Genomic DNA, 144,179 nt, shown 5'->3' with positions numbered 1-144,179 from the left:
TGCCAAAATTGTAACATAAGTTCTTTGTTTACCTTTCCTTCAAAGTCATCAAAATCGCATGATGGCATTTTTCCTTCTATCAAACACAAGTGGTGTCGTGTGTAGAAGATATGAATGTTTTACGAAATTGTTGAAAAACTCGTGTATTTGCGGATTTTTTTTTTTCCTAAGTAATTATTGTAAAAGTGTGTTAATTTTTCTAAATAAGACCCATCGTTTTTTAATTGTAGAAAGTAAATGGAAATTTGATGAAGTTCGTGTTTAAAACTGATTTATATTAACAGAAGGATATTACATATGTAGTGGAAGAATATCTAGACTTATATAAAGGAAGAATATCTATGATGACCAGACCACACACTAGAAATTGAAGAGACGACGACGTTTCGGTCCGTCCTGGACCATTCTCAAGTCGATTGTGAGAATGGTCCAGGACGCACCGAAACGTCGTCGTCTCTTCAATTTCTAGTGTGTGGTCTGGTCATCATACTTCAGCCACGTTATTGTGACTCATCGCCTGCAGAAGAATATCTACATTCAGTGATACCTCAGAAAATATATTTTTTACATGTTAAACTTTTTAGTAACTAGGTTCGTTATTTTCACATTAGACGCGCGTCAGGACGAAAGACCAACAGTGCTGGTCACTGTTGTAGGCGACAGTGTTGCAGGGGACACTGTTGTAGGCGAGAGATCACTGTTGGTGACCTGTTGTCTACAGAAATAGTCTGGGTCAAAAATATCCAGCAGTATAATATGTCTTCATGATGTTCCAGTGTCCTATGGTACCCTAAAGGGAGGGTACCACAGGGCTCCCTTAACCCTGGGTTAAGGGAGCCAGTGGCTGAGCGGATCCTGTGGTCCCGGGTTCGATCTCGCGCGCCGGGGAAAAACGATGGGAAGAGTTTCTTTCACCCTGATGCCCCTGTTACCTAGGAGTAAAATGGGTACCTGGGTGTTAGTCACCTGTCAAGGCTGCTTCTTGGGGGTGGAAGCCTGGTCGAGGACCGGGCCGCGGGGACACTAAACCCCGAAATCATCTCAAGATATACCATGGATTACTGTGTGGTACCCTGGATTACTGTGTGGTACCCTGGGTTACTGTGTGGTACCCTGGGTTACTGTGTGGTACCCTGGGTTACTGCGTGGTACCCTGGGTTACTGTATGGTACCCTGGGTTAGGGTGTGGTACCCTGGGTTATTGTACGGTACCCTGGGGTACTGTGTGGTACCCTGGGTTACTGTATGGTACCCTGGGTTACTGTATGGTACCCTGGGTTACTGTATGGTACCCTGGGTTATTGTATGGTACCCTGGGGTACTGTGTGGTACCCTGGGTTACTGTATGGTACCCTGGGTTACTGTATGGTACCCTGGGTTACTGTATGGTACCCTGGGTTATTGTATGGTACCCTGGGGTATTGTGTGGTACCCTGGGTTACTGTATGGTACCCTGGGTTACTGTATGGTACCCTGGGATACTGTATGGTACCCTGGGATACTGCGTGGTACCCTGGGTTACTGTATAGTACCCTGGGAAACTGTATGGTACCCTGGGATACTGCGTGGTACCCTGGGTTACTGCATTGTACCCTGGGTTACTGTGTGGTACCCTGGGGTAGTGTGTGAATCCCTGGGTTACTGCATGGTACCCTGGGATACTGCATGGTACCCTGGGATACTGCATGGTACCCTGCGGTACTTCATGGTACCCTGGGGTACTGCATGGTACCATGGTATACTGCATGGTACCCTGGGGTACTGCATGGTACCCTGGGGTACTGCATGGTACCCTGGGTTACTGCATGGTACCCTGGGGTACTGTATGGTAGCCTGGGGTACTGCATGGTACCCTGGGTTACTGCATGGTACCCTGGGGTACTGTATGGTACCCTGGGGTACTGCATGGTACCCTGGGTTACTGCATGGTACCCTGGGGTACTGTATGGTACCCTGGGGTACTGCATGGTACCCTGGGGTACTGCATGGTACCCTGGGGTACTGTATGGTACCCTAGGGTACTGTATGGTACCCTAGGGTACTGCATGGTACCCTGGGGTACTGTATGGTACCCTAGGGTACTGTATGGTACCCTAGGGTACTGCATGGTACCCTGGGGTACTGCATGGTACCCTGGGGTACTGCATGGTACCCTGGGGTACTGCATGGTACCCTGGGATACTGCATGGTACCCTGGGGTACTGCATGGTACCCTGGGTTACTGTGTGGTACCCTGGGGTACTGCATGGTATCCTGCGGTACTTCATGGTTCAGCTATTATCACGGAAACTCGAAACATTTAAAAGCATTTGACAATAATTGGGGGGAAATACCAAAGTGCCTGAGAAAGGCGCCGTTTAACTGTAAATATAGAAAATGGGATGAGGGGGAAAAACTGTTATTGGTGTGTGAGGATGAAGGTGAGAGAGGGAGCAGCACCCGACATGAACTAGGAGGAGCGACGACCGGAGTTGTGCAGCTATTGGTGAACACGGATCACCAGTTAGGAGTGAAGCGAGGACGCTACTGGTGGAGCTTTGTGGTGAACTGTTGAGCAATACTGCAGGGTGTTGTGCAACACTAGGTACCGGGGTGTACTGAGCGGTGCTGTGCAACACTAGGTACCGGGGTGTACTGAGCGGTGCTGTGCAACACTAGGTACCGGGGTGTACTGAGCGGTGCTGTGCAACACTAGGTACCGGGGTGTACTGAGCGTGGCTGTGCAACACTAGGTACCGGGGTGTACTGAGCGGGGCTGTGCAACACTAGGTACCGGGGTGTACTGAGCGGGGCTGTGCAACACTAGGTACCGGGGTGTACTGAGCGTGGCTGTGCAACACTAGGTACCGGGGTGTACTGAGCGGGGCTGTGCAACACTAGGTACCGGGGTGTACTGAGCGGGGCTGTGCAACACTAAGTACCGGGGTGTACTGAGCGGGGCTGTGCAACACTAGGTACCGGGGTGTACTGAGCGGGGCTGTGCAACACTAAGTACCGGGGTGTACTGAGCGGGGCTGTGCAACACTAGGTACCGGGGTGTACTGAGCGGGGCTGTGCAACACTAAGTACCGGGGTGTACTGAGCGGGGCTGTGCAACACTAGGTACCGGGGTGTACTGAGCGGTGCTGTGCAACACTAGGTACCGGGGTGTACTGAGCGGTGCTGTGCAACACTAGGTACCGAGGTGTACTGAGCGGGGCTGTGTAACACTAGGTACCGGGGTGTACTGAGCGGTGCTGTGCAACACTAGGTACCAAGGTGTACTGAGCGGTGCTGTGCAACACTAGGTACCGAGGTGTACTGAGCGTGGCTGTGCAACACTAGGTACCGGGGTGTACTGAGCGGGGCTGTGCAACACTAGGTTCCGGGGTGTACTGAGCGGGGCTGTGCAACACTAGGTACCGGGGTGTACTGAGCGGGGCTGTGCAACACTAGGTACCGGGGTGTACTGAGCGGGGCTGTGTAACACTAGGTACCGGGGTGTACTGAGCGGTGCTGTGCAACACTAGGTACCGGGGTGTACTGAGCGGTGATGTGCAACACTAGGTACCGGGGTGTACTGAGCGGGGCTGTGCAACACTAGGTACCGGGGTGTACTGAGCGGGGCTGTGCAACACTATGTACCGGAGTGTAGTGAGCGGGGCTGTGCAACACTAGGTACCGGGGTGTACTGAGCGGGGCTGTGCAACACTGTACCGGGGTGTACTGAGCGGTGCTGTGCAACACTAGGTACCGGGGTGTACTGAGCGGTGCTGTGCAACACTAGGTACCGGGGTGTACTGAGCGGTGCTGTGCAACACTAGGTACCGGGGTGTACTGAGCGGTGCTGTGCAACGCTAGGTACCGGGGTGTACTGAGAGGTGCTGTGCAACACTAGGTACCGGGGTGTACTGAGCGGTGCTGTGCAACACTAGGTACCGGGGTGTACTGAGCGGTGCTGTGCAACACTAGGTACCGGGGTGTACTGAGCGGTGCTGTGCAACACTAGGTACCGGGGTGTACTGAGCGGTGCTGTGCAACACTAGGTACCGGGGTGTACTGAGCGTGGCTGTGCAACACTAGGTACCGGGGTGTACTGAGCGGGGCTGTGCAACACTAGGTACCGGGGTGTACTGAGCGGGGCTGTGCAACACTAGGTACCGGGGTGTACTGAGCGTGGCTGTGCAACACTAGGTACCGGGGTGTACTGAGCGGGGCTGTGCAACACTAGGTACCGGGGTGTACTGAGCGGGGCTGTGCAACACTAAGTACCGGGGTGTACTGAGCGGGGCTGTGCAACACTAGGTACCGGGGTGTACTGAGCGGGGCTGTGCAACACTAAGTACCGGGGTGTACTGAGCGGGGCTGTGCAACACTAGGTACCGGGGTGTACTGAGCGGGGCTGTGCAACACTAAGTACCGGGGTGTACTGAGCGGGGCTGTGCAACACTAGGTACCGGGGTGTACTGAGCGGTGCTGTGCAACACTAGGTACCGGGGTGTACTGAGCGGTGCTGTGCAACACTAGGTACCGAGGTGTACTGAGCGGGGCTGTGTAACACTAGGTACCGGGGTGTACTGAGCGGTGCTGTGCAACACTAGGTACCAAGGTGTACTGAGCGGTGCTGTGCAACACTAGGTACCGAGGTGTACTGAGCGTGGCTGTGCAACACTAGGTACCGGGGTGTACTGAGCGGGGCTGTGCAACACTAGGTTCCGGGGTGTACTGAGCGGGGCTGTGCAACACTAGGTACCGGGGTGTACTGAGCGGGGCTGTGCAACACTAGGTACCGGGGTGTACTGAGCGGGGCTGTGTAACACTAGGTACCGGGGTGTACTGAGCGGTGCTGTGCAACACTAGGTACCGGGGTGTACTGAGCGGTGATGTGCAACACTAGGTACCGGGGTGTACTGAGCGGGGCTGTGCAACACTAGGTACCGGGGTGTACTGAGCGGGGCTGTGCAACACTATGTACCGGAGTGTAGTGAGCGGGGCTGTGCAACACTAGGTACCGGGGTGTACTGAGCGGGGCTGTGCAACACTGTACCGGGGTGTACTGAGCGGAGCTGTGCAACACTAGGTACCGGGGTGTACTGAGCGGTGATGTGCAACACTAGGTACCGGGGTGTACTGAGCGGGGCTGTGCAACACTAGGTACCGGGGTGTACTGAGTGGGGCTGTGCAACACTATGTACCGGAGTGTAGTGAGCGGGGCTGTGCAACACTAGGTACCGGGGTGTACTGAGCGGGGCTGTGCAACACTGTACCGGGGTGTACTGAGCGGAGCTGTGCAACACTAGGTACCGGAGTGTACTGAGCGGGGCTGTGCAACACTAGGTACCGGGGTGTACTGAGCGGGGCTGTGTAACACTAGGTACCGGGGTGTACTGAGCGGGGCTGTGCAATAATAGGTACCGGAGTGCACTGAGCGGGGCTGTGCAACACTAGGTACCGGGGTGTACTGAGCGGGGCTGTGTAACACTAGGTACCGGGGAGTACTGAGCGGGGCTGTGCAACACTAGGTACCGGGGTGTACTGAGCGTGGCTGTGCAACACTAGGTACTGGGGTGTACTAAGCGGGGCTGTGCAACAATAGGTACCGGGGTGTACTGAGCGGGGCTGTGCAACACTAGGTACCGGGGTGTACTGAGCGGGGCTGTGCAACACTAGGTACCGGGGTGTACAGAGCGTGGCTGTGCAACACCAGGTACCGGGGTGTACTGAGCGTGGCTGTGCAACACTAGGTACCGGGGTGTACTGAGCGTGGCTGTGCAACACTAGGTACCGGGGTGTACAGAGCGGGGCTGTGCAACACTAGGTACCGGGGTGTACTGAGCAGGGCTGTGCAACACTAGGTACCGGGGTGTACTGAGCGTGGCTGTGCAACACTAGGTACCGGGGTGTACTGAGCGGGGCTGTGCAACAATAGGTACCGGGGTGTACTGAGCGGGGCTGTGCAACACTAGGTACCGGGGTGTACTGAGCGGGGCTGTGCAACACTAGGTACCGGGGTGTACAGAGCGGGGCTGTGCAACAATAGGTACCGGGGTGTACTGAGCGGGGCTGTGCAACACTAAGTACCGGGGTGTACTGAGCGGGGCTGTGCAACAATAGGTACCGGGGTGTACTGAGCGTGGCTGTGCAACAATAGGTACCGGGGTGTACTGAGCGTGGCTGTGCAACAATAGGTACCGGGGTGTACTGAGCGTGGCTGTGCAACAATAGGTACCGGGGTGTACTGAGCGTGGCTGTGCAACAATAGGTACCGGGGTGCACTGAGCGTGGCTGTGCAACACTAGGTACCGGGGTGTACTGAGCGTGGCTGTGCAACAATAGGTACCGGGGTGTACTGAGCGTGTCTGTGCAACACTAGGTACCGGGGTGTACTGAGCGGGGCTGTGCAACAATAGGTACCGGGGTGTACTGAGCGTGGCTGTGCAACAATAGGTACCGGGGTGTACTGAGCGTGGCTGTGCAACACTAGGTACCGGGGTGTACTGAGCGGAGCTGTGCAACACTAGGTACCGGGGTGTACTGAGCATGGCTGTGCAACACTAGGTACTGGGGTGTACTAAGCGGGGCTGTGCAACAATAGGTACCGGGGTGTACTGAGCGTGGCTGTGCAACAATAGGTACCGGGGTGTACTGAGCGTGGCTGTGCAACAATAGGTACCGGGGTGTACTGAGCGTGGCTGTGCAACAATAGGTACCGGGGTGTACTGAGCGTGGCTGTGCAACAATAGGTACCGGGGTGCACTGAGCGTGGCTGTGCAACACTAGGTACCGGGGTGTACTGAGCGTGGCTGTGCAATAATAGGTACCGGGGTGTACTGAGCGTGTCTGTGCAACACTAGGTACCGGGGTGTACTGAGCGGGGCTGTGCAACAATAGGTACCGGGGTGTACTGAGCGTGGCTGTGCAACAATAGGTACCGGGGTGTACTGAGCGTGGCTGTGCAACACTAGGTACCGGGGTGTACTGAGTGGGGCTGTGCAACAATAGGTAACGGGGTGTACTGAGCGTGGCTGTGCAACACCAGATACCGGGGTGTACTGAGCAGGGCTGTGCAACAATAGGTACCGCGGTGTACTGAGAGTGGCTCTGCAACAATAGGTACCGGGGTGTACTAAGCGTGGCTGTGCAACACTAGGTACCGGGGTGTACTGAGCTGGGCTGTGCAACACTAGGTACCGGAGTGTACTGAGCGTGGCTGTGCAACAATAGGTACCGGGGTGTACTGAGCGTGGCTGTGCAACACTAGGTACCGGGGTGTACTGAGCAGTGCTGTGCAACACTAGGTACCGTGGTGTACTGAGCGTGGCTGTGCAACACTAGGTACCGGGGTGTACTGAGGGGTGCTGTGCAACACTAGGTACCGGGGTGTGCTGAGCGAGGCTGTGCAACACTAGGTACCGGGGTGTACTGAGCGGTGCTGTGCAACACTAGGTACCGGGGTGTACTGAGCGGGGCTGTGTAACAGTAGGTACCGGGGTGTACTGAGCGTGCCTGTGCAACACTAGGAACCGGGGTGTACTGAGCGTGGCTGTGCAACACTAGGTACCGGAGTGTACTGAGCGTGGCTGTGCAACACTAGGTACCGGGGTGTACTGAGCGCGGCTGTGCAACACTAGGTACCGGGGTGTACTGAGCGGGGCTGTGCAACACTAGGTACCGGGGTGTACTAAGCGGGGCTGTGCAACACAAGGTACCGGGGTGTACTGAGCGTATCTGTGCAACACTAGGTACCAGTGTGTACTGAGCGCGGCTGTGCAACACTAGGTACCTGGGTGTGCTGAGCGTGGCTGTGCAACACTAGGTACCGGGGTGTACTGAGCGTGGCTGTGCAACAATAGGTACCGGGGTGTACTGAGCGCGGCTGTTCAACACTAGGTACCGGGGTGTACTGAGCGTGGCTGTGCAACACTAGGTACCGGGGTGTACTGAGCGGGGCTGTGCAACACTAGGTACCGGGGTGTACTGAGCGCGGCTGTGCAACACTAGGTACCGGGGTGTACTGAGTGGGGCTGTGCAACACTAGGTACCGGGGTGTACTGAGCGGGGCTGTGCAACAATAGGTACTGGGGTGTGCTGAGCGTGGCTGTGCAACAACAGGTACCGGGGCGTACTGAGCGGGGCTGTGTAACAATAGGTTCCGGGGTGTACTGAGCGGGCTGTGCAACAATAGGTACCGGTGTGTACTGAGCGTGGATGTGCAACACTATGTACCGGGGTGTGCTGAGCGTGGCTGTGCAACAACAGGTACCGGAGTGTACTGAGCGTGGCTGTGCAACAACAGGTACCGGGCTGTACTGAGCGGGCTGTGCAACAATAGGTACCGGGGTGTACAGAGCGTGGCTGTGCAACACCAGGTACCGGGGTGTACTGAGCGGGGCTGTGCAACACCAGGTACCAGGGTGTACTGAGCGGGGCTGTGCAACACTAGGTACCGGGGTGTACTGAGCGTGGCTGTGCAACACTAGGTCCTGGGGTGTACTGAGCGGGGCTGTGCAACACTAGGTACCGGGGTGTACTGAGCGGGGCTGTGCAACACTAGGTACCGGGGTGTACTGAGCGTGGCTGTGCAACACTAGGTACTGGGGTGTGCTGAGCGTGGCTGTGCAACAACAGGTACCGGGGCGTACTGAGCGGGGCTGTGTAACAATAGGTTCCGGGGTGTACTGAGCGGGCTGTGCAACAATAGGTACCGGTGTGTACTGAGCGTGGATGTGCAACACTATGTACCGGGGTGTGCTGAGCGTGGCTGTGCAACAACAGGTACCGGAGTGTACTGAGCGTGGCTGTGCAACAACAGGTACCGGGCTGTACTGAGCGGGCTGTGCAACAATAGGTACCGGGGTGTACAGAGCGTGGCTGTGCAACACCAGGTACCGGGGTGTACTGAGCGGGGCTGTGCAACACCAGGTACCAGGGTGTACTGAGCGGGGCTGTGCAACACTAGGTACCGGGGTGTACTGAGCGTGGCTGTGCAACACTAGGTCCTGGGGTGTACTGAGCGGGGCTGTGCAACACTAGGTACCGGGGTGTACTGAGCGGGGCTGTGCAACACTAGGTACCGGGGTGTACTGAGCGTGGCTGTGCAACACTAGGTACCGGGGTGTACTGAGCGGGGCTGTGCAACAATAGGTACCGGGGTGTACTGAGCGGGGCTGTGCAACACTAGGTACCGGGGTGTACTGAGCGGGGCTGTGCAACACTTGGTACCGGGGTGTACAGAGCGGGGCTGTGCAACAATAGGTACCGGGGTGTACTGAGCGGGGCTGTGCAACACTAGGTACCGGGGTGTACTGAGCGGGGCTGTGCATCAATAGATACCGGGGTGTACTGAGCGTGGCTGTGCAACAATAGGTACCGGGGTGTACTGAGCGTGGCTGTGCAACAATAGGTACCGGGGTGTACTGAGCGTGGCTGTGCAACAATAGGTACCGAGGTGTACTGAGTGTGTCTGTGCAACACTAGGTACCGGGGTGTACTGAGCGGGGCTGTGCAACAATAGGTACCGGGGTGTACTGAGCGTGGCTGTGCAACTATAGGTACCGGGGTGTACTGAGCGTGTCTGTGCAATACTAGGTACCGGGGTGTACTGAGCGGGGCTGTGCAACAATAGGTACCGGGGTGTACTGAGCGTGGCTGTGCAACATTAGATACCGGGGTGTACTGAGCGGGGATGTGCAACAATAGGTACTGGGGTGTACTGAGCGTGGCTGTGCAACACAATATACCGGGGTGTACTGAGCGGGGCTGTGCAACAATAGGTACCGGGGTGTTCTGAGCGTGGCTGTGCAACAATAGGTACCGGGGTGTACTGAGCGTGGCTGTGCAACACTAGGTACCGGGGTGTACTGAGCGGGGCTGTGCAACAATAGGTACCGGGGTGTACTGAGCGTAGCTGTGCAACAATAGGTACCGGGGTATACTAAGCGTGGCTGTGCAACACTTGGTACCGGGCTGTACTGAGCGTGGCTGTGCAACAGTAGGTACCGGGGTGTACTGAGCGCGACTGTGCAACACTAGGTACCGGGGTGTGCTGAGCGGGGCTGTGCAACACTAGGTACCGGGGTGTACTGAGCGCAGCTGTTCAACACTAGGTACCGGGGTGTACTGAGCGGGGCTGAGCAACACAAGGTACCGGGGTGTACTGAGCGTGGCTGTGCAACACTAGGTACCGGGGTGTACTGAGCGCGGCTGTGCAACACTAGGTACCGGGGTGTGCAGAGCGTGGCTGTGCAACACTGGGTACCGGGGTGTACTGAGAGTGGCTGTGCTACAATAGGTACCGGGGTGTACTGAGCGCGGCTGTTCAACACTAGGTACCGGGGTGTACTGAGCGTGGCTGTGCAACACTAGGTACCGGGGTGTACTGAGCGGTGCTGTGCAACACTAGGTACCGGGGTGTGCTGAGCGTGGCTGTGCAACACTAGGTACCGGGGTGTACTGAGCGGTGCTGTGCAACACTAGGTACCGGGGTGTACTGAGCGGGGCTGTGTAACACTAGGTACCGGGGTGTACTGAGCGTGGCTGTGCAACACTAGGAACCGGGGTGTACTGAGCGTGGCTGTGCAACACTAGGTACCGGAGTGTACTGAGCGGGGCTGTGCAACATTAGGTACCGGGGTGTACTGAGCGCGGCTGTGCAACACTTGGTACCGGGGTGTACTGAGCGGGGCTGTGCAACACTAGGTACCGGGGTGTACTAAGCGGGGCTGTGCAACACAAGGTACCGGGGTGTACTGAGCGTATCTGTGCAACACTAGGTACCGGGGTGTACTGAGCGCGGCTGTGCAACACTAGGTACCGGGGTGTGCTGAGCGTGGCTGTGCAACACTAGGTACCGGGGTGTACTGAGCGTGGCTGTGCAACAATAGGTACCGGGGTGTACTGAGCGCGGCTGTTCAACACTAGGTACCGGGGTGTACTGAGCGTGGCTGTGCAACACTAGGTACCGGGGTGTACTGAGCGGGGCTGTGCAACACTAGGTACCGGGGTGTACTGAGCGCGGCTGTGCAACACTAGGTACCGGGGTGTACTGAGTGGGGCTGTGCAACACTAGGTACCGGGGTGTACTGAGCGGGGCTGTGCAACAATAGGTACCGGGGTGTACTAAGCGGGGCTGTGCAACACTAGGTACCGGGGTGTGCTGAGCGTGGCTGTGCAACAACAGGTACCGGGGCGTACTGAGCGGGGCTGTGCAACAATAGGTACCGGGGTGTACTGAGCGGGCTGTGCAACAATAGGTACCGGTGTGTACTGAGCGTGGATGTGCAACACTAGGTACCGGGGTGTGCTGAGCGTGGCTGTGCAACAACAGGTACCGGAGTGTACTGAGCGGGGCTGTGCAACAACAGGTACCGGGATGTATTGAGCGGGCTGTGCAACAATAGGTACCGGGGTGTACTGAGCGGGGCTGTGCAACAACAGGTACCGGTGTGTATTGAGCGTGGCTGTGCAACACTAGGTACCGGGGAGTACTGAGCGTGGCTGTGCAACACTAGGTACCGGGGTGTACTGAGCGGGGCTGTGCAACACTAGGTACCGGGGTGTACAGAGCGTGGCTGGGCAACACCAGGTACCGGGGTGTACTGAGCGGGGCTGTGCAACACCAGGTACCAGGGTGTACTGAGCGGGGCTGTGCAACACTAGGTACCGGGGTGTACTGAGCGTGGCTGTGCAACACTAGGTACCGGGGTGTACTGAGCGGGGCTGTGCAACACTAGGTACCGGGGTGTACTGAGCGGGGCTGTGCAACACTAGGTACCGGGGTGTACTGAGCGTGGCTGTGCAACACTAGGTACCGGGGTGTACTGAGCGCGGCTGTGCAACAATAGGTACCGGGGTGTACTGAGCGGGGCTGTGCAACACTAGGTACCGGGGTGTACTGAGCGGGGCTGTGCAACACTTGGTACCGGGGTGTACAGAGCGGGGCTGTGCAACAATAGGTACCGGGGTGTACTGAGCGGGGCTGTGCAACACTAGGTACCGGGGTGTACTGAGCGGGGCTGTGCAACAATAGATACCGGGGTGTACTGAGCGTGGCTGTGCAACAATAGGTACCGGGGTGTACTGAGCGTGGCTGTGCAACAATAGGTACCGGGGTGTACTGAGCGTGGCTGTGCAACAATAGGTACCGGGGTGTACTGAGCGTGGCTGTGCAACAATAGGTACCGGGGTGTACTGAGCGTGGCTGTGCAACAATAGGTACCGGGGTGCACTGAGCGTGGCTGTGCAACACTAGGTACCGGGGTGTACTGAGCGTGGCTGTGCAACAATAGGTACCGGGGTGTACTGAGCGTGTCTGTGCAACACTAGGTACCAGGGTGTACTGAGCGGGGCTGTGCAACAATAGGTACCGGGGTGTACTGAGCGTGGCTGTGCAACAATAGGTACCGGGGTGTACTGAGCGTGGCTGTGCAACACTAGGTACCGGGGTGTACTGAGCGGAGCTGTGCAACACTAGGTACCGGGGTGTACTGAGCGTGGCTGTGCAACACTAGGTACTGGGGTGTACTAAGCGGGGCTGTGCAACAATAGGTACCGGGGTGTACTGAGCGTGGCTGTGCAACAATAGGTACCGGGGTGTACTGAGCGTGGCTGTGCAACAATAGGTACCGGGGTGTACTGAGCGTGGCTGTGCAACAATAGGTACCGGGGTGTACTGAGCGTGGCTGTGCAACAATAGGTACCGGGGTGCACTGAGCGTGGCTGTGCAACACTAGGTACCGGGGTGTACTGAGCGTGGCTGTGCAATAATAGGTACCGGGGTGTACTGAGCGTGTCTGTGCAACACTAGGTACCGGGGTGTACTGAGCGGGGCTGTGCAACAATAGGTACCGGGGTGTACTGAGCGTGGCTGTGCAACAATAGGTACCGGGGTGTACTGAGCGTGGCTGTGCAACACTAGGTACCGGGGTGTACTGAGTGGGGCTGTGCAACAATAGGTAACGGGGTGTACTGAGCGTGGCTGTTCAACACCAGATACCGGGGTGTACTGAGCAGGGCTGTGCAACAATAGGTACCGCGGTGTACTGAGAGTGGCTCTGCAACAATAGGTACCGGGGTGTACTAAGCGTGGCTGTGCAACACTAGGTACCGGGGTGTACTGAGCTGGGCTGTGCAACACTAGGTACCGGAGTGTACTGAGCGTGGCTGTGCAACAATAGGTACCGGGGTGTACTGAGCGTGGCTGTGCAACACTAGGTACCGGGGTGTACTGAGCAGTGCTGTGCAACACTAGGTACCGGGGTGTACTGAGCGTGGCTGTGCAACACTAGGTACCGGGGTGTACTGAGGGGTGCTGTGCAACACTAGGTACCGGGGTGTGCTGAGCGTGGCTGTGCAACACTAGGTACCGGGGTGTACTGAGCGGTGCTGTGCAACACTAGGTACCGGGGTGTACTGAGCGGGGCTGTGTAACACTAGGTACCGGGGTGTACTGAGCGTGCCTGTGCAACACTAGGAACCGGGGTGTACTGAGCGTGGCTGTGCAACACTAGGTACCGGAGTGTACTGAGCGTGGCTGTGCAACACTAGGTACCGGGGTGTACTGAGCGCGGCTGTGCAACACTAGGTACCGGGGTGTACTGAGCGGGGCTGTGCAACACTAGGTACCGGGGTGTACTAAGCGGGGCTGTGCAACACAAGGTACCGGGGTGTACTGAGCGTATCTGTGCAACACTAGGTACCAGGGTGTACTGAGCGCGGCTGTGCAACACTAGGTACCGGGGTGTGCTGAGCGTGGCTGTGCAACACTAGGTACCGGGGTGTACTGAGCGTGGCTGTGCAACAATAGGTACCGGGGTGTACTGAGCGCGGCTGTTCAACACTAGGTACCGGGGTGTACTGAGCGTGGCTGTGCAACACTAGGTACCGGGGTGTACTGAGCGGGGCTGTGCAACACTAGGTACCGGGGTGTACTGAGCGCGGCTGTGCAACACTAGGTACCGGGGTGTACTGAGTGGGGCTGTGCAACACTAGGTACCGGGGTGTACTGAGCGGGGCTGTGCAACAATAGGTACCGGGGTGTGCTGAGCGTGGCTGTGCAACAACAGGTACCGGGGCGTACTGAGCGGGGCTGTGTAACAATAGGTTCCGGGGTGTACTGAGCGGGCTGTGCAACAATAGGTACCGGTGTGTACTGAGCGTGGATGTGCAACACTATGTACCGGGGTGTGCTGAGCGTGGCTGTGCAACAACAGGTACCGGAGTGTACTGAGCGTGGCTGTGCAACAACAGGTACCGGGCTGTACTGAGCGGGCTGTGCAACAATAGGTACCGGGGTGTACAGAGCGTGGCTGTGCAACACCAGGTACCGGGGTGTACTGAGCGGGGCTGTGCAACACCAGGTACCAGGGTGTACTGAGCGGGGCTGTGCAACACTAGGTACCGGGGTGTACTGAGCGTGGCTGTGCAACACTAGGTCCTGGGGTGTACTGAGCGGGGCTGTGCAACACTAGGTACCGGGGTGTACTGAGCGGGGCTGTGCAACACTAGGTACCGGGGTGTACTGAGCGTGGCTGTGCAACACAAGGTACCGGGGTGTACTGAGCGGGGCTGTGCAACAATAGGTACCGGGGTGTACTGAGCGGGGCTGTGCAACACTAGGTACCGGGGTGTACTGAGCGGGGCTGTGCAACACTTGGTACCGGGGTGTACAGAGCGGGGCTGTGCAACAATAGGTACCGGGGTGTACTGAGCGGGGCTGTGCAACACTAGGTACCGGGGTGTACTGAGCGGGGCTGTGCAACAATAGATACCGGGGTGTACTGAGCGTGGCTGTGCAACAATAGGTACCGGGGTGTACTGAGTGTGTCTGTGCAACACTAGGTACCGGGGTGTACTGAGCGGGGCTGTGCAACAATAGGTACCGGGGTGTACTGAGCGTGGCTGTGCAACTATAGGTACCGGGGTGTACTGAGCGTGTCTGTGCAATACTAGGTACCGGGGTGTGCTGAGCTGGGTTGTGCAACACTAGGTACCGGTGTGTACTGAGCGTGGATGTGCAACACTAGGTACCGGGGTGTGCTGAGCGTGGCTGTGCAACAACAGGTACCGGAGTGTACTGAGCGGGGCTGTGCAACAACAGGTACCGGGATGTATTGAGCGGGCTGTGCAACAATAGGTACCGGGGTGTACTGAGCGGGGCTGTGCAACAACAGGTACCGGTGTGTATTGAGCGTGGCTGTGCAACACTAGGTACCGGGGAGTACTGAGCGTGGCTGTGCAACACTAGGTACCGGGGTGTACTGAGCGGGGCTGTGCAACACTAGGTACCGGGGTGTACAGAGCGTGGCTGGGCAACACCAGGTACCGGGGTGTACTGAGCGGGGCTGTGCAACACCAGGTACCAGGGTGTACTGAGCGGGGCTGTGCAACACTAGGTACCGGGGTGTACTGAGCGTGGCTGTGCAACACTAGGTACCGGGGTGTACTGAGCGGGGCTGTGCAACACTAGGTACCGGGGTGTACTGAGCGGGGCTGTGCAACACTAGGTACCGGGGTGTACTGAGCGTGGCTGTGCAACACTAGGTACCGGGGTGTACTGAGCGCGGCTGTGCAACAATAGGTACCGGGGTGTACTGAGCGGGGCTGTGCAACACTAGGTACCGGGGTGTACTGAGCGGGGCTGTGCAACACTTGGTACCGGGGTGTACAGAGCGGGGCTGTGCAACAATAGGTACCGGGGTGTACTGAGCGGGGCTGTGCAACACTAGGTACCGGGGTGTACTGAGCGGGGCTGTGCAACAATAGATACCGGGGTGTACTGAGCGTGGCTGTGCAACAATAGGTACCGGGGTGTACTGAGCGTGGCTGTGCAACAATAGGTACCGGGGTGTACTGAGCGTGGCTGTGCAACAATAGGTACCGGGGTGTACTGAGCGTGGCTGTGCAACAATAGGTACCGGGGTGTACTGAGCGTGGCTGTGCAACAATAGGTACCGGGGTGCACTGAGCGTGGCTGTGCAACACTAGGTACCGGGGTGTACTGAGCGTGGCTGTGCAACAATAGGTACCGGGGTGTACTGAGCGTGTCTGTGCAACACTAGGTACCAGGGTGTACTGAGCGGGGCTGTGCAACAATAGGTACCGGGGTGTACTGAGCGTGGCTGTGCAACAATAGGTACCGGGGTGTACTGAGCGTGGCTGTGCAACACTAGGTACCGGGGTGTACTGAGCGGAGCTGTGCAACACTAGGTACCGGGGTGTACTGAGCGTGGCTGTGCAACACTAGGTACTGGGGTGTACTAAGCGGGGCTGTGCAACAATAGGTACCGGGGTGTACTGAGCGTGGCTGTGCAACAATAGGTACCGGGGTGTACTGAGCGTGGCTGTGCAACAATAGGTACCGGGGTGTACTGAGCGTGGCTGTGCAACAATAGGTACCGGGGTGTACTGAGCGTGGCTGTGCAACAATAGGTACCGGGGTGCACTGAGCGTGGCTGTGCAACACTAGGTACCGGGGTGTACTGAGCGTGGCTGTGCAATAATAGGTACCGGGGTGTACTGAGCGTGTCTGTGCAACACTAGGTACCGGGGTGTACTGAGCGGGGCTGTGCAACAATAGGTACCGGGGTGTACTGAGCGTGGCTGTGCAACAATAGGTACCGGGGTGTACTGAGCGTGGCTGTGCAACACTAGGTACCGGGGTGTACTGAGTGGGGCTGTGCAACAATAGGTAACGGGGTGTACTGAGCGTGGCTGTTCAACACCAGATACCGGGGTGTACTGAGCAGGGCTGTGCAACAATAGGTACCGCGGTGTACTGAGAGTGGCTCTGCAACAATAGGTACCGGGGTGTACTAAGCGTGGCTGTGCAACACTAGGTACCGGGGTGTACTGAGCTGGGCTGTGCAACACTAGGTACCGGAGTGTACTGAGCGTGGCTGTGCAACAATAGGTACCGGGGTGTACTGAGCGTGGCTGTGCAACACTAGGTACCGGGGTGTACTGAGCAGTGCTGTGCAACACTAGGTACCGGGGTGTACTGAGCGTGGCTGTGCAACACTAGGTACCGGGGTGTACTGAGGGGTGCTGTGCAACACTAGGTACCGGGGTGTGCTGAGCGTGGCTGTGCAACACTAGGTACCGGGGTGTACTGAGCGGTGCTGTGCAACACTAGGTACCGGGGTGTACTGAGCGGGGCTGTGTAACACTAGGTACCGGGGTGTACTGAGCGTGCCTGTGCAACACTAGGAACCGGGGTGTACTGAGCGTGGCTGTGCAACACTAGGTACCGGAGTGTACTGAGCGTGGCTGTGCAACACTAGGTACCGGGGTGTACTGAGCGCGGCTGTGCAACACTAGGTACCGGGGTGTACTGAGCGGGGCTGTGCAACACTAGGTACCGGGGTGTACTAAGCGGGGCTGTGCAACACAAGGTACCGGGGTGTACTGAGCGTATCTGTGCAACACTAGGTACCAGGGTGTACTGAGCGCGGCTGTGCAACACTAGGTACCGGGGTGTGCTGAGCGTGGCTGTGCAACACTAGGTACCGGGGTGTACTGAGCGTGGCTGTGCAACAATAGGTACCGGGGTGTACTGAGCGCGGCTGTTCAACACTAGGTACCGGGGTGTACTGAGCGTGGCTGTGCAACACTAGGTACCGGGGTGTACTGAGCGGGGCTGTGCAACACTAGGTACCGGGGTGTACTGAGCGCGGCTGTGCAACACTAGGTACCGGGGTGTACTGAGTGGGGCTGTGCAACACTAGGTACCGGGGTGTACTGAGCGGGGCTGTGCAACAATAGGTACCGGGGTGTGCTGAGCGTGGCTGTGCAACAACAGGTACCGGGGCGTACTGAGCGGGGCTGTGTAACAATAGGTTCCGGGGTGTACTGAGCGGGCTGTGCAACAATAGGTACCGGTGTGTACTGAGCGTGGATGTGCAACACTATGTACCGGGGTGTGCTGAGCGTGGCTGTGCAACAACAGGTACCGGAGTGTACTGAGCGTGGCTGTGCAACAACAGGTACCGGGCTGTACTGAGCGGGCTGTGCAACAATAGGTACCGGGGTGTACAGAGCGTGGCTGTGCAACACCAGGTACCGGGGTGTACTGAGCGGGGCTGTGCAACACCAGGTACCAGGGTGTACTGAGCGGGGCTGTGCAACACTAGGTACCGGGGTGTACTGAGCGTGGCTGTGCAACACTAGGTCCTGGGGTGTACTGAGCGGGGCTGTGCAACACTAGGTACCGGGGTGTACTGAGCGGGGCTGTGCAACACTAGGTACCGGGGTGTACTGAGCGTGGCTGTGCAACACAAGGTACCGGGGTGTACTGAGCGGGGCTGTGCAACAATAGGTACCGGGGTGTACTGAGCGGGGCTGTGCAACACTAGGTACCGGGGTGTACTGAGCGGGGCTGTGCAACACTTGGTACCGGGGTGTACAGAGCGGGGCTGTGCAACAATAGGTACCGGGGTGTACTGAGCGGGGCTGTGCAACACTAGGTACCGGGGTGTACTGAGCGGGGCTGTGCAACAATAGATACCGGGGTGTACTGAGCGTGGCTGTGCAACAATAGGTACCGGGGTGTACTGAGTGTGTCTGTGCAACACTAGGTACCGGGGTGTACTGAGCGGGGCTGTGCAACAATAGGTACCGGGGTGTACTGAGCGTGTCTGTGCAATACTAGGTACCGGGGTGTACTGAGCGGGGCTGTGCAACAATAGATACCGGGGTGTACTGAGCGTGGCTGTGCAACATTAGATACCGGGGTGTACTGAACGGGGCTGTGCAACAATAGGTACTGGGGTGTACTGAGCGTGGCTGTGCAACACTATATACCGGGGTGTACTGAGCGGGGCTGTGCAACAATAGGTACCGGGGTGTTCTGAGCGTGGCTGTGCAACAATAGGTACCGGGGTGTACTGAGCGTGGCTGTGCAACACTAGGTACCGGGGTGTACTGAGCGGGGCTGTGCAACAATAGGTACCGGGGTGTACTGAGCGTAGCTGTGCAACAATAGGTACCGGGGTATACTAAGCGTGGCTGTGCAACACTAGGTACCGGGCTGTACTGAGCGTGGCTGTGCAACAGTAGGTACCGGGGTGTACTGAGCGCGACTGTGCAACACTAGGTACCGGGGTGTGCTGAGCTGGGTTGTGCAACACTAGGTACCGGGGTGTACTGAGCGCAGCTGTTCAACACTAGGTACCGGGGTGTACTGAGCGGGGCTGAGCAACACAAGGTACCGGGGTGTACTGAGCGTGGCTGTGCAACACTAGGTACCGGGGTGTGCTGAGCGCGGCTGTGCAACACTAGGTACCGGGGTGTGCAGAGCGTGGCTGTGCAACACTAGGTACCGGGGTGTACTAAGCGGGGCTGTGCAACACAAGGTACCGGGGTGTGCTGAGCGTGGCTGTGCAACACTAGGTACCGGGGTGTACTGAGCGGTGCTGTGCAACACTAGCTACCGGGGTGTACTGAGCGGGGCTGTGTAACACTAGGTACCGGGGTGTACTGAGCGTGGCTGTGCAACACTAGGAACCGGGGTGTACTGAGCGTGGCTGTGCAACACTAGGTACCGGAGTGTACTGAGCGGGGCTGTGCAACACTAGGTACCGGGGTGTACTGAGCGCGGCTGTGCAACACTTGGTACCGGGGTGTACTGAGCGGGGCTGTGCAACAATAGGTACCGGGGTGTACTAAGCGGGGCTGTGCAACACAAGGTACCGGGGTGTACTGAGCGTATCTGTGCAACACTAGGTACCGGGGTGTACTGAGCGCGGCTGTGCAACACTAGGTACCGGGGTGTGCTGAGCGTGGCTGTGCAACACTAGGTACCGGGGTGTACTGAGCGTGGCTGTGCAACAATAGGTACCGGGGTGTACTGAGCGCGGCTGTTCAACACTAGGTACCGGGGTGTACTGAGCGTGGCTGTGCAACACTAGGTACCGGGGTGTACTGAGCGGGGCTGTGCAACACTAGGTACCGGGGTGTACTGAGCGCGGCTGTGCAACACTAGGTACCGGGGTGTACTGAGTGGGGCTGTGCAACACTAGGTACCGGGGTGTACTGAGCGGGGCTGTGCAACAATAGGTACCGGGGTGTACTGAGCGGGGCTGTGCAACACTAGGTACCGGGGTGTGCTGAGCGTGGCTGTGCAACAACAGGTACCGGGGCGTACTGAGCGGGGCTGTGCAACAATAGGTACCGGGGTGTACTGAGCGGGCTGTGCAACAATAGGTACCGGTGTGTACTGAGCGTGGATGTGCAACACTAGGTACCGGGGTGTGCTGAGCGTGGCTGTGCAACAACAGGTACCGGAGTGTACTGAGCGGGGCTGTGCAACAACAGGTACCGGGATGTATTGAGCGGGCTGTGCAACAATAGGTACCGGGGTGTACTGAGCGGGGCTGTGCAACAACAGGTACCGGTGTGTATTGAGCGTGGCTGTGCAACACTAGGTACCGGGGAGTACTGAGCGTGGCTGTGCAACACTAGGTACCGGGGTGTACTGAGCGGGGCTGTGCAACACTAGGTACCGGGGTGTACAGAGCGTGGCTGGGCAACACCAGGTACCGGGGTGTACTGAGCGGGGCTGTGCAACACCAGGTACCAGGGTGTACTGAGCGGGGCTGTGCAACACTAGGTACCGGGGTGTACTGAGCGTGGCTGTGCAACACTAGGTACCGGGGTGTACTGAGCGGGGCTGTGCAACACTAGGTACCGGGGTGTACTGAGCGGGGCTGTGCAACACTAGGTACCGGGGTGTACTGAGCGTGGCTGTGCAACACTAGGTACCGGGGTGTACTGAGCGGGGTTGTGCAACAATAGGTACCGGGGTGTACTGAGCGGGGCTGTGCAACACTAGGTACCGGGGTGTACTGAGCGGGGCTGTGCAACACTTGGTACCGGGGTGTACAGAGCGGGGCTGTGCAACAATAGGTACCGGGGTGTACTGAGCGGGGCTGTGCAACACTAGGTACCGGGGTGTACTGAGCGGGGCTGTGCAACAATAGATACCGGGGTGTACTGAGCGTGGCTGTGCAACAATAGGTACCGGGGTGTACTGAGCGTGGCTGTGCAACAATAGGTACCGGGGTGTACTGATCGTGGCTGTGCAACAATAGGTACCGGGGTGTACTGAGCGTGGCTGTGCAACAATAGGTACCGGGGTGTACTGAGTGTGTCTGTGCAACACTAGGTACCGGGGTGTACTGAGCGGGGCTGTGCAACAATAGGTACCGGGGTGTACTGAGCGTGGCTGTGCAACACTAGATACCGGGGTGTACTGAGCGGGGCTGTGCAACAATAGGTACTGGGGTGTACTGAGCGTGGCTGTGCAACACTATATACCGGGGTGTACTGAGCGGGGCTGTGCAACAATAGGTACCGGGGTGTTCTGAGAGTGGCTGTGCAACAATAGGTACCGGGGTGTACTGAGCGTGGCTGTGCAACACTAGGTACCGGGGTGTACTGAGCGGGGCTGTGCAACAATAGGTACCGGGGTGTACTGAGCGTAGCTGTGCAACACTAGATACCGGGGTGTACTGAGCGGGGCTGTGCAACAATAGGTACCGGGGTGTACTGAGCGTGGCAGTGCAACAATAGGTACCGGGGTGTACTAAGCATGGCTGTGCAACACTAGGTACCGGGGTGTACTGAGCGGGGCTGTGCAACACTAGGTACCGGGCTGTACTGAGCGTGGCTGTGCAACAATAGGTACCGGGGTGTACTGAGCGCGGCTGTGCAACACTAGGTACAGGGGTGTGCTGAGCGGGGCTGTCCAACACTAGGTACCGGGGTGTACTGAGCGCAGCTGTTCAACACTAGGTACCGGGGTGTACTGAGCGGGGCTGAGCAACACAAGGTACCGGGGTGTACTGAGCGTGGCTGTGCAACACTAGGTACCGGGGTGTAATGAGCGCGGCTGTGCAACACTAGGTACCGGGGTGTGCAGAGCGTGGCTGTGCAACACTGGGTACCGGTGTGTACTGAGAGTGGCTGTGCGACAATAGGTACCGGGGTGTACTGAGCGCGGCTGTTCAACACTAGGTACCGGGGTGTACTGAGCGTGGCTGTGCAACACTAGGTACCGGGGTGTACTGAGCGGGGCTGTGCAACACTAGGTACCGGGGTGTACTGAGCGCGGCTGTGCAACACTAGGTACCGGGGTGTACTGAGCGGGGCTGTGCAACACTAGGTACCGGGGTGTACTGAGCGGGGCTGTGCAACAATAGGTACCGGGGTGTACTGAGCGTAGCTGTGCAACACTAGGTACCGGGGTGTGCTGAGCGTGGCTGTGCAACAACAGGTACCGGGGTGTACTGAGCGGGGCTGTGCAACAATAGGTACCGGGGTGTACTGAGCGGGCTGTGCAACAACAGGTACCGGAGTGTACTGAGCAGGGCTGTGCAACAACAGGTACCGGGGTGTACTGAGCGGGCTGTGCAACAAAGGTTACCGGGGTGTACTGAGCGGGGCTATGCAACAACAGGTACCGGTGTGTACTGAGCGTGGCTGTGCAACACTAGGTACCGGGGTGTACTGAGCGGGGCTGTGCAACAATAGGTACGGGGTGTACTGAGCGGGGCTGTGCAACACTAGGTACCGGGGTGTACTGAGCGTGGCTGTGCAACACTAAGTACCGGGGTGTACTGAGCGTGGCTGTGCAACACTAGGTACCGGGGTGTACTGAGCGGGGCTGTGCAACAATAGGTACCGGGGTGTACTGAGCGGGGCTGTGCAACACTAGGTACCGGGGTGTACTGAGCGGGGCTGTGTAACACTAGGTACCGGGGTGTACTGAGCGTGGCTGTGCAACACTAGGTACCGGGGTGTACTGAGCGGGGCTGTGCAACACTATGTACCGGGGTGTACTGAGCGGGGCTGTGTAACACTAGGTACCGGGGTGTACTGAGCGGGGCTGTGCAACACTAGGTACCGGAGTGTACTGAGCGGGGCTGTGCAACACTAGGTACTGGGGTGTACTGAGCGTGGCTGTGCAACACAAGGTACCGGGGTGTACTGAGCGGGGCTGTGCAACACTAGGTACCGGGGTGTACTGAGCGTGGCTGTGCAACAATAGGTACCGGGGTGTACTGAGCGGACTGTGCAACACTAGGTACCGGGGTGTACTGAGCGGGGCTGTGTAACACTAGGTACCGGGGTGTACTGAGCGGGGCTGTGCAACACTAGGTACCGGGGTGTACTGAGCGGGGCTGTGCAACACTAGGTACCGGGGTGTACTGAGCGGGGCTGTGCAACAATAGGTACCGGGGTGTACTGAACGTGGCTGTGCAACACTAGGTACCGGGGTGTGCTGAGCGTGGCTGTGCAACAACAGGTACCGGGGTGTACTGAGCGGGGCTGTGCAACAATAGGTACCGGGGTGTACTGAGCGGGGTTTGCAACAATAGGTACCAGTGTGTACTGAGCGTGGATATGCAACACAAGGTACGGGGTGTGCTGAGCGTGGCTGTGCAACAACAGGTACCGGAGTGTACTGAGCAGGGCTGTGCAACAACAGGTACCGGGGTGTACTGAGCGGGCTGTGCAACAAAGGTTACCGGGGTGTACTGAGCGGGGCTGTGCAACAACAGGTACCGGTGTGTACTGAGCGTGGCTGTGCAACACTAGGTACCGGGGTGTACTGAGCGTGGCTGTGCAACACTAGGTACCGGGGTGTACTGAGCGGGGCTGTGCAACAATAGGTACCGGGGTGTACTGAGCGGGGCTGTGCAACACTAGGTACCGGGGTGTACTGAGCGGGACTGTGCAACAATAGGTACCGGGGTGTACTGAGCGGGACTGTGCAACACTAGGTACCGGGGTGTACTGAGCGTGGCTGTGCAACACTAGGTACCGGGGTGTACTGAGCGTGGCTGTGCAACACTAGGTACCGGGGTGTACTGAGCGGGGCTGTGCAACAATAGTTACCGGGGTGTACTGAGCGGGGCTGTGCAACACTAGGTACCGGGGTGTACTGAGCGGGGCTGTGTAACACTCGGTACCGGGGTGTACTGAGCGTGGCTGTGCAACACTAGGTACCGGGGTGTACTGAGCGGGGCTGTGCAACACTAGGTACCGGGGTGTACTGAGCGGGGCTGTGCAACACTAGGTACCGGGGTGTACTGAGCGGGGCTGTGCATCACTAGGTACCGGGGTGTACTGAGCGGGGCTGTGCAACACTAGGTACCGAGGTGTACTGAGCGTGGCTGTGCAACACTAGGTACCGGGGTGTACTGAGCGGGGCTGTGCAACACTAGGTACCGGGGTGTACTGAGCGGGGCTGTGCAACACTAGGTACCGGGGTGTACTGAGCGGGGCTGTGCAACACTAGGTACCGGGGTGTACTGAGCGGGGCTGTGCAACACTAGGTACCGGGGTGTACTGAGCGTGGCTGTGCAACACTAGGTACCGGGGTGTACTGAGCGGGGCTGTGCAACACTAGGTACCGGGGTGTACTGAGCGGGGCTGTGTAACACTAGGTACCGGGGTGTACTCAGCGAAGATTAATGCCCTGGGTCACTGTCCACTGTCCTGGCCTTCACCTTGAGAAACTACACCTTGGGATACTACACCTTGGGAAACTACACCTTGAGAAACTACACCTTGGGAAACTACACCTTGGGAAACTACACCTTGGGAAACTACACCTTGGGAAACTACACCTTGGGAAACTACACCTTGGGAAACTACACCTTGAGAAACTACACCTTGGGAAACTACACCTTGGGAAACTACACCTTGAGAAACTACACCTTGGGAAACTACACCTTGGGAAACTACACCTTGGGAAACTACACCTTGAGAAACTACACCTTGAGAAACTACACCTTGGGAAACTACACCTTGAGAAACTACACCTTGGGAAACTACACCTTGAGAAACTACACCTTGGGAAACTACACCTTGAGAAACTACACCTTGGGAAACTACACCTTGGGAAACTACACCTTGGGAAACTACACCTTGGGAAACTACACCTTGAGAAACTACACCTTGGGAAACTACACCTTGAGAAACTACACCTTGGGAAACTACACCTTGGGAAACTACACCTTGAGAAACTACACCTTGGGAAACTACACCTTGAGAAACTACACCTTGAGAAACTACACCTTGAGAAACTACACCTTGAGAAACTACACCTTGGGAAACTACACCTTGAGAAACTACACCTTGGGAAACTACACCTTGGGAAACTACACCTTGGGAAACTACACATTGAGAAACTACACCTTGAGAAACTACACCTTGAGAAACTACACCTTGGGAAACTACACCTTGAGAAACTACACCTTGAGAAACTACACCTTGAGAAACTACACCTTGAGAAACTACACCTTGGGAAACTACACCTTGAGAAACTACACCTTGAGAAACTACACCTTGGGAAACTACACCTTGGGAAACTACACCTTGGGAAACTACACCTTGGGAAACAGGTGTCTCAAGCCAGCCACAGTTCTCAGAGGTATAAAGGGGTAATTACTCTATTGTGTTAATGTGTCCCACCACGAGGCCCCATTAACCACTACGAGGCCCCATTAACCACTACGAGGCCCCATTAACCACTACGAGGCCCCATTAACCACCACGAGGCCCCATTAACCACCACGAGGCCCCATTAACCACCACGAGGCCCCATTAACCACCACGAGGCCCCATTAACCACTACGAGGCCCCATTAACCACCACGAGGCCCCATTAACCACCACGAGGCCCCATTAACCACCACGAGGCCCCATTAACCACCACGAGGCCCCATTAACCACTACGAGGCCCCATTAACCTGAGGCTCCACAAACTTTACCAATGACAATAACATTTTCTTAAGACAAAAACAGAGACAGATATAAAAAAATAGACAGACTCACAGACTGACAGTAGTTAGAGGGACGAATAGATCTAAAGATGAATTGATAAATGGGTAGACCTTACCTTGCTCTTTATTACCTTGCTGGGGTTCCGATAGTCAAGGTCCCCGCGGCCCGGTCTCTAACCCGGCCTTCTGGTTGCTGGACTGATCAACCAGGCTGTTGGACGCAGCTGCTCGCAGCCTGACGTATGAGTCACAGCCTGGTTGATCAGGTATCCTTTGGAGGTTCTTATCCAGTTCTCTCTTGAACACTGTGAGGGGTCGGCCAGTTATGCCCCTAATGTGTAGTGGAAGCGTGTTGAACAGTCTCGGGCCTCTGATGTTGATAGAGTTCTCTCTCAGAGTACCTGTTGCACCTCTGCTTTTCAATGGGAGTATTCTGCACATCCTGCCATGTCTTCTGGTCTCATGTGGTGTTATTTCTGTGTGCAGGTTTGGGACCAGCCCCTCTACTATTTTCCACGTGTAAATTATTATGTACCTCTCCCGCCTGCGCTCAAGAGAATACAGATTTAGGCTCTTTAGTCGGTCCCAATAGTTTAGATGTTTTACTGAGTGGATTCTAGCAGTAAAGGATCTCTGCACGCTCTCCAGGTTAGCAATTTCTCCAGCTTTGAAAGGGGATGTCATTGTGCAACAGTATTCCACTCTAGAGAGCACTAGCACCTTGACAAGTGCCATCATTGGCACAGCATCTCTTGTTTGAAAGGTTCTTGTTATTTAACCTGATAATTTTCTTGCAGTTGTGACAGCTACTTTATTGTGTTCTTTAAAGGTCAGGTTTTCTGCCTTGATTACACCCAAATCCTTTACATTTATATTCTTTGCTGTGATGTTCAATAACTTAGCCTGGACGGTAGAGCGACGGTCTCGCTTCATGCAGGTCGGCGTTCAATCCCCGACCGTCCAAGTGTTTGGGCACCATTCCTTTCCCCCATCCCAAAATCCTTATCCTGACCCTTTCCCAGTGCTACAGTCGTAATGACTTGGCGTTTTTCCCTAATAATTCCCTTCCCTCTTTGCTGTGGCTTGACTGCGACTGATAAATGGATAGATGAATGGATGGGGAAATGGATGACACGTGCGCGCCCCATGACACGCGCCTCGGAACACATACACGCTTCATGACAGTCATCGTGACACACAGATCTCCAGGACATGTAGAAACATTGATGCCCTATGACGCAGGTGTGACATGACACACAGATCCCCTTGACACATTGATATCCCATGATATGTGCTTTAAAACACATTGATGCCGCATGACACATACGTCCTATGACACACACATGACACTCTCATAACTCACTCCCATGACACATCGGCAGCCCAGTGATAAACACGCACCCGAGACATTCAGAAGCTTGGATACATACAGACGGCCCGTGACACAGTCATTGGTGTATCCAGTGTCCTGATCACACACACGGACACACAGACAAGGGGCTACATGGCCCATCAGAGCCACGTGGCCCATCAGAGCCACGTGGCCCATCAGAGCCACGTGGCCCATCAGAGCCACGTGGCCCATCAGAGCCAGGTGGCCCATCAGAGCCACGTGGCCCATCAGAGCCACGTGGCCCATCAGAGCCACATGGTCCATCAGAGCCACGTGGCCCATCAGAGCCACGTGGCCGATCAGAGCCACATGGCCCATCAGAGCCACGTGGCCCATCAGAGCCACATGGCCCATCAGAGCCACGTGGCCCATCAGAGCCACGTGGCCCATCAGAGCCACGTGGCCCATCAGAGCCACGTGGCCCATCAGAGCCACGTGGCCCATCAGAGCCACGTGGCCCATCAGAGCCACGTGGCCCATCAGAGCCACGTGGTCCATCAGAGCCCCGTGGCCCATCAGAGCCACGTGGCCCATCAGAGCCACGTGGCCCATCAGAGCCACGTGGCCCATCAGAGCCACGTGGCCCATCAAAGCCACATGGCCCATCAGAGCCCCGTGGCCCATCAGAGCCACGTGGCCCATCAGAGCCACGTGGCCCATCAGAGCCACGTGGCCCATCAGAGCCACGTGGTCCATCAGAGCCCCGTGGCCCATCAGAGCCACGTGGCCCATCAGAGCCACGTGGCCCATCAGAGCCACGTGGCCCATCAGAGCCACGTGGCCCATCAAAGCCACATGGCCCATCAGAGCCCCGTGGCCCATCAGAGCCACGTGGCCCATCAGAGCCACGTGGCCCATCAGAGCCACATGGCCCATCAGAGCCACGTGGCCCATCAGAGCCACGTGGCCGATCAGAGCCACATGGCCCATCAGAGCCACGTGGCCCATCAGAGCCACATGGCCCATCAGAGCCACGTGGCCCATCAGAGCCACGTGGCCCATCAGAGCCACGTGGCCCATCAGAGCCACGTGGCCCATCAGAGCCACGTGGCCCATCAGAGCCACGTGGTCCATCAGAGCCCCGTGGCCCATCAGAGCCACGTGGCCCATCAGAGCCACGTGGCCCATCAGAGCCACGTGGCCCATCAAAGCCACATGGCCCATCAGAGCCCCGTGGCCCATCAGAGCCACGTGGCCCATCAGAGCCACGTGGCCCATCAGAGCCACGTGGCCCATCAGAGCCACGTGGCCCATCAGAGCCACGTGGCCCATCAGAGCCACGTGGCCCATCAGAGCCACGTGGCCCATCAAAGCCACATGGCCCATCAGAGCCACGTGGCCCATCAGAGCCACATGGCCCATCAGAGCCACGTGGCCCATCAGAGCCACGTGGCCCATCAGAGCCACGTGGCCCATCAGAGCCACATGGCCCATCAGAGCCACGTGGCCCATCAGAGCCACGTGGCCCATCAGAGCCACGTGGCCCATTAGAGCCACATGGCCCATCAGAGCCACGTGGCCCATCAGAGCCACATGGCCCATCAGAGCCACGTGGCCCATCAGAGCCACGTGGCCCATCAGAGCCACGTGGCCCATCAGAGCCACGTGGCCCATCAGAGCCATCACATGGCCCATCAGAGCCACGTGGCCCATCAGAGCCACGTGGCCCATCAGAGCCACATGGCCCATCAGAGCCACGTGGCCCATCAGAGCCACGTGGCCCATCAGAGCCACGTGGCCCATCAGAGCCACGTGGCCCATCAGAGCCATCACATGGCCCATCAGAGCCACGTGGCCCATCAGAGCCACGTGGCCCATCTGAGCCACATGGCCCATCAGAGCCACGTGGCCCATCAGAGCCACGTGGCCCATCAGAGCCACGTGGCCCATTAGAGCCACATGGCCCATCAGAGCCACGTGGCCCATCAGAGCCACATGGCCCATCAGAGCCACGTGGCCCATCAGAGCCACGTGGCCCATCAGAGCCACGTGGCCCATCAGAGCCACATGGCCCATCAGAGCCACGTGGCCCATCAGAGCCACGTGGTCCATCAGAGCCCCGTGGCCCATCAGAGCCACGTGGCCCATCAGAGCCACGTGGCCCATCAGAGCCACGTGGCCCATCAGAGCCACGTGGCCCATCAAAGCCACATGGCCCATCAGAGCCCCGTGGCCCATCAGAGCCACGTGGCCCATCAGAGCCACGTGGCCCATCAGAGCCACAAGATAGGTGCGAGAATAACAGTGTTGGCGGCCAGGGAGGACACGGCGTCAAGACCATTCCCAGGAGGACAATTACAGTATTGTTACCAGGTGGACCCGTGGTCTGGGGGAGGTACACAGTGTGAGCCATATACCCCGCTTCTCCCAGTATATACTCCAGTGTCAACACACTCCCGGACTACAGTATATGTTCTGGTGGCTTACCACCTCTATAGACCCTACCTCATAATATATATAAGTGCCGCCGGATGGAAATATATAAATAAACACAAGTTAAATGGATGCTATATAATATAGACGTGCTATATTGTATAGACGTGTTATATTGAAGCTTATATGGGGATATAATTTGTACATGTCAGGGCTCACACTAAGGCTGTTGTTATATTGTTTGATCTGAGCGGACTCAATCACGTTTTCTTCAACGAAACCCTTACTTTTAACAATACATTTCGCCACTCTGAAGTCGCTGGAATGATCACATAAACTGGAAAGTAAATACAAGGCGCTGGAGTGCTGGGCTGTACGAATAGCATATGAATGTTGTTTTAAACGTGAGGAAAGAAATTTACCAATAACACACACACACACACACACACACACACACACACACACACACACACACACACACACACACACACACACACACTTACACACACACACACACACACACACACACACACACACACACACACACACACACACACACACAGAGTGGGGCCTAGTAGCCTGGTGGATAGTGCGCAGAACTGATAATTCTGTGGCGCGCGTCCGATTCCTGCACCAGACAGAAACAAATGGGCAAAGTTTCTTTCACCCTGAATGCCCCTGTTACCGAGCAGTAAATAGGTACCTGGGAGTTAGTCAGCTGTCATGGGCTGCTTCCTGGTGTGTGTGTGTGTGTGTGGTGTGAAAAAAAAGTACATAGTAAACAGTTGATTGACAGTTGAGAGACGGGCTGAAAGAGCAAAGCTCAACCCCCTCGAACACAACTACGTGAATACAACTAGGTGAATACACACACATACATATATGTATATGCGAACAAGCCTGAATGGTCCCCAGGACAATATGCAACTGAAAACTCACACCCCAGAAGTGACTCGAACCCATACTCCCAGAAGCAACGCAACTGGTATGTACAAGACGCCTTAATCCACTTGACCATCACGACCGGACATAATGAGGTGATAGCCGAGGCTATTTGAACCACCCCACCGCCGGCACTCGGATAGTAATCTTGGGCATAGCATTTTACCAAATCACCTCATTCTTTGGGGCACACGTGAGGAACACAAATGCGAACAAGCCTGAATGGTCCCCAGGACAATATGCAACTGAAAACTCACACCCCAGAAGTGACTCGAACCCATACTCCCAGAAGCAACGCAACTGGTATGTACAAGACGCCTTAATCCACTTGACCATCACGACCGGACATAATGAGGTGATAGCCGAGGCTATTTGAACCACCCCACCGCCGGCACTCGGATAGTAATCTTGGGCATAGCATTTTACCAAATCACCTCATTCTTTGGGGCACACGTGAGGAACACAAATGCGAACAAGCCTGAATGGTCCCCAGGACAATATGCAACTGAAAACTCACACCCCAGAAGTGACTCGAACCCATACTCCCAGAAGCAACGCAACTTGTATGTACAAGATGCCTTAATCCACTTGACCATCACGACCGGACATAATGAGGTGATAGCCGAGGCTATTTGAACCACCCCACTGCCGGCACTCGGATAGTAATCTTGGGCATAGCATTTTACCAAATCACCTCATTCTTTGGGGCACACGTGAGGAACACAAATGCGAACAAGCCTGAATGGTCCCCAGGACAATATGCAACTGAAAACTCACACCCCAGAAGTGACTCGAACCCATACTCCCAGAAGCAACGCAACTGGTATGTACAAGACGCCTTAATCCACTTGACCATCACGACCGGACATAATGAGGTGATAGCCGAGGCTATTTGAACCACCCCACCGCCGGCACTCGGATAGTAATCTTGGGCATAGCATTTTACCAAATCACCTCATTCTTTGGGGCACACGTGAGGAACACAAATGCGAACAAGCCTGAATGGTCCCCACTACTATCCGAGTGCCGACGGTGGGGTTGTTCAAATAGCCTCGGCTATCACCTTATTATGTCCGGTCGTGATGGTCAAGTGGATTAAGGCGTCTTGTACATACCAGTTGCGTTGCTTCTGGGAGTATGGGTTCGAGTCACTTCTGGGGTGTGAGTTTTCAGTTGCATATTGTCCTGGGGACCATTCAGGCTTGTTCGCATTTGTGTTCCTCACGTGTGCCCCAAAGAATGAGGTGATTTGGTAAAATGCTATGCCCAAGATTACTATCCGAGTGCCGGCGGTTGGGTGGTTCAAATAGCCTCGGCTATCACCTCATTATGTCCGGTCGTGATGGTCAAGTGGATTAAGGCGTCTTGTACATACTCCCAGAAGCAACGCAACTGGTATGTACAAGACGCCTTAATCCACTTGACCATCACGACCGGACATAATGAGGTGATAGCCGAGGCTATTTGAACCACCCAACCGCCGGCACTCGGATAGTAATCTTGGGCATAGCATTTTACCAAATCACCTCATTCTTTGGGGCACACGTGAGGAACACAAATGCGAACAAGCCTGAATGGTCCCCAGGACAATATGCAACTGAAAACTCACACCCCAGAAGTGACTCGAACCCATACTCCCAGAAGCAACGCAACTGGTATGTACAAGACGCCTTAATCCACTTGACCATCACGACCGGACATAATAAGGTGATAGCCGAGGCTATTTGAACAACCCCACCGTCGGCACTCGGATAGTAGTGGGGACCATTCAGGCTTGTTCGCATTTGTGTTCCTCACGTGTGCCCCAAAGAATGAGGTGATTTGGTAAAATGCTATGCCCAAGATTACTATCCGAGTGCCGGCGGTGGGGTGGTTCAAATAGCCTCGGCTATCACCTCATTATGTCCGGTCGTGATGGTCAAGTGGATTAAGGCGTCTTGTACATACCAGTTGCGTTGCTTCTGGGAGTATGGGTTCGAGTCACTTCTGGGGTGAGTTTTCAGTTTATATATGTATATGTATATATATTATCAAGGTATTGGAGTTATAAAACTGGTTATTGAACCCAACTGATACTTGCTTACCGACGAACAGAGACCCCAACCTCTCCCTGATAAAAAATATGACCGACCACGGCAACCACGCTCCTGCTGCCGTCAGTCGACCACCAATGGACACTGGAGTGCTTGCAATTAGTTAGATCACCCTGTAATCGTCTCGTTCCCGGAGAGGGGTTCAGCGTCACCTTTAATCAGGGGAGCAACTCCCAACTGGCCTAGTTGTCATGAGTACACACCCACTCGAGCCGCCGTGACTCCCCCCCCCCCTACACTCCTTGTTACGGCATGATCTCCTAACTCCCCTTTGTGGTGTCACTGACCTCTGTCCACCAATTTGAACTCTCTCTCTCACCATCCAGGAAGCCTCACCAGGATAAGGGCAACAATCAGCTGGTAACATACAAACATTTATTACATAAAAATATAGAAGAAAATATATAACAATAATATTGGAGTGCAACCTCCTAGGCTGCTACCAACCTATAACACTTCAATATTGCCTCAGGTCTCCATCTCTAGTAACTGTATTAGGCTGCTGCTAAACCTTCACTACAAAACCTACTACCCCCTCACTGCTTGCCGCTCAAATACCTGCTACGACATATATATATATATATATATATATATATATATATATATATATATATATATATATATATATATATATTTATATATATATATATATATATATATATATATATATATATATATATATATATATATATATATGTTTGTGCATATATATATATATATATGCACAAACAAGAGGGCTCTATAAAGAAACATGTAATCTCCACACACAACCAGATCATCACCAGGGACATCTTGCCAAGCAACACTGAAATAATCGACAGATATAATGACATTAGGAGAATTAACATCAGCGAGGCACTAAATATTAAGAAGTCCAGACCAGCACTCAACAACCAGCTAACACATAATTACATTCTACCCACTTCAAGACCCCGAGCCAACGCAGACACAGCATCCAATGGCCCTACTAATACTCCCTTGATCCATTTATTCATTGATATATTTAATATCCCTTAGTTATAACATTCCTCCATCACCTCACCCAAAAAGTATATAATCCGATGTTAAAGATGGTAAAATTGCTAGTGCCACTTCTTGGGTGGCTTAACCATCAATCAATCACGGTAAAATTGTCTTTGAAAATGTAAGGTGTTGCTTGCGAAACGCATCCCCAGGCGTCAGACTATTATAAAGTGTAAAAATGAACTTCGGAGAGTTAATTTTTCAACATCCGACGACAGTGAAGAAAAACATAAATATTGAAAAGATTCGTCTTAGAATCATTAATCTTACTCTTTCGGATATATTTAACAACATATATATATATATATATATATATATATATATATATATATATATATATATATATATATATATATATATGTCGTACCTAATAGCCAGAACGCACTTCTCAGCCTACTATTCAAGGCCCGATTTGCCTAATAAGCCAAGTTTTCATGAATTAATGTTTTTTCGTCTACCTAACCTACCTAACCTAACCTAACCTAGCTTTTTTTGGCTACCTAACCTAACCTTACATATAAATATAGGTTAGGTTAGGTTAGGTAGGGTTGGTTAGGTTCGGTCATATATCTACGTTAATTTTACCTCCAATAAAAAAAAATTGACCTCATACATAGAGAAAAGGGTTGCTTTATCATTTCATAAGAAAAAAATTATAGTAAATATATTAATTCAGGAAAACTTGGCTTATTAGGCAAATCGGGCCTTGAATAGTAGGCTGAGAATTGAGTTCTGGCTACTAGGTACGACATATATATATATATATATATATATATATATATATATATATATATATATATATATATATATATATATAGTGTGCCTAATAGCCAGAACCGCAGTTCTTGGCCTAGTATGCAAGACCCAATGTGCCTAACAGGCAGAAAGATTTTCGTTTTATGCCAATATTCTGGAGCAGTTACCCTGGTGGAGAGAGCCCTGATCACAGCGCCTAACAGTTAACCCCAAAAATCTGTTACATCATTAACAATTATGCATTCAGTTATAAGCTCAATAGTCCACTATTGCAATTGTTAGTAGATTAAAATGTACGAATTTACACTTCAACAAAAGCCACATTAATTGAGGGCCATTTAGGCTGTATTTGTATAAATAAAAAAGTTTAATTTTTACATAGTGTAAAATTATTGGTTCAAACCATTGCATCTTTTTCTTCACGGTATAGAACCTGTTTCATGTAAGTTACAGTTTGGAGCAATGACTCTGTATTACACACACACACACACACACACACACACGGTGTGTGTGTGTGTGTATCCCAAATCTTCAGACCCAGTATGCACTTCATACTCCAGACCTACCTACCCAGGCCCTACCCCAGACCCCTCCTATCTACCTTCCTAGAAGCCCAGCCCCCATTAGCCCCCCAAGCACCCCTCCCGACCTCTTTCACACTCCATACACCCCCCAGATCCCCCAGGTCCCCCTGCCCCCAATCACCCCCCAGACCCCCCCCCCCCTTCCCAGATCCCCCAGACCCCCAGAGAAAGGGAGAACTCTGGTACAAGAGTTTCCATGAAGAATCTCAAGGTTTGGTACACCAATGCTGATGGGGTATCTAATAAAGCAGAAGAGATAAAAGAAAGAGTGAGTGAGGCAGATCCTGACATAGTTGCAATTGTGGAAACTAAAATTAATGACATGATCTCAGATGCAATCTTTCCTGAAGGGTACCAGGTGATACGAAAAGAGAGGACACAGAGACAGGGAGGGGGAGTGGCACTCCTAATAAAGCGGAAATGGAAGTTTGAAGACCTGGGAAATTGGGTTACCAATGAGTGCACAAGCTTCATACATGGAACTCTGACAGTAGATGGGAGGAAGATTGTGATCTTGGTAATCTACAATCCCCCATCAAACAGTAGAAGACCCAGGCAGGAGTATGATGACAACAACAAGACATGCATAGATGAACTGCAGAAGGCAGCAACACTAGCCCACAGAATGAGAGCGAAGCTGCTGATCATGGGGGACCTAAATCATGGAGAGATAAATTGGGAATCAAGGAATCCCCATGGAGAGGACGAAACGTGGGGAGCAAAATTAGTAGATGTTATAGACAGGAATTTCCAAACACAACATGTGAGGGAAGACACAAGGGAAAGAGGAGGAGATGCACCGAGCCTATTAGACCTGACTTACACCCAGAACGTAGAAGATATCGAGAATTTAGAGCATGAAATACCTCTAGGGGCCAGTGACCATTGTGTCCTAGTCTTTGACTACATGATGGAATTCAAACTTATGACCATGGGACAAGAGATCTGGGAAAGGAGAGTTGACTACAAGAAAGGGGACTATAAGAGGATAAGGGACTATCTGGGTGAAGTGCAGTGGGAGGAAGAAATACGAGGAAAAACAGTCCAAGATATGATGAACCTAGTCATACAGAAATGACAGGAGGCCGAAGAGAGATTTATACCAACAGTAAAGGGAAAAAATAAGAAGGAATATAATAACCCATGGTTTAATAGACAGTGTCAGGAAGCAAACATGGCCAGCAGGCGGGAGTGGAGGAAGTTCAGAAGACAAAGGACAGAGGACAACAGGATCAGATGTAACAGAGCTAGGAACGATTACATTAACATAAGACGAACATCGGAAAGGGACTATGAGAACGATATTGCAATCAAAGCGAAAAAACAACCTAAGTTACTACACAGTCATATAAGAAGAAAATGTCAGTGAACGACCAAGTGACAAGACTAAGGAAGACAGAGGGGGGCATATACTGAAAGTGACAAGGAAATCTGTGAGGCACTGAATGCCAGTTTCCATGGAGTGTTCACAACCGAGCCTGAGCAGCTCCCATTGTTGGAAGGGGTTACCCTAGATGATAGACTATCAGATATAGATGTGACAGCAGAGGAGGTAATGAGGTAGTTGACAACTCTAGATGCAACTAAAGCAGTTGGACCAGACAAAGTACCACCGTGGATACTAAAAGAAGCAGCACAGGCCCTCAGCGTGCCTCTGGCAATGATCTTTAATGAGTCACTTATGTCGAGAGAATTGCCCAGTTGCTGGAAGAAGGCAAATGTCGTGCCGATCTTCAAGAAAGGCGATAGGGAGGAGGCACTTAACTATAGACCTGTATCACTGACAAACATCCCCTGTAAAATACTGGAAAGAATAATTAGGCTACGACTGGTTGCACACCTGGTGAACATTAGGTTTGTGAACAAACATCAACATGGGTTCTGGACAGGGAAATCGTGCCTAAAAAACCTTCTGAAATTCTATGATAAAATAACGAGGATAAGACAGGACAGAGATGGTTGGGCAGACTGCATATTTCTGGACTGCCAAAAAGCCTTTGATACAGTACCGCACATGAGACTGCTGTTCAAACTCGAGAGGAAGGCGGGGGTGGGGGGAAAGGTCCTAGCATGGATAAAGAAATACCTAACAGGATGGAGCCAAAGAGTTACGGCAAGGTCGAGAAGTCGGACTCGCGAACAGTAACAAGTGGAGTACCACAAGGATCGGTGCTGGGACCAATTCTATTTCTTGTATATGTTAACGACATGTTTATAGGCGTAGAGTCCTACATGTCGATGTTTGCGGATGATGCAAGGTTGATGAGAAGAGTTGTGACAGATGAGGATTGCAGGATCCTCCAAAAGGACCTGAGCAGGTTGCAGAGATGGTCAGAGAAATGGCTACTTGAATTCAACACGTGCAAATGAAAAGTTATGGAAATGGGACTAGGAGATAGGAGACCAAAGGGACAGTACACAATGAAGGGGAACAGCCTACCTGTGACGACGCGCGAAAGAGACCTGGGGGTGGACGTAACACCTAATCTATTTCCTGAGGCACATATACATAGGATAACGACAGCAGCGTACTCTACACTGGCAAAAGTTAGAACATCATTCAGAAACCTAAGTAAGGAGGCATTTAGGGCGCTTTACACTGCCTACATGAGGCCAGTCTTAGAGTATGCCGCCTCATCATGGAGTACCCATCTGAAGAAGCATATAATGAAACTGGAAAAGGTTCAGAGGTTTGCAACGAGACTCGTCCCAGAGCTACGAGGGATTGGGTATGAGGAGCGCCTGAGGGAACTGTGCCTTACGACACTAGAAAGAAGATGGGAGAGGGGGGACATGATAGGAACGTATAAAATACTCAGAGGGATTGACAGAGTGGACATAGACGAAATGTTCACACGGAATAGTAACAGAACGAGGGGACATGGATGGAAGCTTGAAACTCAGATGAGTCACAGAGATGTTAGGAAGTTTTCTTTTAGCGTGAGAGTAGTGGGGAAATGGAATGCACTTCAGGAACAGGTTGTGGAAGCAAATATTATTCATAATTTTAAAACCAGGTATGATAGGGAAATGGGACAGGAGTCATTGCTGTAAACAACCGATGCTCGAAAGGCGGGATCCAAGAGTCAATGCTCGATCCTGCAGACACAACTAGGTGAGTACACACACACACACTCTCTGATAAAGAAAGAGATCTAGGGGTGGTTCTAGATAGAAAACTATCACCTGAAGACCACATAAAGAATATTGTGCGAGGAGCTTATGCCACGCTTTCTAGCTTCAGAATTGCTGTTAAATACATGGATGGCGATATACTAAAGAAATTGTTCACGACTTTTGTTAAGCCAAAGCTAGAATATGAAGCGGTTGTGTGGTGCCCATATCTTAAGAAGCACATCAACAAACTGGAAAAGGTGCAAAGACATGCTACTAAGTGCCTCCCAGAACTGAAGGGCAAGAGCTACGAGGAGAGGTTAGAGGCATTAAATATGCCAAAACTAGAAGACAGAAGAAAAAGAGGTGATATGATCACTACATACAAAATAGTAACAGGAATTGATAAAATCGATAGGGAAGATTTCCTGAGACCTGGAACTTTAAGAACAAGAGGTCATAGATATAAACTAGCTAAACACAGATGCCGAAGAAATATAAGAAAATTCACTTTCGCAAACAGAGTGGTAGACGGTTGGAACAAGTTAGATGAGAAGGTGGTGGAGGCCAAGACAGTCAGTAGTTTCAAAGCGTTATATGACAAAGAGTGCTGGGAAGACGGGACACCACGAGCGTAGCTCTCATCCTGTAACTACACTTAGTTAATTACACACACACACTGAGCCCAGTAGGCTCAGTAACCTGTACACCAGTTGATTGACAGTTGAGAGGCGGGACCAAAGAGCCAGAGCTCAACCCCAGAAAGCACAAATTGGTGAGTACACACACAGACACATTTTGCCATTCACTAAAGCCAAAAATCGTCGTACTAGAAAATAGCGGCTCGCGAAATTGACATACTGTTCCGTTTTCTGTTTTGGGTCCTCTGGTAGGTTAAGATAAGGCCGCTTCAGTACGACAGTTTCTTGAGGATGGGGAACCTTAGGAGGACGGACTGCATGTTTGAACTGACCTTATTAAACATATTTACTTATTAATACACAACCATTCACAAGTGTTTGTAAGGAACCACACACGCATACAGCGCTTACCGTCCGTATAACCAACTATGGGTCTACGTTAATACATTACTCTTGCCCAACATTGCCCGCTCGTTAATACGTTGGTGTTGCCCACTGTGCTCGAGCAATAATGTGCAGGGCTCGTGTTGCTCCTCCATTGTTGTGCTGACCGGCTCGCTTGGGCTAATTGGTTGCCTTGAATTGTGTATGTTTGGCATGCCCTTGTGTGAGTGGACTAAATGGTACACTCTCGATTTCATTTGTAAAGTCTGGTTCAAAGGTCATTTTAATAATAAATAAGTATATATATATGTCGTACCTAGTAGCCAGAACGCACTTCTCAGCCTACTATGCAAGGCAAGATTTGCTTAATAAGCCAAGTTTTGATGAATTAATGTTTTTTTCCTACCTAACCTACCTAACCTAACCTAACCTAACTTTTTCGGCTACCTAACCGAACCTAACCTATAAAGATAGATTAGGTTAGGTTAGGTAGGGTTGGTTAGGTTCGGGCATGTATCTACGTTAATTTTAACTCCAATAAAAAAATATTGACTTCATACATAATGAAATGGGTAGCTTTATTATTTCATAAGAAAAAAATTAGAGAAAATATATTAATTCAGGAAAACTTTGCTTATTAGGCAAATCGGGCCTTGCATAATAGGCTGAGAAGTGCGTTCTGGCTACTAGGTACGACATATATATATATATATATATATATATATATATATATATATATATATATATATATATATATATATATATATATATATGTCATACCTAGTAGCCAGAACGCACTTCTGAGCCTACTATTCAAAGCCCGATTTGCCTAATAAGCTATGTTTTCATGAATTAATTGTTTTTCGGCTACCTAACCTGCCTAACCTAACCTAACCTAACTTTTTCGGCTACCTAACCTAACCTAACCTATAAAGATAGATTAGGTTAGGTTAGGTAGGGTTGGTTAGGTTCGGTCATATATCTACGTTAATTTTAACTCTAATAAAAAAATATTGACTTCATACATAATGAAATGGGTAGCTTTATCATTTCATAAGAAAAGAAATTGAGAAAATATATTAATTCAGGAAAACTTGGCTTATTAGGCAAATCGGGCCTTGCATAGTAGGCTGAGAAGTGCGTTCTGGCTATTAGGTACGACATATATATATATATATATATATATATATATATATATATATATATATATATATATATATATATATATATATATATATTTAGCAGTCTTTCCTGTAGACATATATTATTAAATATGACCGAAAAAGTAAGATTAATAATTCTAACACGAATTTTCTCAATCTTTCGTACATTTCTTTTCACTGTTGGTGGTAATTAAAAAATCAGTTCTCCAAAAATCATTTTTATTTCTAGTCTGACGCGACACTTGAGCGCGTTTCGCAAAACTTATTACATTTTCAAAGACTTTAGTTTACACATACACAACTGAATAGAACTTACACATCTCCGATTTGTTTATATCTACATTTGAGTGAGGTGGATGGGGTGAGGTGGTATTAATAGGGTATTAAATTCATCAACACAAGACAGAACACGAAACAATGGGTATTGAATGGAAGTGATTGTAGAAAGCCTATTGGTCCATATTTATTGATGCTTCTATATTGGAGCGGAGTCTTGAGGTGGGTAGAATATAGTTGTGCATTAATTGGCTGTTGATTGCTGGTGTTGACTTCTTAATGTGTAGTGCCTCGCAAACGTCAAGCCGTCTGCTATCGCTGTATCTATCGATGATTTCTGTGTTGTTTACTAGGATTTCTCTGGCGATGGTTTGGTTGTGGGAAGAGATTATATGTTCCTTAATGGAGCCCTGTTGCTTATGCATCGTTAAACGCCTAGAAAGAGATGTTGTTGTCTTGCCTATATACTGGGTTTTTTGGAGCTTACAGTCCCCAAGAGGGCATTTGAAGGCATAGACGACGTTGGTCTCTTTTAAAGCGTTTTGCTTTGTGTCTGGAGAGTTTCTCATGAGTAGGCTGGCCGTTTTTCTGGTTTTATAGTAAATCGTCAGTTGTATCCTCTGATTTTTGTCTGTAGGGATAACGTTTCTATTAACAATATCTTTCAGGACCCTTTCCTCCGTTTTATGAGCTGTGGAAAAGAAGTTCCTGTAAAATAGTCTAATAGGGGGTATAGGTGTTGTGTTAGTTGTCTCTTCAGAGGTTGCATGGCGTTTCACTTTCCTTCTTATGATGTCTTCGACGAAACCATAGGAGAAGCCGTTGTTGACTAGGACCTGCCTTACCCTACAGAGTTCTTCGTCGACTTGCTTCCATTCTGAGCTGTGGCTGAGAGCACGGTCGACATATGCGTTAACAACACTCCTCTTGTACCTGTCTGGGCAGTCGCTGTTGGCATTTAGGCACATTCCTATGTTCGTTTCCTTAGTGTAGAATTTTGGAGAATTGATTTTTGAATTACCACCAGCAGTGAAAAGAAATGTACGAAAGATTGAGAAAATTCGTGTTAGAATTATTAATCTTACTTTTTCGGTCATATTTAATAATATATATATATATATATATATATATATATATATATATATATATATATATATATATATATATATATATATATATATATATATATATATAATATATATATATATATATATATATATATATATAATATATATATATATATATATATATAATATATATATATATATATATATATATATATATATATATATATATATATATATATATATATATATATATATATATATTAGTATATTTTGGTAGCAGTCTTTCCTGTAGACATATATTATTAAATATGACCGAAAAAGTAAGATTAATAATTCTAACACGAATTTTCTCAATCTTTCGTACATTTCTTTTCACTGTTGGAGGTAAATCAAAAGTCAATTCTCCAAAATTCATTTTTATTTCTAGTCTGACGCGACACGAGCCCATTTCGTAAAACTTATTACATTTTCAAAGACTTTAGTTTACAAATACACAACTGAATAGAACTTACGCATCTCCGATTTTATATCTACATTTGAGTGAGGTGGAAGGGGTGATGTGGCATTAATCAACACAAGACAGAACAAGAGGTGGCATTAATAGGGTATTAATTTCATCAACACAAGACAGAACAAGGGGTGGCATTAATAGGGTATTAATTTCATCAACACAAGACAGAACACGAAACAATGGGTATTGAAATCTGTAGGGTATCTGTAGGGTAAGGCAGGTCCTAGTCAACAACGGCTTCTCCAATGGTTTCGTCGAAGACATCATAAGAAGGAAAGTGAAAAGCCATGCAACCTCTGAAGAGACAACTAACACAACACCTATACCCCCTATTAGACTATTTTACAGGAACTTCTTTTCCACAGCTCATAAAACGGAGGAAAGGGTCCTGAAAGATATTGTTAATAGAAACGTTATCCCTACAGACAAAAATCAGAGGATACAACTGACGATTTACTATAAAACCAGAAAAACGGCCAGCCTACTCATGAGAAACTCTCCAGACACAAAACAGAACGCTTTAAAAGAGACTAACGTCGTCTATGCCTTCAAATGCCCTCTTGGGGACTGTAAGCTCCAAAAAACCCAGTATATAGGCAAGACAACAACATCTCTTTCTAGGCGTTTAACGATGCATAAGCAACAGGGCTCCATTAAGGAACATATAATCTCTTCCCACAACCAAACCATCGCCAGAGAAATCCTAGTAAACAACACAGAAATCATCGATAGATACAGCGATAGCAGGCGGCTTGACGTTTGCGAGGCACTACACATCAAGAAGTCAACACCAGCAATCAACAGCCAATTGTTGCACAACTATATTCTACCCACCTCAAGACTCCACTCCAATATAGAAGCATCAAGAAATATGGACCAATAGGCTTTCTACAAACACTTCTATTCAATTCCCATTGTTTCGTGTTCTGTCTTGTGTTGATGAAATTAATACCCTATTAATGCCACCCCTTGTTCTGTCTTGTGTTGATGAAATTAATACCCTATTAAGGCCACCTCTTGTTCTGTCTTGTGTTGATTAATGCCACATCACCCCTTCCACCTCACTCAAATGTAGATATAAAATCGGAGATGCGTAAGTTCTATTCAGTTGTGTATTTGTAAACTAAAGTCTTTGAAAATGTAATAAGTTTTACGAAACGCGCTCGTGTCGCGTCAGACTAGAAATAAAAATGAATTTTGGAGAATTGATTTTTTATTTACCTCCAACATTGAAAAGAAATGTACGAAAGATTGGGAAAATTCGTGTTAGAATTATTAATCTTACTTTTTCGGTCATATTTAATAATATATATATATATATATATATATATATATATATATATATATATATATATATATATATATATATATATATATATATATATATATATATATAAATATATATATATATATATATATATATATATATATATATATATATATATATATATATATAAATATATCATAAAATATGACTGCACATTGTATTTATTATTTTCTTGTTTAGGGCTTCTATCCCTCTAACTAGTGATCTTGCCTCTTGGTTTAATTGGAAGATTTCTCTAAATGTCATATTTGTTCAAGGTTGACTAAATGAACAAAAACTATAATGTGTTATAGATATTATAATTGGCACAACGTTTCGAACCTACAAAGTTCATTTTCAGCTGAAAAGACATGGGAAAACAACTGACATATAACATTTGCATTAAAAATTATGTCAGGTTATTGGCCAAAGTTAGCAGAAATAAAAATATAAGTTGGAAATGAGGTGATTAGCCGATGGAAAACTTGGCGTTCAAAGTTGTCAGTTTTTCTCTACCACAGACGTGGTCTTTCGTTTATAATGCTAATCAGCATATATACATTTATCTCCTGTTTTCCATGGACAGGGTTATTGAGATCTGTTGAACCCATAGTTCATATGATATATTGAACATCAACCACAGGTCATTGTAATAATAATTATACGTATTGTTTCAGAGTTAGCTTCTCGGAACAAAATTTCCATGTAGCACGGGCTATAGTGAGCCCGTAAAAGGTTAATCTGACCTACACACATAAATACATGCATTTACGTCCGTCTGTGTTAGGTTAATGAGAGCTCAGGTGACCATTGTGGGTATTGCATTTTGGGCAGTGTCGACATCGTTAGCGTGTTCGCGTTCAGATCTTGTTCTCACTCTCATGGCCGGAGAGTGAATAGTTCTGTCATTTGAGTGTTTATGTGAGTTGATCTGTCTTTACGTGCAGGGCTTTAATTATTTCACACCTTAGCTGTTGGTCTTTGTCTAATATGCAGGAGTTTTTATTCATTATTTGTCTTGTTACGGTGATGTCGTGAACTTCTCTCGCGTGATTATTTTAAGGCCATCACCTTGAAGCTGACAGGTTGAGCGCCACGTCAGCTTGGTCGACGTCAGACGTGTGTACTTAGATTAAAGCTCACATCATTCATGGGGTTCAGGTGTATATAAATATATGTACACCAGACGTCGGTATACATATATACTCAACGTCGTCGTCTCATCTTCTGGTGGCTGGTTGGGTCATCATATATTCAGCCCCGTTATTGTGACTCATCGTCTGGTATGTACCCCGTTATTGTGACTCACCGTCTGGTATATACCCCGTTATTGTGACTCATCGTCTGGTATGTACCCCGTTATTGTGACTCATCGCCTGGTATATACCCCGTTATTGTGACTCATCGTCTAGTATATACCCCGTTATTGTGACTCATCGCCCAGTATATACCCCGTTATTGTGACTTATCGTCTGGTATGTACCCTGTTATTGTGACTCATCGTCTGGTATATACACCGTTATTGTGACTTATCTTCCAGTATATACCTCGTTATTGTGACTCATCTTCCAGTATATACCTCGTTATTGTGACTCATCGCCCAGTATATACCCCGTTATTGTGACTCATCGTCTGGTATATACCCCGTCATTGTAACTCATCGTCTGGTATATACCTCGTTATTGTGACTCATCGTACAGTATATACCTCGTTATTGTGACTCATCGTCTGGTATATATCCCGTTATTGTGTCTCGTTGTCAAGTATATACCCCGTTATTGTGACTCATCGCCCAGTATATACCCCGTGCGCCTGCTACAGACGGTAGTCACTTATCTTGTCAATTAGAAGATTTTCTCTGTGTTATCGTGAGCGTTGATGAGTGTGTTGTGGAGAGTGGTTGTGCTGTTGACTCATTTACAGACTATTTCTTTCATTATTCATTCCTCTTGTATTTACTGTGCATGGTGGAGTTGTAATGTTACTGGAGGTGTTGTGCTCTGTGTTGTTAGTTGAGGATTGTGCCACCGGGCCAAGTGTTGTGGGAACCGACCTGTGAGATTTATATTTATTTAATTTATATGAATTTATATTTACGTTAATTTATATACTTCGATAGCAATTTGTATAATGATAAGTGGACTGTATTTCTGCAATATTCTTATAATCTCACAAATCGATCCTCTACACATTAGGGGGGGTTTATATTTATATATATATGCAGCCAATCAAACTACAGTAATAGCTACATACATTGATGAGGTTCCTTCTCTTATAGTACAGCAGGTTAGTCCACCAGGTATAACTAGAGTGTAGACACCAAATTATCCTCTTTGAGGTAGCTTCTATCACCCAGTAACTGGTGCACATAATCTTGCATCCTCGTCTTGACCTGTCAAAAGTGTGCTAGCTGTGAAGCCAGAATCCTATATATGACAAGCTATATCAGAGAAAACACTATACAGAACATTGAAGACCTGGCTTAATTACCTTTAGTTTGAGGCGATTTCGCGATCTAACCGGGTCACCCTATATCCTGACATTAATGGCCATAAATGAATGATAAACGGGTTTCGGATAGACACTTAACTTGATTGTAGACATCGTGTTGGAGATGGTACCTTTGGTTTCCATAACACTACGTCCAAGTAAATTAACAGGAGCCGAATTTGCTCCCGTGTGAGCCTCTGGTCTCAATATAAATGGCTGCATCTAACACTCCATTCTATTGACGTCACTGGCCGACATTGTCCAGAATGATAGGAGCCGAACTCGCTCCACACGTCTCGGAGGTGACACAACAATGGCTGCCCTCCTCCTCACTCTGACGCCTGGCTTACATTGTCCACATTTCAGAAAGTGATAGAAGGGTCACATTTACTCTACTTTAATATTGATAATTAAGTTAATTTATATAAGATGTTTTTATGATGGTAAAGTCCAAAGACTAATGTATTTAAGAATAATTCCCACCATAATAGGTGGTGAATTATAATAGTGTGTGGTGATGATATCCCGTTTTCTTTAGACGGTAATTCCACTACAAGTTACGTTTTCTATGGGTAACTTGTTTATACAACAGCAATTATCTGTATGATATATTGAATGGTGTCGGATTTTCCGACATAATTCCCCAGGGGCTGCTCACGGGTCGAAGTCCTAATTAGAACAGACGAACACCGATACTCCTCCATCGAATTATTACATTAATTTGATGTTAGTAGTTAGTAATCACACATTTGTGTGTCTGTTCGTACAGGACGGATGTCCCGTACTAGAGTTGTAGGGGTTAGAAGTCTAATGCGAATTCATTTCCCTGTCAACTCTTGAAAGGCTAATATTCAAGCCTTATTACATATTATTTAACCCAGAAGACTGGATGTGATCAAGTACTACAGTCAAGTATGATTCAGGGACTGCAGTGAGATCAGTGACATTAGATATAACTTGAAGTTTGTTCAGGTAACTGGTCACTGATATATAAACACTGAGGCCCATGGAATACATCTTGATTAAATAATAAATGTATCAAATCAGTCATCAAATTTATTGGGGTTTAATTTAGTTAATTGATTCAGAAGATTGAATAGCTCATCATTAAAGTAAAGTATGGTTCTGAGACTGCAGTGGGTTCAGTGACATTGGTCGCAGTGACTTGTAGCTGTTTTAGGCTACTGTTCACTGATTTGCCACTGAGGCCTCATGAACTCATCTCCAGCTTTAAATGATGATACTAACATCAACTTCTGTTACTATAGTCAGCTGTAATCTCCTTAGTATAATGCTACTGGAGAAATATAATCAGCTGACAAATTTAGGTTTCTACTGGTATTGTTTATCTGCAGGCATAGGTCTCCTCAGGCTTGATACTGGGCCTGAGAGTAATTTACCTCCTGCAGAGTTTAACATGGTTATGCCCTGATATTTAGTAGGGCTACCAATGAATTGATGGTAGTAGTCTGTCCCCACAAGGACAGCCATTTGGCATTTGATTTGCTCAAATTTACCTGCAGCTGCTTGATAATAGCTTTCCAGGTCAGCATAATCAACTGTTGATTGTTGTGACAAATCTTCACATTTCTTGATCTGTCTTGTTAAGTGGCCTTTAAGACCTGCAAGGGTTCTTTTCATTCTCCCTGCATTATCCATACTGGCTCGTTGGTGAAGCCTTGTGGGACTTGTACTTGGGCTGCTCATAATACTGAACAAACACTAATGGTAGCCTAGGGTAAATTCTGAACTCACTAGGCAATAATCCTACCTCTACTAGAGGTTAGCACTTAAAATTAATACACATTATATATATACAATCATACACACTAATGATTTGAGTGATAAACCAGTGTCACTGGAAGTACCTTTAGGTTAGCTCTTCTATATCACCCTAGGATGGTAGAGACACTAATTAATCACTCAAAGGTGTAATGATCATAAGTAATTTATTATATATACAACTCAACTCGAGTTGATAAAAATTACACCCAAAATAGGGTCTGGACCATTCATTAATGGTGTTAGGTTATTCAATATAGTACAACTGACTATAGTAATAATGGGACTAGGATGAACAATAATAGTTCAACTAGTCAATGGTTAATATCCTACCCTGTTATGGGTTGGCAATTAGTAAATATTATACTGTGATCACTAGTGCAATATATATTAAATAATTCTCTATTTTGGAGAAATAATATACACAATTATTGATAATAGCCTCTTAATTAGCCTCTATGAAACTTCTAATATTATCTAGAAGTATTAAATATTATTAGTGACCTCGCGAAATAAAGTCCACAAAATTCGTAGATAATCTCTCGCGAAATGTAACACCACGAAATCCGTGAACAATCTTGCGACAGTCACTAATTGGCTGGCTTCTATATTAGCGCTGTCATTTCACGAAATAACACGCCACCAAATATCTGTGGGTGTGCATGAAACCGCTGATGAGGCAGATCTGAACTGAGCGGGGCTCGTGAACTCGCACGAGGCAACGCCGCCGTCATGACTGCTGGCTTTGTTTAAATCACACTGCACTAGATATTTAATGAATCCACTGGATAACTGGTTCATCCGGTACTAAGATGACCAAATGTGGGTTCAAAGGATCAAATAATCCGTCATCCGGTTCGAAGATGACCAAATAATGTGGGAACCGACCTGTGAGATTTATATTTATTTAATTTATATGAATTTATATTTACGTTAATTTATATACTTCGATAGCAATTTGTATAATGATAAGTGGACTGTATTTCTGCAATATTCTTATAATCTCACAAATCGATCCTCTACACATTAGGGGGGGTTTATATTTATATATATATGCAGCCAATCAAACTACAGTAATAGCTACATACATTGATGAGGTTCCTTCTCTTATAGTACAGCAGGTTAGTCCACCAGGTATAACTAGAGTGTAGACACCAAATTATCCTCTTTGAGGTAGCTTCTATCACCCAGTAACTGGTGCACATAATCTTGCATCCTCGTCTTGACCTGTCAAAAGTGTGCTAGCTGTGAAGCCAGAATCCTATATATGACAAGCTATATCAGAGAAAACACTATACAGAACATTGAAGACCTGGCTTAATTACCTTTAGTTTGAGGCGATTTCGCGATCTAACCGGGTCACCCTATATCCTGACATTAATGGCCATAAATGAATGATAAACGGGTTTCGGATAGACACTTAACTTGATTGTAGACATCGTGTTGGAGATGGTACCTTTGGTTTCCATAACACTACGTCCAAGTAAATTAACAGGAGCCGAATTTGCTCCCGTGTGAGCCTCTGGTCTCAATATAAATGGCTGCATCTAACACTCCATTCTATTGACGTCACTGGCCGACATTGTCCAGAATGATAGGAGCCGAACTCGCTCCACACGTCTCGGAGGTGACACAACAATGGCTGCCCTCCTCCTCACTCTGACGCCTGGCTTACATTGTCCACATTTCAGAAAGTGATAGAAGGGTCACATTTACTCTACTTTAATATTGATAATTAAGTTAATTTATATAAGATGTTTTTATGATGGTAAAGTCCAAAGACTAATGTATTTAAGAATAATTCCCACCATAATAGGTGGTGAATTATAATAGTGTGTGGTGATGATATCCCGTTTTCTTTAGACGGTAATTCCACTACAAGTTACGTTTTCTATGGGTAACTTGTTTATACAACAGCAATTATCTGTATGATATATTGAATGGTGTCGGATTTTCCGACAAGTGTTGTCTTAGAGTGGTGGTGATCACCTGGTTACTACCCGCCAAACACACACTGAAACTACGACGTTGGTACAACGTTCGAACAAGTATTAACACCTAAACAATTATAACAACCGATATAGCAAGTTGTAACAACGTTCTAATACGTCATAAACACGTTAAGCCAAGATGTAACAACTTTGTTACAAGTTGTAACAAGCGGAAAATAGAGACAGTCTCGGTTTGTGTTTCCCGGGTATAGCCATTGTTCACCAGTACTTGTGTTGCTCTGCAAGACTCTCTACGTGTTGAAGGGAAGGTTCTGTTATCAGGTCGGAAGCAAACGTGTCTCTACAGAGTGACGGTTTAGTAACGGGTTCCGCCCTAAGAGTGTTATTTGGTAATGTTTACATAACGAGTCTTCAGTTGCCGGCACAAATTAAGCGTATACTGCCGTTGTCGTCATGACAACCGTCCTCCTAATAGCACGTCGCATTTTGACGTATGCGACACACAAGGCTAAAATCTGTCGTACTAGAAAATGGCAGCGGCTCGCGAAATTGACATACTGGCCCGCCTTCCCTACCCTCCACCTCCTCCCCTACCCTTCACCACCTTCCCTTCCCTTCACCACCTTCCCTACCCTTCACCACCTTCCCTACCCTTCACCACCTTCCCTACCCTTCACCACCTTCCCTACCCTCCACCCCCCTCCCCTTCCCTTCACCACCTTCCCTACCCTTCACCACCTTCCCTACCCTTCACCACCTTCCCTACCCTCCACCACCTTCCCTACCCTTCACCACCTTCCCTACCCTCCACCACCTTCCCTACCCTTCACCACCATCCCTACCCTTCACCACCTTCCCTACCCTTCACCACCTTCCCTACCCTTCACCACCATCCCTACCCTTCACCACTATAACATTTAATAAATATGTATATATAAATTTAGTACAGGAAGAACCTTCCTAAGCAAACTATAATATTGTATTCATGTTGTAAAAATGGGTTCAGAAAGACTTCCATAACTTGGCTAATGGAATGTAATGTAAATTGTATATTATTATGAAGTATCTTGAGCCCTCTGAGGGACTTCAGCATACAGGGCTGCTCCTGTATTTTTCATTTGTATTTTAATTATAAGCCTTTGTATAATTATATAGAATTTAAATATGCCTTGTGAATAGATTCTGTGTCTTTATATTCACGAGTTATACATAGAAATGTGTCTGTGTTTGTTTCAGGTAGGTGGCCAGAGTGGTGATTCTTAGTGGCACAGCGTCGGGAACTGTGTCACACTCACCAGGTAAGTTAGCATCTCCTTCAACTTTGTTCACTCAAGTTAAACGTCAGAAAATTTTTCATTATTAGGACGCTAATTTTCACTAAGTTTGTGCAGCAAGGTGAGTGAAGACACTACACACACACTAGTAAATAATCTCCCATCAGGGCTTGGCTCGACTCAGCTAATGTTTCCTGAAAGAGGTTTTAATGAACTCAAAATCTGTCTGGAATCTCATTTAAAAGAAATTTATTAACATTGAAGTATTGTTTTTTTTTCATCAACCATTAGTTAACTTGAGTGACAAGTGAGGTTCAGAGCATGAGGGTCAGGGAGCTCATTAATGCCACGGTAAATACTGCGAGTCTCGGGTAGAATAGATCTACCAGTCCTAGTGTCACAGTTTAAAGTATTAACTATCAATCTAACAATACAAAATATCAAATAATGTTAAATACTGAATTTAACTGTAGCGTAAGACTTGCCCATCAGCAAGACTTAATTGAGGAGGAAGATGATCAGGATAAATACATTGAGGATTTAGAAGTCTTAAATGTCCCTAGAGGATTATGTATAGATATTTACTATATCGCATATCAGTATCAGTTTAAATATACTAATCCTAAGTGATAATATAAAATATAATATAAGCATAATGTATATTATATTTATATATAATATAATGTATATTATAAACTAATATACTAAGCTAAGTGCTATTAGTACAAATTTATCCACATTTCTCGGCTAATATTGATTCGTGATCTTATATGTGACCATAAGTAAAGGTGTTTGTTGATGGTACCAGCTGGTGAGAAGCTACCAGGTCATACAGTCACTATACAGCTACAGTGAAGAGGTAGGTTTACTCTGGGCGAATTCTGGAGATACAGAACTCGCGTGACAACAAGACAGTTGGTATGTTGTCTTGATGTTGGTACAGATCCTCCATGTTGGTTGGCGACCACTCAACTTTCCATGGCGAATTGTCATTGTACGACGAATGTCATTCTGGTGTTGGGGTCTACCCCTATGCCTTGCTTTAAGTAGGATTGTCTCCTGTTGCGACAACCAACGACTCCCATGAAGCCTGAAATGTGGGTTTGGTTGTCCAAACTAGACTAGACTAAATGCTGTTTAACCTAATTGACCGAGTAGATCATACACATTATCCAAGTGAAGCAAAAGTACGAAGATAATATCTTTGTTCTCTTCAGCATGAATGTATATAACACAAGATCTTGGCTGATATCAGAGGTGCACTGTATCGGTGTTTTGATATCCTGGAGGCAATCTCGCTCTCAACATTTCCACGAAGAAAGATGATTGCTTCAATTCTTGTACCAATCTCCATCACTTTCTCAGAAGTTTTGGGAACTCACCGTAATCTTCTCTCTGGACATATTCCAATAAAACTGATCTGGGTATTTCTCAGTCCTCATATCTGGCCAGTTTCTCTGTGTGTTTACCCTCAAACTTTTACTATTAATTTCCATATTGCCAAAGATTTTGGCAAGAATGGAACAAATCTTCACTGGTCAAGCGGCTTGTGTTTTACTTTCTAACCTCTCTCTCTCTCTCTCTCTCTCTCTCTCTCTCTCTCTCTCTCTCTCTCTCTCTCTCTCTCTCTCTCTCTCTCTCTCTCTCTCTCTCTCTCTCTAAACTTATTTCTGACTTTTCTGATGTTCAAGTTGCTCATTTTCAGAATCTTTCCACGCCCCAAGAGGGACGATCTCGACTTATTAATATTAGTCATTAAAAGGGTTCAGGTGAGCCTGAAGGTGGTACACTCGAGGCCAGACCAAACCTCCACCGTCTTCAAGTAATGAGAAGAAGTTAGTTAACAAGGTGTAGGAAGGAGCTCCTGCCACCACCCAACACAACATACAGCTGCCGTTGTACTAGCAGCAAGGTGAGCACTGAGACTTGGGGTTGAGGTGACCCCTGAGCCTGCCAGCAGGAGCCTGAGGCTGCCAGCAGGAGCCTGGGGCTGCCAGCAGGAGCCTGAGGCTGCCAGCAGGAGCCTGAGGCTGCCAGCAGGAGCCTGAGACTGCCAGCAGGAGCCTGAGGCTGCCAGCAGGAGCCTGGGGCTGCCAGCAGGAGCCTGGGGCTGCCAGCAGGAGCCTGAGACTGCCAGCAGGAGCCTGAGGCTGCCAGCAGGAGCCTGGGGCTGCCAGCAGGAGCCTGGGGCTGCCAGCAGGAGCCTGAGGCTGCCAGCAGGAGCCTGGGGCTGCCAGCAGGAGCCTGAGGCTGCCAGCAGGAGCCTGAGGCTGCCAGCAGGAGCCTGGGGCTGCCAGCAGGAGCCTGGGGCTGCCAGCAGGAGCCTGAGGCTGCCAGCAGGAGCCTGGGGCTGCCAGCAGGAGCCTGAGGCTGCCAGCAGGAGCCTGAGGCTGCCAGCAGGAGCCTGAGGCTGCCAGCAGGAGCCTGAGGCTGCCAGCAGGAGCCTGGGGCTGCCAGCAGGAGCCTGAGGCTGCCAGCAGGAGCCTGAGGCTGCCAGCAGGAGCCTGGGGCTGCCAGCAGGAGCCTGGGGCTGCCAGCAGGAGCCTGAGGCTGCCAGCAGGAACCTGGGGCTGCCAGCAGGAGCCTGAGGCTGCCAGCAGGAGCCTGAGGCTGCCAGCAGGAGCCTGAGGCTGCCAGCAGGAGCCTGGGGCTGCCAGCAGGAGCCTGACCCCCGGGGGTCTCACACCGTGCTCCCCGGGGCTCTATGGCTCCTGGCCAAGTGGTTCACCTTCAAACGCCGCTCTTCAAGTGCACAATGAAATCACATTAACGTGGTCTATCAATGAGAAAATCAGTAGCAGCCTTGAGAAGGATTCGAACCCGCTCACTTGGTTCTCTTTGGCTAGCACCCTAGACCACTATACCACGACACGGTGGAAAAAAAAACAGTGAAGGTGATTTTATTGTTCATTTGAAGGAAGCGTTTGGAGGTGAAGTACTCTACCCCAGCCAGAGAGTGCGGGAGGGGGGGGGGTAATATATATAATGTCTGCACACTGGAGCAGCAGCTCCTGCCTTTAAACATATTTGGGTAAATATGACCACATTGCTGCCATTGTTAATGGTAGTGTGAGCGATTGTTATGATTCTAACTATTTTCTTAGTATCAGTATTAAGTAATCAAGTTACCAAATTCACGGTAAAGAAACTCTTAATTATTGAAGAATTTATTGTCAGCAACGTTGTGTTCCTCTGGAGCGTCTTCAGGCAAAGGTTGGGTACTTGAGATATATTTGTGTGTTAAATACTCGTGTGAACGTGTGGCAGACGTGTGTGGTGAGGTGATGGGCAGTTACACGTGTGGTAAAGGGATAGGGACATGGAAGGACACTTTCAGGGGGAAAGCGCCAAGCCACAACGACTATATAGCACTGGGAAGGGGTCAGGATAAGGATTTGGGATGGGACGGGGGGAAAGGAATGTTGCCTACCCACTTAGATGATCGGGGATTGAACGCCGACGTGCGTGAAGCCAGACCGTCGCTCTACAGTCCAGCCCAAGTGGTTGGACAGGGATAGGGCCAATTAAACACTGGATAAGGCTTTGCGCCGGAGACTTCAGTAGAGACGTCATTATCCGGTGCAGCTTGATGGGGTCAGTCCAACCACTTGGGCTGGACGGTAGAGCGACGGTCTCCCTTCAGTGCAGGACAGCGTTCAATCCCCGACCGTCCACAAGTGGTTGGGCACCATTCCTTCCCGCCGTCCCATCCCAAATCCTTATTCTGACCCCTTCCCCGTGCTATATAGTCGTGGTGGCGTGGTTGTGGATGATGCTGAAGATTCAGCTACTTGGAACAAAAGTTCCAAGTAGCAACCAGCCTGGCAGCTGAGTGGACAGCGCTTCGGATTCGTAGTCCTGAGGTTCCGGGCTCGATCCCCGGTGAAGGCGGGAACAAATGGGCAGCGTTTCTTTCACCCTGATGCTCCTGGTCACCTAGCAGTAAATAGGTACCTAGGAATTAGACAGCTGTTACGGGCTGCTTCCTGGGGATGTGTAACAAAAAGGAGGCCTGGTCGAGGACCGGGCCGCGGGGACTCTAAGCCCCGAAATCATCTCAAGATAACCTCAAGAAGAAGATAGCACGGGCTATGGTGAGCCCGTAGTGGTGGTGGCCTGGCGCATTCTCCTGATAGTTGCCTTGCTATATGAGATCTGGGAGGGTGTTAACAAGGCACCAGTGTTGATACTCTGGTATAGTTAAGGTGGGTCTCTCTTCCTCTTATAAGTGGACCTCCCACGATATGCACTCTTCTCTCGCCTCAAAAACTGATAAATATGTAAATTCGTGTCACATACTTGTCCGAGACGCTGTGTGTGTTGTGGCTTTGTTAGAAGGTCAAAATATCCCTCTAATGTTATCTCACCAACCCATTGTACCTTCTTGTTAATATAATATTATTATTATAACGCTGAAGCAGCAATATTAATGTGGTCCCAGTTAAAGCTGCATAGAAAACGAGACGTCTTGAAAGAATATGATATATTCAACTATTATCTCCTTGTGCGGAACTAACCAAGTCATTAATGATAAAATGAACAGTTTTCCTCCTAACAATAAAAGCCACGTGATTCAAGGCAGAGAAATTACACATCTCTATTCTGGTTCAACGACCATTGTTCCCAACAAGGTGCTACATAGCCCTCCCGGTTTGGTGCCTTCTTTTGATAATTAATTGTTCCCAACGACCATTGTTCCTAACGACCATTGTCCCCCCCCCCCCACCAAGGAGGAGGGGGACAAATAAGTTTAAGCATTACTACCATATTAACACTCTGAATAAAACAGAAAAATAAGAAACTTTCTCACAGGTTTTCATCATTTCACGTCAACATATACAGTTTACAAAGCTAATATTATAGCTTAACAGACGAAGCCACTGAATTCATGGTTACCTTGCGATGATCTCGGGGCTTAGCGTCCCCGCGGCCCGGTCCTCGACCAGGCCTCCCAACCCGACCAGAGAAATTATATTAACATATTGGCCCTTAAAGGGGGTGGGGGAAGAGGCCTTCTAAACAATTGCATGATTTAGTCTGCTATTTGCGCCTTGTGGAGGCCCAACGTGGTCACATCGACAAAAACAAATTGCATTTGTTCTCGTAACAACAACCACAAGATATAGAGCAGAAAAGTGCTGTAAGCCATTTGAACATCAGTCAACCATACAAGGTGATTTAAGTGTTAGTAACATTAGCATTCAGGTGGAGTCAGACAAACACATTACAATGTACCTTTAGGTGCTTCCGGGGCTTAGCGTCCCCGCGGCCCAGTCGTCGACCAGGCCTCCTGGTTGCTGGACTGATCAACCAGGCTGTTGGACGCGGCTGCCAATGTATGTCAAGTATTTCCAACATTGTCTGTGCCTCCGGGAGTGGGGGAGAAAACAGAAACCAGATCGTAGTAACTGATTTTACCTAACGATAATAGCCAACAAAATTTAGGATAAGGATATTACATAACCCTATTTGGACCTCAAAGGATGAACCGGTTAGAATGGTTACCCTACCAGAAACACTTGGCCAATATTGGGATACAAAAACAGATCCAGCAGAAACAACCCCGGGCTAACATTGAAGGCATTACCACATTGATTAATTAAAGTAGATTCAACCAAATATCGTTCAACTAGGCTGCTGCAACGGGCAATGTTGTTGTATGTGCTGCAATGTTTGGTGAAATAACGAAGCTTAATTGGGATGACTTGTGCTCTAAACTGTTGAGCAGTCCTAATTACATAATTAAGCTGGGAAAGGTGTTTGAAGTTTTTTCTTTGCCCGTCTGATGAATATCCCATTGAACTGTAAATCCATTCTTCTGAAGATGCATTATTAAATACGAATCGAAGTACTTAAGGAAATTCCTGTCTCGTGGTCTGACACTGTCACAATTGTTCATATATATCTTCGAAATGTTGTGTAAATTTTATAATAAGTGTAATACATTCTTCAGTTATTTATTTATTTTTCTTCGCCTCGAACGAAGATGACCTTTGGAGAACTCCTCTTCCGATTAAACCAAGATGCTAGATGCTTTCAAGACGTCAGAGGGATAGAAGCTCTGAACAAGAAAATAATCAATACAGATCAATACAAAATAATCAACATAATCAATGTTGTTAAATATGACCGAAAAAGTAAGATTAATAATTCTAACACGAATTTTCTCAATATTTCTTATGTTTCTTTTTACTGAAGATGGTAATTGAAAAATCAATTCTCCAAAATTCAATTTTATTTCTAGTCTGACGCGACATTTTCAAAGACTTTAGTTTACACACACAACTGTAACCCGTAAACACGCCATTGGCTTCCATATTTATACTCGCATTTGGGTTATCTTGAGGTTATCTTGAGATGATTTCGGGGCTTTTTAGTGTCCCCGCGGCCCGGTCCTCGACCAGGCCTCCACCCCCCAGGAAGCAGCCCGTGACAGCTGACTAACACCCAGGTACCTATTTACTGCTAGGTAACAGGGGCATAGGGTGAAAGAAACTCTGCCCATTGTTTCTCGCCGGCGCCTGGGATCGAACCCAGGACCACAGGATCACAAGCCCAGCGTGCTGTCCGCTCGGCCGACCGGCTCCCTTTGGGTGAGGTGATATGGTACAACAGTTTTGGATGAGATGAACAAACTTGTGACAAACACAAGACAGAACACGGAACAATGTGGTACTAATTGGATATATGAGAGCATAAGAATGGAAGTAACTGCAAAGGGCCTATTGGCCCATACTTCCTCTTGATGCTTCTATATTGATAGGGATTCTTGAAGTGGGTAGAATATAGTTGTGCATTAATTGGCTGTTGATTGATGGTGTTGTTAATTAATTACTTTTTCTGCCATATTTAACAACATATGTTTACAAGAAAGACTGCTACCAATATATATATATATATATATATATATATATATATATATATATATATATATATATATATATATATATATATATATATATATATATATATATATAATATGCGAACAAGCCTGAATGGTCCCCAGGACTATATGCAACTGAAAACTCACACCCCCAGAAGTGACTCGAACCCATACTGCCAGGAGCACTCTGCTGGCGTACAGGATCCCTTAACCGCTCGACCAACACGACCGGACAAATAAAGAGGATGGTAGCCGAGGCTATTTCCATCCTTAGATTGAAGGCTACCTTTTTCGGGAGGCAAGTGTACATGTATACCACGTTTGACTGTTGTAAAGGGTTCTCCGTCGGCTTCGGGCTGTTTTTAATAAGGAGGTCGGTAGTCTTCTTTGTTTTATAGAATATGATCAGGTCTATGTTTTAGTTAGGAGTTATGCTTTGTACTCCTTTACGGATTATTTCTTTCAATATTCGTTATTTTTTATGTTCACTATGCATGGTGGATTTATAATATCATTTTATTCGAGGTGTTGTAGTTTCTGTTCTTGGTTCAGGATTGTACCATCGATCCAGGTGTCGTCTTATTGTAGTGTTTATATCAGTGTTGCTATATCCTTTGTTCACCAAGACCTGAGTTATTCTTTCAAACTCTCTACTCACGTTGCCCCATCCAGAGCAGTGGGTAAGCGCTCGACGAATATAAGCGTTGAGAACACTGGTTGTGTATCTTTGGGGGCACTCACTCATACCGTTTAGGCATAATCCTATGTTGGTGGGCTTAGTGTATACTCTGGTGCTTATTGAAGCTCCTGATTTTGTTATTATTACATCCAGGAATGACAGACTGTTATTTTCACGATAGGTTGAGGGGACCCTCAGCATGGAAGAAGAGGATATGCAGCACTCGGGGAAGCCTTGTCGGGCTCTCACGTGTGCTGGCACATATTGTCTTCTACCCCCCCCCCCGACTTATATATGTGAGTTTATATTTATTTAAACTTTATTACAATGTTACAATATAAGATATGTTACGATTCCATTACAATGTTTCCGATTACATTGATAAATTAAATTTTCAGAGATTTTGGTTTATTTTAATTTTGATTTAATTATTTTGTGTGACATTGCGTTAGAATTGAGCTGTTGTTTACCATACCGTTCATATCGTTATGTCACGTCTGTGACAGGTACAAACATTTTTTTTTTTAACTGTGTTTTTCATGTGAGGGGAAATCTGTGAAACCTCTTTACCAATTGCTTTGAAATTTTGACACAGCGTTGCATTCGAATACACACTTGTTTTTATATACTAACTGTATATATGCCACACCTGTGACAGGTAAAAACATGTTTTTTTAAAAAACCGCGCCATCTGTTGAATGTAAGAGCAACACACGCTGTAATCTCAGAAATTTCTTCACCGATTGCTTTGAAATTTTGAAACAACGTTCCGTTGGAATAACGTTTATATATCTACTATATAGATGACTCACCTGTGACAGGTAAAAACGTTCTTTTTTTTTGGAAAAACAGCGCCATCTGTTACACATAAAAGCAACACACGCAATACTATATATATTACAATTCCTTTTCAATGTTTCTGACTGCATTGATAATTTAATTTTCATACATTTCACTTTACTTTCCTTTTGATTTATTTATTTTGTGTGACATTGCATTGGAATTGAGTTGTGTTGTTTATCATACCGATCATTTTGTGAGTATAGTATATTTTTTTTCATTGTTTTCATTTTTGTTAACTGTTCTTATTTTTCAGTGATGGGAACATCAGATCATTTGATGTTCCCATTTTTCTGATGGGAACATGAGATCATTTGGGAACGAATCGGACTAGGAAGTGGAGAATGGTGGGGAGGACGAGGGGACTGGAGTGTGTGGGATGGTGGGAAGGACGTGGGAATGGGGGTAGGGTGAATGATGGGGACGAGGGAGGGGGGAATGGTGGAGAGAACGGGGGGACGAGGGAGGGTTTCTGTGGCTCAGCAACGTGCATGTATTGCTGAGCCACAGCAACGCGTCACCAGGTACAGCAAATATATATATATATATATATATATATATATATATATATATATATATATATATATATATATATATATATATATATATATATATATATATATATATATATTAGTATATTTTGGTAGCAGTCTTTCCTGTAGACATATATTATTAAATATGACCGAAAAAGTAAGATTAATAATTCTAACACGAATTTTCTCAATCTTTCGTACATTACGCTTCACTGTTGGAGGTAAATCAAAAATCACTTCTCCAAAATTCATTTTTTATTTCTAGTCTGACGCGACACGGGCGCGTTTCGTAAAACTTATTACATTTTCAAAGACTTCACAAATACACAACTGATTAGAACTTACGTCTCTCTGATATTATATCTACATTTGAGTGAGGTGGGAAGGGTGATGTGGCATTAACACAAGACAGAACAGGAGGGGATATTAATAGGGTATTAAAAGTATCAACACAAGACAGAACAGAAACAATGGGTATTGAATAGAAGTGTTTGTAGAAAGCCTATTGGTCCATATTTCTTGATGCTTCTATATTGGAGCGGAGTCTTGAGGTGGGTAGAATATAGTTGTGCAATAATTGGCTGTTGATTGCTGGTGTTGACTTCTTGATGTGTAGTGCCTCGCAAACGTCAAGCCGCCTGCTATCGCTGTATCTATCGATGATTTCTGTGTTGTTTACTAGGATTTCTCTGGCGATGGTTTGGTTATGGGAAGAGATTATATGTTCCTTAATGGAGCCCTGTTGCTTATGCATCGTTAAACGCCTAGAAAGAGATGTTGTTGTCTTGCCTATATACTGGGTTTTTTGGAACTTACAGTCCCCAAGTGGGCATTTGAAGGCATAGACGACGTTAGTCTCTTTTAAAGCGTTCTGTTTTGTGTCTGGAGAGTTTCTCATGAGTAGGCTGGCCGTTTTTCTGGTTTTATAGTAAATCGTCAGTTGTATCCTCTGATTTTTGTCTGTAGGGATGACGTTTCTATTAACAATATCTTTCAGGACCCTTTCCTCTGTTTTATGAGCTGTGGAAAAGAAGTTCCTGTAAAATAGTCTAATAGGGGGTATAGGTGTTGTGTTAGTTGTCTCTTCAGAGGTTGCATGGCTTTTCACTTTCCTTCTTATGATGTCTTCGATGAAACCATTGGAGAAGCCGTTATTGACTAGGACCTGCCTTACCCTACAGAGTTCTTCGTCGACTTGCTTCCATTCTGAGCTGTGGCTGAGAGCACGGTCGACGTATGCGTTAACAACACTCCCCTTGTACCTGTCGGGGCAGTCGCTGTTGGCATTTAGGCACATTCCTATGTTTGTTTCCTTAGTGTAGACTGCAGTGTGGAAACCTCCGCCCTTTTCCATGACTTTTCCATGACCTTTTCCATGACCAAACCATCGCCAGAGAAATCCTAGTAAACAACACAGAAATCATCGATAGATACAGCGATAGCAGGCGGCTTGACGTTTGCGAGGCACTACACATCAAGAAGTCAACACCAGCAATCAACAGCCAATTATTGCACAACTATATTCTACCCACCTCAAGACTCCGCTCCAATATAGAAGCATCAAGAAATATGGACCAATAGGCTTTCTACAAACACTTCTATTCAATACCCATTGTTTCTGTTCTGTCTTGTGTTGATACTTTTAATACCCTATTAATATCCCCTCCTGTTCTGTCTTGTGTTAATGCCACATCACCCTTCCCACCTCACTCAAATGTAGATATAATATCAGAGAGACGTAAGTTCTAATCAGTTGTGTATTTGTGAAGTCTTTGAAAATGTAATAAGTTTTACGAAACGCGCCTGTGTCGCGTCAGACTAGAAATAAAAAATGAATTTTGGAGAAGTGATTTTTGATTTACCTCCAACAGTGAAGCGTAATGTACGAAAGATTGAGAAAATTCGTGTTAGAATTATTAATCTTACTTTTTCGGTCATATTTAATAATATATATATATATATATATATATATATATATATATATATATATATATATATATATATATATATATATATATATATATATATATATATATATATATAATTATATTCCTTCTTCCAGCCAGAGAGGTGATACTCCCTTCCCTATATTTAATAATAATATATATATATATATATATATATATATATATATATATATATATATATATATATATATATATATATATATATATATATTATTGGTAGCAGTCTTGAAAACATATGTTATTGAATATGAAATCAATGATTCTAGCACGAATCTACTTTTTATTCCTTATGTTGTTCTTCACTTGAGAAGGAAGTTGAACAATCAACTCTCGCAAGTTCATTTTGTTTCGTGTTATTACGGCCTGGCGTTAATATATTGTATTTTTAATTACATTAATATTGTTAATTGGATTAGTTTGCTCAAGTGTTGCATCCAGAACTTCTGAGTTACAAATTCAACCAATTTATATAATAAAAACATATCCGCATTCAAAAGCTTACCTATCTTCACGAATTACATTTTTATAAGAAAGTATTCAGACATATTAATGTTAAAGGCCCAACACCACCCACCTCCATTTGGTACAGTTCATCCTCTCTAAAATGGTACCCTCCAACCGTTTTCTACACCCTTCTTCAGCCCCACCTCGTCCAAGCTCAGGGCGCTCGTCTAAACGCATTCATAACTTTCATGTACTTAATGTTCTTAATTTTTCATGCACCCCATCCCCCATCCCGTGGGCGGTAGTGTACCCCATAACTATGCAGACGAGGAGTCACAATAACATGGCTGAAATATGTTGACCAAACCACACACTAGAAAGTGTAGGGACGACGACGTTTCTGTCCGTCCCGGACCATTCTCAAGTCGATTGTGAACCCCATAAGTATCCCATGTTCGGTAGTGTATCCCATACCCATCCCGTGGGCGGTATATGTAAGGTTAGCGAGACATAAAAGGTTCAGAAGCTAAACCTCATGAACGAAAAACAATATCTTCTAGATTCTAAATTATTATGAATGTATATCATAATTTTGTGTATAGTCTGACTTAGTTCAGGACACGTGACTTTGAGTGGTAATTATTGTATTTGTAGCACCTTGATTAAGCACTTCGAGGATGGACATAAGTGGGGATAAGTTTGAACATCACGAGTTATGACTTCGTGTGTGTCGTAACGTTTTGAGTCATAACCTTACGACTCAACGTTATGAGTAACATGTAAAGTATTTTATATTCATAAACAAGGAGTATGGAGGCTGGATCAACAAGCCTCTGACTAGTGTGTATCAGGACCCACAATGTTTAAGGTGCACAACTCACCGCCTCTCAACTGATGCAGGTCAAGCTTGGAGAGGGAGTGGTGCTTCAAGGCTTCATCATCGGCCAAGCGAGCCGAGGAAGCCCCAGAGTCATCCGAGCGAGCAAGAATTGGGGGATAAAGATTGGAGACTCTGATGGGTTGAGCCTGAGTGGGTGGGCGAGGCTACACCGCGGCCGGTCGACCCTCCAGGCGGGAGGTGTGGGCCGTATGGTGCAGCGGCTTGAGGACCATATTGGCTTGGCCGGCAGCCTCCTGCCCTCCTTCCTTATCAGTTTTCATTGGGCAATATTCATGGCTCGGCCAGAAGTCGAGAGCCCTGAACTGACTGCAGGTTATTTTAATTATTATTGAAGATATTATTTCACATTTTAATTTATTCAGCAACGTTGGTTTCCACGGAAATAGCTGGGTAAAGTAGTGAGTATTGTTGGGTTGAGCGAAGTATCAGCTGGGGCCCTTGTGCGTGTGTCGGCACCACATGATGCTTGTAAAGTTGTATTTGTGCCTTTATTAGTGTTGTATAATGTGTTGTAGTTACAACAATACGGTAGTGATAGATTGTTGTTGTAGTTTTAGTCTCAGCTACTCGGAACAAGAGTTCTAAGTCGCACGAACTGTGGTAAGCCTAAAGTAGACTGTAGTAGCGAGGATGCGGTGAACAATTTATGTCAGCAATAGTTTTTAATTCTCAATATTATGAAGTAAATATGAAATTAAAATTGTTTTTTTCGGTAGCCATTGTGCAGTAAGAATTGAAAACATAACTTATAATATTATAAAGAAAACGGGTATGTGAAATACTAATATACATTTAGAGATCACTGCAAATGATTTTCAAATGTTGTGTTAGTTACCATGGAGGCTCTCAATATGATTCAAACGTTTTAATATAAACTGACCGATTGCACAATTTCCATGTATGGCAGAAAAATTATAGTGACTGCAGGCCGGGTTCTGTGAAAATGTCAAGTCACTGTATCATTAAAATTCAGTTTATTGACATTAGAAGCACATTAAGATATTTGATGATTTGCTAATATTATTTTAACCTAATTAAAGTATGTCTGAACAACCTCGGTTTTTTAGCATTTTCGTCAGGGTAAACTTCGCTACCTTGCCGACGCTTAGACCCAGCTTTCACCTAACATCTCCGGATTAAAACGACATCTCTAGCGAGGTCTTCCCGCCCACCGAGAGTACCAGAGTATCAAACAATGCCTTACCCCAATGTTTGATTGGCCCTTTACCCTTATTCTTTACACTATTCTTATTCTTTACATTATTCTTTCCTTCTTCCCCTATTCGATACCCTATGTTTGATCACTCCCAATATTCCTTCGACCCTTCACCTCACCCCACGCCCCTTCACCCCTTCCACATGTGCACCCTAATATTGCACATTATGTATTCGTTCTTTACCTAATGGTGTTCCGGAGTGGAACGAAACGTTGTAGAAAATAAATCCTTTAATAATTACTCGAGTTCTTTACTAAGAAAATAGAGGCCTGGGGACTTGTAGGCTTGTATGCCTGGGGACCATTCTTGCTTGTTCGCATATATATATATATATATATATATATATATATATATATATATATATATATATATATATATATATATATATATATATATATATATAATATATATATATATATTATCAAATATGACCGAAAAAGTAAGATTAATAATTCTAACACGAATTTTCTCAATCTTTCGTACATTTCTTTTCACTGTTGGAGGTAAATCAAAAATCAATTCTCCAAAATTCATTTTTATTTCTAGTCTGACGCGACACGAGCGCGTTTCGTAAAACTTATTACATTTTCAAAGACTTTAGTTCACAAATACACAACTGAATAGAACTTACGCATCTCCGATTTTATATCTACATTTGAGTGAGGTGGAAGGGGTGATGTGGCATTAACACAAGACAGAACAAGATGTGGCATTAATAGGGTATTAATTTCATCAACACAAGACAGAACAAGAGTATTAATAGGGTATTAATTTCATCAACACAAGACAGAACACGAAACAATGGATATTGAATAGAAGTGTTTGTAGAAAGCCTATTGGTCCATATTTCTTGATGCTTCTATATTGGAGCGGAGTCTTGAGGTGTGTAGAATATAGTTGTGCAATAATTGGCTGTTGATTGCTGGTGTTGACTTCTTGATGTGTAGTGCCTCACAAACGTCAAGCCGCCTGCTATCGCTGTATCTATCGATGATTTCTGTGTTGTTTACTAGGATTTCTCTGGCGATGGTTTGGTTGTAGGAAGAGATTATATGTTCCTTAATGGAGCCCTGTTGCTTATGCATCGTTAAACGCCTAGAAAGAGATGTTGTTGTCTTGCCTATATACTGGGTTTTTTGGAACTTACAGTCTCCAAGAAGGCATTTGAAGGCATAGACGACGTTAGTCTCTTTTAAAGCGTTCTGTTTTGTGTCTGGAGAGTTTCTCATGAGTAGGCTGGCCGTTTTTCTGGTTTTATAGTAAATCGTCAGTTGTATCCTCTGATTTTTGTCTGTAGGGATAACGTTTCTATTAACAATATCTTTCAGGACCCTTTCCTCCGTTTTATGAGCTGTGGAAAAGAAGTTCCTGTAAAATAGTCTAATAGGGGGTATAGGTGTTGTGTTAGTTGTCTTTTCAGAGGTTGCATGGCTTTTCACTTTCCTTCTTATGATGTTTTCTACGAAACCATTGGAGAAGCCGTTATTGACTAGGACCTGCCTTACCTTACAGAGTTCTTCGTCGACTTGCTTCCACTCTGAGCTGTGGCTGAGAGCACATTCGACATATGCGTTAACAACACTCCTCTTGTACCTGTCTGGGCAGTCGCTGTTGGCATTTAGGCACATTCCTATGTTTGTTTCCTTAGTGTAGACTGCAGTGTGGAAACCTCCGCCCTTTTCCATGACTGTTACATCTAGAAAGGGCAGCTTCCCATCCTTTTCCATCTCGTAAGTGAAACGCAGCACGGAACTCTGCTCAAATGCCTCCTTCAGCTCCTGCAGATGTCTGACATCAGGTACCTGTGTAAAAATGTCGTCAACATACCTGCAGTATATGGCCGGTTTCAAGTTCATTTCGACTAAGACTTTTTGCTCGATGGTACCCATGTAGAAGTTTGCAAACAGGACACCTAGGGGAGAACCCATGGCGACCCCATCTACTTGCTTATACATGTGCCCATCCGGGCTCAAGAAGGGTGCCTCTTTAGTACAAGCTTGGAGTAGTTTCCTCAGAATATTTTCTGGTATGTCAAGAGGAGTACAGGCTGGATCACGATACACTCTGTCGGCTATCATTCCGATTGTCTCGTCCACAGGTACGTTGGTAAACAGCGATTCTACGTCCAACGAGGCTCTTATCCCTGTGGCCCGTGTGCCCCGCAGTAAGTCAACAAATTCCTTTGGAGACTTCAGGCTGAAGGCGCAAGGAACATAAGGAGTCAGCAGGCCGTTGAGTCGCTTCGCCAGTCTGTACGTGGGTGTGGGTATCTGGCTAATGATTGGCCGAAGTGGGTTTCCAGGCTTGTGTGTCTTGACATTTCCATACGCATATCCAGGTTTATATTCCCCAATGATCTTTGGCAGGTGGAGTCCGGATTTCTTGGCGTTCACAGTTTCGATCAGTTTGTTGACCTTTGCTTTTAATTCGGCTGTAGTGTCCTTCGTTACCCTTTGGAACTTAGTTTGGTCAGAGAGTATGATGTTCATTTTCGCCAGATATTCGTCTTTTTTAAGAATGACATATATTGGCGACTTGTCACCTCTCCTGACAACTATCTCCTTGTTCTCACGAAGGCTTTTAGCTGCCGCTTTGAGCTCGGGGGACAGTATGGTGCTTCTGTAATTGCCTCGATTCTTTCCTCCTTCTGCAATAAGTTCTGCTTGTAAGGTATCTTTGGTAGTGACCTTCTTTTGTGTCTCGAGGTCGAATATGTCGTCCAACAGAATTTCCAACTCTACTTTCCGAGTAGCTACCAAAATATACTAATATTAAAGCGCACGACCCAGCAGCAAGGAATCAAGCCTTCACGATAAAATATCGCCAGGATCTGATTCGTGATCAGATATACAAGGCAAAGAATGAAATCAAAGACAACAAAACGCAACTACTTCATGCTACAAACGAGTGGAGAAATAGCAACATCGACGATATTATCCGCACCCGCATTGAACAACACCTCGACATCCTCACAGACCAACATCACCTCAGCACTGAAACAAGGATTATCAAGAAACTAACAACATTATATGGAGGACCTATGGCAATTCCACGACCAACAGATGGCTTCCTGAACCTTGCAGGAATTAACCTCACTGAGGACCAAGTCACTCTCCTAAATCTGGGCATAAACTGTCATGTTATGTCCAGACCGAGTGAGATGGCCCGGAAAGTAGAGTTGGAAATTCTGTTGGACGACATATTCGACCTCGAGACACAAAAGAAGGTCACTACCAAAGATACCTTACAAGCAGAACTTATTGCAGAAGGAGGAAAGAATCGAGGCAATTACAGAAGCACCATACTGTCCCCCGAGCTTAAAGCGGCAGCTAAAAGCGGCAGCTTGTTCGCATATGTATGCGAACAAGCATGAATGTTTACAAGAAAGACTGCTACCAAAATATACTAGTATATATATATATATATATATATATATATATATATATATATATATATATATATATATATATATATATATATATATATATCATTCCCACAGAATGATATATATCAATTCCCACATATATATATCATTCCCACAGAAAATTTATTAGAAGCTATCAAAGCAACATCGGCCAGAACCTTGCAACACATCCCTTAAGCAGCCCGCCCCCATGCAGCAGCCAAATTATCTGCCCTCCTGAGAAAGGTCAACGACTCTCCTGGAACGACCCAAGCATGGCACAACCTCCTAATGTTTGGCAACATATGTCTAGCCACCCCTGCAAGGAGAGACAAAACCTTTGCTGCCTCAGTCATCAAAGCTATAAATGATTTTCCCAGGGAGGACAACCAGGTGCGCCTTCCCACTCGCGCGAGAAACACCCACGGCAGGAAGAGCAACAGTGCATATCCGAGACATCAAAAATCAGAACATCAGTCACCAAGAAAATAGAAGAAGGAAACACAATACGTATTGCGCCAATACTCGTATTGGCGCAATTCGAGTCATCACCAGTGAGGACTCAATTGCCGACAGAGATGCCGCAACAGCTCAAGCCCTAAGGGAGAAACACCCACCCAGGGCTCCGCGTGAGGACGACATTGCACAAGTGGGGGCTACCGGAGCAGAACCTCTCTGGGTGGCTGAATCTGTGGTCCATAAAGCAGCCATGTCCTTCCCTACAGGATCAGCAGGTGGGTTCACAGGACTAAAACCCAACCACCTCAAGCAAATGCTCAACCCTGCACTGGGTGACATTGCAAAGAACCTCTTGGTGGAACTAACCAGATTCACCAACACATGTCTAGCTGGCAACATACCAGCGTCCATAAGACCTATCTTTTTTGGAGCATCTCTCTGTGCTCTAAAGAAAAAGGATGGAGGGATCAGGCCAATAGCTGTGGGCAATTCTCTCCGGCGTCTCGTCGCAAAGGCAGCTGCAAGAACAGTTAGTGATGCAGCGGCCAACATGCTGAAGCCAAAACAGCTCGGGTTTGGCATTCCACAAGGTTGTGAGGCGGCAGCCCATGCAGCTCGAGCCTTCATCGCCCACATCACAGACGAAAAGGCCCTTATCAAGCTAGATTTCAAAAATGCCTTCAATTTGGTGCGGAGGGATGCTGTACTCCGTGCGGTTCAAAGTCATTTCCCTTCCCTCTACCCTTTTGTACATTCATGCTACAGTATGGATCTTAAGCTACTTTTTGGCGAACATGAAATTGACTCGCGAGAAGGTGTCCAACAGGGTGACCCCCTTGCTCCTCTCCTTTTCTGCTTAGTCATCAAACAAGTCACAGAGGTCCTGTCCAGCGAGCTTAACATCTGGTTCTTGGATGATGGTACCCTAGCTGGTTCCCAAGACTCCCTCCTGGAGGACATCAGAAAAATCCAGGAGCAAGGAGCAGTTTTAGGCCTCACCCTGAACCCTTCTAAATGTGAAATAATATGTTCCAACCAGGGCATCGTAGAGAGAATAGAGGGTCTTCTGCCAAATATCCATAAAACTAAACCTGAAGACAGCACACTCCTAGGAGCTCCCCTGGGGTTGAAAGCCATCGATGAGGTCCTTGATAAGAAAATCGCCGACCTTAAGAGGACGGATGGGAGGATTGAGGATATTAATGCTCATGATGCACTCTACCTCATCACCAGATGTCTGTCCCTCCCCAGGTTAACCTACTTTCTGAGGTGTTCACCATCTTACAGTAGCCAAAAACTGAGTATGACCGGTTACTGAAATCAATGCTAGAAAAAGCCCTTAACCTCTCTCTCGATGACCTACAGTGGAAACAAGCCTCTCTTCCCGTAAGACTTGGGGGCCTCGGAGTTCGAACAGCAACGCAAATTGCTGTTCCAGCCTTCCTGTCCTCCTTATCAGCATCCGACGACCTTGTGAAGGAAATTCTACCTGCCCACTTACATCAGCTGGCAGGTGTACATGATCCCAATTTTACACGCTGTGCCACAGAGTGGGCCGCTCGTGCAGGCCAATCACCTCAACCACCATCCCCAAAAGCCCACAAGCAATCCAGCTGGGATGGCCCCATTGTAGACCAAGTTGCTGCAGAGTGCCTGGGTGCTACTACAACACAACACGACATTGCTCGCCTCACAGCAGTAGCAGCACCACATGCAGGGGATTTCCTGTTAGCAACCCCAATGTCGGCAACTGGCATGCATCTCACACCACACGCCCTCCGAATTGCTGTGGCCCTCCGCCTTGCTGTCCCAATCCACACCAGATATAGGTGTATTTGCAGCGAGGTGGTGGCTGACAGGTACGGCCACCATGGCCTACTCTGCCAAAGCACAGGGGGATGGCACTCGAGGCACAGTGAAGTTAACGACATCATCAAGAGGAGCCTCACCACAGCTGGATGCCCAGCTGAAAGAGAGCCCCGTTACCTAACGCCCCATAACTCTGATGCTCTTATTGGTCGCCCGGATGGTATCACAGTGAACCCCTGGAAGAATGGCAAGCAGTTGGTATGGGACTACACGTGCGTATCAACCCTGGCTAACACCTACATTAACCTCAGTGTTGCACAACCAGGTGGCGCTGCCACCCACAGGGAAGCGGCCAAATCCCGTAAGTATAGAGAACTGGATCACCACTACAATTTTGTCCCCATTGCTTCTGAGACACTCGGCGCCTGGGGTAAAAGTGCTACCAGTTTTTTGAAGGAACTGGGTTCTAGGCTCATTGAAACAACAAGGGACCCAAGAGCTGCAAGCTTTCTTTTCCAGCGCCTCAGTGTGGCGATACAGAGGGGAAATGCGCACTGCATCCAGGGTTCCTACCCACTATCTAAGGAGGTGGAGGAACTCGACAACCTATGATAACCATCTTTGTAACCCATATGTAACTCCTTTTTTGTAACAAAGTTCAAATAAAGTAAATATATATGTGTACATACAAAAGAATGGGGGTGGTAGGAGAAGATAATATTAGTGTTCAGTGAGAAACCACAAGGTCTCCTCTGAATACTTTTTATTTTCTTCTCCGAGGCTATGGGTCCCCACATTGGCACCAGAGGTGGTACCCTCACAAACTTTAAAAAAAAATATATATATATATATATATATATATATATATATATATATATATATATATATATATATATATATATATATATATATATATATATGTCGTACCTAGTAGCCAGAATGCACTTCTCAGCCTTCTATGCAAGGCCCGATTTGCCTAATAAGCCAAGTTTTCCTGAATTAATATATTTTCTCTAATATTTTTCTTATGAAATGATAAAGCTACCCATTTCATTATGTATGAGGTCAATTTTTTTTTATTGGAGTTAAAATTAACGTAGATATATGACCGAACCTAACCAACCTTACCTAACCTAACCTAACCTATCTGTAGAAGTTAGGTTAGGTTAGGTAGCCGAAAAAGTTAGGTTAGATTTGGTTAGATAGGTTAGGTAGTCGAAAAACAATTAATTCATGAAAACTTGGCTTATGAGGCAAATTGGGCCTTGCATAGTAGGCTGATAAGTGCGTTCTGGCTACCAGGTACGACATATATATATATATATATATATATATATATATATATATATATATATATATATATATATATATATATATATTCTACAGTAAATACGTATACAATATAAATTTAGTCTAACAGGTACAGTGTATCATAATTCATAAATTAATGTTTTATGGCATCAATATTTACACCTCAACATTATTCAACAAGAACAAAAATAAACCCAAGACGCTAGATAATATAATCACGAGGAATAACGACGTGTGACCCCCTAGTCTCACGCCTCGTGTCTCCCGCTCTTAAGAAATACAGCATCACGAGGGAAGACGCTCCAGTTTGTGGGCAGATCTGTTAGCGAGGCACAGGGAAGGACCCTTACGTCCGATACACACGACCCTGAGATATTACCACCTCGTCTACTGCAGGGGTTGACACTGCCAGTGAGAACCTCCAGGAGGAGATTTAGCATAGTATACCCCCTCTTCCTGCCCGGGCACCGCTACAGGCAACGTGAGAACCTCCAGGAGGAGATTTAGCATAGTATATATACTATGCATAGTATATACCCCCTCCTCCTGCCCGGGCACCACTACAGGCAACGTGAGAACCTCCAGGAGGAGATTTAGCATAGTATACCCCCTTCCTCCTGCCCGGGCCCCACTACAGGCAACGTGAGAACCTCCAGGAGAAGATTTAGCATAGTATACCCCCCCCCCCCCCCCACCCTCCTGCCCGGGCACCGCTACAGGCAATGCGAGAACCTCCAGGAGGAGATTTAGCATAGTATACCCCCCCCCTCCTGCCCGGGCACCGCTACAAGCAATGTGAGAATTTCCAGGAGATTTGGCATAGTATACCCCCTTCCTCCTGCCCGGGCACCGCTATTCGCGCAACCTGTCCTCTTAAAAAGAACGTCGCTTTTGGCCGTTTGCCCGTATGGCCGAATTTGGACGTAATTTGAAAATGAAAATAAATTTGGATTTTTTTTCAACAACAGTAAGTTAATTGTCCTCTGATAGGTTAGGTGGGCAGGAAATTCTCATAAAGTTTCAAAACGTTATGAAAAACGTTAATTTAAAGTGTCCTCTTATAACCTCTGCGCGTACGCCGGACGACTCAAATAGAATACTGAACAGAACGTCACTTTTGTGAGTCGATTTCATTTAAAATTACGTCCAAATTTGTCCATAACGCGCATACGAGCCAAAAGTGACGTTATTTTTAAGAGGACGGGTTGGGCTACGAGAGAACCTCCAGGAGGAGATTTAGCATAGTATACACCTTCCTCCTGCCCGGGCACCACTACAGGCAACGTGAGAACCTGCAGCAGATAGTGGCAGCGGCTAGGGCCTCTTGTCTCCTGCCGGAGAGAGATGAGATCAATGAGGGCAGGGCGTACAGCCTCTCCCTGCTAACCTTCCCACGGACTGAGAGCACCTCAGACTATAATATATATGTTCCTCTATATTTTGGTGTAAATAATGTTGTTCTTGCTGTGTTTGTGCATTTGTCTAAGTAAGATACGTGATAAATGGCGCCTGTGTTGACATCGGCAGCAAATTATACAAATAAATCGTAATTCTTCCATAACGCGAATTCCCTGAGAGTAAAAATGATGCCAGACTCTAACTGCCACGAAGAACTTAACTCACTGTAAAAGATTTTATTATTTTTTACTTGACAGGACAAACGTCTTTTCAAATAGAAAAATCGAAGATTTCGGAATCTCCTTCGGCCTCTGCTGAAGACTGGAATAATACGTTAGCCATTTTTATAATGAAAGGAACATTAAAGTTAATAGTGACTTTTCTAAATCGAAAAGTTTGCTGTTTATATATAAGACCATCGGATTACCTTCCTGGTGTCATTCCTCATCACTTATTGTTCCCAACCACTTGATGACCACTTGGAACATGTCTTGAGTCTTGCAAGAGGGCGGGGGTTAGGGGGGGGAGGCACAAGGCTTGTGTCCTACAATAGGGGGAGACGTGCCTTGTGACCCACTGTAGGGGAGACACCCCTGGTGTCCCACACCAGGGGTGTGAGACACCACGTGTGTGAGACACCAGGAGTGGGACACCTGGAGTGTGAGACACCAAGAGTGTGGGACACCAGGGGTGTGGGACACCAGGGGTGTGGGACACTAGGGGTATGGGACACCAGGGGTGTGAGACACCAGGGGTATGAGACACCAGGAGTGGGACACCTGAAGTGTGAGACACCAGGGGTGTGAGACACCAGGGGTGTGGGACACCAGGGGTGTGAGACACCAGGGGTGTGAGACACCAGGGGTGTGAGACACCAGGGGTGTGAGACACCAGAAGTGTGAGACACCAGGGGTGTGAGACACCAGGGGTGTGGGACACCAGGGGTGTGGGACACCAGGGGTGTGAGACACCAGGGGTGTGGGACACCAGGAGTGTGGGACACCAGGAGTGTGAGACACCAAAAGTGTGAGACACCAGGAGTGTGGGACACCAGGGGTGTGAGACACCAGGGGTGTGAGACACGAGGAGTGTGAGACACCAGGAGTGTGGGACACCAGGGGTGTGAGACACCAGGGGTGTGAGACACCAGGAGTGTGGGACACCAGGGGTGTGAGACACCAGGGGTGTGAGACACCAGGGGTGTGAGACACCAGGGGTGTGAGACACCAGAAGTGAGACACCAGGGGTGTGGGACACCAGGAGTGTGAGACACCAGGGGTGTGAGACACCAGGGGTGTGAGACACCAGGGGTGTACGTGGGACACCAGGGGTGTGGGACACCAGGAGTGTGAGACACCAGGGGTGTGGGACACCACGGGTGTGAGACACTAGGGGTGTGGGACACCAGGAGTGTGAGACACCAGGGGTGTGGGACACCAGGGGTGTGAGACACCAGGAGTGTGAGACACCAGGGGTGTGCGACACCAGGGGTGTGAGACACCAGGGGTGTGAGACACCAGCAGTGTGGGACACCAGGAGTGTGAGACACCACGAGTGTGAGACACCAGGGGTGTGGGACACCAGGGGTGTGGGACACCAGGGGTGTGAGACACCAGGAGTGTGGGACACCAGGGGTGTGAGACACCGGGGATGTGGGACACCAGGGGTGTGAGACACCAGGGGTGTGAGACACCAGGGGTGTGAGATACCAGGGGTGTGGGACACCAGGGGTGTGAGACACCAGGGGTGTGGGGCACCAGGGGTGTGAGATACCAGGGGTGTAGGACACCAGGGGTGTGAGACACCAGGGGTGTGGGACACCAGGAGTGTGGGACACCAGGAGTGTGAGACACCAAAAGTGTGAGACACCAGGAGTGTGGGACACCAGGGGTGTGAGACACCAGGGGTGTGAGACACCAGGAGTGTGAGACACCAGGAGTGTGGGACACCAGGGGTGTGAGACACCAGGGGTGTGAGACACCAGGAGTGTGGGACACCAGGGGTGTGAGACACCAAGGGTGTGAGACACCAGGGGTGTGAGACACCAGGGGTGTGAGACACCAGAAGTGTGAGGCACCAGGGGTGTGGGACACCAGGAGTGTGAGACACCAGGGGTGTGAGACACCAGGGGTGTACGTGGGAAACCAGGAGTGTGAGACACCAGGGGTGTGGGACACCACGGGTGTGAGACACCAGGGGTGTGGGACACCAGGAGTGTGAGACACCAAGGGTGTGGGACACCAGGGGTGTGAGACACCAGGAGTGTGAGACACCAGGGGTGTGCGACACCAGGGGTGTGAGACACCAGGGGTGTGAGACACCAGGAGTGTGGGACACCAGGGGTGTGGGACACCAGGGGTGTGAGACACCAGGAGTGTGAGACACCAGGAGTGTGAGACACCAGGGGTGTGAGACACCAGGGGTGTGGGACACCAGGGGTGTGGGACACCAGGGGTGTGAGACACCAGGAGTGTGGGACACCAGGGGTGTGAGACACCGGGGATGTGGGACACAAGGGGTGTGAGACACCAGGGGTGTGAGATACCAGGGGTGTGAGATACCAGGGGTGTGGGACACCAGGGGTGTGAAACACCAGGGGTGTGGGGCACCAGGGGTGTGAGATACCAGGGGTGTGAGACACCAGGGGTGTGAGACACCAGGAGTGTGGGACACCAGGGTTGTGAGACACCAGGGGTGTGAGACACCAGAAATGTGAGACACCAGGGGTGTGAGACACCAGGGGTGTGAGACACCAGGGGTGTGGGACACCAGGGGTGTGGGACAACAGGAGTGTGGGACACCAGAAGTGTGAGACACCAGGGGTGTGAGACACCAGGGGTGTGGGACACCAGGAGTGTGAGACACCAGGGGTGTGGGACACCAGGGGTGTGGGATACCAGGAGTGTGGGAATCCAGGGGTGTGAGACACCAGGGGTGTGGGACACCAGGAGTGTGGGACACCAGGGGTGGGAGACACCAGGGGTGTAGGACACCAGGGGTGTGAGACACCAGGGGTGTGGGGCACCAGGGGTGTGAGATACCAGGGGTTTGAGATACCAGGGGTGTGAGACACCTTGAGTGTGGGACACCAGGGGTGTGAGACACCAGGGGTGTGAGACGCCAGGGGTGTGAGACACCAGGGGTGTGGGACACCAGGGGTGTGGGGCACCAGGGGTGTGAGATACCAGGGGTGTGAGACACCAGGGGTGTGGGACACCAGGGGTGTGGGACACCAGGAGTGTGAGACACCAGGGGTGTTAGACACCAGGGGTGTGAGACACCAGGAGTGTGGGACACCAGGAGTGTGAGACACCAGGGGTGTGGGACACCAGGGGTGTGGGACACCAGGAGTGTGAGACACCAGGGGTGTGGGACACCAGGGGTGTGGGACACCAGGAGTGTGAGACACCAGGGGTGTGGGACACCAGGGGTGTGGGGCACCAGGGGTGTGAGACACCAGGGGTGTGAGACACCAGGGGTGTGGGGCACCAGGGGTGTGAGACACCAGGAGTGTGAGACACCAGGGGTGTGGGACACCAGGGGTGTGGGACACCAGGAGTGTGAGACACCAGGGGTGTGAGACACCAGGGGTGTGAGACACCAGGAGTGTGGGACACCAGGAGTGTGAGACGCCAGGGGTGTGAGACACCAGGGGTGTGAGACACCAGGGGTGTGAGACACCAGGGGTGTGAGACACCCGGAGTGTGAGACACCAGGGGTGTGAGACACCAGGGGTGTGAGACAACAGGAGTGTGGGACACCAGGAGTGTGAGACGCCAGGGGTGTGAGACACCAGGGGTGTGAGACACCAGGGGTGTGAGACACCAGGGGTGTGAGACACCAGGGGTGTGGGACACAATGTAGTCCGCTTCAATACATCAGAGTATTATCTTGTCAGCGAGACAGATCAGCGGGAGATAAACTTCTCCAGCACTCATGAGCACCTCTGGCCTCCAGTGTCCTCAGCACACACACTATACCTCAGCACACACACTATACCTCAGCATACACACTATACCTCAGCACACACACTATACCTCAGCACACACACTATACCTCAGCACACAATATACCTCAGCATACACACTATACCTCAGCACACACACTATACCTCAGCACACAATATACCTCAGCATACACACTATACCTCAGCACACACACTATACCTCAGCACACACACTATACCTCAGCACACACACTCTACCTCAACACACACACTATACATCAGCACACACACTATACCTCAACACACACACTATACCTCAACACACACACTATACCTCAACACACACACTATACCTCAGCACACACACTATACCTCAGCACACACACTCTACCTCAACACACACACTATACCTCAACACACACACTATACCTCAGCACACACACTATACCTCAGCACACACACTCTACCTCAACACACACACTATACCTCAACACACACACTATACCTCAACACACACACTATACCTCAACACACACACTATACCTCAACACACACACTATACCTCAACACACACACTATACCTCAGCACACACACTATACCTCAGCACATACACACTATACTTCAGCACACACACTATACCTCAGCACACACACTATACCTCAGCACATACACACTATACTTCAGCACACACACTATACCTCAGCACACACACACTATTCCTTAGCACACACACACACTATACTTCAGCACACACACTATACCTCAGCACACACACACTATTCCTCAGCACACACACACACTATACTTCAGCACACACACTATACCTCAGCACACACTATTCCTCAGCACACACACACACTATACTTCAGCACACACACTATACCTCAGCACACACTATTCCTCAGCACACACACACACTATACCTCAGCACACACTATTCCTCAGCACACACACACACTATACCTCAGCACACACACTATACCTCAGCACACACACAATATACCTCAGCACACACACACTATACCTCAGCACATACAATATACCTCAGCACACACACTATACCTTAGCACACACACTATACCTCAGCACACACACTATACCTCAGCACACACACTATACCTCAGCACACACACTATACCCCAGCACACACACTATACCTCAGCACACACACTATACCTCAGCACACACAATATACCTCAGCACACACACTATACCTCAGCACACACACACTATACCTCAGCACACACACTATACCTCAGCACACACAATATACCTCAGCACATACAATATACCTCAGCACACACACTATACCTCAGCACACACACTATACCTCAGCACACACACTATACCTCAGCACACACACTATACCTCAGCACACACACTATACCTCAGCACACACACTATACCTCAGCACACACAATATACCTCAGCACACACAATATACCTCAGCACATACAATATACCTCAGCACACACACTATACCTCAGCACACACACTATACCTCAGCACACACACTATACCTCAGCACACACACTATACCTCAGCACACACAATATACCTCAGCACATACAATATACCTCAGCACACACACTATACCTCAGCACACACACTATACCTCAGCACACACACTATACCTCAGCACACACACTATACCTCAGCACACACACTATACCTCAGCACACACACTATACCTCAGCACACACAATATACCTCAGCACATACAATATACCTCAGCACACACACTATACCTCAGCACATACAATATACCTCAGCACACACACTATACCTTAGCACACACAATATACCTCAGCACACACACTATACCTCAGCACATACAATATACCTCAGCACACACACTATACCTCAGCACACACACTATACCTCAGCACACACACACTATACCTCAGCACACACACTATACCTCAGCACACACACTATACCTCAGCACATACAATATACCTCAGCACATACAATATACCTTAGCACACACAATATACCTCAGCACACACAATATACCTCAGCACACACACTATACCTCAGCACACACACACTATACCTCAGCACACACACTATACCTCAGCACACACACTATACCTCAGCACATACAATATACCTCAGCACATACAATATACCTTAGCACACACAATATACCTCAGCACACACACTATACCTCAGCACACACACTATACCTCAGCACACACACTATACCTCAGCACATACAATATACCTCAGCACACACACTATAACTCAGCACATACAATATACCTCAGCACACACACTATACCTCAACACATACAATATACCTCAGCACATACAATATACCTCAGCACACACACTATACCTCAGCACACACACTATACCTCAGCACATACAATATACCTCAGCACACACACTATACCTCAGCACACACAATATACCTCAGCACATACAATATACCTCAGCACACACACTATACCTCAGCACATTCAATATACCTCAGCACACATACTATACCTCAACTCATACAATATACCTCAGCACATACAATATACCTCAGCACATACAATATACCTCAGCACACACACTATACCTCAGCACACACACTATACCTCAGCACACACACACTATTCCTTAGCACACACACACACTATACTTCAGCACACACACTATACCTCAGCACACACACACTATTCCTCAGCACACACACACACTATACTTCAGCACACACACTATACCTCAGCACACACTATTCCTCAGCACACACACACACTATACCTCAGCACACACACACATACTATACAGCAGCACACACACAATATACCTCAGCACACACACACATACTATACAGCAGCACACACACAATATACCTCAGCACACACACACATACTATACAGCAGCACACACACAATATACCTCAGCACACACACACTATACCTCAGCACACACACTATACCTCAGCACATACAGTATACCTCAGCACACAAACTATACCTTAGCACACACAATATACCTCAGCACACACTATACCTCAGCACACACACTATACCTTAGCACACACAATATACCTCAGCACACACACTATACCTCAGCACATACAATATACCTCAGCACATACAATATACCTTAGCACACACACTATACCTCAGCACATACAATATACCTCAGCACATACAATATACCTCAGCACACACACTATACGTCAGCACACACACAATATACCTCAGCACACACACTATACCTCAGCACACACACTATACCTCAGCACACACACTATACCTCAGCACACACACTATTCCTCAGCACACACACACACTATACCTCAGCACACATACTATACAGCAGCACACACACAATATACCTCAGCACACACACACTATACCTCAGCACATACAATATACCTCAGCACACACACAATATACCTCAGCACACACACTATACCTCAGCACTTACAATATACCTCAGCACACACACTATACCTCAGCACACACACACTATTCCTTAGCACACACACACACTATACTTCAGCACACACACTATACCTCAGCACACACATACTATTCCTCAGCACACACACACACTATACTTCAGCACACACACTATACCTCAGCACACACTATTCCTCAGCACACACACTATACCTCAGCACACACACTATACCTCAGCATACACACACTATTCCTTAGCACACACACACACTATACTTCAGCACACACACTATACCTCAGCACACACACACTATTCCTCAGCACACACACACACTATACCTCAGCACACATACTATACAGCAGCACACACACAATATACCTCAGCACACACACACTATACCTCAGCACACACACACACACTATACTTCAGCACACACACTATTCCTCAGCACACACACACACTATACCTCAGCACACATACTATACAGCAGCACACACACAATATACCTCAGCACACACACACTATACCTCAGCACACACACTATACCTCAGCACATACAATATACCTCAGCACACACACTATACCTTAGCACACACAATATACCTCAGCACACACTATACCTCAGCACACACACTATACCTCAGCACACACACTATACCTTAGAACACACAATATACCTCAGCACACACACTATACCTCAGCACACACACTATACCTCAGCACACACACTATACCTTAGCACACACAATATACCTCAGCACACACAATATACCTCAGCACACACACTATACCTCAGCACACACACTATACCTTAGCACACACAATATACCTCAGCACACACACTATACCTCAGCACACACACTATACCTTAGCACACACAATATACCTCAACACACACACTATACCTCAGCACACACAATATACCTCAGCACACACACACTATACCTCAGCACACCCAATATACCTCAGCACACACACACTATACCTCAGCACACACAATATACCTCAGCACACACACACTATACCTCAGCACACACAATATACCTCAGCACACACACACTATACCTCAGCACACACACTATACCTTAGCACATACAATATACCTCAGCACACACACTATACCTCAGCACACACACACTATACCTCAGCACACACACTATACCTCAGCACACACACACTATACCTCAGCACACACAATATACCTCAGCACACACACACTATACCTCAGCACACACACTATACCTCAGCACATACAATATACCTCAGCACACACACTGTACCTCAGCACACACACACTATACCTCAGCACACACACACTATACCTCAGCACACACACTATACCTCAGCACACACACTATACCTCAGCACATACAATATACCTCAGCAGACACACTATACCTCAGCACATACAATATACCTCAGCACACACACTATACCTCAGCACACACACACTATACCTCAGCACACACACTATACCTCAGCACACACACTATACCTCAGCACATACAATATACCTCAGCACACACACTATACCTCAGCACACACACACTATACCTCAGCACATACAATATACCTCAGCACACACACTATACCTCAGCACACACACTATACCTCAGCACATACAATATACCTCAGCACACACACTATACCTCAGCACACACACACTATACCTCAGCACATACAATATACCTCAGCACACACACTATACCTCAGCACACACACTATACCTCAGCACATACAATATACCTCAGCACACACACTATACCTCAGCACACACACACTATACCTCAGCACACACACTATCCCTCAGCACACACACTATACCTCAGCACATACAATATACCTCAGCACACACACTATACCTCAGCACACACACTATACCTCAGCACACACACTATACCTCAGCACATACAATATACCTCAGCACACACACTATACCTCAGCACACACTATACCTCAGCACACACACTATACCTCAGCACACACACTATACCTCAGCACATACAATATACCTCAGCACACACAATATACCTCAGCACACACACTATACCTCAGCACATACAATATACCTCAGCACATACAATATACCTCAGCACACACAATACCTCAGCACATACAATATACCTCAGCACATACACTATACCTCAGCACCTACAATATACCTCAGCACACACACTATACCTCAGCACATACAATATACCTCAGCACATACAATATACCTCAGCACACACACTATACCTCAGCACACACACTATACCTCAGCACACACACTATACCTCAGCACACACTATACCTCAGCACATACAATATACCTCAGCACACACACTATACCTCAGCACATACAATATACCTCAGCACATACAATATACCTCAGCACATACAATATACCTCAGCACATACAATATACCTCAGCACACACTATACCTCAGCACATACAATATACCTCAGCACATACAATATACCTCAGCACATACAATATACCTCAGCACACACACTATACCTCAGCACACACACTATACCTCAGCACACACTATACCTCAGCACATACAATATACCTCAGCACACACACTATACCTCAGCACACACACTATACCTCAGCACACACACTATACCTCAGCACATACAATATACCTCAGCACACACACTATACCTCAGCACACACACACTATACCTCAGCACACACACACTATACCTCAGCACACACACACTATACCTCAGCACACACACACTATACCTCAGCACACACACACTATACCTCAGCACACACACACTATACCTCAGCACACACACTATACCTCAGCACACACACAATACCTCAGCACACACACTATACCTCAGCACATACAATATACCTCAGCACACACACTATACCTCAGCACATACAATATACCTCAGCACACACACTATACCTCAGCACATACAATATACCTCAGCACACACACTATACCTCAGCACATACAATATACCTCAGCACACACACTATACCTCAGCACACACACTATACCTCAGCACACACACTATACCTCAGCACACACACTATACCTCAGCACACACACTATACCTCAGCACACACACTATACCTCAGCACACACACTATACCTCAGCACACACACTATACCTCAGCACATACAATATACCTCAGCACACACACTATACCTCAGCACATACAATATACCTCAGCACACACACTATACCTCAGCACACACACTATACCTCAGCACACACACACTATACCTCAGCACACACACTATACCTCAGCACACACACTATACCTCAGCACACACACTATACCTCAACACACACACTATACCTCAGCACATACAATATACCTCAACACACACACTATACCTCAGCACATACAATATACATCAGCACACACACACTATACCTCAGCACATACAATATACCTCAACACACACACTATACCTCAGCACATACAATATACCTCAGCACACACACACTATACCTCAGCACGTACAATATACCTCAACACACACACTATACCTCAGCACGCACACTATACCTCAGCACACACACTATACCTCAGCACACACAATATACCTCAGCACACACACTATACCTCAGCACACACAATATACCTCAGCACACACAATATACCTCAGCACACACACTATACCTCAGCACACACACTATACCTCAGCACGCACACTATACCTCAGCACACACACTATACCTCAGCACACACACTATACCTCAGCACACACAATATACCTCAGCACACACAATATACCTCAGCACACACACTATACCTCAGCACACACACTATACCTCAGCACACACACTATACCTCAGCACACACACTATACCTCAGCACACACAATATACCTCAGCACACACACTATACCTCAGCACACACACTATACCTCAGCACACACACTATACCTCAGCACACACACTATACCTCAGCACACACACTATACCTCAGCACACACAATATACCTCAGCACACACAATATACCTCAGCACACACACTATACCTCAGCACACACACTATACCTCAGCACACACACTATACCTCAGCACACACACTATACCTCAGCACACACACTATACCTCAGCACACACAATATACCTCAGCACACACACTATACCTCAGCACATACAATATACCTCAGCACACACACTATACCTCAGCACACACACTATACCTCAGCACACACACTATACCTCAGCACACACACTATACCTCAGCACACACACTATACCTCAGCACACACAATATACCTCAGCACACACAATATACCTCAGCACACACACTATACCTCAGCACACACACTATACCTCAGCACATACAATATACCTCAGCACACACACTATACTTCAGCACACACACTATACCTCAGCACACACACTATACCTCAGCACACACACTATACCTCAGCACACACACTATACCTCAGCACACACAATATACCTCAGCACACACAATATACCTCAGCACACACAATATACCTCAGCACACACAATATACCTCAGCACACACAATATACCTCAGCACACACACTATACCTCAGCACACACACTATACCTCAGCACATACAATATACCTCAGCACACACACTATACCTCAGCACACACACTATACCTCAGCACACACAATATAGCTCAGCACACACAATATACCTCAGCACACACAATATACCTCAGCACACACAATATACCTCAGCACACACAATATACCTCAGCACACACACTATACCTCAGCACACACACTATACCTCAGCACACACACTATACCTCAGCACACACACTATACCTCAGCACACACAATATACCTCAGCACACACAATATACCTCAGCACACACAATATACCTCAGCACACACAATATACCTCAGCACATACAATATACCTCAGCACACACACTATACCTCAGCACATACAATATACCTCAGCACACACACTATACCTCAGCACATACAATATACCTCAGCACACACACTATACCTCAGCACACACACTATACCTCAGCACACACAATATACCTCAGCACACACACTATACCTCAGCACATACAATATACCTCAGCACACACACTATACCTCAGCACACACACTATACCTCAGCACACACTCTATACCTCAGCACACACACTATACCTCAGCACACACACTATACCTCAGCACACACAATATACCTCAGCACACACAATATACCTCAGCACACACAATATACCTCAGCACACACAATATACCTCAGCACACACACTATACCTCAGCACACACAATATACCTCAGCACACACAATATACCTCAGCACATACAATATACCTCAGCACACACACTATACCTCAGCACACACACTATACCTCAGCACACACACTATACCTCAGCACACACACTATACCTCAGCACACACAATATACCTCAGCACATACAATATACCTCAGCACACACACTATACCTCAGCACACACACTATACCTCAGCACACACACTATACCTCAGCACACACACTATACCTCAGCACACACACTATACCTCAGCACACACAATATACCTCAGCACATACAATATACCTCAGCACACACACTATACCTCAGCACATACAATATACCTCAGCACACACACTATACCTTAGCACACACAATATACCTCAGCACACACACTATACCTCAGCACATACAATATACCTCAGCACACACACTATACCTCAGCACACACACTATACCTCAGCACACACAATATACCTCAGCACACACACTATACCTCAACACACACACTATACCTCAGCACACACACTATACCTCAGCACATACAATATACCTCAGCACACACACTATACCTCAGCACACACAATATACCTCAGCACATACAATATACCTCAGCACACACACTATACCTCAGCACATACAATATACCTCAGCACACACACTATACCTCAGCACATACAATATACCTCAGCACATACAATATACCTCAGCACACACACTATACCTCAAAACACACACTATACCTCAGCACCCACACACTATACCTCAGCACACACACTATACCTCAGCACACACAATATACCTCAGCACATACAATATACCTCAGCACACACACACTATACCTCAACACACACAATATACCTCAACACACACACTATACCTCAGCACACACACTATACCTCAGCACACACACACTATACCTCAGCACACACACTATACCTCAGCACACACACTATACCTCAGCACATACAATATACCTCAGCACATACAATATACCTTAGCACACACAATATACCTCAGCACACACAATATACCTCAGCACACACACTATACCTCAGCACACACACACTATACCTCAGCACACACACTATACCTCAGCACACACACTATACCTCAGCACATACAATATACCTCAGCACATACAATATACCTTAGCACACACAATATACCTCAGCACACACACTATACCTCAGCACACACACTATACCTCAGCACACACACTATACCTCAGCACATACAATATACCTCAGCACACACACTATAACTCAGCACATACAATATACCTCAGCACACACACTATACCTCAACACATACAATATACCTCAGCACATACAATATACCTCAGCACACACACTATACCTCAGCACACACACTATACCTCAGCACATACAATATACCTCAGCACACACACTATACCTCAGCACACACAATATACCTCAGCACATACAATATACCTCAGCACACACACTATACCTCAGCACATACAATATACCTCAGCACACACACTATACCTCAACTCATACAATATACCTCAGCACATACAATATACCTCAGCACATACAATATACCTCAGCACACACACTATTCCTCAACTCATACAATATACCTCAGCACATACAATATACCTCAGCACATACAATATACCTCAGCACACACACTATATCTCAGCACACACACTATACCTCAGCACACACACACTATTCCTTAGCACACACACACACTATACTTCAGCACACACACTATACCTCAGCACACACACACTATTCCTCAGCACACACACACACTATACTTCAGCACACACACTATACCTCAGCACACACTATTCCTCAGCACACACACACACTATACCTCAGCACACACACACATACTATACAGCAGCACACACACAATATACCTCAGCACACACACACATACTATACAGCAGCACACACACAATATACCTCAGCACACACACACATACTATACAGCAGCACACACACAATATACCTCAGCACACACACACTATACCTCAGCACACACACTATACCTCAGCACATACAGTATACCTCAGCACACACACTATACCTTAGCACACACAATATACCTCAGCACACACTATACCTCAGCACACACACTATACCTTAGCACACACAATATACCTCAGCACACACACTATACGTCAGCACATACAATATACCTCAGCACATACAATATACCTTAGCACACACACTATACCTCAGCACATACAATATACCTCAGCACATACAATATACCTCAGCACACACACTATACCTCAGCACACACACAATATACCTCAGCACACACACTATACCTCAGCACACACACTATACCTCAGCACACACACTATACCTCAGCACACACACTATTCCTCAGCACACACACACACTATACCTCAGCACACATACTATACAGCAGCACACACACAATATACCTCAGCACACACACACTATACCTCAGCACATACAATATACCTCAGCACACACACAATATACCTCAGCACACACACTATACCTCAGCACTTACAATATACCTCAGCACACACACTATACCTCAGCACACACACACTATTCCTTAGCACACACACACACTATACTTCAGCACACACACTATACCTCAGCACACACACACTATTCCTCAGCACACACACACACTATACTTCAGCACACACACTATACCTCAGCACACACTATTCCTCAGCACACACACTATACCTCAGCACACACACTATACCTCAGCACACACACACTATTCCTTAGCACACACACACACTATACTTCAGCACACACACTATACCTCAGCACACACACACTATTCCTCAGCACACACACACACTATACCTCAGCACACATACTATACAGCAGCACACACACAATATACCTCAGCACACACACACTATACCTCAGCACACACACACACACTATACTTCAGCACACACACTATTCCTCAGCACACACACACACTATACCTCAGCACACATACAATACAGCAGCACACACACAATATACCTCAGCACACACACTATACCTCAGCACACACACTATACCTCAGCACATACAATATACCTCAGCACACACACTATACCTTAGCACACACAATATACCTCAGCACACACTATACCTCAGCACACACACTATACCTCAGCACACACACTATACCTTAGCACACACAATATACCTCAGCACACACACTATACCTCAGCACACACACTATACCTCAGCACACACACTATACCTTAGCACACACAATATACCTCAGCACACACAATATACCTCAGCACACACACTATACCTCAGCACACACACTATACCTTAGCACACACAATATACCTCAGCACACACACTATACCTCAGCACACACACTATACCTTAGCACACACAATATACCTCAACACACACACTATACCTCAGCACACACAATATACCTCAGCACACACACACTATACCTCAGCACACACAATATACCTCAGCACACACACAATATACCTCAGCACACACAATATACCTCAGCACACACACACTATACCTCAGCACACACAATATACCTCAGCACACACACACTATACCTCAGCACACACACTATACCTTAGCACATACAATATACCTCAGCACACACACTATACCTCAGCACACACACACTATACCTCAGCACACACACTATACCTCAGCACACACACACTATACCTCAGCACACACAATATACCTCAGCACACACACACTATACCTCAGCACACACACTATACCTCAGCACATACAATATACCTCAGCACACACACTATACCTCAGCACACACACACTATACCTCAGCACACACACACTATACCTCAGCACACACACTATACCTCAGCACACACACTATACCTCAGCACATACAATATACCTCAGCAGACACACTATACCTCAGCACATACAATATACCTCAGCACACACACTATACCTCAGCACACACACACTATACCTCAGCACACACACTATACCTCAGCACACACACTATACCTCAGCACACACACTATACCTCAGCACACACACTATACCTCAGCACATACAATATACCTCAGCACACACACTATACCTCAGCACACACACTATACCTCAGCACACACACTATACCTCAGCACATACAATATACCTCAGCACACACACTATACCTCAGCACACACTATACCTCAGCACACACACTATACCTCAGCACACACACTATACCTCAGCACATACAATATACCTCAGCACACACAATATACCTCAGCACACACACTATTCCTCAGCACATACAATATACCTCAGCACATACAATATACCTCAGCACACACTATACCTCAGCACATACAATATACCTCAGCACATACACTATACCTCAGCACCTACAATATACCTCAGCACACACACTATACCTCAGCACATACAATATACCTCAGCACATACAATATACCTCAGCACACACACTATACCTCAGCACACACACTATACCTCAGCACACACACTATACCTCAGCACACACTATACCTCAGCACATACAATATACCTCAGCACACACACTATACCTCAGCACATACAATATACCTCAGCACATACAATATACCTCAGCACATACAATATACCTCAGCACATACAATATACCTCAGCACACACTATACCTCAGCACATACAATATACCTCAGCACATACAATATACCTCAGCACATACAATATACCTCAGCACACACACTATACCTCAGCACACACACTATACCTCAGCACACACTATACCTCAGCACATACAATATACCTCAGCACACACACTATACCTCAGCACACACACTATACCTCAGCACACACACTATACCTCAGCACATACAATATACCTCAGCACACACACTATACCTCAGCACACACACACTATACCTCAGCACACACACACTATACCTCAGCACACACACACTATACCTCAGCACACACACTATACCTCAGCACACACACACTATACCTCAGCACACACACACTATACCTCAGCACACACACTATACCTCAGCACATACAATATACCTCAGCACACACACTATACCTCAGCACACACACTATACCTCAGCACATACAATATACCTCAGCACACACACTATACCTCAGCACATACAATATACCTCAGCACACACACTATACCTCAGCACATACAATATACCTCAGCACACACACTATACCTCAGCACATACAATATACCTCAGCACACACACTATTCCTCAGCACATACAATATACCTCAGCACACACACTATACCTCAGCACATACAATATACCTCAGCACACACACTATACCTCAGCACACACACTATACCTCAGCACACACACTATACCTCAGCACACACACTATACCTCAGCACACACACTATACCTCAGCACACACACTATACCTCAGCACACACACTATACCTCAGCACACACACTATACCTCAGCACACACACTATACCTCAGCACACACACTATACCTCAGCACATACAATATACCTCAGCACACACACTATACCTCAGCACACACACTATACCTCAGCACACACACACTATACCTCAGCACACACACTATACCTCAGCACACACTATACCTCAGCACACACACTATACCTCAACACACACACTATACCTCAGCACATACAATATACCTCAACACACACACTATACCTCAGCACATACAATATACCTCAGCACACACACACTATACCTCAGCACATACAATATACCTCAACACACACACTATACCTCAGCACATACAATATACCTCAGCACACACACACTATACCTCAGCACATACAATATACCTCAACACACACACTATACCTCAGCACGCACACTATACCTCAGCACACACACTATACCTCAGCACACACAATATACCTCAGCACACACACTATACCTCAGCACACACAATATACCTCAGCACACACAATATACCTCAGCACACACACTATACCTCAGCACACACACTATACCTCAGCACGCACACTATACCTCAGCACACACACTATACCTCAGCACACACACTATACCTCAGCACACACAATATACCTCAGCACACACACTATACCTCAGCACACACACTATACCTCAGCACACACACTATACCTCAGCACACACACTATTCCTCAGCACACACACTATACCTCAGCACACACAATATACCTCAGCACACACACTATACCTCAGCACATACAATATACCTCAGCACACACACTATACCTCAGCACACACACTATACCTCAGCACACACACTATACCTCAGCACACACACTATACCTCAGCACACACACTATACCTCAGCACACACAATATACCTCAGCACACACACTATACCTCAGCTCACACACTATACCTCAGCACATACAATATACCTCAGCACACACACTATACCTCAGCACACACACTATACCTCAGCACACACACTATACCTCAGCACACACACTATACCTCAGCACACACACTATACCTCAGCACACACAATATACCTCAGCACACACAATATACCTCAGCACACACACTATACCTCAGCACACACACTATACCTCAGCACACACACTATACCTCAGCACACACACTATACCTCAGCACACACACTATACCTCAGCACACACAATATACCTCAGCACACACACTATACCTCAGCACATACAATATACCTCAGCACACACACTATACCTCAGCACACACACTATACCTCAGCACACACACTATACCTCAGCACACACACTATACCTCAGCACACACACTATACCTCAGCACACACAATATACCTCAGCACACACAATATACCTCAGCACACACACTATACCTCAGCACACACACTATACCTCAGCACATACAATATACCTCAGCACACACACTATACCTCAGCACACACACTATACCTCAGCACACACACTATACCTCAGCACACACACTATACCTCAGCACACACACTATACCTCAGCACACACAATATACCTCAGCACACACAATATACCTCAGCACACACAATATACCTCAGCACACACAATATACCTCAGCACACACAATATACCTCAGCACACACACTATACCTCAGCACACACACTATACCTCAGCACATACAATATACCTCAGCACACACACTATACCTCAGCACACACACTATACCTCAGCACACACACTATACCTCAGCACACACACTATACCTCAGCACACACACTATACCTCAGCACACACAATATACCTCAGCACACACAATATACCTCAGCACACACAATATACCTCAGCACACACAATATACCTCAGCACACACAATATACCTCAGCACACACACTATACCTCAGCACACACACTATACCTCAGCACACACACTATACCTCAGCACACACACTATACCTCAGCACACACAATATACCTCAGCACACACAATATACCTCAGCACACACAATATACCTCAGCACACACAATATACCTCAGCACACACAATATACCTCAGCACATACAATATACCTCAGCACACACACTATACCTCAGCACATACAATATACCTCAGCACACACTGTCCTCCCCTTAACATATAACAAATAGTGATGAAAATTAAATCTTGGAAATGATTAAAAAGAGTGAATGACTTCCTAAGCTCATTAGGAAGGAGCTAGAGAGGAACAGCACAGAGGGAGGAATGGTGAGGTAGGAGAGAAGTAGGAGGAGAGTCAGTGAGAGGAAAGTAGAAAGATAGAAGATGGGATGAAGGGTCGAGTAACTGAGAGTGAGAGGAAGAAGGGGTAGAGCTGCCTTCCTCAATTTAAATATTTTAAGATAAGTATCTCCTTTGTTCCCAGGTTATCTCCACTTGATGGTAACTCACTGCAAGATCTTGCTCTTTAACAACCATCTTCATCAATGTCCTTCACTCTATTGTTAAAACAGCGTGACTCTAGACCTTCCGGAGTTTCCTGGGAGACCAAAGGTGGCATGCCTCGAGGCGAATGGTATATGTTGATGCTTGAAAGTCCTTGTAAACACTTGCATCATTGTCTTCTGCCTAACCCTCCTGCAGTTTGTTCATTTAATCAGAACTTTTCACCCTTATTCTCATTTCTCTAGTGTCTCCTCGATGGCAGGGCTGGGATCACTGGTTAGGATCACTGGTTAGGATCACTACCTAGGATCACTGGTTAGGATCACTAGCTAGGATCACTGGATAGGATCAGTAGCTAGGATCACTGGTTAAGATCACTAGCCTGGATCACTGGCTAGGATCACTGGCTAGGATCACTGGTTAGGATCACTAGCTAGGATCACTGGCTAGGATCACTATCTAGGATCACTGGCTAGGATCACTAGCTAGCATCACTGGTTAGGATCACTGGCTAGGATCACTGGCTACGATCACTAACTAGGATCATTGATTAGGATCATTAGCTAGGATCACTGGTTAGGATCACTGGCTAGGATCACTGGCTAAGATCACTAACTAGGATCACTAGCTAGGATCACTGGTTAGGATCACTGGTTAGGATCACTGGCTAGGATCACTGGCTAGGATCACTAGCTAGGATCACTAACTAGGATCACTAACTAGGATCACTAACTAGGATCATTAGCTAGGATCACTGGTTAGGATCACTGGCTAGGATCACTGGCTAGGATCACTAGCTAGGATCACTGGCTAGGATCACTGGTTAGGATCACTGGCTAGGATCACTGGCTAGGATCGCTAGCTAGGATCACTGGCTAGGATCACTAGCTAGGATCACTGGTTAGGATCACTAGCTAGGATCACTGGTTAGGATCACTAGCTAGGATCACTGATTAGGATAACTAGGTAGGATCACTAGCTAGGATCACTGGCTAGGATCACTAGCTAGGATCATTGGCTAGGATCACTGGCTAGGATCACTGGCTAGGATCACTACCTAGGATCACTGACTAGGATCACTAGCTAGGATCACTGGTTAGGATCACTAGCTAGGATCACTAGCTAGGATCACTGGTTAGGATCACTGGCTAGGATCACAAGCTAGGATCACAGGCTAGGAACACTGGCTAGGATCACTAGCTAGGATCACTGGTTAGGATCACTGACTAGGATCACTAGCTAGGATGACTGGTTAGGATCACTTGTTAGGATCAGTAGCTAGGATCACTGGTTAGGATCACTAGCTAGGATCACTAGCTAGGATCACTGGCTAGAATCACTAGGTAGGATCACTGGCTAGGATCACTAGCTAGGATCACTGGTTAGGATCACTAGCAAGGATCACTGGCTAGGATCACTGGTTAGGATCACTAGTTAGGATCCCTGGTTAGGATCACTGGTTAGGACCACTAGCTAGGATCACTAGCTAGGATCACTGGTTAGGATCACTAGTTAGGATCGCTGGTTAGGATCACTAGCTAGGATCGCTAGCTAGGATCACTGGTTAGGATCACTGGCTAGGATCACTGGTTAGGATCACTGGCTAGGATCCCTGGCTAGGATCACTAGCTAGGATCACTGGCTAGGATCACTAGCTAGGATCACTGGTTAGGATCACTAGCTAGGATCACTGGTTAGGATCACTAGCTACGATCACTGGTTAGGATCACTATCTAGGATCACTAGTTAGGATCACTAGCTAGGATCATTGGCTAGGATCTCTGGCTAGGATCACTAGCTAGGATCACTGGCTAGGATCACTAGCTATGATCACTGGTTAGGATCACTAGCTACGATCACTGGTTAGGATCACTATCTAGGATCACTAGTTAGGATCACTAGCTAGGATCATTGGCTAGGATCTCTGGCTAGGATCACTAGCTAGGATCACTGGCTAGGATCACTGGCTAGGATCACTGGCTAGGATCACTGGCTAGGATCACTGGCTAGGATCACTAGCTATGATCACTAGCTAGGATCACTGCCTAAGATCACTACCTAGGATCACTGGCTAGGATCACTAGCTATTATCACTGGCTAAGATCACTACCTAGGATCACTGGCTAGGATCACTAGCTAGGATCACTAGCTGGGATCACTGGTTAGGATCATTAGCTAGGATCACTAGCTAGGATCACTGGTTAGGATCACTGGCTAGGATCACTAGCTAGGATCACTGGTTAGGATCACTGGCTAGGATCACTGGTTAGGATCACTAGCTATTATCACTATACCTAGGATCACTGGTTAGGATCACTAGCTAGGATCACTAGCTAGGATCACTGGTTAGGATCACTGGCAAGGATCACTGGTTAGGATCACTGGCTAGGATCACTGGCTAGGATCACTGGTTAGGATCACTAGCTAGGAACACTGGCTAAGATCACTAGCTACGATCACTGGTTAGGATCACTGGATAGGATCAGTAGCTAGGATCACTGGTTAAGATCACTAGCCTGGATCACTGGCTAGGATCACTGGTAAGGATCAGTAGCTAGGATCACTAGCTAGGATCACTGGCTAGGATCACTAGCTAGGATCACTGGTTAGGATCACTGGCTAGGATCACTGGCTAGGATCACTAGCTAGGATCACTAACTAGGATCATTGGTTAGGATCATTAGTTAGGATCACTGTTTAGGATCACTGGCTAGGATCACTCGCTAAGATCACTAACTAGGATCACTACCTAGGATCACTGGCTACGATCACTGGTTAGGATCACTGGCTAGGATCACTGGCTAGGATCCCTGGCTAGGATCACTAGCGAGGATCACTGGCTAGGATCACTAGCTAGGATCACTGGTTAGGATCACTGGCTAGGATCACTGGTTATGATCACTGGCTAGGATTACTGGCTAGGATCACTAGCTAGGATCACTGGCTAGGATCACTGGTTACTATCACTAGCTAGGATCACTGGTTAGGATCACTAGCTAGGATCACTGATTAGGATAACTAGGTAGGATCACTAGCTAGGATCACTGGTTAGGATCACTAGCTAGGATCACTGGCTAGGATCACTGGCTAGGATCACTGGCTAGGATCACTACCTAGGATCACTGGCTAGGATCACTAGCTAGGATCACTGGTTAGGATCACTATCTAGGATCACTAGCTAGGATCACTGGTTAGGATCACTGGCTAGGATCACAAGCTAGGATCACTGGCTAGGAACACTGGCTAGGATCACTAGCTAGGATCACTGGTTAGGATCACTGACTAGGATCACTAGCTTGGATGACTGGTTAGGATCCCTAGCTTGGATCACTTGTTAGGATCAGTAGCTAGGATCACTGGTTAGGATCACTAGCTAGGATCACTAGCTAGGATCACTGGCTAGGATCACTGGCTAGGATCACTAGGGAGAATCACTGGCTAGGATCACTAGCTAGGATCACTGGTTAGGATCACTAGCTAGGATCACTGGTTAGGATCACTAGCTAGGATCACTGGCTAGGATCACTGGTTAGGATCACTAGTTAGGATCCCTGGTTAGGATCACTGGTTAGGATCACTAGCTAGGATCACTAGCTAGGATCACTGGTTAGGATCACTAGTTAGGATCACTGGTTAGGATCACTAGCTAGGATCACTGGTTAGGATCACTGGCTAGGATCACTGGTTAGGATCACTGGTTAGGATCACTGGCTATGATCACTGGCTAGGATCACTGGCTAGGATCACTAGCTAGGATCACTGGTTAGGATCACTAGCTATGATCACTGGTTAGGATCACTAGCTACGATCACTGGTTAGGATCACTATCTAGGATCACTAGTTAGGATCACTAGCTAGGATCATTGGCTAGGATCTCTGGCTAGGATCACTAGCTAGGATCACTGGCTAGGATCACTGGCTAGGATCACTAGCTAGGATCACTGGTTAGGATCACTAGCTAGGATCACTGGCTAGGATCACTAGCTAGGATCACTGGCTAAGATCACTAGCTAGGATCACTGGCTAAGATCACTAGCTAGGATCACTAGCAAGGATCACTAGCTAGGATCACTGGTTAGGATCACTAGCTAGGATCACTGGTTAGGATCACTAGCTAGGGTCACTGGCTAGGATCACTAGCTAGGATCACTGGTTAGGATCACTGGCTAGGATCACTGGTTAGGATGACTAGCTAGGATCACTGGTTAGGATCACTAGCTAGGTCCACTGGCTAGGATCACTAGCTAGGATCACTTCCTAGGATCACTAGCTAGGATCACTGGCTAGGATCACTAGCTAGAATCACTGGTTAGGATCACTAGCTTGGATCCTGGTTAGGATCACTAGCTTGGATCCTGGTTAGGATCACTAGCTTGGATCAATAGTTAGGATCACTGGCTAGGATCACCGGCTAGGATCACCGGCTAGGATCACTGGCTAGGATCACTGGCTAGGATCACTAGCTAGGATCACTGGTTAGGATCACTAGTTAGGATCACTGGTAAGGATCATTAGCTAGGATCACTAACTAGGATCACTGGCTAGGATCGCTGGTTAGGATCACTAGCTATTATCACTGGTTAGGATCACTAGTTAGGATCACTGGTAAGGATCACTAGCTAGGATCACTGGCTAGGATCACTAGCTAGGATCACTGGTTAGGATTACTGGTTAGGATCACTGGTTAGGATCACTGGTTAGGATCAATGGCTAGGATCACTGGCTAGGATCACTAACTAGAATCATTAACTAGGATCACTAGCTAGGATCACTGGCTAGGATCACTGGTTAGGATCACTAGTTAGGATCACTGGTTAGTATCACTAGTTAGGATCACTGGCTAGGATCACTAGCTAGGATCACTGGCTAGGATCACTAGCTAGGATCACTGGCTAGGATCATTAGCTTGGATCACTGGCTACGATCACTGGCTAGGGTCTCTAGCTAGGATCACTAGCAAGGATCACTAGCTAGGATCACTGGTTAGGATCACTGGTTAGGATCACTAGCTAGGATCACTGCCTAGGATCACTAGTTAGGATCACTAGTTAGGATGACTGGCTAGGATCACTAGTTAGGATCCCTGGTTAGGATCACTAGCTAGAATCACTAGCTAGGATCACTGGTTAGGATCACTAGTTAGGATCACTGGCTAGGATCACTAGTTAGGATCACTGGTTAGGATCACTAGGTAGGATCACTGGCTAGGATCACTAGCTAGGATCACTGGTTAGGATCACTAGTTAGGATCACTAGTTAGGATCACTAGCTAGGATCACTAGCTAGGATCACTGGCTAAGATCACTGGTTAGGATCACTAGTTAGGATCACTGGCTAGGATCACTAGTTAAAATCACTGGTTAGGATCACTAGCTAGGATCACTGGGTAGGATCACTAGCTAGGATCACTGGTTAGGATCACTAGCTAGGATCACTTTCTAGGATCACTGGTTAGGATCACTAGTTAGGATCACTAGTTAGGATCACTGGCTAGGATCACTAGCTAGGATCACTGGCTAGGATCACTGGCTAGGATCACTGGCTAGGATCACTGGTTAGGGTCACTGGCTAGGATCACTGGCTAGGATCATTAGCTAGGATCACTGGCTAGGATCACTGGCTTGGGTCACTAGCTAGGATCACTGGCTAGAATCACTGGCTAGGGTCACTAGCTAGGATCACTGGCTAGGATCATTAGCTAGGATCACTGGCTAGGATCACTGGCTAGGGTCACTAGCTAGGATCACTGGCTAGGATCATTAGCTAGGATCACTGGCTAGGATCACTGGCTAGGGTCACTAGCTAGGATCACTGGCTAGGATCACTGGCTTGGGTCACTTGCTAGGATCACTGGCTAGGATCATTAGCTAGGATCACTAGCTAGGATCACTGGCTAGGGTCACTAGCTAGGATCACTGGCTAGGATCATTAGCTAGGATCACTGGCTAGGGTCATTAACAAGGATCACTGGCTAGGATCACTGGCTAGGGTCACTAGCTAGGATCACTGGCTAGGATCATTAGCTAGGATCACTGGCTAGGATCACTGGCTAGGGTCATTAACAAGGATCACTGGCTAGGATCACTGGCTTGGGTCACTAGCTAGGATCACTGGCTAGAATCACTGGCTAGGGTCACTAGCTAGGATCACTGGCTAGGATCATTAGCTAGGATCACTGGCTAGGATCACTGGCTAGGGTCTCTAGCTAGGATCACTGGCTAGGATCATTAGCTAGGATCACTGGCTAGGATCACTGGCTAGGGTCATTAGCTAGGATCACTGGCTAGGATCACTGGCTTGGGTCACTTGCTAGGATCACTGGCTAGGATCATTAGCTAGGATCACTAGCTAGGATCACTGGCTAGGGTCACTAGCTAGGATCACTGGCTAGGATCATTAGCTAGGATCACTGGCTAGGATCACTGGCTAGGGTCATTAACAAGGATCACTGGCTAGGATCACTGGCTAGGGTCACGAGCTAGGATCACTGGCTAGGCCTTTGCTATGTTATTTGTTAGTTATACAGTGAACATTGCTGTTGTAACTTTAATAACACTACTGACACTCGATTGAGTTCACCCTGAGTGCACTTTTTCTCACTCGTCTCACATGTGACGCACTCGTCATGCCAGCGATTGGTGTTAATTAATGAGCAGGATAAATGCAAAGGTTTATTTCTCTATTGTATTGTTAAAGTTATCCGTTAATGTCTTGAGTGTTGGAGCAGAGAGGGCGGGTCCCTTCTCTGGACTCTTTTGTTTACATGTGATCAGCTGGGCGCTTGGTCTTCCCCGGGCCAGGGGAAACTATAATAATGTTTCTATAATAATATTGACAACGAAAACTATAATATATTAATAATAATATGAAAAACTATAAAAATGAAACTATAATAAAGAAACTATAATAATGTGAAACTATAATATATTATTAAGTATAAATATAGGAGAAACTATATTATATTAATAATAATATATAGGAGAAACTATAATAATCAAACTATAATAATGAAACTAATAATATGAAACTATAATATTAATTATTTATAGGAGAAACTATAATAATAGAGAGGATTATAATAATGTATAAATTACATTCTGAGCATCTTGGGATTGTGCTAATGTTGTATTATTTCTATACCTGTAAATATGTTTGTTATAAGCTTAAAATTAACGTGAGGCGTTGCGTCAGACGTCTAGCCTGGAGGGTGAGGCGTTGCGTCAGACGTCTAGCCTGGAGGGTGAGGCGTTGCGTCAGACGTCTTGCCTGGAGGGTGAGGCGTTGCGTCAGACGTCTAGCTTGGAGGGTGAGGCGCTGCGTCAGACGTCTAGCCTACAATATCGAGTTGCATCAGACGTCCAACAGGAAGGGGACATGTAGCATAACAGAAACTGTTCTCACAATCTGTTGCAGTTTGTCATTGGTTCGTCTCCCGGGGAGAAGAGGTAGCGAGGGTAGGCCTCTTACAGGTAGTCCTGGACAGTATGGGGGACCTGGCCTCTTACAGGTAGTCCTGGACAGTATGGGGGACCTGGCCTCTTACAGGTAGTCCTGGACAGTATGGGGGACCTGGCCTCTTACAGGTCGTCCTGGGCAGTATGGGGACCTGGCCTCTTACAGGTAGTCCTGTACAGTATGGGGACCTGGCCTCTTACAGGTCGTCCTGGACAGTATGGGGGACCTGGCCTCTTACAGGTCGTCCTGGACAGTATGGGGGACCTGGCCTCTTACAGGTAGTCCTGGACAGTATGGGGACCTGGCCTCTTACAGGTCGTCCTGGACAGTATGGGGGACCTGGCCTCTTACAGGTCGTCCTGGACAGTATGGGGGATCTGGTCTCTTACAGGTCGTCCTGGACAGTATGGGGACCTGGCCTCTTACAGGTCGTCCTGGACAGTATGGGGGATCTGGCCTCTTACAGGTCGTCCTGGACAGTATGGGGGACCTGGCCTCTTACAGGTCGTCCTGGACAGTATGGGAGACCTGGCCTCTTACAGGTCGTCCTGGACAGTATGGGGGACCTGGCCTGGACAGTATGGGGACCTGGCCTCTTACAGGTCGTATAGGTAGTCCTGGACAGTATGGGGGACCTAGCCTCTTACAGGTAGTCCTGGACAGTATGGGGGACCTGGCCTCTTACAGGTAGTCCTGGACAGTATGGGGACCTGGCCTCTTACAGGTAGTCCTGGACAGTATGGGGACCTGGCCTCTTACAGGTAGTCCTCGACAGTAAGGGGACCTGGCCACTTACAGGTCGTCCTGGTCAGTATGGGGGACCTGGCCTCTTACAGGTAGTCCTGGACAGTATGGGGGATCTGGCCTCTTACAGGTAGTCCTGGACAGTATGGGGGATCTGGCCTCTTACAGGTAGTTCTGGACAGTATGGGGGACCTGGCCTCGTACAGGTCGTCCTGGACAGTATGGGGGACCTGGCCTCTTACAGGTAGTCCTGGACAGTATGGGGACCTGGCCTATAACAGCTAGTCCTGGACAGTATGGGGGATCTGGCCTCTTACAGGTAGTCCTGGACAGTACGGGGACCTGGCCTATAACAGGTAGTCCTGGACAGTATGGGGGATCTGGCCTCTTACAGGTAGTCCTGGACAGTATGGGGACCTTGTCGGAAAATCCGACACCATTTAATAATCATACAGATAATAGCTGTATTGTATAAACAAGTTACCCATAGAAAACGTAACTTGTAGTGGAATTACCGTCTAAAGAAAACGGGATATCATCACCACATACTATTATAATTCACCAGCTATTCTGCTGGGAATTATTCTTAAATACATTAGTCTTTGGACTTTACCATCACAAAACATCTTATATAAATTAACTTAATTATCAATATTAAAGTAGAGTAAATGTGACCCTTCTATCACTTTCTGAAATCTGGACAAAGTAGGCCAGGCGTCAGGGAGGAAGGAGGGCGGCCATTGTTGTGTCACCTCCGAGACGTGTGGAGCAAATTTAGCTCCTATCATATCTGGACAATGTCGGCCAGTAACGTCAATAGTATGGAGTGTTAAACAGCCATTGTTTATATTGAGACCAGAGGCTCACACGGGAGCAAATTCGGCTCCTGTTAATTTTACTTGGACGTAGTGTTATGGAAACCAAAGGTACCATCTCCAACACGATGTCTACAATTCAAGTTAAGTGTTCTTTCCGAAACCCGTTTATCATTCATTTATGGCCATTAATGTCAGGATATAGGGTGACCCGGTTAGATCACGTGGAAGCCTCAAACTAAAGGTAATTAAGCCAGGTCTTCATGTTCCATGTACAGTTTTCTCTGAAATACTTGTCATATATAGGATTCTGGCTTCACAGCTAGCGCACTTTTGACAGGTCAAGACGAGGAAGCAAGTTTTGTGCACCAGTTACTGGGTGATGGAAACTACCTCAAAGAGGATAATTTGGTGTCTACACCCTAGTTATACCTGGTGGACTAACCTGCTGTACTATAAGATAAGGAACCTCTTCAATGTATGTAGTTACTGTAGTTTGATTGGCTGCATATATATTAATTTAATAACCCCCCCCTAATGTGTAGAGGATCGATTTGTGAGATTAAGAGATTATTGCAGAAATACAGTCCACTTAACATTATACAAATTGCTATCGAAGTATATAAATTAACGTAAATATAAATTCATATAAATTAAATAAATATAAATCTCACAGGTCGGTTCCCACATTATTTGGACCTTCGGAACCGGAATATTCGGTCCTTTGAACCCACATTTGGTCATCTTAGTACCGGATGAAGCAGTTAACCAGTGGATTCATTAAATAAACTAGTGCAGTGTGATTTAAACAAAGCCAGTCAAAGACAGCGGCGAAGCCTCGTGGGAGCTCAGGAGCCCTCCCTCAACTGAGTTCCGCCTCATCAGCGGTTTCATGCACACCCACAGATATTTGGTGGCGTGTTATTTCGTGAAATGACAGCGCTAATATAGAAGCCAGCCAAATTAGTGACTGTGTCGCGAGATTGTTCACGGATTTCGTGGTGTTACATTTCGCGAGAGATTATCTACGAATTTTGTGGAGTTTATTTCGCGAGGTCACTAATAATATTTAATACTTCTAGATAATATTAGAAGTTTCATAGAGGCAATTAAGAGGCTATTATCAATAATTGTGTATATTATTTCTCCAAAATAGAGAATTATTTAATATATATTGCACTAGTGATCACAGTATAATATTTACTAATTGCCAACCCACAACAGGGTAGGATATGACTAGTTGAACTATTATTGCTCATCCTAGTCCCATTATTACCATAGTCAGTTGTACTATATTGAACAACCTAACACCATTAATGAATGGTCCAGACCCTATTTTGGGTGTAATTTTTATCAACTCGAGTTGAGTTGTGTATATATAATAATTTACTTATGATCATTACACCTTTGAGTGATTAATTAGTGTCTCTACCATCCTAGGGTGATATAGAAGAGCTAACCTAAAGGTACTTCCATGACACTGGTTTATCACTCAAATCATTAGTGTGTATGATTGTATATATATAATGTGTATTAATTTTAAGTGCTAACCTCTAGTAGAGGTAGGATTATTGCCTAGTGAGTGCAGAATTTGACCCTAGGCTACCATCAGTGCTTGTTCAGTATTATGAGCAGCCCAAGTACAAGCCCCACAAGGCTTCACCAACTAGCCAGTATGGATAATGCAGGGAGAATGAAAAGAACCCTTGCAGGTCTTAAAGGCCACTTAACAAGACAGATCAAGAAATGTGAAGATTTGTCACAACAATCAACAGTTGATTATGCTGACCTGGAAAGCTATTATCAAGCAGCTGCAGGTAAATTTGAGCAAATCAAATGCCAAATAGCAACATATGTGGCTGAACTTGCCAACACTAATTTATCAGAAACAGAAATAGACGACATTATGGTTGATCTTGCGAATTATGAAGATCACACTCAGGCCACGTTACAGCCTTATGTCAAATTAATTGCCCAGAACAAGGCAACAGCAACAACAACAACAGTTGCATCTAATACGAGTCAAGCAGAAGCTCGACTCCCTCCAATTAATTTACCCACTTTCTCAGGAAAAGATGAGGAAGATTGGGATGAATTTTGGAACAAATTCGTTGACCTTGTAGACTCAAAACAATCTTTACCAAAGAGTAGTAAATTCTCTTATTTGCAAGGCCAATTATCAGGTGAGGCTAAAACAGTAGTATCCCATCTGAGATTAACTAATGACGGCTATGATCTGGCAGTAAAACTCCTCAAGGATAATTATGCTGATCCAGAAGTAAGAACATCACATTTAGTTCATGAGCTGTTGCATTTACCCCCACCGGAGGCTTCAGCTGATTCACTCCAAGTCTTCAAGCTGGAGGTAGAATCATTGATCAATGCCCTCAGCCTGACAGCAGATACAAACGGGGCTGAGTGGGTCTTGAAAATAATTGTCCAGGAGAAAATACCTAGGGACATATTGAGACAAATGAGTGCTCATTACAATAAAAGCATCTTATCCATGAATGAAATATCTGAAGGTTTAAAGTCAGTAGTTCATCAATTACGAACACATGACAAATTAAAACCACCAAGTAAACCCTCAGAAACCAATAATAGTAAACCACAGAGTACCAAAGGTACTCCAAATCAATCTAGACAATATAATTCAACACCAAAGTGGAACAGTGGCAGTGTGGGCGTATATGCAGTGGGACCCTCCAAGCCTATAGTTACTGTGTCATCCAAGAACGTGACACCAAAGGGTACTGGAAGCTATGGAACATGTTTGTTCTGCAATGAGAAACATTCAATGTACCACTGCCCTAATTTTCCTGATAGTGACGCCCGTGTTGAGCGACTCAAAGATTTGCAACATTGCACGAGGTGCCTCAGGAAACATAACATCAACGACTGTGATACCCAATTACACACCTGTAATAGGTGTAACAAAGGTCAGCACCATGCAGCATTGTGCAGAGACACCAAAACAACGTCTCCAAACCCCAAGGTGGAAGATAGCATTCCCACCACAGTACAGTACTGCAAGGTGCAACAAACAAAGAGTGTCCATTCGGCAAAGTCTAAAGGTAATACGACTTTGCCTACTGCCCAAATTACCATCCTGAATAAGAGGGCCAAGGTCCATACCCGTGGGTTGTTTGACCAAGGATCCCAGAGAACATATATCACTAAAAAGTTGGCAGATGAACTACAATTAAGGCCTGTAGCCCAGATGTCATTCAACATCTCAGGGTTTGTAACAGATGCAGGACCTCAAGTCTACCAGGTGGTACAACCATCAGTACGTTTAGGCAGGTACATCTGTCGAGTACAAGCCATTGTGGTGGACAAAATACCAGTAGACCTACAAGTTCAAGGTCTGAGAGCAACAGCCAAATTCCTGAGAAATAGAGGAATAAAATTGGCAGATAATATTAAGTCTGATCACCTCACCGACTTCGGTCTCCTTGTAGGGACAGACTATTGTCATCGATTCATCGGTAGCCCTACTAAATATCAGGGTATAACCATGTTAAACTCTGCAGGAGGTAAATTACTCTCAGGCCCAGTATCAAGCCTGAGGAGACCTATGCCTGCAGATAAACAATACCAATAGAAATCTAAATTTGTCAGCTGATTATATTTCTCCAGTAGCATTATACTAAGGAGATTACAGCTGACTATACCAACAGAAGTTGATGTTAGTATCATCATTTAAAGCTGAAGATGAGTTCATGAGGCCTCAGTGGCAAATCAGTGAACAGTAGCCTAAAACAGCTACAAGTCACTGCGACCAATGTCACTGAACCCACTGCAGTCTCAGAACCATACTTTACTTTAATGATGAGCTATTCAATCTTCTGAATCAATTAACTAAATTAAACCCCAATAAATATGATGACTGATTTGATACATTTATTATTTAATCAAGATGTATTCCATGGGCCTCAGTGTTTATATATCAGTGACCAGTTACCTGAATAAACTTCAAGTTATATCTATGTCACTGATCTCACTGCAGTCCCTGAATCATACTTGACTGTAGTACTTGATCACATCCAGTCTTCTGGGTTAAATAATATGTAATAAGGCTTGAATATTAGCCTTTCAAGAGTTAACAGGGAAATGAAATCGCATTAGACTTCTAACCCCTGCAACTCTAGTACGGGACATCCGTCCTGTACGAACAGACACACAAATGTGTGATTACTAACTACTAACATCAAATTAATCAAATAATTCGAAGGAGGAGTATCGGTGTTCGTCTGTTCTAATTAGGACTTCGACCCGTGAGCAGCCCCTGGGGAATTATGTCGGAAAATCCGACACCATTTAATAATCATACAGATAATAGCTTCTTGAGGTTATCTTGAGATGATTTCGGGGCTTTTAGTGTCCCCGCGGCCCGGTCCTCGACCAGGCCTCCACCCTCAGGAAGCAGCCCGTGACAGCTGACTAACACCCAGGTACCTATTTTACTGCTAGGTAACAGGGGCATAGGGTGAAAGAAACTCTGCCCATTGTTTCTCGCCGGCGCTCGGGATCGAACCCGGGACCACAGGATCACAAGTCCAGCGTGCTGTCCGCTCGGCCGACCGGCTCCTGTATTGTATAAACAAGTTACCCATAGAAAACGTAACTTGTAGTGGAATTACCGTCTAAAGAAAACGGGATATCATCACCACATACTATTATAATTCACCAGCTATTCTGCTGGGAATTATTCTTAAATACATTAGTCTTTGGACTTTACCATCATAAAACATCTTATATAAATTAACTTAATTATCAATATTAAAGTAGAGTAAATGTGACCCTTCTATCACTTTCTGAAATCTGGACAAAGTAGGCCAGGCGTCAGGGAGGAAGGAGGGCGGCCATTGTTGTGTCACCTCCGAGACGTGTGGAGCAAATTTAGCTCCTATCATATCTGGACAATGTCGGCCAGTAACGTCAATAGTATGGAGTGTTAAACAGCCATTGTTTATATTGAGACCAGAGGCTCACACGGGAGCAAATTCGGCTCCTGTTAATTTTACTTGGACGTAGTGTTATGGAAACCAAAGGTACCATCTCCAACACGATGTCTACAATTCAAGTTAAGTGTTCTTTCCGAAACCCGTTTATCATTCATTTATGGCCATTAATGTCAGGATATAGGGTGACCCGGTTAGATCACGTGGAAGCCTCAAACTAAAGGTAATTAAGCCAGGTCTTCATGTTCCATGTACAGTTTTCTCTGAAATACTTGTCATATATAGGATTCTGGCTTCACAGCTAGCGCACTTTTGACAGGTCAAGACGAGGAAGCAAGTTTTGTGCACCAGTTACTGGGTGATGGAAACTACCTCAAAGAGGATAATTTGGTGTCTACACCCTAGTTATACCTGGTGGACTAACCTGCTGTACTATAAGATAAGGAACCTCTTCAATGTATGTAGTTACTGTAGTTTGATTGGCTGCATATATATTAATTTAATAACCCCCCCCTAATGTGTAGAGGATCGATTTGTGAGATTAAGAGATTATTGCAGAAATACAGTCCACTTAACATTATACAAATTGCTATCGAAGTATATAAATTAACGTAAATATAAATTCATATAAATTAAATAAATATAAATCTCACAGGTCGGTTCCCACAGACCTGGCCTATAACAGGTAGTCCTGGACAGTATGGGGGATCTGGCCGCTTACAGGTAGTCCTGGACAGTATGGGGGGACCTGGCCTCTTACAGGTAGTCCTGGACAGTATGGGGGACCTGGCCTCTTACAGGTAGTCCTGGACAGTATGGGGACCTGGCCTCTTACAGGTAGTCCTGGACAGTATGGGGACCTGGCCTCTTACAGGTAGTCCTGGACAGTATGAGGGACCTGGCCTCTTACAGGTAGTCCTGGACAGTATGGGGGACCTGGCCTCTTACAGGTAGTCCTGGACAGTATGGGGACCTGGCCTCTTACAGGTAGACCTGGACAGTATGGGGACCTGGCCTTTTACAGGTAGTCCTGGACAGTATGGGGACCTGGCCTCTTACAGGTCGTCCTGGACATTATGGGGACCTGGCCACTTACAGGTAGTCCTGGACAGTATGGGGACCTGGCCTCTTACAGGTAGTCCTGGACAGTATGGGGGACCTGGCCTCGTACAGGTCGTCCTGGACAGTATGGGGGACCTGGCCTCTTACAGGTAGTCCTGGACAGTATGGGAACCTGGCCTATAACAGGTAGTCCTGGACAGTATGGGGGATCTGGCCTCCCACAGGTAGTCCTGGACAGTACGGTGACCTGGCTTATAACAGGTAGTCCTGGACAGTATGGGGGATCTGGCCTCTTACAGGTAGTCCTGGACAGTATGGGGACCTGGCCTATAACAGGTAGTCCTGGACAGTATGGGGGATCAGGCCTCTTACAGGTAGTCCTGGACAGTATGGGGACCTGGCCTATAACAGGTAGTCCTGGACAGTATGGGGGATCTGGCCTCTTACAGGTAGTCCTGGACAGTATGGGGGACCTGGCCTCTTACAGGTAGTCCTGGATAGTATGGGGGACCTGGCCTCTTACAGGTAGTCCTGGACAGTATGGGGACCTGGCCTCTTACAGGTAGTCCTGGACAGTATGGGGTCCTGGCCTCTTACAGGTAGTCCTGGACAGTATGGGGGACCTGGCCTCTTACAGGTAGTCCTGGACAGTATGGGGACCTGGCCTCTTACAGGTAGTCCTGGACAGTATGGGGGATCTGGCCTCTTACAGGTAGTCCTGGACAGTATGGAGGACCTGGCCTCTTACAGGTAGTCCTGGACAGTAAGGGGGACCTGGCCTCTTACAGGTCGTCCTGGACAGTATGGGGGACCTGGCCTCTTACAGGTAGTCCTGGACAGTATGGGGGACCTGGCCTGTTACAGGTAGTTCTGGACAGTATTGGGGACCTGGCCTCTTACAGGTAGTCCTGGACAGTATTGGGGACCTGGCCTCTTACAGGTAGTCCTGGACAGTATGGGGGACCTGGCCTCTTACAGGTAGTCCTGGACAGTATGGAGACCTGGCCTCTGACAGGTCGTCCTGGACAGTATTGGGGACCTGGCCTCTTATAGGTAGTCCTGGGCAGTATTGGGGACCTGGCCTCTTACAGGTCGTGCAGGACAGTATGGGGGACCTCGCCTCTTACAGGTCGTCCTGGACAGTATTGGGGACCTGACCTCTTACAGGTAGTCCTGGGCAGTATTGGGGACCTGGCCTCTTACAGGTCGTCCTGGACAGTATGGGGACCTGGCATCTTACAGGTCGTCCTGGACAGTATGGGGACCTGGCCTCGTACAGGTCGTCCTGGACAGTGTGGGGACCTGGCCTCTTACAGGTCGTCCTGGACAGTATGGGGACCTGGCCTCTTACAGGTCGTCCTGGACAGTATGGGGGACCTGGCCTCTTACAGGTCGTCCTGGACAGTATGGGGACCTGGCCTCTTACAGGTAGTCTTGGACAGTATGGGGGACCTGGCCTCTTACAGGTAGTCCTGGACAGTATGGGGGACCTGGCCTCTTACAGGTCGTCCTGGACAGTATGGGGACCTGGCCTCTTACAGGTCGTCTTGGGCCTCACGGTTATCATGAAGGAACTCAGGAATGAAAGGAAATCTGAACAATATTATCGGGAATTAAACTCTCGGGCAGGAGACGCTGTTGTACGCTTCGCGCTGCTCTTCTTATTTACGTTAAATGCGGGTTGCGTAGAGGTTTGTAAACGTCATTTGTAAACTCTTGTCGTCGGAGGCCAGACAAGCGGTTTATTTCCCCGTCAGCTGTTGACGTCGGGGGTCGGAGACGGGGTATACTTCATCTCTGTGTCTCGGTACACCCAAACAGTGATCCCATACTGATGTAGTTTACCTCAACGGTGTGTTTACACGAAGGGATAGTGAACACTGTCGAGTTTACTATCCCTTCTATCTATCGAGGGGATAGTGAGGGGAGCAGGTTTGGGTCCAGAGAGAAAGGAGGAGGGGGTCAATGGGACAAGGGGAGGGGAGGAAGATGATTGTAATTACTCATCAGTCAAACTTTCCTTGGATTTGCAAGATCATATTTTCTTTCATTTTGGCCCCGTGTTAACGAAGACAAAATTTGTATTCATTCCCAAATCTCGCCTTTGTTCCTTGTCAATATAACGAGTGGACCGAGATAACGGCTTCGTTACTTTACCAGTTGAAGGTGAAATACAATTAGCAAGCGTCTTTGAAGATGTATAATGAATTTGTCTTGATATATTGACGCCTAAAATGTCATTAGTTTTGAGACAAAATGCTTAGGGAACTCTGAAGGCCCAGACACGTGTGTGTGTGTGTGTGTGTGTGTGTGTGTGTGTGTGTGTGTGTGTGTGTGTGTGTGTGTGTGTGTGTGTGTATGTGTGTGTGTGTGTGTGTATGTGTGTGTGGGGGGGGGGTCAAGAAAACCTCCCTGTACCATACATAATATTTTCGTTAGTCGAGGATATGTGTCTTAATGCACGTATATAGAGAGGTACGTGAAGGGTGAGCACGGTAGTAGTAGTGTAAAGTACGACTACGGCGACGCGCACCAGCTGCCCCAGGTGGCACTCTTGAGTGTCATCTGAGCAGGTGAGGCGCGACGTCGTAGTCGCAGCGCGTCGTCGTCGTCGCAGAGGTTTTTTTTTGGATTTTCCTGGAAGTTTTGGTGTGTTTCGGACGCGTGTGAGCGTCCGGTGTTTGGGTATGTGGTCAGGAAAGAGAGTAAGTCATGTTGATGGGTGCCAGGTGGTGCGCGTCGTCGTCGTCGTCGCGGAGGGTTTGGGAGGGGAATTTCCCGGATGTTATGACGCGTGGCATCCGGCCAGGCGTCACTTGAGAGAGTGTCATGTTGGGGTTGGAAGCTAAGTGGTTGGTATGCAGTCATGTAGGGGGAAGAGGGGGAGTGTAGGTTATGTTGTGAAGGGAGGGGGGAGCCCCAATACCTGAGAGGATATCAATGACGTCCATTAGTTCTCCCCCTACACGGACAGGAAGTGTTGAGGGGAGCGTGAGAGAGGGGGAGAAGGAGGGGAAAGGGAGGTATCAGCTGGCAGTGGGTTTGTGTGTGAAAGTAGTCATTATTTTTTCTTAAAGAATGACAGTTTATGTACCCTCTCTGCTTCCAGAGCGCTAAGGATATGTGGGCTATACCTACCACGTAGCTATGAGGAGTGACACCACATGTCCACATGGGTTACCTCTTCAAAGGCTGAGGCCTAACTGTTGCGAATGTCATCATCAACCTCTAACATAGTCAGTCAGTCATACCCCCCCCCCTCCCCACTCCCCCCCTTCCCCTTCCCTCCATCCACATAGCAGGACATACCCACATACCATCACCACCACCACACTGCTGGGAGTGACAGCAATATGGCATACCATACTCTCTCATAACACAGCTCTCACCAGCACATAGCATTGAGTGTGACAATGTTCTTTCTCAAAGGTGAGCCATGAGCGCAACATACAAATTCCAAAATGCAGTCCTGGGAGTTTGACACACATTGATTAACAAGCTATCTGATTATTTATACAGCTTCTCTCTCTCTACATTATATGCGGGTTACATAGTGTGTCAAGAACTCTCTCTCTCTGTCTCTGTCTCTGTCTCTCTCTCTCTCTCTCTCTCTCTCTCTCTCTCTCTCTCTCTCTCTCTCTCTCTCTGTCTCTGTCTCTGTCTCTCTCTCTCTCTCTCTGTCTCTGTCTCTGTCTCTCTCTCTCTCTCTCTCTCTCTCTCTCTCTCTCTCTCTCTCTCTCTCTCTCTCTCTCTCTCTCTCCAGATCATTTAATAGTTGGGGAAAGTAACATCATTTTCCTTTCTCCTGCTGCCGCTGTTCACGTATCTTTCTCCATTTCACTTAGGATGACCACTATGTCAATTTTCGAGCCCCCCTTCACTCTCACCCTTATAACCTTGTAAGGTAACACGACCAATATGCTAACTTCATTCTTTACCCAATATCATTAATGTAACGTGGACAATATACCAACTTCATTCGTTCTTTGCCCAAATAACATTTTAAGAGTAACGATCTGTCTCTCTCTGTCTCTCTGTCTCTCTGTCTCTCTCTGTCTCTCGCTGTCTCTCTCTCTGTCTCTCTCTGTCTCTCTCTCTGGCTCTCTCTCTCTCTCTCTCTCTCTCTCTCTGCCTCTCTCTCTCTCTGTCTCTCTGTCTCTCTGTGCCTCTCTCTGTCTCTCTGTCTCTCTCTCTCTCTCTCTCTCTCTCTCTCTCTCTCTCTCTCTCTCTCTCCCTCTCTAAAGTCCACCACACAACACTTCACTTAGTAAACTCAGTCAAAGTCAGTAGGTTAGCGTTTACTAAAAGAGAGAAACATTTCACATCGTCGCGGAGACGCGATCTCTACCTACAAATTGTTCTTGTTAACTGTGATCATTGAAATGTATGCATGTTTACTCAATCTCCATCACCTCTTCGTCCTACATCCATCCATTACAGCTGTGCAGAGCTATCTTGTCAAGGTCTCACCTTCGCGGCGGATTGAGGCGTACTGAGATAGACAATGTAAAGGGATGGCCCTTACCCTCTCCCCGTCCACCACACTTACCCTTACCCCTACCACCCCCTCCATGGCCGAACCATCACTGCCCTCTTCCCAGACCGGATGTTTAACTAAGCTTTAGTATCACCATTCTTTGCTGAAATAGCATTTTTTTAAAGATTATCCAGTCATAAGCTGGTCTCTCTCTCTCTCTCTCTCTCTCTCTATCTCTCTGTCTCTCTGTCTCTCTGTCTCTCTGTCTCTCTGTCTCTCAGTCTCTCTCTCTCTGTCTCTCTGTCTCTCTGTCTCTCTGTCTCTCTGTCTCTCAGTCTCTCAGTCTCTCTCTCTCTCTCTCTCTCTCTCTCTCTCTCTCTCTCTCTCTCTCTCTCTCTCTCTCTCTCTCTCTCTCTCTCTCTCTCTCTCTCTCTCCAGATCATTTAGAAGTTGGGGAAAGTAACATCATTTCCTTTCTCCTGATGCCGCTGTTCACGTATCTTTCTCCATCAAGGCTGTCTCTCTTAAGACCTACGTCATCCAATGTAAACACCAATCGATGAGAATAAGACCGGTGAGTCGATAGTGAAATAGGTCTGGGTTAAGTCTGTTTTTTCAGTTCTTGTAACACAGTCAATGTAGCGTAATGGGAAACCAGTCTTTCTACTGCCTACATAAATAGCGTTTGAAAATGTATGCAAGTCTAGACAAACTCCTAAAGCCCTTACATTCTAACACAAATAAAATATTAGCACACGATTGCATCGCATTATATCATCATTAAGTAACGTAGAGATCAACTTTCTGGCTGTTGTCCGAATATCATTATTGAAATGTGAACTCATTTAGCCAAACACAATATCTCCATTACATCTCTTAGCATATGAATATTACGGTATACCAGTTTTAACCCTCTATAACACAATGTAACGTAACGTAACGTAACGTAACGCAAATCAACTTTCTACAGACCAAATATCGTTTTTAAATGAAAGTATGACTTAGTCCATCTTCATTAAATCTCTCACCATATAAAATATTGGCGTCTACCCCTTTTAGCCCTCTGTAACACAATGTAACGTAACGTAACGTAACGCAATCAACTTTTGCAGCCCAAAATGACATTTTTAAATAAAAGTATGACTTAGTCCATCTTCGTTACATCTCTCACCATATAGACATATGGTGTTAGCATAATATGTGAAAAAAATTGTTGATTTCAATTCTTAGCTTGTTCTTCACATGTTCAGTGTTCATTCTTGTATTCCCTATGTTCCTTATCATGTTTCCATATTCTCTATAAGTTAATATTCCCAGCATGCTCACTCTATTCATCAACTTTTTCTTACATGTTTTCTGCGTTCACCGTATGTTCACTGTGTTCATTCCATGTTCTACAAATGTTCACAGCATGCTCAGTTCAATTCTTTTCACCTGTTTTTCTCATTTTTTTCTGTTTTCTACCATTTTCCCCATATGTTCACTATGTTCTTTGTCAGGTTTTCATGTACATCATATGTTCTCTGTATAACTTTTATACTCAATATTCATGTTCTCAATGTTCTTAGCTTGTTCTTCACATGTTCAGTGTTCATTCTTGTATTCCCTATGTTCCTTATCATGTTTTCATATTCTCTATAAGTTCATACTCCCTGCATGCTCACTCTATTCATCAACTATTTCTTACATGTTTTCTGCGTTCACCGTATGTTCACTGTGTTCATTCCCCTACTTAACCTCAATTTTTTTTATGTTCTTTGTTTCTTTAAACCAATTTGTTTCTTCCATTCACTAACTAGTTCTTTGTCAAATAATATTATACGGCAATACAGTCCCCTCAACAATTTTAGTCACTCAGTTTTTATTTACAAAACTGTGTCAAAGTAATTCTCGTCGTCGTCAGCTTAATAGTTCTACCAACCCCATTCTTAAACAAATCTACACTTTATTCAGTTCCAAATTTACAAAGACAAACCTTTTCTTGTAACTTCTTAACTAAAAATCTTTCGCCAATCAACTAAAACATAGTCACTTTCCTCATTTCTCAACTAAACTTATTATCCAATCAACCAAAAATAGTCAAAGGAATCTTTCCAACCCTGTTCATAACTAAACTTATTCCCAGGTCATCAGAAAAATATCCATGTTCTTCATGTTACATTGTCATTTCATAACTAAAATTATCCATCAATCAACAGAAAAAGTCATATTCATCATCATTGTTCCTAACTAAAATTATGTTTTGTCAAGTAAGAAAAATAACCAAAGATATCTTTCATCGCTGTTCTTAACGGACATTACACTTTGGGGAGCACAAAATAGTCTCCTTCGTCATGTTTGTCTTTTTCCTTAACTACAAGTATTCATCAGTCAAATAAAAATAGTTACTTCATCATGTTTCCCTGTCATTTCTTAACTGAAATATCACTTCTCTCATCTGAAATAGTCATGTATAACCTCTTTCCATCACTATTCTTAACTAAAGTAGCCTTTCACTTTGCTAAAATAGTCATATTCATCATTGTTCCTAACTAAAATTATATGTCGTTAAGTAAGAAATATAGTCAAAGACACTCTTCGAGACATCAAGGACTTACTCAAAGACATCAAAGTTACTCTTGTTCTCAGAAGTCATTCTCAAAGTCATCACCGATTTTCTCAGAGTCACCAAAGTTATTCTCTGAGTTAACAAAATACTACTCATGTTCTCAGAAGTCATTCTCAAAGTCCTCACTGATTTTCTCAGAGACAGCAAAGTTATTCTCGGAGTCACCTTCGTTCTTCAGAGAAACTTTCCAAAACATCTTTGTTCATCAAAGTTATTCTCGGAGTCATCAAAGGTATTCTCTAACTCACTTTTGGTCATTAAAGTTAATTTCTATGTTATAAAAGTTTGTCTCAGAGACATCTAAGTTCATCTTAGAGTCATCAAATGTAATCTCTAACTCACTTTTGTTCATCAAAGTTGATCTCAGAGTTAACAAAGGTAATCTCTAACTCACTCTCGTTCATCAAAGTTGTTTCAAAGACATCAAAGTTAATCTCAGAGTTATCCAAAGATATTCTCATGTCCACAAAGTTATTCCAAGAGACGTCAAAGTTGATCAAAGTTATTCTCAGAATCATCAAAGAGATCTCTAATTCACCTTCGTTCACCAAAAAGTTGTTCTCTAAGACACATTCGTTCATCAAAGAAACTCTCCGTCCATCATGTTATTCTTTAAGTCATCTTCAGTCATAAAATTTCTCTCCAAAATGTAACTAGTTCAGCTTTTCATACAATACCGACGCTTCTGTTAAAATATATTTTCTTAGTCACTTTACCCTAAAACTGTTCTCAGAACTACACTGTCCCAATCCTACGTATCCTATCCTCTCCACCCAATGTTGCTTAGTTAGCGTAACGTTCCTAAACCTGACTTTACCTATCCTAACTTAACTTACCATACCTTTACCTATCGTACATAACTTAACCTGCATAACATAACTTTACCTATCCTAACAGGACTTACCTTACATTACCTATCTTACTTAACTTAACCTGCACAACCTAACTTACATAACTTATCTTACCTATCCTAAAGTAACGTAACTTGCTTTACCTAACTTAATCTACATTCCCAAACTGCTGTATCCTAACTTATCTAGTCCAAACCAGCCATGATCTAACTTACATAATTATTCCTGCTTGTCTTTGTGTTTCGTCAATCATTGTCTCATATTCATTTACTCATTTCAAGGGTTAATTTCTCAAATGGGCATTTTTGCATTTCAAGTGTTGTTTGTTTAAGATTGGGAGTTTAACCATTTCAAAGGATTTTTGTTATATATATATATATATATATGGGAATTTACTCGTTTCAAGGGCAAATTTCTCAAATGGACATTTTTGCAGATCAAGGGTTATTTGTTAAAGTTCATCAAGTTGCTCATAAGTTGTATTTATTATGTTTGTTATTATTTATTTATTCGTATTCCCCATCCCCATAACCTAACCTTCCAGATGTAGTTTATTGTGTTTTTGACGGATTTGTTGAATATATTATCCTTTTCCTAACCTTTCAGATGTAGTTTTGTTTCTCCTTTGTATATTTTTACCCAAACCCATCACCCCACTTAACCTTCTTTCCTTCTTTTACTTTGTTTTCACATATAAGTTCATTCTTTATCTTAGTAATAATAAAAATTACAATAGTAAAGAATCAGATCTACTAAGAAAAAACAAGAGAGCAAGTGAGTGAGAGCATGAAACGAGGAGAAAAGAGTAAGAGAGAGGGGGGAGGAAGAGCATGGGACCTATCTATCACCCTTATTCTCTCTCTCTTCCTCCCCCACTCTTTCACTCATTTGCTCAAATGCTCTCTTCTTTCTCTCCCTTATTCTCTCTCTCTTCCTCCCCCTCTCTCTCACTCATTTGCTCAAATGCTCTCTTCTTTCTCAAATTCAAGTCTCGTGCTCCCATGCTCTTCCTCCCCCCTCTCTCTTACTCTTTTCTCCTCGTTTCATGCTCTCACTCACTTGCTCTCTTGTTTTTTCTTAGTAGATCTGATTCTTTACTATTGTAATTTTTATTATTACTAAGATAAAGAATGAACTTATATGTGAAAACAAAGTAAAAGAAGGAAAGAAGGTTAAGTGGGGTGATGGGTTTGGGTAAAAATATACAAAGGAGAAACAAAACTACATCTGAAAGGTTAGGAAAAGGATAATATATTCAACAAATACGTCAAAAAACACAATAAACTACATCTGGAAGGTTAGGTTATGGGGATGGGGAATACGAATTAATAAATAATAACAAACATAGTAAATACAACTTATGAGCAACTTGATGAACTTTAACAAATAACCCTTGATCTGCAAAAATGTCCATTTGAGAAATTTGCCCTTGAAACGAGTAAATTTCCATATATATATATATATATTGTGACGGTAACGCGTTGGTGTTCGGCTGTTTAAGGCTAGGGGTATGGCCTCGTCACATAGTTATAAAAAAAAAATAGAAAAAACTGGAACTTCGTCTGTGGTAAGGTAAGGAGAAGACACACAAAACACAAGTAAACTTTAACAATGAAATTTTAATTACGTTAAATAAATCAAAACATGAATAAAATGCACAAACAAATTCTTATAATAAAATCAATCAATCAAAATAATAAGAATAATTAAATGACACAATGAAAAGTTACGTTAAGGCAAAATAACAAGAAGTGCAATACAAAGTAAATGGGAGGTATTTGGAATATTGGCTTAAAGCCACCACTTCTCTCAGTACACGCTAGCGTCTAGCTGGGAGGAGTGGTGACAACGAGAGCACTGAACATTCTGAGGTCTGAAGTTGGGGCGACCCCAGACATCAAGTAGTATGGGGGGCGAGTGCAGGTGCAGCCAGACCGGCGACCAATCAGCGGAGCCGGTAGCGATCAACATGTAGTTTGGTGGTTGGAGTCCGAACAGGTGGCTGGCTGCATACGTTTTGCTCACCCTGGCAAGCCTTGCTGGTGTTGTTGTCATTGTTGGACATGTCTTCCATAGTCGTTTTATATAATTTCGACGACGTAATTATGGAGGGAAGAGCAGGCTCAATCTCTTGAAGGAGATTATCGTCACAACTCTCCCCCGAAGCCTGCGGTTCTGGAAGAAGTACGTCGTTATGTGGTGGAGTAATGGATGGAGTCGCTTCTACTTCATACACTCTGGAGAGGGCATCGGCTATGGTGTTGTCAGAACCCTTGATATAGCGGATCTCCAGGTTGAAGTCTTGTAAATACAGAGCCCATCGTAGAAGACGCTGGTTGGTGAATTGGGCTTGATGTAGGAAGCGGAGAGGGTTGTGGTCTGAGAAGATGGTGGTAGACCTGGCGCCTTGTAGGTACGGAGCGAAGTGTTGGAGGTTCAGGACGATGGATAGTAGCTCCTTTTCAATAGTGCTGTAGTTCCTCTGGTGTGGTTTTAGTTTGTAGCTGTAGTAGCTGACAGGTAGAACCTCCTCGCCTCGTTGTTGCATCAGGACACCACCAACGCCGGTACCACTGGCGTCGACATGAAGGACGAAAGGCTTGGTGATATCTGGAGAGGCGAGAATGGGGTTAGAACAGAGGAGGAATTTGAGTTGTTCAAAAGCAACGGTTTGCTGTATGGTCCAATTATACCGTTGCTTGGGACTGGTTAATAGAATTAGAGGTGTGGCGACTGTACTGAAATTCCTCACAAACCTACGGTAGTAAGAGGCAAGACCAAGGAAGCGCAGGAGCTGCTTCCTGGTGGTAGGCTGTGGATACTGTTGGATGGCTTGAGTGTGTGAGTCTAACGGAGCTATGCTGCCACTCCCAATAACATGACCCAGATAACGCACTTTACCTTTCGCGAAAGTGGACTTGCCCAGGTTGATGGTGAGGCCGGCTGTCATGAGCTTTGAGAACAGACGTCGCAGCTGGAGCAGATGTTCACTCCAGGAGTTGGAGGCTACGACGATATCGTCCAGGTAGGCGTATGTGTTATCCAAGCCCTGGATGACATGGTTGACAGCTCTTTGAAAGGTGGCCGGGGCATTACATAGTCCGAAAGGAAGGCGTTCATATCTGAAAAGTCCAAAAGGAGTGATGAAGGCAGATATCTCTTTAGCGCGCTCCGTTAGACACACTTGATAGTACCCCTTAAGCAAGTCCACTTGGGACAAGTACTGGGCACTACCAATGGCATCAAGGATGTCATCTATCCTTGGCAAGGGGTAAGCATCCTTGACAGTGACAGAGTTCAGTTTACGGTAGTCAGTGCACAACCGCACCTTACCTTGGAGTTTGGGCACCAAGATACAGGGTGAGGCCCAGGGGGACTCACAAGGTGTGGCCAGTCCATGATCCAAGAGGTATTGCACCTCAGCACGCAGGACTTCCTTCTTGCTCGGGCTGATTCGGTAGAAGGGTTGACGAATCGGCCGGGTGTCGGGGAGCAGTTGGATGTCGTGCTGGGTAACATTACACTCTTGGGGATCATCTCTGAACAACTCTTGATGTTCTCTGAAGATCTTGACGAGAGGTGCACTATGATTATCCTGAAAGTATTTGGGAAGATCATTAAGGATTTCGGAATTAGAAAGCGCTGACTCCTTGTCAGTGCTTTCGGGAGGAGAAGCTGGGAAGGTCTCACTGTGGATGTAGGGTTCTGTGAATGTGGAATAGTTAGTCAAGACAGTGGGAGGAGTACCATTATATTGCTTCAGGAGGTTGACGTGGCACAGCTGGGTCTTCCGCCGCCTATCTGGAGTTTCTATGACGTAGTTGTTGTTGTTTCTGCACTCTTTGACGCAGTAGGGTCCTGAAAATCTGTTTTGTAAAGGTGAACCTGGGATAGGAAAATAGGCAAGGACGAAGTCTCCCGGCTTGAATTTTCTTACTTTGCTGGTCTGGTCGTAATGAGTCTTCATTCTCACCTGGGCTTTCAATAGATTATCATGGGCAAAGCGGTGGACTCTCTCTAGAATGTGTTGAAGGTTTTGAAGAAACTGGGGCACATTCTGATGCTCACTGAAGGTGGCATCTCTGAGAGAGTCTTTGAAAGCCTTAAGGGGAGTACGGCACTTACGGCCGTAGAGCATCTCATAAGGAGATACTCCTAGGGACTCATTGGGGAGACTTCTGAAAATACACATTATTAGGTCAATCTGCTTATCCCAATCCTTTGAGGTTTCACTACAAAACTTTTTCAAGAGTGCTTTGATGGTCTGATGACTACGTTCAAGAGAACCCTGTGAAGCAGGATGATAGGGGCTGGACAATACCTGTTTGATGTTGAACTCCTCCAGTGTCCTTTTGAAGAGATCACTGGTGAAGTTGGTGCCACAGTCACTTTGAATCTCCCTGGGAAATCCGTATTGAGTGAAGATCTTCAATAGATGTTTGATAACCGTAGCAGCCGTGATGTTCTTCACTGGAACTGCTATGGGAAATCTGGTGGTAGGACACAGGATGGTTAGGATGTAGGCGTTACCTGAACTGGTCCGAGGTAAAGGACCAACACAGTCTATTATGAGTCTGTGGAAAGGTTCCGCAGGCACCTGTATGGGAATCAGTGGTGCTCTGGGAATGGAGACGTTCGGTTTGCCTGGCATCTGACATGTATGACACTGTTTTACGTACTGTTTGACGTTATTTACCATACCTGGCCAGTAGTAGTCTTGACGAATCCCATGGTAAGTCTTGTTGAAGCTGTAGTGGGAGAATGCTCCGTGGGCCAGGTGTAGAATAGTGGGCCGCAGGCTGGTGGGAATCACAAGTTGTTCGATGTTGGCCCAATCGTCCTCCTCCTTCAGTTTACTGGGTCTATATCTGCGGTAGAGCAAGTCGTTCTCTAGGAAGAACCCAGGAATACTGTCGGGTTGAGTCTCAGCCTGGAAAAACAATGGTGTTAAAGTAAGATCTTCCCTCTGCAACTTACGGAACTCCAACTTGGTCAGATGCGGGGGGAGTTTCTGAGGGTCTTGAGGGACAGCGGTAGCAGTAGAGTCAGCTGGCTGTGGACGTGCGGCTTGTGCACGGGTGGTCACGAGAACCGGAGGAGAAACTTCATCACTCTCTTGAACCTCTGCTGGAACATACTCAAGAATAGGGTTTATTGGCACAGAGTTACACACCTGGGGTTTGTCCATGACGATCAGGTTGGTCGGTTGCAGGTCTTCTGCCAAGTCGTTGCCTAGGAGAAGTTGCACTCCAGGCATGGGAAAAGGCTTTTCCCTGACGGCGACTTGGACTTCTCCGTTCACGTAGGGACAATCCAGGTGGACTCTGGCGAGAGGGTATGGAGTGGTAGCAGTGAGGTCAGTGATGAAGACTGTTTCCCCGGTGTAGACTATGTTGGGCACAGCCGACTTCAAGATGATCGATTGTAGAGCCGCTGTGTCCCTCAAGATCTTCAATTTGAAACGTCCCTCCGGATTTGAACCGTTGGCAGAGACAGTTCCAGTATACAGGTGGTTACTGAAAAGAGAAAGATCATTAACATCAACACCAACATTCATCACAGGCTTACCGGACTTAGGAGGAGTTGGTTTGGGTCGTTGTTGGTCAGTGGTTCCCTTGTATTGAGACTTACCACACTTGTCTATGGTATGTCCATAGAGTCTACAATACTTGCAGTACAGTTGTGAACCAGCTTGATCGGGGCTCACCTTCTCGTAACTGTACCACGACTTCTTACTGGAGGATGGTTCAGGTGTCAGCCGGTGGATGAGGCTGTAAGTGTCAGCCGACTTAGCACACTTCAGGTAGTCGGTTTCTTCTTTATCTGCTAAGTAGAGGCGGACAGGAGGCGGCACACGTCTCAAGAATTCTTCAACAAGCATCAGGTTGACGAGTTCTGTAAAAGTAGAGACATGTGCTGCTTCCAGCCATTTCATGAAATACCTCCGTTTCGTGTTAGCAAACTCAAGGAAGGTAGTGGTACTTGCCTTCAGGTGGTCACGGAATTTCCTTCTATAACTTTCTGTGGAAAGTAGGTAGGCGTCCAACACTGCTTGTTTTAGAGTGTAGTAGTCATTCTCAGACGCCAAAGTACTGAGTGTGACTGCAGCTCTACCTGTAAGATGGACTCTGAGAAGTGTGGCCCATTGGTCAACAGGCCAACGGAGTTGATTAGCAAGGGTTTCAAAGGTGGTGAAAAACACATCAACTTCTGCTTCTACAAAGGATGGCATTAACTTACTTGCATGTGATATATTAAAACTGACGGGAAGATTGGCAGTAGCTTGTTGGCGTTGAGTGAAGTGGGAAGTTTCCAAGGCGATTTCACGTTGACGACACTCTAGAGCCAGAGTTGCTTGTTGCTTGTCATGTTCGCGTTGCATCTCCAACTCGCGTCGTTTGGTTTCAAGCTGTACTCGTTCCCGCTCCTGGAGTAGTGCAACCTCACGTTCTTGGAGGGCGAGTCCTCGTTCGTGTTCTTCTCTCCTCAAAGCAGCTTCGCGTTCTCTGAGGGTGATTTCTCGTTCTTGTTCTTCCCTCCGTATGGCAGCCGCTCGTTCTTGTTGTTCGCGGGCTTCCCTTTGCTGCTCACGTTCAATCTTAGCCAGCTCTAGTTTAAGTTTCATCGTTGCCAAGTCAGTTTTATCTGCAATATAGTAAGTTTCATGAATTTCAGAGTCTATCTTACCTTGCTCTAAATAGTAATCCAGCAACAGGTTGTGTAGGTCATTTTTGTTGGCTTGGTAGGGAACTTCTAGTTGATACTCATGTGCAAGAGTTTGTAATTCAGTCCTCTTGGCACGACTTAAAGTCCCTATTTCACCTGCTGGATTTGCACGGAAAGTTTGGAGACGAAACATGGTGAAATTAGCAAATAAAGGTACACGAATATTCAATAGTGAAATGTCAGAAACAGGACAACGTGGTAACTGGTACCTATCCTGTGTGATCTTTAACAATTAACGTTAAGTGAAAAATATTAAATGATTAGATTAAATCAAGGGCGCAGGAAATCTTGTACCCGGTACTCATGTAAGAGAATAAGGGCAAGAAAATCCTACTAACAAATGAAACAAAGTTTCGAAAACAAATGAAACAGTCAAATGCTTCAAAAGTAAAATTGGTAGTCCAAGGATGTAGGCATACCTTGCCAAGTCTCTATAGGACATAAAGCAAGTTTTTCCCACTGAATTTAATATGATACTTACAGAATTAGCGAACTTTTGTGCTCTGAAAAAATAAGCTAATTCCCTACCGTTGTATGTATCATCATCTCTGACTGACGTGTAGGGGTGCGAGGTGTCAACTGGTGACGAGAACTGCTGCTGAGGTCCCAATTCAGCAACTAAAGTTCGAGCTAGAGGAACTATGGCCCTCTTTGTCCTCCTACAGTCAGATTGCAGAAGATTGGGTACTCTTGACCCGGGGCAGACCACAGTACCAGGGTACCAATATGATGATCTGTCAGAATGAGAAATATTCAAGGGACATAGATGGTAAACACGAGTAATAACACGGAGGGAGAGATGACCAATTAAGAGTATGACTGCGGCCTACAGTCACCACGTAATCCAAAGTTGTCTCACCTTCACTATATGTTACTCTCGTAATGCACAATACACCGCACCTTATAAAAATGAAATTGAATATGAAAAATAGTAAAGCTACGTTAACAAAGTTAAATACGCTTACCATAAATTACCACTTGGCACCAGTACCTGAGTGAAGCTCCTAGGACAGGCCCCCATATAACTTGTGACGGTAACGCGTTGGTGTTCGGCTGTTTAAGGCTAGGGGTATGGCCTCGTCACATAGTTATAAAAAAAAAATAGAAAAAACTGGAACTTCGTCTGTGGTAAGGTAAGGAGAAGACACACAAAACACAAGTAAACTTTAACAATGAAATTTTAATTACGTTAAATAAATCAAAACATGAATAAAATGCACAAACAAATTCTTATAATAAAATCAATCAATCAAAATAATAAGAATAATTAAATGACACAATGAAAAGTTACGTTAAGGCAAAATAACAAGAAGTGCAATACAAAGTAAATGGGAGGTATTTGGAATATTGGCTTAAAGCCACCACTTCTCTCAGTACACGCTAGCGTCTAGCTGGGAGGAGTGGTGACAACGAGAGCACTGAACATTCTGAGGTCTGAAGTTGGGGCGACCCCAGACATCAAGTAGTATGGGGGGGCGAGTGCAGGTGCAGCCAGACCGGCGACCAATCAGCGGAGCCGGTAGCGATCAACATGTAGTTTGGTGGTTGGAGTCCGAACAGGTGGCTGGCTGCATACGTTTTGCTCACCCTGGCAAGCCTTGCTGGTGTTGTTGTCATTGTTGGACATGTCTTCCATAGTCGTTTTATATAATTTCGACGACGTAATTATGGAGGGAAGAGCAGGCTCAATCTCTTGAAGGAGATTATCGTCACAATATATATATATATATATATATATATATATATATATATATATATATATATATATATATATATATATATATATATATAACAAAAATCCTTTGAAATGGTTAAACTCCCAATCTTAAACAAATAACACTTGAAATGCAAAAATGCCCATTTGAGAAATTAACCCTTGAAATGAGTAAATGAATATGAGACAATGATTGACGAAACACAAAGACAAGCAGGAATAATTATGTAAGTTAGATCATGGCTGGTTTGGACTAGATAAGTTAAGATACAGCAGTTAGGGAATGTAGATTAAGTTAGGTAAAGCAAGTTACGTTACTTTAGGATAGGTAAGATAAGTTATGTAAGTTAGGTTGTGCAGGTTAAGTTAAGTAAGATAGGTAATGTAAGGTAAGTCCTGTTAGGATAGGTAAAGTTATGTTATGCAGGTTAAGTTATGTACGATAGGTAAAGGTATGGTAAGTTAAGTTAGGATAGGTAAAGTCAGGTTTAGGAACGTTACGCTAACTAAGCAACATTGGGTGGAGAGGATAGGATACGTAGGATTGGGACAGTGTAGTTCTGAGAACAGTTTTAGGGTAAAGTGACTAAGAAAATATATTTTAACAGAAGCGTCGGTATTGTATGAAAAGCTGAACTAGTTACATTTTGGAGAGAAATTTTATGACTGAAGATGACTTAAAGAATAACATGATGGACGGAGAGTTTCTTTGATGAACGAATGTGTCTGAGAGAACAACTTTTTGGTGAACGAAGGTGAATTAGAGATCTCTTTGATGATTCTGAGAATAACTTTGATTAACTTTGACGTCTCTTGGAATAACTTTGTGGACATGAGAATATCTTTGGATAACTCTGAGATTAACTTTGATATCTTTGAAACAACTTTGATGAACGAGAGTGAGTTAGAGATTACCTTTGTTAACTCTGAGATCAACTTTGATGAACAAAAGTGAGTTAGAGATTACATTTGATGACTCTAAGATGAACTTAGATGTCTCTGAGACAAACTTTTATAACATAGAAATTAACTTTAATGACCAAAAGTGAGTTAGAGAATACCTTTGATGACTCCGAGAATAACTTTGATGAACAAAGATGTTTTGGAAAGTTTCTCTGAAGAACGAAGGTGACTCCGAGAATAACTTTGCTGTCTCTGAGAAAATCAGTGAGGACTTTGAGAATGACTTCTGAGAACATGAGTAGTATTTTGTTAACTCAGAGAATAACTTTGGTGACTCTGAGAAAATCGGTGATGACTTTGAGAATGACTTCTGAGAACAAGAGTAACTTTGATGTCTTTGAGTAAGTCCTTGATGTCTCGAAGAGTGTCTTTGACTATATTTCTTACTTAACGACATATAATTTTAGTTAGGAACAATGATGAATATGACTATTTTAGCAAAGTGAAAGGCTACTTTAGTTAAGAATAGTGATGGAAAGAGGTTATACATGACTATTTCAGATGAGAGAAGTGATATTTCAGTTAAGAAATGACAGGGAAACATGATGAAGTAACTATTTTTATTTGACTGATGAATACTTGTAGTTAAGGAAAAAGACAAACATGACGAAGGAGACTATTTTGTGCTCCCCAAAGTATAATGTCCGTTAAGAACAGCGATGAAAGATATCTTTGGTTATTTTTCTTACTTGACAAAACATAATTTTAGTTAAGAACAATGATGATGAATATGACTTTTTCTGTTGATTGATGGATAATTTTAGTTATGAAATGACAATGAAACATGAAGAACATGGATATTTTTCTGATGACTAGGGAATAAGTTTAGTTATGAACAGGGTTGGAAAGATTCCTTTGACTATTTTTGGTTGATTGGATAATAAGTTTAGTTGAGAAATGAGGAAAGTGACTATGTTTTAGTTGATTGGCGAAAGATTTTTAGTTAAGAAGTTACAAGAAAAGGTTTGTCTTTGTAAATTTGGAACTGAATAAAGTGTAGATTTGTTTAAGAATGGGGTTGGTAGAACTATTAAGCTGACGACGACGAGAATTACTTTGACACAGTTTTGTAAATAAAAACTGAGTGACTAAAATTGTTGAGGGGACTGTATTGCCGTATAATATTATTTGACAAAGAACTAGTTAGTGAATGGAAGAAACAAATTGGTTTAAAGAAACAAAGAACATAAAAAAAATTGAGGTTAAGTAGGGGAATGAACACAGTGAACATACGGTGAACACAGAAAACATGTAAGAAAAAGTTGATGAATAGAGTGAGCATGCAGGGAGTATGAACTTATAGAGAATATGAAAACATGATAAGGAACATAGGGAATACAAGAATGAACACTGAACATGTGAAGAACAAGCTAAGAACATTGAGAACATGAATATTGAGTATAAAAGTTATACAGAGAACATATGATGTACATGAAAACCTGACAAAGAACATAGTGAACATACGGGGAAAATGGTAGAAAACAGAAAAAAATGAGAAAAACAGGTGAAAAGAATTGAACTGAGCATGCTGTGAACATTTGTAGAACATGGAATGAACACAGTGAACATACGGTGAACGCAGAAAACATGTAAGAAAAAGTTGATGAATAGAGTGAGCATGCAGGGAATATGAACTTATAGAGAATATGGAAACATGATAAGGAACATAGGGAATACAAGAATGAACACTGAACATGTGAAGAACAAGCTAAGAATTGAAATCAACTATTTTTTTCACATATTATGCTAACACCATATGTCTATATGGTGAGAGATGTAACGAAAATGGACTAAGTCATACTTTTATTTAAAAATGTCATTTTGGGCTGCAAAAGTTGATTGCGTTACGTTACGTTACGTTACATTGTGTTACAGAGGGCTAAAAGGGGTAGACGCCAATATTTTATATGGTGAGAGATTTAATGAAGATGGACTAAGTCATACTTTCATTTAAAAACGATATTTGGTCTGTAGAAAGTTGATTTGCGTTACGTTACGTTACGTTACGTTACATTGTGTTATAGAGGGTTAAAACTGGTATACCGTAATATTCATATGCTATGAGATGTAATGGAGATATTGTGTTTGGCTAAATGAGTTCACATTTCAATAATGATATTCGGACAACAGCCAGAAAGTTGATCTCTACGTTACTTAATGATGATATAATGCGATGCAATCGTGTGCTAATATTTTATTTGTGTTAGAATGTAAGGGCTATAGGAGTTTGTCTAGACTTGCATACATTTTCAAACGCTATTTATGTAGGCAGTAGAAAGACTGGTTTCCCATTACGCTACATTGACTGTGTTACAAGAACTGAAAAAACAGACTTAACCCAGACCTATTTCACTATCGACTCACCGGTCTTATTCTCATCGATTGGTGTTTACATTGGATGACGTAGGTCTTAAGAGAGACAGCCTTGATGGAGAAAGATACGTGAACAGCGGCATCAGGAGAAAGGAAATGATGTTACTTTCCCCAACTACTAAATGATCTGGAGAGAGAGAGAGGGAGAGAGAGAGAGAGAGAGACTGAGAGACTGAGAGACAGAGAGACAGAGAGACAGAGAGACAGAGAGACAGAGAGATAGAGAGAGAGAGAGAGAGAGACTGAGAGACTGAGAGACAGAGAGACAGAGAGACAGAGAGATAGAGAGAGAGAGAGAGAGACTGAGAGACAGAGAGACAGAGAGACAGAGAGATAGAGAGAGAGAGAGAGAGAGAGAGAGAGAGAGAGAGAGAGAGAGAGAGAGAGAGAGAGAGAGAGAGAGGGAGAGAGAGAGAGAGAGACTGAGAGACAGAGAGACGGAGAGAGAGAACAGCAAATTATGATTTGTTATAATAATAAGATTGAAGACCAGCTTATGACTGGATAATCTTTAAAAAAATGCTATTTCAGCAAAGAATGGTGATACTAAAGCTTAGTTAAACATCCGGTCTGGGAAGAGGGCAGTGATGGTTCGGCCATGGAGGGGGTGGTAGGGGTAAGGGTAAGTGTGGTGGACGGGGAGAGGGTAAGGGCCATCCCTTTACATTGTCTATCTCAGTACGCCTCAATCCGCCGCGAAGGTGAGACCTTGACAAGATAGCTCTGCACAGCTGTAATGGATGGATGTAGGATGAAGAGGTGATGGAGATTGAGTAAACATGCATACATTTCAATGATCACAGTTAACAAGAACAATTTGTAGGTAGAGATCGCGTCTCCGTGACGATGTGAAATGTTTCTCTCTTTTAGTAAACGCTAACCTACTGACTTTGACTGAGTTTACTAAGTGAAGTGTTGTGTGGTGGACTTTAGAGAGGGAGAGAGAGAGAGAGAGAGAGACAGAGAGACAGAGAGAGGCACAGAGAGACAGAGAGACAGAGAGAGAGAGAGGCAGAGAGAGAGAGAGAGAGAGAGAGAGCCAGAGAGAGAGACAGAGAGAGACAGAGAGAGAGACAGCGAGAGACAGAGAGAGACAGAGAGACAGAGAGACAGAGAGAGACAGATCGTTACTCTTAAAATGTTATTTGGGCAAAGAACGAATGAAGTTGGTATATTGTCCACGTTACATTAATGATATTGGGTAAAGAATGAAGTTAGCATATTGGTCGTGTTACCTTACAAGGTTATAAGGGTGAGAGTGAAGGGGGGCTCGAAAATTGACATAGTGGTCATCCTAAGTGAAATGGAGAAAGATACGTGAACAGCGGCAGCAGGAGAAAGGAAAATGATGTTACTTTCCCCAACTATTAAATGATCTGGAGAGAGAGAGAGAGAGAGAGAGAGAGAGAGAGAGAGAGAGAGAGAGAGAGAGAGAGAGAGAGACAGAGACAGAGACAGAGAGAGAGAGTTCTTGACACACTATGTAACCCGCATATAATGTAGAGAGAGAGAAGCTGTATAAATAATCAGATAGCTTGTTAATCAATGTGTGTCAAACTCCCAGGACTGCATTTTGGAATTTGTATGTTGCGCTCATGGCTCACCTTTGAGAAAGAACATTGTCACACTCAATGCTATGTGCCGGTGAGAGCTGTGTCATGAGAGAGTATGGTATGCCATATTGCTGTCACTCCCAGCAGTGTGGTGGTGGTGATGGTATGTGGGTATGTCCTGCTATGTGGATGGAGGGAAGGGGGAGGGGGGGAGTGGGGAGGGGGGGGGTATGACTGACTGACTATGTTAGAGTTTGATGATGACATTCGCAACAGTTAGGCCTCAGCCTTTGAAGAGGTAACCCATGTGGACATGTGGTGTCACTCCTCATAGCTACGTGGTAGGTATAGCCCACATATCCTTAGCGCTCTGGAAGCAGAGAGGGTACATAAACTGTCATTCTTTAAGAAAAAATAATGACTACTTTCACACACAAACCCACTGCCAGCTGTTACCTCCCTTTCCCCTCCTTCTCCCCCTCTCTCACGCTCCCCTCAACACTTCCTGTCCGTGTAGGGGGAGAACTAATGGACGTCATTGATATCCTCTCAGGTATTGGGGCTCCCCCCTCCCTTCACAACATAACCTACACTCCCCCTCTTCCCCCTACATGACTGCATACCAACCACTTAGCTTCCAACCCCAACATGACACTCTCTCAAGTGACGCCTGGCCGGATGCCACGCGTCATAACATCCGGGAAATTCCCCTCCCAAACCCTCCGCGACGACGACGACGACGCGCACCACCTGGCACCCATCAACATGACTTACTCTCTTTCCTGACCACATACCCAAACACCGGACGCTCACACGCGTCCGAAACACACCAAAACTTCCAGGAAAATCCCAAAAAAACCCTCTGCGACGACGACGACGCGCTGCGACTACGACGTCGCGCCTCACCTGCTCAGATGGCACTCAAGAGTGCCACCTGGGGCAGCTGGTGCGCGTCGCCGTAGTCGTACTTTACACTACTCACGGTACGTGTATACAGAGGTGACACAACTGGTGACACAACTCGTGACACACCTGGTGACACACCTGGTGACACACCTGGTGACACACCTGGTGACACACCTGGCAACACACCTGGTGACACACCTAGCAACACACCTGGTGACACACACCTGGTGACACTCTTGCACAGAGTAGAGTGTAACGCCTCACACTATCAGACCTACTTGTTAATATCCTCGTTAATTAAGAAATGTTTTAGTATATTTGTCAGGACACAAACAGCAGCGATACTCAGGATTAAGACGCCAAAAGGAAGTTACTAACAAGTGTTGAGAGAGCAATATTCAGATACACTGAGCGGCCAGAGACATGAAGGTTACTGAAACAACACTGTAACAGCTTCGGGGCGTGACAACACTCACCCGAAAAAATCTCCACACCTCACTAAATGACTTATTAGCCTGGGGCCAGGCGGGAGAGGACGAGAGCATGACGCAAGGGGGAACACAAGGGGAAACTGGGCATTTTAACAGCATACCTTCATGCAAGTGCAAGGGGGGCGGGGGGAGCAGATGTTGCACCAGATGATGGTGATGATGATGATGATGATGATGATGATGATGATGATGATGATGATGATGATGATGATGATGATGCGGGTACGGTACTAATGGGACGCGTGAGCCACAGTACGGTAACAACTGACCATGGCTAGATGACCCAAACACGCCAGCTTAGCTATCATAATAAGGGCTATGATAGCCAGGAGACCCGAGATAGCAGTGTAAATATGAGCCCGGAGGTGAGGAGGAACACGGAGTCTGTGGCTGATGTGAGAGTGTCAGGCCTGGAGGCTGGTGAAGGTGAGAGGGACAGGTGAAGGTGAGAGGGGCCGGTGAAGGTGAGAGGGGTGGGTGAAGGTGAGAGGGGCAGGTGAAGGTGAGAGGGGCTGGTGACGGTGAGAGGGGCTGGTGAAGGTGAGAGGGGCCGGTGAAGGTGAGAGGGGCGGGTGAAGGTGAGAGGGGCGGGTGAAGGTGAGAGGGGCTGGTGAAGGTGAGAGGGGCGGGTGAAGGTGAGAGGGGCTGGTGAAGGTGAGAGGGGCGGGTGAAGGTGAGAGGGGCTGGTGAAGGTGAGAGGGGCTGGTGAAGGTGAGAGGGGCGGGTGAAGGTGAGAGGGGCTGGTGAAGGTGAGAGGGGCGGGTGAAGGTGAGAGGGGCTGGTGAAGGTGAGAGGGGCACAAGACCAGCTGGGAGCGTGACAGGGTCACTACAGGGCGGGACAGGTAGGGTCCGCAGCCACTGGAGGGAGGTGAAGGGACCAACAGGAGATGAGTGCATCCATTAGTGATGAGTGGGGCCGCAGTGGGCCACAGTGGAGCCACAGCGGGGCTAATGTGGGGCTACAGTGGGACCACAGTGGGGCCACAGCGGGGCCACAGTGGGGTCACAGTGGACCCACAGCGGGGCTAATGTGGGGCTACAGTGGGACCACAGTGGGGCCACAGCGGGGCCACAGTGGGACCACAGTGGGGCCATAGCGGGGCCACAGTGGGGCCAGAGCGGGGCCACAGTGGGGCCACAGTGGGGCCACAGTGGGACCACAGTGGGGCCACAGTGGGACCACAGTGGGGCCACAGTGGGACCACAGTGGGGCCATAGCGGGGCCAGAGCGGGGCCACAGTGGGGCCACAGTGGGGCCACAGCGGGGCCACAGCGGGGCCACAGTGGGGCCACAGCGGGGCCACAGTGGGGCCACAGCGGGGCCACAGTGGGGCCACAGTGGGACCACAGTGGGGCCACAGCGGGGCCAAAGTGGGGCCACAGCGGGGCCAGTGGGACCACAGTGGGGCCACAGCGGGACCACAGTGGGGCCACAGTGGGGCCACAGTGGGGCCACAGCGGGGCCACAGCGGGGCCACAGCAGGGCCACAGTGGGGCCTCAGCGGGGCCACAGTGGGGCCACAGCGGGGCCACAGTGGGGCCACAGTGGGGCCACAGTGGGGCCACAGTGGGCCACAAGATGGCCCTGGGGATGGCCCTGGAGGAGGAGGAGGGAAGACGCTGCTCCAGACGGGGCCACAAGATGGCCCTGGAGATGGCCCTGGAGGAGGAGGAGGAGGGAAGACGCTGCTCCAGACGGGGCTACAAGATGGCCCTGGAGGAGGAGGAGGAGGAGGGAAGACGCTGCTCCAGACTGGGCCACAAGATGGCCCTGGGGATGGCCCTGGAGGAGGAGGAGGAGGGAAGACGCTGGTCCAGACGGGGCCACAAGAACAAGGAGGAAGGGGCCCATATTACCCGACAAGATAATGGCGGTGGAAACGTTTTGGAGGAGTCGATAAATGATGTAATTAGCGTTAGGACGCGAGGGGCGGGGGAGATAACTCGTGTCTACCAGTTGGTGTCTTACACAAGAGTGATCAGGCGGCGCGTCATGGCTGCTGCCTACACAACCTTGGCACAAGAGTGATCAGGTGGCGCGTCATGGCTGCTGCCTACACAACCTTGGCACAAGAGTGATCAGGCGGCGCGTCATGGCTGCTGCCTACACAACCTTGGCACAAGAGTGATCATGCGGCGCGTCATGGCTCCTGCCTACACAACCTGGGCACAAGAGTGATCAGGTGGCGCGTCATGGCTGCTGCCTACACAACCTGGGCACAAGAGTGATCAGGCGGCGCGTCATGGCTCCTGCCTACACAACCTGGGCACAAGAGTGATCAGGCGGCGCGTCATGGCTCCTGCCTACACAACCTTGGCACAAACATTAGGCTGTAGAAGAGGCTGTAGTTTACCTCGGCTGCCAGTTAATTGGTAATCAGTGATTCGATAAATTACTTGACAGAGAAAGTTATGTTTGGGGCAATGGAGTCTGTGGCGTCATGACTGGAGTTTTGCATGGCGGGGGCGGATAGATTCTGTTGTGAATAGGATGGTGATTGGGGGTAATAGATTGAACAAGTATGGATAGATGAGAGGCTATGAACGATGCAATGAATGGGTTTATTAGCGTTGAAATGGAAAGAATAATGGATAGAAGATATGTGGAACAGAAGATAAGCGAATAGATATTGTGAGGGATCTAGATCCCTCAGCTAGTTTTCCTAGTTTCTAGATTAGGCTAGTCACTCTAGAAACTGAAGCTTTCAAAATAACATATGCTTGTTGGGTGTTGAATGAAAGCTTATGTTACGAACTATCATTTGTGAGTAGTTAGAAGTCTGTGATTGCTCTGTAGAGAGAATTACAGAAATTTTCCTGTTTCTGGGAAGTAGGATGGGAGTTACTTGAAAAAAAAACGTTAGAGGTGGGGGGGAGAGTGGGGTGAACGCTGCCTTGCCCCCCTCCCCCACCATGTGAGACAGTACGCCACTGTCATAGGCCTCTCCCTCCTTGTGACGTCACAGGACGCCCGAGGGTGACGGAGGCCTGTGACTGGTTTAGGCACGAGGAGCCGTGCCGGCTTCAAGCTGATTGGTCTAGACAAGGTAGGGAGGAGGTAGGGGTATTTGAGTTTTCCCGCCCGCCAGGGAGTTAGTTTGAATTGGGCGGCCATGGGAGGAAGCAGTGTTTGGTGGGGGTGGCACGCCGGCTACCTCCACCCCCCCCCGTTAATCGCTTCTGTCGTCCAAATTTCTCATTGCATATGGCAAACCTGCCACCAGGGGTTGTGTCAAGGCCCAATTAACTGAATTGGGGCCAAGGATTTATGGAAGAAACAGTAAAAACCTAAGAGACAGTTGACTGTGTTCACCAATGGGGCAGCTGGTGCCTCATGGTGTAACAGGTGGGTCGAGTATCCTGTCTAGTGGCAATGGACAATTGGTGTTGGGCAGTGTAAGTGAGTGTGATATTACAGGCCCATGTTGGACTTTGCATTCCGCCAGGCTGCGTCAGTGTGGGGACGCCGCCGGCCATTGTCACCCCAGTGTAGAACAAGGCAGGTTCTAGCTTGATGGGGTTGTGGTTCCCCAGCCGCGTGGGTACTCCTGTGGGAGGCAGCCTGCCAGCCCGTGGCCACCCGCGCGGCCAAACCCTACCCCCACCCCGCCCGCCAGCTCAGCAGGTGGGGTGCTATGACGTCATGCGCTACCCGTGGCCACCCCAGGCCACCCAGCCGCCTGCCCGCGTGCCAGTCCACCCACCCACCTGCCCGCACGCCAGGCCAAACCCCACCCCCCTCTCTCAGCTCGGGAGGGGCGCTGTGGCCACATGCCTTGGCCACATGCCTTGGCCACTTTCCCGGGACAGCCTAGGGCCACATCGTGTCGACGCATGAGGAGCAAGCAAGCTAAGTGTTGTCAGCTAGTGTGGTAGTGACTTGGGAAATGAGGAAAAAAATAAGGGAAAGAGGGCAGTAGAAAGGAGTACTATTACAGTGTGATGGGTACCGGTGGAAATTCCCGGTAAGAGTTATCTCAGAGCCTCGCCAGGCTAGAGAAGCAGCTGAGTGACAGCTGTCAGTGGGATCCAGGTGTTTGATAGGGGCGGTACCTGGAGATAGATATTATACACGGGACCACACTGTATGTTAGTAGACTGACTAGAGTATGTAACCAGTCAGTGTAGAGATTTACCATATAAGTGATCCAGCCTGTCGATTCTATATAATCGTTCAGACTGGATTAATGCCATAGAGTACCGTAAAATTATAATCATTAGAGGTAGGCAGGGATGTCAGTGGGGACCCCTGAAGTCTGTGTAGTTAGTTACATATTACTTGGTGATATAATTTTCATTGATTATGTGAATGCTATTTCTATGTGTTCATTTGCATGTTTATGTACTGTGTTGTGTGGTAAGTCAGTAGGTGTGATTGCTGACTGATTGCCTAATGATGTCATTAGCATGTGGGGTATGCTGACGGCATCATTATGTTGCAGGTTCGTGCAGTGTTGTTATCAGTTTATACGATATTATTGCCCCAGGAACTGTGTTGAGGGTTTAAGGGACCTCTAGGATTATTCAGGGGAATTCACAGTACTTATTGAGAGCAGGCAATTGATGGGTTAATTGCCTTGCTGAGGTAAGTGTGTGTGTGTTCACAGTGTTCCTTTGCAATCGGGTGCAAGTAAAAGAGGGGGGCAGTAATATTAGTATACTTTTGTGTGTTGCACAACCGTGTGTCATTATTGTGTGGGCACAGTAATTAGCGAGTTGCAGTAGCCGCAACCATATGTGGGTAGTGCTTTTATGATGTTGCATGCCATTGTAGTGTGACCTATGTAACGCTGGGGTTACTTTGTTTCTTTAAGTTGTGTTGAGGACTTAAGGATTCAGTGAGTTAATTAAGTAAGGGGTAATTAACTGGATAAGGGGTGCACACTTAGTATTGTGGAGTGAGTGAGGGCTGTTATAAGAGAAACAGTGTTGAGCTTGAATGAGATACGTCTCGGGAGCAATTAATTGTCCATGTGACAATTAATTGACCACTCTAGCTAATTATGTAATTAGCCTTCTCATCATGAATTCACGTAGTGGGAGAGGATCTGTCAGAGTCTGTCAGTACTTGTGTTAACGTAATATGCTCGAGACTAATTACCTTTCAGGGGTATAGCAATTAGTGGCTCAGGTTAATTAGTGGAGTAATTAACATTAGAGAGCTCCGGTGACTCGGTAAAGCGAGGTCATGGAGCTAGCATAAATCGTTGTATTAATCATATCCTGTCTGAGGACAGTGGATTATTGGCACATCTTGTTAATTAGGGTAATTAACTCCTTTCCCGTGAATTCACAGTGTTTGATGAGACCTGCTTAGGCAGTGCGGAATGAGACGTATTTCTGGATGATTAATTATCGGTCCTCGTGACAGTTAATTGATCGCTTAGAATTAATTAGGGTAATTAACACTCACTAATAATTTTTTGACACAGACTGTGGAGAAGCTACCAAGTTAGGGTAGGCTTAGTTAACGTAATTCAATGGGGATGTAATTAGTGGTCCGTTTGACCTTAATTGAGAATTTCTCACTGAATACTTGCAAGGAGTCAAGTGTGATGTAATATATGTTGAGTAGTGTTAACAAGAGAGAGACAAGTGTTAAAGATTAACGTAGAGTATCATCATGTTGTTGTCTAGTGGGAGACAATTGTTTGTGATTACTGTAGTACTTTGTTGCTGACTGCTGCGATCAGTCAATTAACGTAATTAATCACTTAAGGCAATTTCTTTTGGTTGTCGTCCGGTGACGAGAGTAGAGTCATCTAGGGATCTGTGGAGCTGTGTCCCAGAATCCCGCCTTGCCTATCTTTGTTGCTGTTTACAACAGGGCAACTTCTTGTTGGGAGTTGCAAAGAGTGTTCACACTGGGTTGTGATAGGGGGGGGGAGTCACTGTTGGACTCCCGCCTAGTTACGTGGGTCTCTCCTGGGGGGCGGGAGGACCCTAAGTTTGTGATTATAGTAGCTGTCAGGGAAACCGAGACACTATTGATTGCCTGCTTGTGTCTTTGTCTTCAGTGGATATCCTTCATTTGTTCAGTTAGTTCATGTTGTCAGCCCGAAGTGTCAGCAAGATGGAGCCTGCTGTCACTTCTCGCAGGGCTGTTGAATAGCTGTGTTGCAAATGCCACTTGATGTACAATAACGTAACCATTCGCTGTGGTGTAACTTAGTCTGTGATAATTTTCTTTGATTTGCGATATTGCGTCATCAGTGGGCACACCTGTGTTCAGGTTAGTTCAGTATGCAGCCTCACAGCAAGGGTTGCTAGTTAGCGGTTTGTTATCGTGCCACTGGATTGACATTAACGTAATTTAAACTCGGTAATGTAGTAGTTAGTCTCTTGTTATTAATAAATTGTTATGTTATAGAAAACAGTCTTTGATGTCAACCCTTCAACCATATTATTCCACCATATTTCTGCATATCATTATTAAATGTTGATGTGATCTTGATAAGGCGGCTGTTCTTGGGAATTCGAATTCCAATTCATAGCGCCACATCAAATATAAATATTTGATTGTGAGAACCCGTCGGTTACCCTTTATTAGTTTTAACGTCCTGTTTAACTAGGAGGAGCCAGCGGCCTATTGTGGACAGGTTTCCACCCTTGATGGTGGAGGCCTGGCGGTTTGCTCCCGCTTTTCCTTTTTCTACTGGACTCATGCTTAACTGCCGTGAGCAGACTTTAAACTTGTAGTCCACCTCCTAAGGGAGGTAGGCGTAGAGAAAAATCTCACAGCTGGCGCCCAACGTGGGGCTATGCAACTTGGGTTCGAGCTAATGAAGTGTAGTCTTATTGATTTTTAAAGTAACATAAGATATCATTGCAGAATATTGTGGAACAGTATTGTTGGAGGTATGTTTTGTGCATGGTTGTCACACTTAGGTACACACACACCACACACACTGTATGAAAGAGGTATTTCATGGTAAATATGGGGAAATCTGTCTGGCTTTTGTGGCTGCTAGCTAGTGGACATTGACACACTCATTGATGAGGGGTGTCAGCTCAGCAGCAGGTGTCGTGGACACCCAGCCAGCGTGCAACAGGGGTTGCAAGAGTGCACTCAGGATCTGCCTGAGGTGCAAGACACCACCTACCTGAGGGTAGAAGAAGCTTCAAGAAGTGACCTCAAGATTGAGAGGTCTTATTGGACGACACTGTAGTTGTCAAGGGTGTCATAGGAGTGTAGTCGTTATTACACAGTTGGATCTTAGTGGGAGGTCGCGCCACCAGAGTAGGATCCGAGTAGACTTCTTTAGAAAAGGGAGTAATTCATCTGTAGTTAGACAGGTGATGGAATTTCTTGCCAGAGTGGGGACTGTACAACCCCAGGAAGAATTCATGGTAGTCACTTGAGAGGTTGAGCAGAGGCTCCCGTTTGCAGAGGTGACAACAAGGCCGAGTTCGAGCCTGAAGGTGAGAGCACAGCAAGTCAGTGCTGGCTCGAGTGCAGATTGCAAGGAGGCAATCTCACACAGGGAAGGGAAGCCAAACCCACCCTAGTGCACTTAACCCGGTGACAAGGTATGAAGGTAAAGATGCCTGGCTTGGCAGTTCTGAGAAAGACGATTCGATGGATGCATACATCGATCGCTTTTTGAAGAAAGGCTGCCAATGCAAGATGGCAAAGGTCATTTTGGGCTGGTGATTTTCCATGGTTCAGATCCCCAGCAGCATAATGATTTTGTTCTTTAAGGATTGCCTTGGTAAAGGGTTATAGTAGATCTGCAGAGGGAATGCTGATCACATTCCAAGTTAGGTCCAGGGAGAAATAGACAAGAGAGTTTGACAGATGTCAAAAGTTTCGCTTGAGTCCTTGTTAGAGTAGTGAGACCTAGGGAAAGCAAGGGAGGGATCCCAGGCTCAGTAGGGGAGCATAGGTACTTGTAGAAGAGGGTTTTCTCCCGGATAGTTCAGTCGGTAGAGCAAGACCGGCTGGTGTTGGGCAGTTGGACAGTGAGAGTGATCCTGTCAACTTGTTGCTAGGTCAGGTGGAGGACTGACAGTAAGTCCTTTGTAGGCTGAGGGGAGTGTAGAAGTGCTTCACCGGTAAGGCCACACCAATGTGTTGCTCATGTGTCCAGTATGACACAGACCGAGGATGGAAATGGGAGGTTCAGTGATGGAAATGGTTGCGAGGTGTTGAACCGGCCAGGACCAGAGCTGGAGCCGAACATGTTGCGACTCCAAGGTCGGGCAGCACCACCAGGGTGATCCGGTGGTAGTGCACAGAGACCCTCAGGCCAGGATGTATAGGAAACAGAGTTTCACACTCCACACTTGTTTAGCTAGTACACCTGTTGGGCAGGTGTGTGTAGAAAAACTAGCTGGTGTTTTGAATGTATTTTCCTTGCAGGAAAATATATTCTTTAGTGGGAGGTTGTGTAAGGGATCTAGATCCCTCAGCTAGTTTTCCTAGTTTCAAGATTAGGCTAGTCACTCTAGAAACTGAAGCTTTCAAAATAACATATGCTTGTTGGGTGTTGAATGAAAGCTTATGTTACGAACTATCATTTGTGAGTAGTTAGAAGTCTGTGATTGCTCTGTAGAGAGAATTACAGAAATTTTCCTGTTTCTGTGAAGTAGGATGTGAGTTACTTGAAAAAAAAACCCGTTAGATGTGGGGGGAGAGTGGGGTGAACGCTGCCTTACCCCCCCCCCCCCCCCCCCCACCATGTGAGACAGTACGCCACTGTCATAGGCCTCTCCCTCCTTGTGACGTCACAGGACGCCCGAGGGTGACGGAGGCCTGTGACTGGTTGAGGCACGAGGAGCTGTGCCGGCTTCAAGCTGATTGGTCTAGACAAGGTAGGGAGGAGGTAGGGGTATTTGAGTTTTCCCGCCCTCCAGGGAGTTAGTTTGAATTGGGCGGCCATGGGAGGAAGCAGTGTTTGGTGGGGGTGGCACGCCGGCCACCTCCACCCCCCGTTAATCGCTTCTGTCGTCCAAATTTCTCATTGCATATGGCAAACCTGCCATCAGGGGTTGTGTCAGGGCCCAATTAACTGAATTGGGGCCAAGGATTTATGGAAGAAACAGTAAAAACCTAAGAGACAGTTGACTGTGTTCACCAATGGGGCAGCTGGTGCCTCATGGTGTAACAGGTGGGTCGAGTATCCTGTCTAGTGGCAATGGACAATTGGTGTTGGGCAGTGTAAGTGAGTGTGATATTACAGGCCCATGTTGGACTTTGCATTCCGCCAGGCTGCGTCAGTGTGGGGACGCCGCCGGCCATTGTCACCCCAGTGTAGAACAAGGCAGGTTCTAGCTTGATGGGGTTGTGATTCCCCAGCCGCGTGGGTACTCCTGTGGGCGGCAGCCTGCCAGCCCGTGGCCACACGCGCGGCCAAACCCTACCCCCACCCCGCCCGCCAGTTCAGCCGGTGGGGTGCCATGACGTCATGCGCTACCCGTGGCCACCCCAGGCCACCTAGCCGCGTGCCCGCGTGCCAGTCCACCCACCCGCGCGCCAGGCCAAACCCCACCCCCCCTCTCTCAGCTCGGGAGGGGCGCTGTGGCCACATGCCTTGGCCACTTTCCCGGGACAGCCTTGTGCCACATCGTGTCGACGCATGAGGAGCAAGCAAGCTAAGTGTTGTCAGCTAGTGTGGTAGTGTCTTGGGAAATGAGGAAAAAAATAAGGGAAAGAGGGCAGTAGAAATGAGTACTATTACAGTGTGATGGGTACCGGTGGAAATTCCCGGTAAGAGTTATCTCAGAGCCTCGCCAGGCTAGAGAAGCAGCTGAGTGACAGCTGTCAGTGGGATCCATGTGTTTGATAGGGGCGGTGCCTGGAGATAGATATTATACACGGGACCACACTATATGTTAGTAGACTGACTAGAGTATGTAACCAGTCAGTGTAGAGATTTACCATATAAGTGATCCAGCCTGTCAATTCTATATAATCGTTCAGACTGGATTAATGCCATAGAGTACCGTAAAATTATAATCATTAGAGGTAGGCAGGGATGTCAGTGGGGACCCCTGAAGTCTGTGTAGTTAGTTACATATTACTTGGTGATATAATTTTCATTGATTATGTGAATGCCATTTCTGTGTGTTCATTTGCATGTTTATGTACTGTGTTGTGTGGTAAGTCAGTAGGTGTGATTGCTGACTGATTGCCTAATGATGTCATTAGCATGTGGGGCATGATGATGACGGCATCATTATGTTGCAGGTTCGTGCAGTGTTGTTATCAGTTTATACGATATTATTGCCCCAGGAACTGTGTTGAGGGTTTAAGGGACCTCTAGGATTATTCAGGGGAATTCACAGTACTTATTGAGAGCAGGCAATTGATGGGTTAATTGCCTTGCTGAGGTAAGTGTGTGTGTGTTCACAGTATTCCTTTGCAATCGGGTGCAAGTAAAAGAGGGGGGCAGTAATATTAGTATACTTTTGTGTGTTGCACAACCGTGTGTCATTATTGTGTGGGCACAGTAATTAGCGAGTTGCAGTAGCCGCAACCATATGTGGGCAGAGCTTTTATGATGTTGCATGCCATTGTAGTGTGACCTATGTAACGCTGAGGTTACTTTGTTTCTTTAAGTTGTGTTGAGGACTTAAGGATTCAGTGAGTTAATTAAGTAAGGGGTAATTAACTGGATAAGGGGTGCACACTTAGTATTGTGGAGTGAGTGAGAGCTGTTATAAGAAAAACAGTGTTGAGCGAGAGTGAGATACGTCTCGGGAGCAATTAATTGTTCATGTGACAATTAATTGACCACTCTAGCTAATTATGTAATTAGCCTTCTCATCATGAATTCACGTAGTGGAAGAGGATCTGTCAGAGTCTGTCAGTACTTGTGTTAACGTAATATGCTCGAGACTAATTACCTTTCAGGGGTATAGCAATTAGTGGCTCAGGTTAATTATTGGAGTAATTAACATTGGAGAGCTCCGGTGACTCAGTAAAGCGAGGTCATGGAGCTAGCATAAATCATTGTATTAATCATATCCTGTCTGAGGACTGTGGATTATTGGCACATCTTGTTAATTAGGGTAATTAACTCTTTTCTCGTGAATTCACAGTGTTTGATGAGACCTGCTTAGGCAGTGCGGAGTAAGACGTATTTCTGCATGATTAATTATCGGTCCTGGTGACAGTTAATTGATCGCTCAGAATTAATTAGGGTAATTAACACTCACTAGTAATTTTTTGACACAGACTGTGGAGAAGCTACCAAGTTAGGGTAGGCTTAGTTAACGTAACTCAATGGGGATGTAATTAGTGGTCCGTTTGACCTTAATTGAGAATTACTCACTGAATACTTGCAAGAAGTCAAGTGTGATGTAATATATGTTGAGTAGTGTTAACAAGAGAGAGACAAGTGTTAAAGATTAACATAGAGTATCATCATGTTGTTGTCTAGTGGGAGACAATTGTTTGTGATTACCGTAGTACTTTGTTGCTGACTGCTGCGATCAGTCAATTAACGTAATTAATCACTTAAGGCAATTTCTTTTGGTTGTCATCTGGTGACGAGAGTAGAGTCATCTAGGGATCTGTCGAGCTGTGTCCCAGAATCCCGCCTTGCCTATCTTTGTTGCTGTTTACAACAGGGCAACTTCTTGTTGGGAGTTGCAAAGAGTGTTCACACGGGGTTGTGATAGGGGGGAGTCACTGTTGGACTCTCGCCTAGTTACGTGGGTCTCTCCTGGGGGGCGGGAGGACCCCTAAGTTTGTGATTATAGTAGCTGTCAGGGAAACCGAGACACTATTGATTGCCTGCTTGTGTCTTTGTCTTCAGTGGATATCCTTCATTTGTTCAGTTAGTTCATGTTGTCAGCCCGAAGTGTCAGCAAGATGGAGCCTGCTGTCACTTCTCGCAGGGCTGTTGAATAGCTGTGTTGCAAATGCCACTTGATGTACAATAACGTAACCATTCGCTGTGGTGTAACTTAGTCTGTGATATTTTTCTTTGATTTGCGATATTGCGTCATCAGTGGGCACACCTGTGTTCAGGTTAGTTCAGTATGCAGCCTCACAGCAAGGGTTGCTAGTTAGCTGTTTGTTATCGTGCCACTGGATGGACATTAACGTAATGTAAACTCGGTAATGTAGTAGTTAGTCTCTTGTTATTAATGAATTGTTATGTTATAGAAAACAGTCTTTGATGTCAACCCTTCAACCATATTATTCCACCATATTTCTGCATATCATTATTAAATGTTGATGTGATCTTGATAAGGCGGCTGTTCTTGGGAATTTGAATTCCAATTCATAGCGCCACATCAAATATAAATATTTGATTGTGAGAACCCGTCGGTTACCCTTTATTAGTTTTAACGTCCTGTTTAACTAGGAGGAGCCAGCGGCCTATTGTGGACAGGTTTTCACTCTTGGTGGTGGAGGCCTGGCGGTTTGCTCCCGCTTTTCCTTTTTCTACTGGAATCATGCTTAACTGCCGTGAGCAGACTTTAAACTTGTAGTCCACCTCCTAAGGGAGGTAGGCGTAGAGAAAAATCTCACAGATATAACTATGACCTAATGGGTTAAAACTATTTACGAGCCTATTAATGGGTTATCTGGGTGATGAATAGTGGTATCATCGATGCGGTGGATTGGCGGATCAGTACCATGATGGATTTGCTTATAAAATGGATAAGCGTTGATGTGATACAGAGTAATAGGCCAATCCACCACGCCATAATGGATTGTGTAGTGGATATACACAGAGTATGTGACCAAATGTGAATATTGTGTACCACAACATGTGCCCATGAGAACCTGTACATCTCCCACCCATAACCCCCATGGCAGCTACAACACGCCCATTAACATCCCATAGTCCCATGCTAAATAGTACATACTACCCCCCCTCCCCCAGCCTCCCATGGTGGGAGGCAGCATATACTGTTTCTCAAAATATTACTGCATCAATACAACCCAATAAATAGGGGGTTCCAGCAGATTATTGGTGTTTGCACTAGAACACCGGGTGAAGTTCCAGTGTTCTAGTGCACTAGTGTATCTAATATCTAAGATACTGGTGTATCTAGTACTCACCTAGTTGTGTTTGCGGGGGTTGAGCTCTGGCTCTTTGGTCCCGCCTCTCAACTGTCAATCAACTGGTGTACAGATTACTGAGCCTATTGGGCTCTATTTTTTTATTCATTTTATATCTATATATGAAACTGTGTATGGAGTCAGCCTCCACCACAACACTACTTAATGTATTCCATTTATTAACTAAACTGACACTGAACAATTTTTTTCTAACGTCTCTGTGGTTCATCTGGGTACTAAGTTTCCATCTGTGTCCCCTTGTTGGTGTTCCACCCGCGCTGAAGAATTTTTCTTTGTCCACCCTGTCAATTCCCCTGAGAATTTTGTAGGTG

At 46.7% G+C, this 144,179-nt stretch overlaps 2 protein-coding genes across 2 annotated transcripts; one reads left to right on the top strand and one right to left on the bottom strand.

Annotated features, from left to right (window-relative positions):
- Nucleotides 1–26,539: 26,539 nt before the first annotated feature.
- On the bottom strand, nucleotides 26,540–28,538 carry LOC138369027 (uncharacterized). The gene is made up of 2 exons (XM_069331910.1): nucleotides 27,594–28,538; nucleotides 26,540–26,608 (listed from the first exon to the last, which is right to left on the bottom strand). Exons 1-2 carry the CDS (start codon nucleotides 28,536–28,538, stop codon nucleotides 26,540–26,542), a joined length of 1,014 nt encoding a protein of 337 aa, XP_069188011.1.
- A 519-nt stretch (nucleotides 28,539–29,057) lies between these two features.
- On the top strand, nucleotides 29,058–132,855 carry LOC138369026 (sarcoplasmic reticulum histidine-rich calcium-binding protein-like). The gene is made up of 3 exons (XM_069331898.1): nucleotides 29,058–29,388; nucleotides 130,921–131,046; nucleotides 131,792–132,855. The coding sequence occupies exons 1-3, from the start codon at nucleotides 29,058–29,060 to the stop codon at nucleotides 132,853–132,855; spliced, it is 1,521 nt and encodes a 506-aa protein (XP_069187999.1).
- Nucleotides 132,856–144,179: the final 11,324 nt, after the last annotated feature.

The sequence above is a fragment of the Procambarus clarkii genome, chromosome 3 (assembly GCF_040958095.1).
Source record: "Procambarus clarkii isolate CNS0578487 chromosome 3, FALCON_Pclarkii_2.0, whole genome shotgun sequence".
Taxonomy (NCBI): Eukaryota; Metazoa; Arthropoda; class Malacostraca; order Decapoda; family Cambaridae; genus Procambarus; species Procambarus clarkii.
Note: the sequence above shows the minus strand (reverse complement) of the source record. Positions and strands in the feature narration are given on the sequence as shown.

Coding starts and splice junctions, on each gene's coding strand:
- LOC138369027 (XM_069331910.1), bottom strand. CDS start 28,538: ATGGGCCACGTGGCTCTGATGGGCCATGTGGCTCTGATGGGCCACGTG. Junction 26,609..27,593: donor ACGTGGCTCTGATGGGCCAC/GTGGCTCTGATG, acceptor GGTGTAATCAAG/GCAGAAAACCTGACCTTTAA.
- LOC138369026 (XM_069331898.1), top strand. CDS start 29,058: ATGGCCCATCAGAGCCACGTGGCCCATCAGAGCCACATGGCCCATCAG. Junction 29,389..130,920: donor CCATCAGAGCCACAAGATAG/GTGCGAGAATAA, acceptor GCATTTTAACAG/CATACCTTCATGCAAGTGCA. Junction 131,047..131,791: donor TGATGATGATGATGATGCGG/GTACGGTACTAA, acceptor GTGGGGCTACAG/TGGGACCACAGTGGGGCCAC.